Source organism: Siniperca chuatsi, linkage group LG8 (assembly GCF_020085105.1).
Source record: "Siniperca chuatsi isolate FFG_IHB_CAS linkage group LG8, ASM2008510v1, whole genome shotgun sequence".
NCBI classification, from domain to species: domain Eukaryota; kingdom Metazoa; phylum Chordata; class Actinopteri; order Centrarchiformes; family Sinipercidae; genus Siniperca; species Siniperca chuatsi.
The window spans coordinates 25,486,956-25,624,463 of record NC_058049.1 but is presented as its reverse complement, the minus strand read 5'-3'; the positions used below and the strand labels follow the sequence as shown (position 1 = coordinate 25,624,463).

Here is a 137,508-nt window from a genome sequence, read left to right as displayed (position 1 = left end):
TACTAACTGGAAAAATAGTAAACTATGACAATTAGTATGCAGTATGAAATTGGGAAACAGTCCTACTTTCAATTAAGGTCTTCTCTTAACTTCTTTTCCCTTGAATACTCACTGCCATCCTTCTTTTCGCCTATCTTCCGTTTTTGTTTGCATCATTCTGCTCGTTTGCCTTTATGCTAAGGTGAGGAAGACAAAGTAAAAGTGCCAATATCGCACTGAAATAATACTTTCACACGTGGGTTTTGTGTTTGAGAACAGATAATGGTTTCCTTTGTGATTACAAGCTTAACATTTAAGAAGAGTTTTATTGTTTTAGGTGGTTAAACTGCATACACTGCTGGCTAGTGTAGCTAACACTTTAGCCTAGCTAATAAGGCACATATTCTGCAAAATACTTTTCTGCATAGTAAGTAGCAAATACTGCCTTCAGGAAAATAGTGGAAGAAGAAAGTAGTGGATTAAAAGTGTTACTTAAATGGAAATACAAAGTACTATTAAGTCAAAATTATACTTTGGTAAACTACTTGACTAAATGTACTTAGCTACTTTACACCTCTGAAGCTCTAAATCACAGTAATTGTGAATCATCACATTTAAGCAGCCAAAAGCCTTGAAAGTCATTGAAACCCTTATAATTTGACAGATGATCCTTGAAAATCATGTAAGCTGCATGTGTAACGTATCTGAGCGGAGGCGGCGGTTAATGTGCTGCTGTTTCCTCTGGGTGCAAACCTACACCTGTTTCTATTTTATTACGTTGATCTATGACGGATCAGTGAGGGCGAGGGGGCGACTGCAGACGGGTGGAGGAGACTGCCCTTAGAGCTTACACACTTGTTTGTGTGTATGTGTGCGAACATGTTTTCCATTGCTAACATCCCAGAGGGCACATCAGAGGCTTTCCCTTTCCTCCGTCTCTCGCTAATCAATAGCTAATATTTTATCACGGAACCTGAGCCCCCTTGAACATGTAGCTTTAAGTTTCATTTAAAAAAAAACTAGTAAAATAAAACTGTTCTTATGATGCAGTGACTGTCCTTTTTGCTTCTTGCTGTCACTTAGAACACCATACGGTTCGACCCTGTAACCAGGTCATGAAAGTGTTTCCGTTTGTTGTTATGTAGTCAATGTCTCATGGCTCCATTTTAGGAAAAAAAAATCTTTTCCATCATTTCCAGAAAAAGCCTAAAAAGGAAAATGCAATGTACTGCAGGCTTTCTGATTGACAGGTCATCTCTAATGACTGCTTCACCAAGCAACTCATGGGATACCACCCTAAACTGTCCGCTGTTACCGCCGCAATCATTCTTCTTCCTTTCTCCCTGCCTGCCAATCTGTCTTGTTTGCCTTTCTTTCCATCCATCCATCCATCGTCCCATTTCCCCGTCTTTTCTCTTTGCTGTACCTGTGCTGAATTATGATCCGTAGTCTTCCCTGATACATTGTGATTGATTGGGCTTTCCAGCTAACTAATGAATTGGCCCCTCAAGGACATGTAGCGGGCCAGCTTTGGTATTAATGTGGACTCTGCTGAAGGCAGCTCAAAGACTCCTGACACCACAGATTTAGCGCTTACAGTGTTTATTTGGATTAGGCTTTAGCAGGGGGTTTGTTGAGGTTTAATTTTTAAATAGCTACCAATTGCATTTCTAATAGCTTTTTGCATATTGTCTCATAGTGGCATGCAGCAGGGAAATGATTGTCTTTCTTTTTTTGTGGTGATATTGCAAATACCGTACTGTATTGATACACAGGTTATAGCACAGCCAACACGTTCTCTCCCAAAGCATCCAATACGGCAGCTTGGTCAGTGGCCATGCGCTTCAAACTATGACGCCGTAGGAGGATTTGACGCGCCGTCAAAGTCAGGCGACATAGTATAAAGAGTGCGAAAAGTCTGCGTAGGCAGGAGGTCGGGTGGTTGGATGGGAAACCAATAGTCAAGGTTGATTTCTTTTTAACTTCCGCACATAGGTTACGTAACCTAGGTAACATAACTTACCTAACTTAACTAGCGGAATTATTTTATCCCAAACCATGATATTTTCCTAAATCTAACCAAATGGTTTTGGTGCCTAAACCTAACCAAACTGGGCCGTTTCACAACTTTAACCGCGTGTTTTGTTTTGAAAGTCTAAACGGGCGTTGCATATTTATTGTTGCTAACTTGACTGCACGTGCAAAACTGACGCTAGAAGGGTACGCAGAGCGTCATAGCCACTGACCAAGCTGCCGTATTTGATGATCTGGGAGTGAGAACGTGTTGGCACAGCAGTGTTTGTTAGACAATTATTTAAAACATGGATTTTGTTTTCCTTCCTAAATGATGAAATGGTCGATGCACTGTGTGTGTGTATATGTATCACTTAAAGCTGCACTAGTCATTATTTTTATATTAACAGATCAAATGACTTATGTGCAATGTGAAAGCTGGCCCTCATAATGACCCACAGATAATTATTACCTCCACTTCCCCTCAGCTCTTTGGAGCTTTTTAGCACCTTTCAGCTCATTGTTTTATTCTTACGGCTCTCAACATACTGCATACTGCTTACAGCTGTCATCAGTGAAAAAGCTGAGAAAGTTAACGACTAGCTGGTGAACATAGTGGAGTATTAAGCAGCTAAAGAGCCAGATATTTTTCTCAGGAGTTAGTAGAGACCAAAACAGAGCTAAAAGGTAGTGAATTTTGGACTCAATTGTTTGCTAAAAGGTTCACCCCAACAATGACGTGATATGTGTACAGCTTGTTCTGCCACTGCAACTGACTAAAGTGACTCTCTAGAGCACTTATATAATTGCTTTTAACTACGTGTTTGCATGTGCATGGTGGTTAGCTTACATATCCTGTGTTCGTTCTGAGCATTAATTATGAGCCTCCTCAGAAACTAACACAATGTTCACAAGACTCAACTAAGCCCATGAACTGTATATCAGGGTGTCAGCAGCAGACTTTGAACAAACCACAACACCAATGGCGAATGCTTTGAAGAGAGATGTAAGCACTGCCGCATTTTCTGCTGCGATGTTAACATTAACACTGTAGTGACCTCATCGAGTGTCGCATTATGTTTAGCTTGTGCAAAATCATTCCTATGGAAGATATTCTGGGTAGGGTTGGTTTGAGATGGTTTCATTTTGGATCCAGTTCCCACAGTCCCAGATTTGCTAAACTATGACTCTTGAATAAATTTCTTGTGGATATTTGGGTTTTAGTTATTTTTAACCTCAGTTACTTACAAATGGTGAAAGCTAAACCTGTTTAGATTGATAATGGATTCAAAAGGAAAATGCTCTCAAACCCCAACCCTAATTTTGGAGTCAGTCGGGATGATTCGTCCCTGATGTGCCCCCCCTAGTGGATTTAATCCTCCAGGTGTACACAAAGTTTGCATAAGTACATGATCATTGCCATTTGTATCGCAAGTGCTTTTCTATGCATACATAATGGTAACAAAGCAAATATATCATGAGGCTTAGGGGGTTTGGTCCATTGGTTCCCATAATGAAAATGTGACAAGACAATCAGCACCAAAGTGTCCAGTGGATAGCTAATTTTTCACATGCCATTTGCATTAGCTAGACAGTGACGTCTTCCATTGTTGGTGTTGTTTTTTATTCCATGGCCTATTCTGTATATGGTATTTAATATCCAAGCCACGTCCTGCCAGTCTCAAGTGGATATGCATCATTAAAATGAACAAACCCTTCAGCTTTAGAACAGTTACATGTTCTAATTCATCATTTGGTGCAGTCCTCTTGTCACTTATTGGGAAAAGTGATAGGACAAAAGACCAAAAGAACGAGTTGATTTAACATGGCTTAAAATGTAAAAGAAATGAGTCACTTTAATATTACTCCAGTGGTGGATTTCGCTTTCCGTGAGCTGCCTGTTTTATCCTGTACTGCTGTGATACATCAAAGTATTTTATGCATTCATCATCTGCTTCTGTGTGTTGATCTCGTTTCCAGAGCACAAACTGAATCAGCATCTGCCGTGATGGTTGGTCATGCAAAAACAAGTGTGTGGTCCAAAAATACTATGAGGAGTAGATACATTTCAGTCATTTTAATGGAGCTTTTACAGTGTTGATGTGGGAACTCCAACACATTTTGGACTGCTGCATTTAACACATTACAGCTCACTGGTCAAATGCAGAAAACATATGGCAAGTTTGTCTTTTATTATCTGATTTCAAGGAGGTTTGTCTTTGATTTATGTCAAACAGCATGAGGATGATACAAACCTACAGGTAGTTTTTTCCTGCATCATATGAGGTCAACCTTTTATGCTAGAAAACATTATCGACGGCCACACAGGCCACTCAGTACTGATGACACATTTTCAAGCAATGAAGTGGAATATGGCTCTGTGTCGTTTGCTATCAAGCAGATGGAGGCAAATTAAGATGAAGATCAAAGTCAGCATGCATCTTGTTTGAAGTCAGAGGTCAATCTATCAGGTTCTCTGTGTCTTTCATAATTCCTACGAGGGTAGAAGAGGGCATGTTTGTCAATGAAAGTTTGCAGCACCTTCAGTATTTGTTTCTGCTCTCTGTCTATTCCATCGTTGTTTGGTTTTCATATTCAGACTGCTACATTAATAATGCTGAGGGCGACGATATTGATTTGTGCAGGGAAAATGTGGCAAACAAACCTCAAATGGGCCTGGAATAACAGCACAACTACTGATTCAACCCACACTTGACTTTTTTTTTTCATTATTTTCGGTTTGAAATCATTGCATGTGTGTTTATTTCTAACTGAGATAACAGATTGCTCTGCACGAATTTGAAGAACATTTGAGCCTAAACACCTGTGGTATGTTATTTAAGGCAAGACTCACATCTTATCCAAAGAGATTGGATATATATATATATATATATATATATATATATATATATATATATATATATATTTTAGTATATACGTATATGTTTATAACCATTATTTAGTCAATAGTCTCATTGAGATCAAGATCTCTTTTGCAAGAGAGACCTGAGTGCAGCAGATAGAAAGAAAAGCAAACATGGCCAGACATAACACAAGCACATACAGCATCAGAGACAGTCACAGACACCACTGAATATGTAATATATGTAAAAATACATGTACAAATATTTTTCAGTCCTGATCTCTGAAATACCCAGGACCAGATTCAAACACTACCACCACCATCTCTCTGCACTGTGTATGTATCCTGTCACCTCTAAATATACAAATGAAATTGAATTTATATATGCAGAATATGCACAATGTTAGTCTTGAATACAATTATTCACATCAAATATTTCTTCATTTTAAAATAGCCCTTGTTATCAAAAGAAAAAAGTGCAATCCATACAGATATGAACCTAATGAGAGGCTTTGTGAGTCAGAAAAAGGCAAGTACATGGGAGTGTAAGGGTTAAAGGTGTTATATTTCTGCGTTTGTCTAATGATTGGGGTGTTTAGCTGAGTGACATCACTGACCAAGCCAATGTGAGACTTTATCAGGACACCTCAGCAGGGAGCCGACCTGGGGACATTCTGCCAAAGATCACTCTGTTCAGAAGGCTGCAGTGGCTTTCGTAACACACACTTTGTCTTTACAGTCACAAGATGTGTTGTACATTGTGCTGCAAAGCCTGTTCCACAGTGTGTTTATACAGTGTGCACAGTTTGCCCTAAAGCTCTGCTGCTGCTGATACATTCAAAATGCATCCAGTAGGTCTTTACTTACTGGGATGGATAGCTGCTACGTTGTTAGATATGTTTTAATCCATTGGTTTGCGTCTGGTGATGTGATGTTTTTTCTTTCTGTGTGTGTGTGTGTGTGTATGAGAGGATGCCCTTGCGTGGAGCATCTATAGCTCATTTGTCAGTATCAATACTGGCCTTTGCAGCATTCAAACGCAGGGAAAACATGAAATGAGACCAATGTGTGTGTTTGTGTGAGTGTGTGTGACAACCGCAGTGTTTCCTTACCTGCAGTGCTTTCATGCTCTCATATTACCAGTTCTCCATCTCTTATCTCTCTCTCTCTCTCTCTCTCTCTCTCTCTCTCTCTCTAACTTGCTTGCCAAGCCAGCCGGTGTTGACGATGCACTGGCTGTTGAAAGAGAACGAGTGTGTGCGCTTGTGCTAGCGTGTGTGTGTGTGTGTGCTGTTGACAGAGCTGAGAGATTTAATTGACACCCACAGAGAGAATTATACAAGCTTCCAAATGCTCTCTCTGTGTGTGAGTGTATCTGTTTAATGTTGTTCTGCATCTATGTGTGTGTGTGTGTGTGTGTGTGTGTGTGTGTGTGCCCATGCCCACCCATGAAAGTTGCACGCATGTGAACAGGGTCTCGAGTGCGCATGGAGAGTGTTTTTCTCTGTGTTTTATAGAGGCAGTTCACATTACTCTTTCACTTCTGTCCTCAAATGCTCCCCTTATTCTTTTTCTTTCACTCTTTCTTTCTGTCCTTCATTCTCATGCATTCCATAATCTCTTTCTCTTAGCTGTAGCTCAAACTCTGATGTGCTGTATATTGAAGATCTTTAATCTATTGTCTTTTTAAAACATGCTGCAATACAAACTCAGGGAATTACAACATCCTGCAAGCTGTTATCTTCCTGCTATCTGCCTCTGCGATTTGATATGTATCTGCACTCACACAAGCGTGTGTTGCTATACTTGTGAGGATCCTCCATTGGTTGTTTATTGTCTAACCATATACCAGTGGTGGAAGAATTAGGGTCCTTCTTGTAAGTAAAAGAAGCAATAACACAGCATGAAAATACTCCATTACAACTAAATGTCCTCCATTCAAATTTTTTACTTAAATCTGCTCTAATTAATTTTTCTATATTAACAAAATATTAAATGGCGATGTGTAATATGAAAGGTGTTGCACATAGTGACGATCCCACAGAGAATAATCATCCGACTCTACAGTTCCTCTCAGATCTATGAAGCGTCTTAGCAGTTTTCGGATCATTGTTTTGGTTTTAAGGCCTTCAACTTTACGTTTTTTTGTTGCAAATAAATAAAAACAGAAAATCGAAATACTCAAGAAAAGTATCTCAAAACTGTATTTAAATACAGAATGTGAGTTGGCAGTGGCAGCCACACAGTGAATTGCCGCTCCCGACCGAAAGCCTCTCGCCTCCCAGCCGACTGGGAACCAGTTCCCAGCCGACTCCCGGCCATTGGGAGTCTCCCCTCTTCCTCCTGCTTCCTGACAGGACGTGTCACTGTAAACATGCCCATTCATCCAATTGCAGGGTGTCACCATGAGATGACGCTTCCTTCACGAAAACACATTCACACATATATATGAGGGGAATTTAGTTTCAGCCAAGGGCCTAACATGGCAATTCTAGGTGGCTGGATCTTTATGTAGCCTAAATAAATAGTAATCCTGCAGACATCCTGTACACACACATTATGGACAGGAGCATGTGCTTACAAACACACACATAGTAACAGAGTTTATTACAAGGATCTGATCTATACGTGCACATACATTTACATGTGCATAAGCACATATATTGTAGACAGAGAAAGATCACGTACAGTAAAACATAGCATATATTTAATCGTCCTTTTTATCCATCCCAATGCTGCCCTGTCGCCTTTTACAGCCCCAGGGAAGCAGTTTCATGCATGATGAATTTTACTGTTTTTTCATCATGGAATATGCAGATGATGTGGCAAAAGCGAGTGAGCGAATGACATAAATGAATCCTGTGGATTTGTGTTTGTTTAAGAATGTGTATGCATAAGTCTATATGTAGGATCTCACGTGCTATTGTACTCATGTTTGTTTTTCCGTACAAGGTTGTGTTCCTATCCCCAGAGTGGTGTGTGTGTGTGTGTGTGTGTGTGTGTGTGTGTGTGTTCTGAATGTGTGTGTGTGTGTGTATTTGTCCAAGTCTTTTCATAAGAAAGAGGATGAATGAACATTTGTAGAACCATAACTGTGAGTCACCCACATGAACCACCACAAACTTGTGTGTGTGTGTGTGTGTGTGTGTGTGTGCAAGTGCATGTGTGTGTATGATGCCATGAAAGAATTAGAAAAAAATAAATACACTAAAGGCCTAAATGATGGGATCCATGTGACTAATATGACTGAAACTTATCACAAAGTTGTTTCAAAGAGAGTAATCCGTTTCTGTATGCATATGGACATGAATCACATCAATAGACTAAGTGTGTGAGAGAGAGGAGAGATAAAGAGAGTAAATGTAGAAGCGCTGGTTACAGTACTGACGTATGATCAAATAATCTTTAGCATTCAGGAGCGGGATACCGTATGGTCAGCAGTCTAAATGACAAATTTCCATATAAATTAATGTTCTGCACTCCAACCCATAGTGATTCATTGCGATGCATGTTAGACTGCATAAACATTAGCCACTCAGTGGAAATGACTCTAACCTCTCTCAGCGGTGTAGTGGTATTTGTGGAGGTGGTTTGCTGTGACCTCAGCATCCTATACGTTTCAGTGGTTAAAAGTCACTCTTTAAATGTAGAAAAAGAGCTCTGGCACTTATGCTTTGTTTCAGTGAGTACTTGCTAGAGTTCAAACAACAATAAGAGGGAACAAAGGCAGATAGTAAGGACCGTCAGGGTGAAAACAATGGTATGGCTATAAATGATGCACTACCTGTGACAAACTGAATGTGTTATTTGTGTCCAAGGTAGCTGCAGCTTGGGAACAGTCAGCTCGGTCAACAAAAGGTTGACCTTTGGCTTTTGTTAGCAAGCTAACTAGCCAGCAGGCTAACTAAGCAATGCAACCAACAATGACTGCTAACTTTTTACAAGTTCACTTCAGCCAAGTAAATGGCTAATGGATAATTCAAAGTGCCATGACAACAATATTAAAGACAAGACAAAGATAATAAATACCACCATGGGGTAAATACTGATTAAGCAGAAATGTAAAAATGTGCACTCAGTATACAGACTGAAATAACTCAGCAACTATAGCTAACTTACTTTTATGAACTTGCTTTTAACTAATTCCACTTTTCATTTATTGATTTATTATTATTTTGATTTTTACATCAGTGTTGATATTGTGCTTGATATTTTTATAGTTTGCATACTGGTTTTATGGTTTTTATATCTTAAGATTGTTTTTATCATTATTAATTTGTTTTTATTACTAATATGATCCTTGTGTTTCCTGTTTTTAATATGTTGATTGTTGTGCTTCCCTTGTGAAGCACTTTGAGCTATATTCTATGTTATGAAAGATGCTATATAAATAAAGTTTATTGTTATTATTATTATTAATATTATTATAGGACGGATTGCGATGGAATTTGTTACACATATATTGAAGTTCCACAGAGTTGGATTAGAGTTAGGATGAAGTCTACTGACCTTGGTGACTTTTCCTTTAGCACCACCAGCAGGTCTCTCTTCACCCGTTCAGTAAAATGTCGACATGCAGCGAAGGGCCCGGCCGCGGCCTTGGTACTCTCCCAGGTGCCACGCTGCCACGAACCTCACTTCAGACATTCATGTTCCAAAGACAGTGTATTCTAAAGACTAAAGATTCCTGCTAGCATGGCTAGAGACTCTCAGTCTTGTTAATGTGTTCTCTCTCTCTCCTTGTCTTTCTTTTTATTCTTGCCAGAATTGTATTCACTTCCATTCTTGTCTAACCCAACAGCGGCATTCATTATTGTATAAACTGTGCTGTGTGATAATGAAATAAAAATATTTGGTTCAGTAACTCTTGCAATGCATTCTCTTTTGAAAGCTAAAAGTGTGTTTGCTCTACGTTTATTGCAAATGTTTTTTTTTTTCTTCTTCTTCCTGGTCCTCAATGAGAATGCAGTGACCGGGCTTTGTGGTCCACCTTACCTGTGCAAGGCACTAATGGTGCCGAGAACAGTGATGACAATCGTGCAGAATCGTGGCTGCTCCAAAAACTGTGCTTCAATGTTTAGAATGCCATCATCAAGAAAATGACTTTTGCTATTTACTGCAATAAAGATATGCTAAGAAACAGGAGGCTTCTCTGTGCAAGATCATAGCACCATCTTTGAATTGGAATCGTTCAAATTTCTCAAAATTCTTTTTTTTACTGTTATCTTGACTTCAACGTCCCAAGCTACATACTGTAACTGCAGAGAGCAGGAGAGTGAATTTCAGCAGCTCTTAAGTGTGAATGCACTTGATGAGAAGGCTGGTGCAGTTCACCAAGGTCACGGCTTGGTCTCAAGTCCATAAAATGATTCCGTCCTAAGGGAGAAAATGCCTTCTTACAATCATAATCAACAGGATAAACTGTTTGTCAAACATTAGAGGGTCTACAATATGTCAGTCAGTCTCAAATAAAATGTGTTATAGAGCATCAGAAGGATAAAGCATAACCAAGAGTGAAAATTAAAAGCCACTTATCGAGTATCCAGACATAAACTGATGATATCATGAGAAGACATTCTTTGGAACTGGTCCAATGACAGTGAATTAGAGACAGATTTCTACTGGCTCCTGGTATATATATTTTTTTTAGATAATCCATCCAAATCAATTATATATGAACTCAGGGCATCCAGCTGTGAATTACAAAATATTCCCATATGCCAAAAAGTCGCTATGGGTGCACTCATGCAGTGTTCAGGCAGTTGTTTCATTATTCACAGTCTGTGGAGAAGTTCTGGGATTTGCCTTTTTGACACCATCATTACAGTCTGTCTCTCTGCTGTTCCGTTTATCAACCTTGTTCAAGCTTCCAAATTACAATTCAGATAAAACTGCGTTGTATGAAAATTCAATGTAGCGGCAGCGTCCCTGAACAGATGCGTCTGAAATCGCGATCGCACCAATAATGCGTGAAATCATGTAGAAAAGTGTATTTTACTGCGATACTGTGACGCTTTGTCAAACATCAGTGCGTATGGATTTGTCATATGTATAATGACTTTCGACGCATGCATGTAAAGTCACATACAGAGTGTAGCAGGAATATGAGATAATAGGAAGATGCAGCGTTATTGCAGAGAACCACACATGACTCAACACGTAATTCAAATTGTATGGTAAAGACTCTAAGGTAATTTAGAATATTTCAAAATGTATTTAATTAATAGCATAGCCCAACTAATGTTATTGTTTTGATTACAAATACAAATCACATTTAACTGAATGTAACTCCTGGTCCAAGCTAATCTTTATTTTCTGCTCGATGCAGCTCTTTTATCTGCCTCTCACTGGCACTTGAAGAGGCCTTTGGCTTTAGCACCTCGTTGCAGTGCTGCATCTAAAATTATAACTCTCAAAGTGGGCCAAAGAGATTTAGATTTCACTGCACTGATGTGTAGGTGCTCTGACGGTGAGTTAGAGAGAGGTCCTCATGATATGCTTATTGTATCACATTGTTTCATTTAAATCTTGAACATGTATCATCACACCAGGTCTGATTTGGACACATGTGTAACACACGGTTGTTACGGTCGGCGGTTTCCCTCCCAGCACTGCTGTTATTGTGTTCAGTGTCAACAGTGCAAGCTAATACATCATGGCATCAATAAAAATGTATTGTAAATGTATTCTTGTTTGACTGCGTCAGAGTTTAAGTGTTTTCACATCAATGCTGCACTCAATTTTCACACGGCTTCCTGTCAGTCACCAGGCACCAAAAGCATAAAATGGAAGTCTGTTGTTGCCTTAGAAACTTGATTTTTCTAGGCAACCGTTTACTTCACGCTAGATTTGACAAGAGTGAAATGCAGAACACAACTCATGAGTAAATGTGAAATGTACTGCGGCCTGCATAGTAGCACAAATGGTGGTATTGTTAATTAGATAGAGACAGCAGAGAGTGCCATACAGCTGTAAAAGACGCTGGTATTGGAACCTACTCTATATGGAGACAAGGATGAGAACTACTGTGTGTCATAATTCATATTTTCAAGTAAGCTCCTAGCAACACATTTAATAACCATAATTATGGACACATTTCTAGAAGGCTAAACAGGTAGGGGTGAGCCTGGGGAAATCATTGACTGCAGATGGTGCCCCACGCTATTATTAAAGGGGTTTTCCAGCAAGGTGCAGCAGAGGCTGAGATATACTGATTTTAGTATGAGTCATCCTCCAAAATATTTGATCCTACACTTCCCATAATTCAGATCAATACAATAACCTTTCGTCAGAACCTATTTGCCTGGTAAATGTCCACGTCTTTCAAACTCCACACCTCCATTTTGTAACACAGGCTTTTTGTTAATAATTTGTCTACAAGCCCAAGCCAAGATAACCCTGATGACATCATTAGGGTTCCTTTGGAGCCACATAAGACATTATATAACTGTTTTCACAGGCTGAGTATTACTGCATCAAGGCTGGATTACCAACTGTGCAAAGTGGGCAACTCTCCTGGGGCCCCAAGACCCCAGATGCCCCAAACATTTCAGGGTTCATTGCATGTAAATTGGTTTTGGAGATGTGAATAACTGCACGTTCTGGGGGAATTTGGCCCACTAACATCAACTTTACTGTGCGATCTTTATTATTTTATCTTAAATTGTGCTCACATGATGCATATTCCAAAATAAAGTTGTATTCAATCCAGCCATGATATCAACTTTGACCTATAATATCAGTGGAATTCCCCTTTAATGAAGAAAGAAAATGTAGCCAATAAGAAAAGCCCCTATTGGAAGTAGAAGCACTAATGAATCTTCCAATAACAAACCAGCCAGTGTAATTAAAATGTTAACTTATGTAATAATGATTTCTCCCCTCCTGTCCGCTCATTCAAAATGTTCTTGACACGCCCCTGTAAACAGGAAACACTGTACCTGCAGTACACTGCATGTAATTTCCCAAATAGGAAACCAACATAGAAACTGTTTCTATTACTCATAGAGCATAATACTCACTGAACAAGTAAGCTAATTACATTACTTTACAATTTACTCAGCAGAAAAAGTAATTAGTTTTGTTACTTGTGTGACAGTACTTTGGTTACTTGCACAGCTCAGTCAAAGGTGTCTTTTAACAACTCCAAATCCTCTGCACTCTCATGTCACATACTGTATTCTTTATTTAACAGCTAGCTCAACGTAAGCCCCTGTTTGTGCTTTCCATGTATTAGCTACATTCGAATGTAATGCTCATACACGAGAGGGCTACCTTAATGTTAGCTCCAGAGACTGTGTGCAGCACTTCAGAAGTACTGTTCTGACAGCGAAGCCATGGGGTTCACACATCCTCCAACTGTGAAGAAGGCACAGCATGTCAATGAGTCAAGGCTAACAGCCTCCCTACACTTCCAGTCCTTGTGCCGAGCTAGCATGTTCGGCCACAGTCTGTCCACTGAATGCAGAGAGACCAAAGTGATATCAACCCCCCAGCAAACTCCCAGTAAGACAGCGAACAAGGCGACCCCCAAATTGTCCATGTAACAGTGTTAGTGGGATTAGTAACTGTAATGTTACCACAATGTTATCACATTACTGTAACTTACTGCTCAACACTGTGTTACCGGCAGCGCATTTATCCTGTCCAAGTTATATTTTTTCACCCACAGGGCCATGTAGCTGTAAGAAAGAAGATTTCCAGTGGGACCGTTGGCCGGGAAACAGTTAACAACTTCAGATCATCAGATCCAAAGAGCCAAAATTGGAAATTCTGTTTGGATCTCTTTGCTTTTTGTACCTGTGAAGACGTCTTCTAGGACTATGTGGCCTAAAACATTTTGATCTGACAGGGACATATCCAGCGTTAAGTTCTTGAAAATTCTTTTCTGAGCCACTTCTCTCTGTTTTTATTTCTTTTAATCATACATCATATTAATCTCTCTCAAAAAGTCTGACAACCTTGGCGGCCATATTTACTACTCATATTGTACAGTAGATAATACATTGGTGTCTCTGCAGAGGTCAACCGCTTTATTTTGTATTCTTAAAATTTCTGCAGGACAAATTTAATTCAAACTTTTAATTTCTGATATAACCTTTAGTCTGTTCTTGTTATAGTTATAGTATGAGTAAGAACAGACCGTCAGGCTTCTGAAAACTGGAACTCAATGTGCTCAGAATGTAATAAAGTTCTCTTTCAGCTTCCAGAAGAGATTATAAAAGGATACAAATATTTTTGTGCTCCAGTGGCTGCTGTAGCTGTAGCCACTGTGTCGTTTTCATGGTATAAACACACAGCATTCCATTTCTCTCCAATAGGGCACATTTCTCCACCTACTGTTCTCAAAAACATGTTATGAACATCGGGAACATAATTCAAAGGGGGGGGGGGGACTGAAAGGCTATGAATAAATAAAAGACCCTGTTTGCTGTCTGTCCCCCCTGCTGGTTTCTGGGTATTGTGCAAACAGTTCATTCGCTGAGTGACATGGCGGTGTCATATTTACATAGCAAACACAAAACGCAATGGAGGACATGCTTTACAACAGATTGGTCTGAAAGTTAAGAAGTGAAGTCAAGACCAAAATGGTTTACAAATTCAGTCTGAACAGATATAAGCATGTTAAATGTTTTCGACTTAACATTGGGATGTGCCATTAAAAGCCAATGTGTGTCACAGAAATGTGCAATTTTCAGTTGCAAAGACAACCCTGTCTTCTACAAAACGTGTTTATATACTATGCTAATATGCTTCGCTAAATATCATGGAAACAAAAGAAGGTCCGTTTCAGGTGAAACTAGGCAGGGTAAACAGCAGACACTCAGGAAGACTCCTCCCTGAGGGCAGGGCCTAAGCAACACAGAGTAGCTTAAATTTCTGAGTTCTCAGACCATTTTCACAATTGAGAATGACTTCCAGAAGGGAGCCGAAACGTCTTGATTCTGAAAACAGTGTCCAGATGACTACAACTGAAACCTTTTCTACGACGGAACACTCCTGGACGAATGAGGGACTACACCGTCTTCGCTAAATATGTTTTGGAGGAATTGGTGCCTGGATTACATTCACTGGCAGCATCGTTTCCAATCCAAGAAGTGTGATGTTCTTAAGGTGTGTTCATACTGAAAAAGCAATGTTTAGCCTCACAGTATTCACTAAGTGAGTGAAAATGTTAACATAATAATATATAAGTGATGACCAAACATAAAAAAAAAGACACAACAAAGGGTGGAAATGACTTGAATTTTCCTCGAAAAGCCCTCCAGCGTGACCTGAGACGAAGATGAGTGGCACAACAGTGTCATCCTCTCCCTCCTCAGTGACACGAAAACGGCACAGGAGTGGAAAAAAAAATGCCAGTCACGCTGTCTGACCCGGGCAGGCCTCTCAAAGCATTTGAGAAATCAAATAGTCTGTTGTTTTAGAGACACGACAGTGCCACCGAAACACCTGAGCTCAGCAAATGGGTTCGCGGCCCCTTCCTTGCCCTCTCTCGTCCTTTCGTTCCCTCCTCCTACTAATCTCTCCATCATCTCCCCTACAGACCTCCACTCGCTGCAGCCTCCATTTAACTGCCCTCCCCTCTCACGCCTGCCTCTTCTTCTCCTCCACCTTCATCTATCCGCCCGTCTCCTTCTCTTCATCCCTTTGTCTCTCCACCTCGCTCACTTCGTCTCTCCTTTTCATCTTCCCTTTTTATGCTCTTCTCGCCTCCTCTTCCTCAGCCTCCCAACCTTTCCTTTTCAGAGATGCCTTCATTATTCGCTCTCGGGCTGTCCGTTATACCACCCACACGTAGCCAGACACGCACGCACGCACACACACACACACACACACACACACACACACACTGTCCTCTTATTTCCCGTCAGCCCGAGCCTTATTTGACCTTAGTAAATGCAGCCATAGAACGCCTATTGATTTATGCATACAGATGTAGTGTGTGTGTGTGTGTTGCCTTGCTCACCCTTCTCAATGTCACATGCTCATTAGCTTCCCAATTCCTTTCAGAGTGTGTGTGAGTGTGTGCATTAGATAGAAAAGGCAAGAGTGAGTGTTATGTGCATGCTGCTTGTTTGTGTGTGCATGTGTGTGCATACATGTGTGTGTTCACTTGCCAAGCCTGTGTGATTGAGATGGAGAGGGTGTTGTGGGTTTGCCCGTCTGCATGCACAATGATCCGGATCCCAATATAGTTTGAAGGACCGCTCCTCCGCCCAACCAGGGAATAGAGATAAGGACAGGGCAGCGCTGTGATTGGTAGATAAAATGGATGGATTAACCCACAGGGCCTCGTGCTCTCTCTGACTCTCTCATTCCCATGCTGAATAATGTAGCTGTTTGTTTGATGAAGAAGTGAGGGGATGAGACCGAGAGAAACGTTAGAGGGAAAGTATGGAGCAATCTGGGAAATGACAGAAAATTGTAAGGAGGGGGGGGAATCCAATCTGTGTAAAGGAAAAGTGGATGGAAAAGAAAGATCAAATGAGAAGAGAGGAAGACGAAAGGGGAAAAGGAATGTGCAACATGAGAAATTAAGTGTAAGAAGCAAAGTGCAAGGAGGACATGAGAGGAAAAAAATCAATATGGGTCAGACTATGCAAAAGAGAGGGGACGGCTTAAGAGAACAGAGAAGAAGAAACCCAAGGAGAAAAGGGTGAAAAGAGAAAGCAAGCTGTGATACTGTGACAAAAACAGTAGAGACGGGTGTGAGTGATCCCTGGCTCGCTGTTGTGTAACCTTTCCACGCTGCCATGCAGAACTTTTGCTGTTTTCTCCAAAGCACCTTTGAAGTGGATGCATAGATTTGCAGAACGGGTGGTCAAGAACTGAATCGCCCAGTGTTGCCGTTGGTCTATGCATTTGTAAGTGTGCACATTGGAACAGTGAGCACAAGTGAAAAAAAACATGAACATTAGCATCTTAAATTTGATTTTATTGAAGGTTTTTGGTCACTTTTCAGGCAGAGTCTGGTAAATCTGATGCCTAGATACATCGTACAGATTATAATACCATATGAGCCAGATCATAGAGGTGTTCAAGCAGGTTCCTATAGACGAATCCGACCTGTAGGCGGAAGAAAACAAGCCGCCATTACTGCGGAGGCACCTCACTTGTAAACCTGCGTATAACACTGTAATGTACTGGATGTTAAGGATTTCATTTTTAACCGCTTTTGCCATTACAACTGTCCAGGAGTTCCTGTAGAACCTGTTATATGTTGAAAATATGGTCTTCAAATGCTATTGAAATAAAGGTTATAATGTAAAACAGTGAAGGTTTGCAACGCAATTTAGTCCTGTACGAAAAAACGTCTCTTTTCACCTGCAAATCACCAAAACCACACTGATTGGGCTGCGCTGTCGTCCGCTGATTCAACAGTAAGCTTTAAATTTGAAAAAACAAAAAGGGGAAGTAAAATCCACAACCCTCAGAGGCATAAAATTATTAACAAACTAAAGCCCTCATGGTTGCATCATGAGCGGCATGCCAACACTGGGCCAACCAGGGACCGCTCAAGCCCGAGCAGCCGCTGATCTCTTGTTAACTGGACTGGGTAGTCTGGCCAAAACTTAAGTTTTACATTTGTATTAAATGATGTATTTCATCTAATTACGAGGCAAGAAATTATGGATTGTTTGTTTATTGTTGATTTATGATCATGAGCTACCAAGTAATAGCTGCTTCTTTTTTTTTTTATTCCAAATTCTGTGCCATAACCAATTTCAGACAAATATTTTGAGACTGAATACCTTCAACATTCAAATATGATACCTTCATCCTAAACAAAAGGAAAAAATACCAGGTGCTCACGGCTGTGAAATGGTAAACTCCAGGTGATTGCCAGCTGTTCTTGAAGTCGAATTATCGACTGTAGAAAAAGGGTAGCCACTTGGCTTACTTCAGGCACACTCACACTGAGCCAAGGATCCTTATGAGACCTTCATCTGTTGGAGGGGGCATTGCTAGAAAGCACGACGCATAAGTCGGCTGCTGTTCTGAAGACTCATCTTCTGGCTTATGTGTGTGTTGTTCTCTGCAACAACACTGTCATTGTACTGAATTCAATCAAAGGCAGTTTGTGAAAGCACAGATGTTTGGATCGATCGTGGTCGGCACCTGTGTGACGGTCGGACCTGTGTGAATGTGGGTGCCATTCCGTCTCAAATGTGGTAGGCTTTGGGAGAAAATAAACAACCTTGTCCGACCTCCACATAACCAGATTTGCTTATGAATATAACAAACTTTGCAATCCAGGATTTTCTTGCACTGAAAACAACTGAAATACATAATTTAATGAAAATCTAAAACTGTGTCTAAAGTGGAATTCTCTTTGTCGCTGCCAAAACAAATAAAAACATAAATATCCAGAAGCATGGTTTTGGATACATATGGAGATGAATTAAATCTGAGGCTACAAAATGTTACTTTTCACCTTTTGTCAGTGGAGTGTATTGTGAGGCCCAGCTGGTCTCAGTCCTGCTTGTCACTCATTTGGATGAGCTGTCTAAACTGAAACTCTGTCTCGCCTACAGCTGAGGTAACCCACATCTGTAAAGCCTCAGTATGCTTTGAAGGAACAGACGGTCAAGTCTGAAATGACAGAAATAAACATTGATGTGCAAAATATTTTTTAACCGGATGTGCCTGCTGTGTCCGTGTATTGTCTCTTCTTACTGTTTTCCTGCATTGCCATTGCTGCGACCTCCCTGCCGTGTGGCCGCTAGCCTCACGATAGTCACAGCTAGCTAACTACTAGCCAGACCTACAGTAAACAACATGCCCTGAAGCCAAAAAGCCGATTTTTGGCAAAAATGAGGATTAAGGCCAAACAGTTACAGTCATACTCACACTAAAACTGCTGAACATAATCTGCTTATTTAGTGATTTAATTGTGAAAACATTGTACATTACAACTTTAACAAAATTAAATAAATAATATCAAGTAAGTCTCCAAAAATGGGTGAACAATGTGTTTCTTTTTGTGTCTACACCTGCCAAAACTCCTGGCATAATTGTTTTTTGGTTGTGGGTTAAAAAGGTTACAGAATCCCAGCTTCATATGGGAGCCTGTTAATAGCTTTAGCCAAATCTGGCTTTGTAGGAAATGTGAGTGGACCATCATCAGCTCAGCCAGCTCGGGACAAACACTGGAGACAGCGTCTGTAAACCAGCCAGGCCACAGTGAGGCCAGGCTAAATAGGTCGTGGGCCAAGCGCTGGTGGATCCCCATGAGAAAAGAGCAGGGGTGTGTTTTCACCAGTGTCGGTCTCATGGTGAGACTCCGCCTAAGTTTCCTCTGATTCGGTCCAGGGATGAAAATGCAGCATCTTTGAAACTTCGAGTGCATAAGCCCACAGTGGGAAGGACAGTGTGTATGTGTGTGTTTGCATAGCTGCTTATCAGCTGTTGATAGAAACGTTGACCATATTGGGGACTGGATGAGTGCTTTTCTGGTTCAGGGACACTCTCTGTAACCAATCTGCCTTTCTAAGCCGTAGTAAGCCGCGCTAAGCCAGTTTGAAAGTTGCTGCCGGTCTGCTGTATGCCTAGAGCATCGGGTGACGTGTGTGTGTGTGTGTGTGTGCGCCTGTGTGCCATAATGCCCAGAGGAGGTTGTTGGGCTGTAGATAGGCCACATACAATGTTCCCATTTGAGATAGAGAGAGACAGGGAGGGAGAGATGAAGAGAAACAGACAGAACTGGAGAGAGGAAGTGAGTATTTTTGGGTCATGTGGGTTGCCCTATTTAGCGGTTTTTGCCTACATCTCAAAGGCACAGCACACACACACACACACACACACACACGTAAATACACATCCTCACACACTCTGGCACCAAGTCACACACCAACAACCCATTTTGCTGAGCAACATCAAAAAGGTCTGTTTGCTTGAGCAGCTTTTCAATAATACTTGTCATCAATAAATCATGCTGTTTTGTTTGTGCTGTTTCCTCGATTATTCTGCAGGAACAGCACAGGAAGGAGATCCCAACACTGCAGCACGTGTTGAAAAGCAGCCTCCAATAAATGAACTCTGTGTGTCTACCTATCTATCGTACTTCAGGTTTATTAACAGATAACACTACAATGGTGCTGAATCTGCAAGTTGCATTCATACTAAATGTAAGGAATGCATCCTGCAGAAATCAAAATGTCCTCCAAAATGTGATCTCCTCAAACATGTAAATGGGCACTTCTACATTTAAAGTTTATGTGGAGTGTTTCAGAGCTACGTGTCAATTACAGTAAAAGAAAAAAAATGGTGTATGAACACCTCTTCTCAACGCTAAAGGATGTGCTAAAGATCTGATATTCAGATGTGAATATCCAGGTTCAGCAGAACAATGTGTGCAGTCTGAATCTCAGTGCCAAAAGTGTAAGTCAAAGACCTCTCCTCTGCTGCCACCTCACTGACTAGGTGATGTTGCTGTACATGACTGTAACAAGGTTGAGAAACAATCTAAGCAAATGTAAAGGCAAGTGCATTATAATTACAGTACAAGAAAACATTATTGTCTCTATTTAAAAGAGCCCAACCCAATAACATCACTTTGACATTATAATCTAGGGCTAGGTATCATTTAAACATTTCAATAATGGTGCCTAAGTGTATAATACCCATACCAAATATTACTATTAATACTTTTTTTATACCTCACAATGAGAAATATTAAAATGTTTTTCTACAAAACCTGCATTTCCTTCTCTATTTGACAAAATAAGACAGAATTTAACGACAATACATTGAAGAAGATGGCCAAACACAAAGCAGCCATTCAAGAACTGTGCCTAAATAAACTGCAGTCAAAAATTTGCAAAATATCTATTTCTATATGTGATAGATATGGGGGAGGGGTACCATCAGTTTGTGAACATCAGACCAAAACCGGTCGCTAGAAGCAGATGCTGTGCAAAGTCAAAGTCATCAACCTGAAGTCTGTTGGATATGGTCAAAAGCTCCCCAAAAAGATAGTAAGTGAAGCTTTTAATCCAGAATCTTTAACCACTATATGTGGCGATATGTGGACCCAAGGTCAAGACTGTATCTCCACACTTATATCCAATATAAAATAAGAAATATCCAATCAAAGAAAAAACCAGACTAAGAATCTGACCAATCATTCAATGCCAACTTCCTGTTGCCAACTTGCTCAAGAAACATTTTGCTCGGTACCAAAAAGTATGGAAGTTTGATACACAGCCCCACAATTATGTACGGTATGTAAGTTCACAATATAGTAATTATGTGAGAAGATGGTAAACTAAGTTAAATAATCAACAAAATAATTAAATGGGGGACTGGAGAAGCTCCTTGCTTATTATAACCATATTCGCCTGTTTGGTCATTTTGCTGAATAATTCCCTTATCCTCTAATACCTATGGATGCCCCACAGAATCGACCCTCAGCCTCCATCCCCCAGCCAACTATGTTCCAGAGGGACAGGGACACCAAAATAGCAAGATGAGGACCTCAAAGACCATGGGACACTTCGTCAGCCTTAGAACAGATCCAGGACAAAGTCAGAAATCCTCCACTGAACCAGCACATATGGAGTGTATTGGAACGTGTTGGTATTAGTTATGAACAAAGGTAGCCTACAGTGTTGTTGCAATAGTTCATGCCTGTGCAACTTTAAATATAACACACAGACAGAGAGTCACTCTGTTGCGTGGTTATAGCCAGGAATACTTCCTTCCTCTGAAGCAGCCATTGTGAGATGGTTACATTTACAACAGCAGTTCTCAGTCATGAGCCATCAAGGCAGAAGATTCTGCTGATTTTGACTCCACTCAAACACTGTAGCAGCTCATTTCCCAATCCAACTCCTCCGCTTTTGTTGAGGTTATGTTAATCAGTGGAACCAGCTGCCGTAGTTCTTGGCTGGAATGAGAACCAGCAAACTCTCAGGCCTCCGTGGGACATGTTTGAAGCGCATTGATGTGTAGTATTCAGGACGCTGACATCAGGACGCTCAGATGCTTTTGAGTGAAAAAGAGAGGCTGCATTAGTTTGTGTGGAAGAAAACAAAGAGCGAGCAGAGTAATTGTATTCCACTACCAACCCCCTACCTTTGATGGTTATGGCTAATGTACTCCCTAAGGAGTATTGAACAGTTGTAAATAAATGTCAGCCATCTGTGTGAGTGTAGAGCTTCCCGTTTGGTGCCATTCAGTCACACCTGCCCCTACATAGATGTGGATTAAGTCTGGACGTCAGTGGCTTTGGATCTTCAATCTGGCTGGATCAGGACGGTATGTTGAGAGGGTGAACGCCTTTACTCTAAAGTGCAGGTGGTGTAGCAATATGTATGTCTTTGCTACTACAACAGCAAATCAACACTTTACATTTTCAATTTATGGTGAAGCAGAATCTGTTGCTACCATCAGTGGTAGTTTAACTAGACGAGTATAAATGAGCTTCACTTTGCCACCTGTTGCACACTCCACAGCAAAATGCTTTAGCTCTACTGCAGTTCCCTATTGGGGGCCTGCATCTGTTGTGGGGCCCCCACAGAGGCCCTCTGATCACAACACAGTATGCCTCTAACCTGCTTATGAGAGCACACTGAGCTGGGAAGAGGCAGTAAAGCATCAGTTTAAAGTCTGGACCATTTTCCTGCCCCATGGGGTCGTTTTGTCTGCTTAGGTTTAGGTTACTGATAGTGTGTAAAGATCATGTGATACCAGCAGAGGTGTGTAGAGTAGCCAAAAACTGGACTCCAGTAAAAGTACTGTTACTGTGCAAAAACAAGTACTCAAGTAGAAGTAAAAGTAATCAAAATAACTACTTGAGTTAGAGGACAAAAGTAAGCGTATTGTCTCATTTCGGTTCATTGCCGGTGCTTGTGTGTTACTAGTGGCATATTTTTGCTGCTCTAGCTCATCACAGTTAATTTTGTTTGATTCTTCATTATAGTGACAAACTATTTCTGACTAAACATTTAAACATACACTAGTTCTGCTCAAGCACTCATAGCTCTCTCCTTCTTTCAGTGACTTTCTCACTAATCCCCCAGTTTACACGCTATTCAGTTTTGCTAGCTACATTTCTTTAGCTTAACAGCTAGCGATGGCTTCTCTCCCTCTCAGTCTCCTGCTCTCTCCTGCTCAGTGTGTCAAATGTTTAGCTATTCCTTTTCCTCCTTTAGTGATAATGGTTCATGTAATAAATGTAGTTTTTTCATAGCATTGGAGGCGAGGCTTAGTGAATTGGAAACGCGGTTCCGCACCATGGGAACTGAATCATTAGCTGCTGTAGTTAGCCAGCCCGCAGTAGCCGGTGCGGACCGACCAGAGGTAGCTCCTGTTAGCCGAAACCAGGGAGGCTGGGTGACTGTGCGAAGGAAGCATAGCCCTAAGCAGAAGCCCACGTTTCACCACCAACCTGTTCACGTTTCTAACAAGTTCTCCCCACTCAGCGACACACCCACTGAGAAACAAACTCTGATTATTGGCGACACCAGCGACCATAGTCAAATGTATTCCTGGGGCCAGAGCGGGCAACTTTGAATCCTATTTAAAACTGCTGGCTAAGGATAAGCGTAAATATAGTAAGACTGTTATTCACGTCGACGGTAAAGACTCCCGATTTCGCCAATCGGAAGTCACTAAAGTTAATGTTGAGTGTGTACATTTGTAAAGACAATGTCGGACTCCGTAGTTTTCTCTGGGCCCCTGCCAAACCTGACCAGTGATGACATGTTTAGCCGCATGTCTTCATTCCGCCGCTGGCTGTCGAGGTGGTGTCCAGCAAACAATGTGGGCTTTGTAGATAATTGGCGGACTTTCTGGGGAAGACCTGGTCTGATTAAGAGAGACGGCATGCATCCCACTATGGATGGAGCAGCTCTCATATCCAGGAATCTGACTGATTTTATTAGTGGACCTAAACCATGACAACTCAGAGTTGGGACCAGGAGGCAGAGTTGCAGTCCTACACGCTTCTCTGCGCTTCCAGAGCAGTTACCCACCCAAAACTCCTTAGTGAAACGTTTTATCAGTCATGTCCACATGAAATAAAAGTAGTTTGTCTTCTTTTCGTGTGCATAATTTGGTCTCTACTTTTCTCTCTCTTCATCAGGCTACATGAATGAGCTTGACCAGCTAAATGCACACCGCTCGCACACCGAATATTTACTTTACGACAGAAAGCAGGAGTAGTAGTAGTTTTGAGGCATGACATACTGTGTGTATGTATTATTAAACTTATCAGCATTAACACAACAGACACACTTACTGCTCTCAGCTCAGTGTCCGCACGGTTTTGTGATGTACTGACCTCAGACCAGCGTTCACAACCGGATTTGAAAGCCACTCCTGCTGTAGCTGCAGCCATCACGCTGCTCTGAACAGACTCATGTGGAGGCGCGGCTGCGGTAGGACAACAGAGCGCCAGCAGACCTGGGACCAACTGACCACCGGCCTCTTAACGGAATACTCCGTCATCTTTCTACTCTCAACTTGATAATAAAGGCATTTACAAAGCGGTTTGTTATATCAAAATAGGTGAGAATTGAAATCAAAAATCAAAACAAATATGACAACTCTGCAATCAACCAACCTTAGAACTGATGAGAGTCATATTGTTAGGAAAACAGAAGATGTGATTAGATGTTTTTTTCTGCAATGATCAGCTGACTGATGCGTAACAGTTGTGTTGTTGATTTGACTAGTTTTGGTGCACTGTTAGGTACTGTTATGACACATAGAAGTGTTCTGAACTGACGCCTCTATCAGCAGAACATCATCATTTGTCTGTGCCTTCCAGCCTTTTTTTTCCTTCTTTGTTTTTGTGGTAGCTGCATCAAAATACTATACACATGGACAGAATTCTAATTCTACCAAGCTAAACATTTCTAGAGGTAAGCCTTTGTCAAGTTGTTAGCTTGACATGGTCGTCTTTTTTCGCACGTTTTGCACCGCTGAAGACAAATGGGATTGAGTTTTGCTGCTGGAGTCCCAAGCCACACCTGGGAAAAGCCACTTCTTAAAATGAACTTTAATAGAAATACAGATATTTTTAAACGATCAAATCAAATGTTTTATTGTAATCTGGTAAATCTCTCGCCATAACGTCTACTAAGGTTATCGGGTAGTCCACAGGGCCTTAAGAATTTGTTGCATTAAGCAATCGACCAGCCACTTCCTCCTCTGTGCAAAGTGGTCAGGATGTGAAAGGGTTGTGCAGACTCAAAATGCAAATGCATGCAAATAATTTGCAGCAACTGCTCAGGCTGGGTTATCTGCATGGGTCAGACTCAGCTAATAGACAGTTTCTGAACCTTGTTTCAGAGGTGTCACTGAAAGGTTTAAGATATCCAGGACATTTGTCTCAGCTTCCATTGACTTGGACTTCATACATAACATATTCTGCTTTGGACAGTCTGATTTTACCCCTAATTTGATTTGCTCTCAAGTTTTGATATTTTTATTTGTTTGCACCATGATTTCCCCTGGCTGGTCAATAAGACGATATGAGTATGATTCTAGTAGAAAAGCCCACAGCCTAAAAATATGCCCACCACAATAACATCATCTGCCAACACAACCACTACAAAACACACGCACACACACACACACTGACACACGCTGAGGGCAAGCTCTGCACCTCCCCTGCTGCATGTTGTGCACAAACAAGTCATGTCAGTTTTCCGGTCACAGGCTTTCTCCACTGCCAAACATTTGAATGGATGTTGATCCATAAATATTTAATTGGCCCCTCGTCCCCCCTGAGAGGAGACTCCGATCCCTCAATTCCTGAGTAACAAGACTGAGGGAAGAGGAAGAGTAAACTCAGTATGGAGGAAGAGAGAAAAAGAAATGTCAGGAATAAACATAATGTGTGTGTGCGGGTGACACCACCAAAAGCAGAGTGTGTGTTCTTCCGAATGGGTGGATGCATCGCAGCATGACAGCGATGTTCCATTGATGTTCGCGGCAGGAGAGCAGAGGGAGAGTGGCGGAAGGAAGGGTGAAGGAGGACAGAGGGAGTGATGCCACAGAGTGACACGTGTAGAACAATACAGTGACATCCACTTCATCCACAAGGGTCAGACTGGAGAACCAGGGAGAACAGCCACGGAGGGTCATTTAATTAGGCCTCATCCGGGATTTATATATATATATATTTCCCTTGTGAGGTTTAATGTCCAAAAATTGTAACCGAAAGGATTGATTTTGTGCGCGCCATGGTTCATAAAGGTGTGTCACTTTTGATAAGCACAATAGACGTGGGTCTTTATAGGTAGTTATTAATGGTTGAATGTTATCTCTCCACAGAGCGCAACATGTTTCACTCGCCTACAGCAGCTCCCGCCTTCATTTTGTTTAGCGTCTTAACAGGAAGCAGAACTAAAGTGAAATGAAAAATCATATTAAGTAAGCCTATAATTCATGTTCAGCTACGTGTGATATAAATGAAACACGCTGACTATGGCCGTTTACAGTTTGGAATGTTAAACTGATTGGTGTAATAATCCAGTCCATGTGAACTCACACACCTATAATAGTTCTTCCACAGTTATCCAGCTATTTCCAAGATATGTCCATATGCACACCTGTGTGTGTGTAACACCAAATGAGCTGCACGCAAAACCAGAGTTATGCATGGCGCACACCGCTGTCTCCCTCTCTTTAACCATTTAACAGTGGTAATTCAAGTGTGTTGTGATATTTAACAGTGCGCTGTTTGCCTGGAAACTGCCCCCTCATAGTCTCCAACATGTCTGCATATGAGACTCTGGTGTCATGCAGCTGGTTCAGTTATAACGTATACATATCAGGCTATAACATCATCTGATCTAAGTAATTATTATGTTGTGTGGTGTTAAGAAGACAACCTTCTGTCATCTCTAAGATATCTGTGTTCACTCCTTCTAAATGTCGATATAGTCAATCTCACAGCTGTTGTCATTAACTTGTATTTTTTCAGTCGACGGAGCAAGCTGTAAGTAACTACTGTGGGAGTGATTCTGAGAGTCCTGATAAATTTGGTCCAGGCAGGAGTTTATATTTTTATGGATTTTTTTTTTTCACTTCACCTCTAGTGTAGGCTATATATTGCTTTGAAGAGAGTTGGAATAGGTACAGTATATGTTTATCTTTGGAGAGGGCCATGCTCGCTGTTTCCCACTGCCTTCAGTTTTTATGCAAAGCTAGGCTAGCTCCAGCTCCATATTTACAGTAATGCACACAAGGGGTCTATCTTCACATGTAACGTTTGGCAAATGTTGCTCAGTTATTTTCACAAAAGGTTAAATTACTCCTTCAAGATTAGGTAACTACTTGGTTAAGGTTAGGGAAAGGACTTGGTCATGGATAAAAGAAATAAACTCTTGGTAGTAGATGGAACACGAACAGCAGTTTCTGGTGTGAAAGCCACTTTGCATGTTTAAAGTAAGTATAAAGCACTACAACAAAAATCACACAACCACATAAGGTCATTTGTCAAGCAAATGTAAACATAGGTAATTTTAAGCATGTGAACTAACGATCAATGCTGTTATGTTGATGGTGAGGACAGTCTCAAAGATATACTGTAGTTTAAAGAAAGAGGGGGTTTGGTAGGAATGAAAGCAGAGGTGTGATCGAGGCACGGGAAAGAGAAAAAAGGGATAAGGAATGATGCATAGAGGGAATAAGAGTAGCAGAACTGGGAAGGGAGGAGGGAAGTAAAGACATGAAGGGGAGGAAGAGCGGAGAGGGGAAGGAAGAGGGGGAAGGAAACTGAGTAAGACAGAGATTAACTGTGTTCTGACCTCTAGCAGCAGCATCACTGAGCTGCTGTCTGTCTGCTTAGAGCTGCTGCATACTGACTGTAGCACCAAGGACGCCGCCGTGATAGGCAGGACTTAAAGGAGTATTAATTAATCTATGACCTTTATTGACCTCTATTGGGGTATGGTAAGAATTGCAACAATGTTAATAGAAAAATCTGTTCCAGTGTAAGTCTACCACACGACTGCCCTCCTCCACCCCTTCAGTCCATTATAAGTATCTAACTGTATAAGTATCTAGCCAGCTGAGTCTCGACGTATGCAACTACAGTATGTTCTGGCATCAAAGGACAAAATGTGAGCCAGTTCTGGCCCATATATGGCTGCCAGTTTTGCATAGTTTATTGCAGTGTAAATAGGGAATTCTGGGCTGAGAGTCAAATCCAGTTAGGAGAACTCTGGGCAGCTTCAGGCCAGTGTCGGCCTACTGGGTACAGGCCATAGACTGTATATAAAAATGGACGACATGACAGCTCCCCAAAAGTGAAGCCAAAACATCTCGATCACCCCCTGATAGCTGGCTGCAGTATAGGCCGTAAACCAAGCCCTCTCCATGTTGGGACATGAGCCAAACTAAAAACTCAAAGTACACGTCAAATAAATAAATAAATAAATTTTTCCCAAAGATGGTTTATGTCATTTTAGGTAGTTCTCATTACGCTGATATATGTTCAAGTGTTAATTTTTCTGAGAAGTTTGGATCTAATTAGTTATTTGATGCTATAAAAAGGAGGTTTCACGTCATGATTGACAGCTGAGCCCTGCTCGCGATCACTACAGCACAGACTCTGGCTCCAAATTAAGTCACCAGCGCAAGATGGCAGCCCCCGTATCCGGGATATTTTGGCTTAATTTTTGTACAGTGGGAGGAAGTGGAGACGTGTCGTCCATCTTTAAATACAGTCTATGGCACAGGCCCAGGGGCCCCTGTATGAAGGGACTGTTAATATTTCTTGTTGGGAAGTCAATCAAACAACCACACAAAGAGATGAAAAATGAGAGAAAAAAAAAAAAGAGATGCAAACAAATACAAATAGTATTACCAAGAACCAGGGCTTTAAATTTGAGTCTTCACACATTTTTAATCATTTCACAAATGTTTCCAACCTTTTTTTAAAACTTTGCCCCAGTCTGACACCCCCCATGATTCTGGCATTTATTATATTAGTGTGGCGGGAACAGACAGCCATGTAAGCCAGATAACATGACAGGGCTATTTGACAAACTACTGTAGCTGTAACATGTTAGCCTGTAGCTGATCCAAACTATAGAAAGTCAGATTTTCACAAGAGACTGTATAATAAAAAGTATTTCTAGCTGTGGGTTTTCATATTGTCCAGATTAAATCTTTGCTACACAGTCATTCATCTAGGACTAAGTTTTTAAAAGTGCCTGAAACAAAGTTATCCTTGTTGAAAGCTTTTCTTGGACCATGATTAAAATGAATGCTGCCTCCGCAGTGACTGGCTTTTTAACTTGTCTGTGTTGTGAATTCATGGCGAGAGCTGGAATATAAGGTGCCAGAGGTGCAGAGAGATGAAAACAATAAATAAGGGATACGTAGCGACAGAAGAGACAGACGAGGGGAAGAGAGTAGAAGGCAGAGTATGAGAAAATTAGTTTGAAGTGTAAGTAGGGAAGTGCTTTTGACAGATCATTGTAGTCTAAACATCTTCACTCTAGCAGTTCATTCCTCCTCCTCCTGCTTTCTTTGTTAGACTTCATGTCAGCTCCTTTTCTTCACTGTCTCTTAATTCCTAGACAGGCTATATGACAGCCTCTTCCTCTCATATCACATAGAATCAACAGAAATATAGCTTTTCCACAACATATTCCAAACCTCTTTGTACACAAGCCCACTAAAGTCTGTGCCGTCTGTTGTGTTGCTTTGTGCATTTGTAAGACGCGGAGCTATCTTTCTTCACCAATGCAGCAGTTCTGATTTAAGTACATTCAGTCATATCCTGGTGCACAGGTTTGTAATCAATTCAATTCAATTTTATTTATATAGCACCAGTTCATAACAGAAGTTATCTCATTGCACTTTTCCTATAGAGCAGGTCTAGACCGTACTCTTTATAATATTATTTACAGGGACCCAACGAATCCCACCACAAACAAGCATTTGGTGACAGTGGCAAGAAAAAACTTCCTTTAAGAGGCAGAAACCTCGGACGGAACCAGACTCAATGGTGGGTGTTAGGTTTTGAGAGAGAGAGGTTTTGGGGGATGGGGGTGGGGGTGTGGGAGAGGGAGGCACAATGCAAATACCACCTAGAATTTTTAAAATAGTAGTAATGTAATTGTAATGTTAATATTAATAGATTAATAATAATAGAAATGACAGCCATAGGAATAATAATGACAGTATTAGTAACAGTGCCAATAACAACTGTAGCAGCATTTGTCGAGCAGGAACACGGGGGCAGCAGGTGGCCCACAACCACAGATCCAGACTCTGCAGCTCCGGAGGCAGCTAATCTCTAGCAGTTAGGCTGTCTTCATACAGTAGATGGACACACTTGTCCGTGAATCTTAGTGCTACAGCGACTACTTTGTGGCATTAGTTTGGGGAAGGCCCTTTCCTGTTTCAACATGACAGCATCCCTGTGCACAAAGCCAGTTCCATAAAGAAATGGTTTTCCAGGTTGGGTGTGGAAGAACCTGAGTGACCTACATAGAGCTCTGACCTCAACCCCACCCATACTGTCCTACATACATCACACCAGAAGGTTGCACAGCAAAGTTACTACGCACAGGGCTAGTTGATAAGCTGCTATAGCTGGTGAGTTAACCACTAACATGCTAGCCAACTGGAAACATGCAAGCACTAGCCAGTCACAATAGCTCTTCCAGCTAGCTTTCTCACCAACTGTCTAGATGCTAGGTAACTTGTTCGCCAACCAGAAAGTATGTTAAGTGTATTTGTAAATATTGACTTGTGTCTCATAACTGCAAACCATTCCTCTTCTGTGGGACAGTTTACTCCAGCGGAGAAAATGTTTATAAAAAAAGCATGGTGCAACACAGCTAACGGGCTTCCTCTCTTTTGGATAGCTTCCTCTCTTTTGGAGACAGTGCAGGGTCAGCACTGTCAAGACGGTTTGCAATTGGTCAGTGGCACAATTCTGCACGTCAAACGTCCCCACAGTTGAACTTGACGTCTGATCTTGACAGATCTGCTGATTGTGGCGATTCCATTTAAATGAATTGATTTTCCCCTGAAATGTCGCTGTCCGCTCTCGTGGCTGAATGGCAGCAAATCTCTGTAGCCAGGTTCCAGAACCTTGTAGAAAGCGGTCCCAGGAGGGCATGGCTTTGGACTCAGATGTTTTAACAATCAGATATAGTTGTCATTTTCAGGTCCTCATATACTTTGCTTGTGTCCACATACTTTTGGCCACATAGCACACGATCACGGGCAGCATCACTTGCACCGCCTCGAGCCTTAAAAGATAAATCCTAAAAATGTGTTGCTGATTATTGATCTGATCTATATTTTAATATTCATCCATATATTTAATAATATCTTTAAATCTTTGTCTATGTCTGCTTCATGATACATTGCATACAATGCATGCATGTGACTTATTACTATGCTGTGGCTTCTTCTGTACCGGCTTAATTAAGCAATAGTGTAAAATCAATACCATTAATCTTTATCTGTGTCTGCCTTGGTGGCAGTGCTCTTTGTAGTGAATGTTAAGCCAACAGACTTTATGTGTGGCCTGAAAGACGAGTGTTGACAGGCATGACACAGGTGCCAAGTTGCTTTATTACCACTAGTACATTTTTGCTGCAGTTGTGGGGAAAAAAACGGTAGTTTTAGTCTGCATTTTTTGTATGTATGTGGCTTTTGTGTGAAAACAGTGATTAGTTGCCCCCGTCTGTCTGATACAATGTAAGCCGAGGTTGTTTCCTCCCTCCCTGTCTTATCTGGTTTTGGAACAGGCCTCCCGGGATGGAGATTAAGAGGGACAGAAATAAAGAGGTGCCGATGAATAAAATCCATGTTGAGGTCTCCTCTACAATATGCTTTCATAGAGTGTACACTTCCTTCATTGCATGGGAGATAGGATTTTATTTTCTGGTTTATCATCATTTTGATTTATTTTTATTAATAAATAACATCCAACGATTTACTGTGCTTTCGGGCAACACATATGGAGTGTGCTGAGACAGTTTTTTTCTCTTCCAAGGGATTGAGAATATATGCTGCACTAACTATAGGGAATATGCCCAAAACACATATATTGATTTTATTGGTATTTATTGGTAAAACAACAAAAAAGAGGGCCAGCTTGACTAAAAATTATAAGACTATGTCTCCCCAAAATACCACGTGGTGCTTTGCATGCTTGGGCAAGCAAAGATCTCCATATCTGAGAGCCCTTAGCAAATACATGTGACGCAAATAACACATAATACAGATTGCCATCAGTTTTTCACGTGAAAATGCAGAGTGTGCACAAGGAGCTGTGATGGCAGCAGCCAGAACGCCGTCTCCTCGAGGAAATGTTCTTCTCATGAGTCAAGATGTAAGACTGAGGAGGGAGGAGCAGAGAGCGACTGCTCTCTCCACTCTTAAGTCACTAACAACGCTTGCACAACCTCGTGTGATTAGCTGTCTAAAGTCATAAATTGCCACAGATGTGTTGTGTTGGCAGGCAGTAATGGGCCCACAGCTTGTACCAAATACCAAGTGGATGCACGGCTGCCAGGTCAGGCTACGTTTTCTAACCCAAGAACTTAAAAACTGCCCCAAAAATCCTACAAATAAACCTAAAACAACTGAGAATCACCACAGACACATAGCAGATCTCTTATATATTCAGATGTCAGACCACAGAAAACCAACTGTTGGTGTGATCATATTTGTATGTGTCATTTACACTGCAAATTGCTTTGTGTACTTTTTGGGGTGGTCTGCCGCTGCATTTGTTTTGCATCTACATAATGCCGTCAACTGACTGCATAACTCTAAATTATTCTATAGGCTACATTTTAATCCCGACATTTAAATTGAAGCCACCCGTTTGAGTCATTGGTTCAGTTCTTTCAACATGAAAATGTGAGTGACTGCCGTACAATGTTAAACACTGAGTCAACTGAACTCAGGAATACTGTTTGTTTCCAGTGAGGTATTAGCTTATAGTGACTTTATGAGGTAAACATTACTATTGCTGCTCTATAGGAACAATGTGTAGTTATGTTTGAAATATATATAATTTGTAATCCTGTTCAGAATTTATTTTAAGTAGGCCTATATATTTTTTTATTGTATTTAACAGATAACGATTTACACACTGTTACATACAACACAGTGTTTCTTTTTCCTAATGGCAGACAGTTGACTTTATGAACAAAAATAATACATTTTAGCATTGAGTTTTGACTTTCATGTGTTTTACTGTTCGCTGAAACTGAATGTAATGTGTCACCCTAATCTAACGTTCCAATAAAAAAATAGTCATGCAGACTTTGTAAGTACTTAAAGTGAGCTATTCAAATTTGCAGGATCCAGCTGAACCCACTCCCCATGACTTGTTTTAGGGTTCTAGTCTAGACTTCAACGCTGCCTTTCATGTGTTGGTGTAGAGACAGCAGCTTTCAGCATGACACTTTACCATATTTTAATATTAAGTCCCACGCTCCACTGCACTGTTTTGTTCTGTTGACAAGTTGGACTCAAGTGCCTCCTAAAGATTATTGCAAAGCCATGCTGTTTCCAATTGCATTGCCAAGTGCTCTGTGATTATTAACAAATCTGTGCTGCTTTTTGCAGTTGACTGTGGAGTAGCAGTAACAGTTGGCTCAGAGCCACAGTGTATGAATATATTAATGATGATGCATGGAAAGCTTGTAACTCTGATTTTTCCCATTTTCTCACTTGAATGAGAAGTTTGCATAGCCGTCAATGTGCTGAGTAAGTTCTGTAATCCTCAGACTCATTACAAACCCACTTAAAATTTTAAAGGGTAGGGGGAAAAAATCAATTGGCAAAACAAGAGCTTAGTTTTCAGCTGCTGAAAAGCTTACATTTTGGAAAATCCATGGTGGCATCTGAAAAGCAGCATTATTGAAAACTAAATGCATGCTTCCCGCGTGGCTAAGTGAGTGAGACTGATTAAGTGACCTGTCACTGAGTTAAGTCCAAGAAATCCTGCTGCTATGAGTGACATGTTGACAGCTCAGCAAATGAAATCCAGCGTTTTACTGCCAGCGAGCCACTCAGGCAGTGCTTGGCCTTTTCTCTGGGATTTGCATGGAAAGTGCACAATATCATACAGAGACACACAGGCAAACACACACACTTCGAATGGTCAAGCAGACTAACACGACACGTTAACAGGACAAGCCCCCTGTCGTTCACCACACACACACACACACACACACAAATACACACACGCTGTGTATGTCAGTAATATTTCTCCTTGCTCTAGAAAGCAGCGCCGAATGGCCTGGTTATGTTATTACCTTAGCAACAAGCTGTCTTATATCCTAGCTAAGCTAAGCTGTGTGTGTTGATGTGTGTGTGTGTGTGTGTGTGGGAGCTAGACAGAAGCAGAGAAAGCAAAGAAAGCCATGAATTGCTTTTTTTGTGTGTGTGTGTGTGTGTGCAGCAGATCCCAATTTATGTGTTTGTATGTGTGTGATAATGTGAGCCTATATATCACCCGGGCCCATCGTGACCTGCATATGGTTTAATATTCACACAACAAATATTGGATTACATTTACACAGGTTTACACAGTCACCGTACCAGCAGCTCAATAGTCCTGCTGCTCGGGGCTTACTGTAATTGTTGCAGTTATGGTTAATTAGCTTGAAAAAACTGAGGAATCAATCTCAAATCAATATGGGGAAAGAAAAAAGCATGTACAGCCTGCTGACCCACAGGTGCTGATAAATAAAAAGGAAGCACTTAGTGCAATGAGGATATCGAAATTGGTATGAGAATCATTTTAGTGTCAATAATTCAGTAGCATCCTTATTTTAAGACTTGTATAATAGCGTAATTACTGTAACAAGCAAGATCATCACTGAGAAGACTGTCAGCTTCTTCAGTGTCTGTGAATTGTACAGTGCTTGCCAACGAAATGAATTTGGCAAGAAATCTTTTTGTTTTGATGCGAAAAAATGGAAATGAATGCGATTCTTCCAGCTCAAATGGAGTTAAAGCTTTTAGAGATTCTGGCAGCCACAGATGGTTTGAGTGAAAGGCTTATAGAAGTATCACTCCCAATTTTTATTATTATTTTTGAGCAAACTATGCCTGGCATGGGGACGGTAGACAGGAAACAAGGTGTACTGAGAATTCTGAATCTTAATGAGCACTAACAGTAACAGTGGCATGGATTTCAGGGTACTAATTTTCTTGAATATGGTATCATTTTCTTGACAGTAATTATAGGTGTCATTTGAAACTGCACACACAAATACTTTTCTAAATGAAATACTTTATTTCAGCCTGTTCCTACCTCCTACACGTTTGACAATCAACCAAACCAACCTGGGCTCAAGTAGCTCCCTCAGTTATCTCGCTAAAAACTATGGAAGATCTGGGGTGACAAACCAACCAATCGGGGGCATACACAATTTGTGCTCCCTTAAGTCAGACTACCTCAAAATATTTAGTATGGTGCAATCAAAGGGGGTGCATTTAATAAATATCCAAACTAAGAAAGGGTATGTTACTGCAATTTTAACTCCCCCAAACTTTAAAGTTTGTATCTGCATTGCTGACACTGTTTCTGCTAGAGAGCCAAAGTCCTGATACTACTTCTGGGCTAGCTGCTGTGCGACTAGCTTCTGTAACTGAATGCAATCTTTCATTGACGGTGTTCATTGGCCTTTAAAAAAAATAAATCTTCCACGTTTGAAGAAGAATGAGTGTCTCCCTAAAGAACTTGCTATTACATTTTTTTGGATTGTTAACAAAGTTTAAACCACAATTCCATTTTAGCATATAAAATATTAAAGCTCCCATGAAAATTAAGCATCATGTGTTTAGAACTGTTGGCTTTTTCTCTTCTAATGTCAGCATCCCAAGTTTTTAGCCATAAACTTTGCCGTTTAAATAAGAGTCTTCAGCCATGCTAGCAGCTCTCTGAATGTGCGTTGAGCTAAATGCAAGCGTCTGCATTTGCAAAGCTTTTAATATGGTAACAATGACAATGCTAACATGTTCATGTTTAGCAGGTATGATGTTTATCATTGTCTCCATCTTAGTTTAACGTGCTAGCATTCTAACATTTGATATTAGCACTAAACACAAAGTACAGCTGAGACTGACAGGAGTGTCATTAGCTTTGCAGCTATTTGGTCATAAACCAAAGTACTGGATAAATTGAAATGTTGACCAGCTGGTGACACTAGACGAAAAGTCAGGGGAACATCAAATTCAGTAGGATTTATCATCTGGAGACCATGAATGTCTGTACAAAATTCCATGACAATCCTAACTATGTCTAAGGCTTTCAGCCCTCTCGATCCTGTTACTGTTACAGCCATGCCTGGACTAGCCACAGCCCCTTGACTGGCCTCTTTTATCGCACTGTTGATGTTTAACCAGCAAAGGTTAGGGCTTGTTGGAAATAGTGTTCCTTAAAGGCTGCTAAAAGCAGAAACATTCAATAAACGATATGTACATTTCCTAAAAATATACCACCAACAAATAAAGTGAACCGTACAGTACAACATACATTGTTAAACAAGGCTATGTTCCATGGCTGCAATTTTTGTAATTTGCCTTTGTCAATGTGAGTTATAGGTTTTCACTTAAAGGTAACCTGTGGCATTTTTTTTACCACAAGTTGTGTTACAGAGTAAAGTGGGTCCCTATTTTATTGTCTTGTGTATGCGCACAAGCAAGTGAATGACGCGATACACATTCCTGCCAATAGTCACGCTGTCCCACTGATCTACACAGGTGGCGGTAATGCGCCAAGAAACACAGCAACACAGCAAGAGGCAGAGAAGAAGACAACTGCTACCTTATGCAGGTTTCAAAATATTAATTCAATTCAATTTTATTTATATAGCACCAATTCATAACAGAAGTTATCTCATTGCACTTTTCCTATAGAGCAGGTCTAGGCTGTACTCTATAATATTATTTATTATAGAGACCCAACAAATCCCACCATGAGCAAGCACTTGGCAACAGTGGCAAGGAAAAAGCAAATCAGCTTTGCAATATGTTCTATGAGGAAGGAAAGTACATTAAAGACATTTATTAGACCTTAAAGATACACACAACACATTTTGGTGAGTAACACTGAGTGTAAACATAAGATTCCACAGGGCATCCCGATAAAAGTCATATACAGTTCATAGAAAATAAGAGCTGAAAAACCTTTTTTGTGTGTTTGATAAAACTTCTCATTAGATAAGGTTTCAATACTTGATCACTATTTGAATACCCATACACTGTAAATCCACTGTCTGAACTAATTCCTGAATAGGAACTGATCTCAGCTCTGCCTTCTTATTTTTGTCCTCCTTCTTATCATTACAGCCATCAGTGGAAACCAGGTGCTCTATTGCACTAATTGTGCAAAGCTGATCTGCCATTATATTTCAACAGTGAATAGCGTTATTGATCTGAGAAATAGAGAGGGGGGGAGAGGGAGAGAGAGAGTTGCTGTGCAGTAATATGGTTTACATCTAAAATCAATAAGGTAAAAATAAGATGACACACAAGAAAGACACACTCTAAACAGAACATTGCAACAACTTTATATTTATAAGGTCAAATATAATGTTGGTTGCAGAAGAAAAGGTGAAAGACATTAAGAGCGTAACAAGTATAAAAATGTATAAAAAGCCATAGGAAAAAAAAAAAACATGTTTAGGTTACTGGGCTGAAATAAAGAACCTTGTATCTCACTGTTTTCCTTATGAGAATATTTCCGACTAAAGACATTTACAAAAATTGCCAATTGCCAACACTATTTCTAAATTCCTTTGAGATGGGATAGCTTTGCAGCCGTGTGTGCAGGAAAGCACAATATATTGTGTATGTACTATATATAAGGATTGCTGACATGTCCAATTGAAAATCCATGGGAGCCGTTCCCATTGGAGCAGCAAAAGAACAGATAATGGAAAATGAACCTGCATCTCCTGAGCGTATTGCAGTTGCTAGGTTATCCTTATATTACTTGCAAGGTGTCTCACTAGCTTCTCTCTCTTATTCCTCCATGATTTCTCTTCTCCCTCTATCATCCCTTCATCCATGCCCTTCCCATTCCCATTCCTTCCATTTCTTACCATTCCCCCTGTTATTTTTGAATCTCTTACCCCCTCACCCTTTTTATTCCCTTTATCTTTTGTAAGCAGTGAAACAAAAATTGCAGTGTTGGAATGGAGTTCCCTTTCTTTGATTTCCCCCTTGGCTGAAAAGCTATAGCTATATGTGCCAGAACACTAACAGTTTGTTGTTTGAGGTTCAGTGGAAAAGCAAAAATTAGTGAATTACAAACAGGAAAGGCACGTTTTCAGAGGAGGAGGATGGATTTTGCTGAGATGCAGCATTGTCCACTGTAGTTTCTTACCAAAGCAGTGAATTGTACCTTTCTTGAAATGGGTGTCAGACACATATGGAGGTTTAGATTAAAATAACATGTTAAGTTGCTTTTCCATCCTTTGTGTGCTATAAAAAACAAACATTTTAGGTTATGTAGGGAACAAATATATGTTATATGTTCAAAATAAATAATTATGACACTACGGCTAAGTTTTTGATATTTATTTTTGGGTAAAGTAATTGTCATATTAATCAAGTAATTAACATTTTTTCTCAACAATTTGAAGACGACATTTCAATCCCAGCTGAAGCTATACTGATAGTATATCAATAGTTATCAAATTCATGCATGCTATGCTACTGTACGACACCACCACTTTCTCCTTTCTCACAGAGGAACACATTGAAGGAAATTATTGAAACAAAATCCAATATGAACTAAAACATGACGGAAAAAAAAATTGGTTTAAGTGGTTTAACTTCTTGCACCTTGCTACAGTGATGTACAGGTGTACTCCAGGACATTGTGACATCATGATGCTGGGCGTGGTCACAGTTGAAACAGGCTTGAAACTTTCAACCAGAGAGGGCAGTGAAACCCTGCTGTTCAGCCTGCTGTTAATTTACTCTTCTAGTAACTAAAAGGGTAAGATTCAATAAGGTGATAAACTATACACTGTGATCACGAGTCTATTACAGTTTTTCTCAATTGCTAAAACACATTTTCTGAAACCATTAAACACAAAACCTCATCTTCAAGCACTATTTACAAAACCTCTGACTCCTCTCGCAAAATGAAACTTTCGCCTCAAAACAGTTTTACCTGTGTTCAAAATCAAGCACTGCTCTCACATCATAAACAAAGTGATCAAAATGATATACACTATCAAGCAGTCAGTAAACAATACACCAAAAAAAAAAAAACAGAAAACACATTGTTCAAAACATAGTTCTCAGGGAGAAGTACATTTTTAATCTCAAAACAAATGCAATACTTCTCCGTCGTTGTCTTTTGATGAACGAAAACATGTTCTATCATAGTAGCTCAAAACTGATCAGAAATGACTCCTCTGCTTTGCTCTTTGTTGTTCTTCCTCCTCCTTGTACCCCTGTTTTTACAGTACTGCACCCTGCATCTCACGAACTGGTCCTTTGTCTCTGTGATACTGTAATTCTTGTTCTTTGCTGATATGAACCTGCAACCAGTCAAAATCTATTGAGCAGACAGTACTGTTAACAAATGGAAAGCACAATGTTCAGGGCCATACAATTTGCTCATTGTACAGTATACAGCCTACAATGCACTGTACTGCAGTATACAACACTAAAAGGGACAAAAATCAAAGGAGTAAACATGTGATCAGTGGGCTTCTTCTTGTCTTTGGGCTGGGTCAGGCCAGAGCACAACCTTATATTGGCTGTGTCACATCATTTGAAACAGGTTACATCAGTTTTGAGTGGTTGTGTTCAATCAATGACATGTGTTTTCTGTTTGTATTTGATTGTTGCCACTTGTGTTTGCCAGTATGGCTGACATGTGCATTAGAGAGCAGAATGGGTTTTGAGAACGAGAATGTGTTTAGAGTTTTGCTGAAAAGTCTCAGTGAGATCTGCAAATTGTGTTTTACCATGTGAAATGGTTTAAGGTATTGACAGCAGACTGCACAATTAGCTAAATGAGGTCAGGCAACAGAGAACTTTGTTCAGCCAATAGGTTTTAGTGTTTTAGCAATTGAGAAAAACTGTAAACCAAATTGTTAAAATGCAAATATGACAACCTACAGGTCTCAATCCATGCACTGAACTTATATTGTACATTTTCCCACACTCTTAAATATATAAAGCTGAAGCCTGTAACGTTTTTGTTGATTATTAAATTGTTAATAACTTCACATTAACTACGGGTAGAGACGCTCTGACGTTTTTTGATTAACAATATTAATCCTGTCTAACGGTAACGCTGTTGACAGTGTGAGACAATGCGCTGGCATTGTGCAATGCCCCCAGCACAGAGGCCGCCATAACAGCCAGGCTTTATCACCCAAACCAGTCAGCTCACAGTCGGGTTTGTTGCCAAGTAATTTGCTTTGGTATATTGGTGCATAAATAAGCATAGTAGAGAAAAATAAAAATCTATAAAATAAAAGCAAATAAAAAGCAAGTACTGTAACCACAACTGTACACTAACAATGTAATATCTATATATAATATTAAAGCAACAACCATCCCCTTTCATACTGCTTCTGTTATTATTTCAGGTGCTTCTAAGTTTCATCAGCCAAACATTTTCTGTACGTCACGAGCCAGATGTCTCTTGATCTTACAGCTGTGGGCCTGGCTTTGCTCCGGCACTGTTGCTGAAAGGCGTGTGCTGCGTTGGCTGCAGGGGTCTGTGTGACTGCGGGGCGGGAGGGGTCCGCGACCGCTCTGTGAGCGCGACTGGCCGGCTGGCTAGCTAGCTAAAGCTGCCAATATTCAAAATCTACGCAGTTGATTTCTCGCCTCAAAACTTCTCAGAAGTGAATTTAGTGATGAAATAGCATACGGAAATTGTAAAAAAAAAAACTTTCTGTTGTTTGCCTCTTTCTCTGCTGCTCGCTTCAATGCTGAAAGGAATGCTGGGATATTTGCGCTGTCAAGTTCATACAAGTTACCAACCGATGGCATCTTCTGTAGAATGAGCGTGTCGAGAACACTTCCGGCAATTTTAACCGTTCTCGTCATTGGATATAACATTAGTGAGCTTTAGCGGTGCCGGTAAGTGGATTTTCTTACCTTTGGACAGAGCCAGGCTAGCTGTTTTCTCCTGCTTTCAGTATTTATGTCAAGCTAAGCTAACTGGCTGCTTGTTGCAGCTTCATATTTACCGTATAGATGTAAGAGTGCTAATGAGCTTCTCATCTAACTCTCGGCAAGAAAGAAAATAGGCGTAATAACTGTAAATTCTCTAACTATTCCTTTAAAGCCATTCCCTGTGTTTTTTTAAAAAAAAGGTAATTTATTACCTATGCTTAGCCGTCACAAGAAGGGGATGTTGGACATATTGTAACTTTATCAGCCATGAAAAGGGGCTAGCAGTGAAAGGCGAAAATAAAAAGTGTATTCAGCTTGTAAATGAAAATGTGAAAATTAGAACAAAATATATACAGATATATTTTAAGCAAGATTGATGTACCTCTAAAAATACATTAATTCAATTTGTAAATAGGAGCAGAGTGCACTTTTGAGGTGTCTGACGTGAGCAGCATAACATGCATGCAGTGTATTAAAAAGTTGTATATTGCAAGGGTGCATGTGACTCAAAAGTTTATTATGTAGCAGCAAACTCAGCCCAATTTCCCCCGAGTACTCTACCGGCTCTCAAGCCAAAGAGCCATCTGAGTATCATACATGAAATGAAGCATTATCCTTTTAGGGTACTCCAGTGTGAGCTGAATTATTTGGATCTAAAATGGAGTGTTTGCCTCTCAGATACTTCGCTTCTCTGCAATGGATCAAATTATTTTGATGGAGTGGTCGAAGCAAAATGATTCCATTACTTTATACTTGAAATAGGTGGGAGCACCTCTCCTGTCATTATAGCACAAGGTGGCCTAAGTTGGCTTGATGGAAGATACCGGATATTACAACTGATGCAACTTGACCTTTCCTGAATAGAAGGCTACACAATCTTTTCTGCTTAGTTACTTCATGAACCCCAGGGACTGTGTTCAACAGTGAAGCTCACTTAGAATGGCACTTGGGATACATGCAGACACTATGGTAAAAGACCCATTAATTAGCTATATTTTTTGCTTATTTTTGCTGCAATCATTACGCCATAAGCCAAGCTAAGATAAGCTTTGCTCAGGACTACAGATGCGAGATATATCACTGTTGGAATATAGCTACAATTGCGAGTCAGATTGACTTTGGTGTAGAATGAAAGGTTGATGCAATGCAAAGGTTTAAGATCGCCCTGACATCAGAAGTATTTGCTCTGGCACGCTAATTTACCTTGAGCGAATGTAAGGCCACACAATCTCCTCTGCACTAGCCTCCAAAGAAACCAAAGGGACCGTATCCATCAAAGGATGGACGGCCCGTTCTCCTCTCCAATCTCTTCTGCAGTTATTTGGGATATAAACAGATGTACAGTAGGCACGCTAGAAGCATTTCTGAAAGGCTGCTAAATCTCTTTAGAGGGGTGAAGCACACGGCCTTTGTAAGGGAGAATAATTCCACGGCTGTCGTTGCTGAGCTGCTACAGCCACAGTTTTGGAGAAAATAGTTTGGATCCTATTTTGATCAATGGTTGTTCGACAGCTCCACCATAATAGGATTCAAATTGAAATTCAGTGCAATTGACTGAACATGCTTGTGCGCTTTCCTCTAGTTCTTTTGTGTAAGAAAATTTAGAGTGAGGGCTACAATGATTACTCATTCAAACCTGAAACGTGTAACTATAACAGTGACTACAACGTCTTCATCCCACGAGCAGAATCTTAACGGCTGATAATGCAAGTCAAGGGGCAGCCTGCGCCACACGGAAAATGTTGCACTAAGTGTGACATACATATAACACAGTGAAAAGTAAGGAGGTAGAGGTAAGTGTGGTGGAGTGTGTTTGCTGTGTTTGTTACTCGGAAAAGAAAATGACACTTTTCTTAGTAATGTAAAAAAGTAAATGGCTTCACCAGTTAGTTACGATACTTGTTACTTTCTATTTAACGTTTGAATTTTATGTGTAGAAATACAAAATAAAATCCCGTGGTTTGACGAGCAGTTAGCTTACCTTTACACCCTGGAGCTATTTAGCGGCCATAGTTAGCTTAGAGGTTTTTTCCTCAAAATAAAGCTGCCTCCTTTATATGGAGAATTTAAAATACCGAAATAAAAGAAGCGCCACAGGAAGTCGTTCCTGCCTGTGGCCATCAAACTCTTTAACTCCTCCCTCTAAGGGTTAGTCTGTATGACCCTAGGTCACTAAACTGGACATTGATCATTACATCTCTGCCATACTTGAATAATTGTGCAATATTCTGTGTAATACTCCTGTGCAATAATTAGTTTTCCTATGTTAGTTTTTCCTATTTATTGATATTGATATTATATACCTCCTTTACTGCTGTGCAATATCTTAATAATCTCAATAAGCTACACTTAACTCGACAGTACATGCACCACTGCTTATTACTTATATTATTATATTATACTGTATTATCATCATCAACCGGTAAACCCACTTGGTACCTCACACTTATTTTATCTTATACTTATACCCACCTGGTACTTAATTTATGTTCTGACCTGTTTTTATAGTGTATTGTATTATATTTTTTGCTAGTACCTTCTCCTGTGTGCACTGACGTAAAGGCGAGCTGCTGTAACAAAGAGTTTCCCTTCGGGGATCAATAAAGTATTTCTGATTCTGATAAAAATCTAGCAAAGAAATAAAGTGAAATACAATACACATTGTTATATGTATTTCCTTTTTTATATATGCATTTATTGTGTCATGAATAAATGAAAAACATGTTAAAGGACATTTATTTTACCTTTAGTAACTGAATGAATTCATTGTGACATGAATTTTACATGCCACATCAAAATCAAATCACAACACAGAAAACAAAGTGAAGAGGTGTACTGCATATGCTTTTCCATCCATTTTCTGCCGCTTATCCATGGTGGCAGCAGGCTAAGCAAGGTGGTCCAGACGTCCATCTTATTTTCCAGCTCCTCCTGGGGGATCCCGAGGCATTCCCAAAACACACAAGATATATAATCTCTCCAGCGCGTCCTGGGTCTACCCCGGGATCCCCTACCAGTTGGACACGCCCAGAAACCCCCCAAAGGGAGGCGCCCAGGAAGTATCCTGATCAGAAACTCCCATGTAACTCTCCAATAACCCTGCGAGGGTTAAAAAGTTTTAAGTTACGTTACATGTCACGTGACTTACATGACTTTTGTCACGTGACTTCCTACTGCCTAACCAATAGTTTTTTTCCCTAAACCTAACCACACTTTACCATTACATCGTTTCTGAAGGCGGCTCCTACTAACGCCAAAGGGTACCTTGTGCGTGTTTTTCTACGACACGGACGGGCGTGACAAAACGTCAGTGTTTGACATCCTGGGAATCAGAACGCGTACGTGTTGCTAGGAAAAGTATTCGCATTACCCATTCCCTTTTATACCAGCAGCCAACACTGGTATTGTGGAATATTTAATCACCATGGGAATCGCTACGTAACATTGGCAGTGAACATACAACACTGTCACTGAATGCAATCTGAGGTTTTGCAGACTTGTTCAGTATCAACATTCTGTTTTGTTCTGTCAGCTTTCTGCATTGATGCGTACTGGAGCAAGTTATCTTTTTGCTTGAGCTGAGACAAAGTGGACAACGGTAAAAAGAAAACCTGACACGTCTGGGAGTGGAGTGTTTACAGGATGCTTTGACCTGAGAGCGGAAATCGCTGTCACTCACATACTCTACATATTGAGTATGTTTTTCTTGGCCATAATCTCCTCCACTATGCATGCACTCCTCGCATGCAGTGATTTTGCTTTGTTGCCTCTCAACCGATATGGGACCGGATGATTTGCCTTGTGTTTGAGTGGACGGAAAAACCACTCTCAACCTCTGTAGAACACGTGCAAGATGTGTAAAAAAAAAAAATTGCATTGTTAGATTGTTAAATGTTACTGTTACAATTCAGTTTTAGCCTCTGTTTTTACTACATTATTTTCTATCCCTTTTGTTAACACCACTGGCTTGGAAAAACATATATAACTGTCCAGGACTTCTTTTCTGAAAAACCAAGGCCATAGTACTGAACATTTCAAAACATATGATCTAATTGAGTGCATATAACGTGACTATGGCGATATGCTATGATTTATAAGTAGAGGCAAATCGTTTCTGTACAAAACACAGATGACAAAAAAACCCCCTGCTATCTGGCTGTACTATACACCACATTTCACTGACAGCATGATGGAGAGCTTGCATTGTAATCCTGGTCCTGGTCCAACTGGTTTCAAAATTCACATGAACAAGTAGAACAAATGTTTTCTAACAAAGACCACACAGTACATTGGATCTACTTTCCAGTATGATTGCCTGGCTATGAGTCATTCTCACATGTATATTTACTCCAGCATTAGTTAAGTCCCCAGGCAGTATCACTTTATATTTGCCCATGTGCAAAGTATTGGTAGACCTCGGTCGACAGCATCCCTAGGCTGGGATCGGTTTCAGCACATAATAATTCACACCTCCGTGATTGCAAATCCAATTTCCTAACACTGTTGGTGGTAATGTGTTAAGTCTGTTTTCCCCATAATAACTGGTATTGCAAATTATTATTTCATTGAGAGTAATTTCATAGAATTCATTTTGCACAGACATTCATGGTCCCCCGATGATGTATCTTACTGATTTTGGTGATCCCCTGACTTTTAGCTGAGAGCTGGGCTGAGGCAGCAAAGTTACCTTCAGTGTTGTGCAAGTTCACACTTCCCAAGAGCTAGCTCAAAGTTCAGTCCACACACACTGTGGGCAGTGACCACAGGGCAGCGATGCTATACACACACGCTGATCTAATAGACCATGATGCATTAATGTAGATTAAACTACCCAACAGTATATATAAAGTAGTTAAAATGAGCACAACCTTAAACATCTACAGCAGTAAAATGCAACATACACATTAATGCAGCAGTAATATTAATCCAGAAACAATTACATACAATTTATATACTTCTACTGAAGTAAGGTTTGAATGCAGGAGTACTTTCATTGTGGTATTAGTACTTTTAATTAAGTAAAGGATCTTCCACCTCTGGTCAGCCACCATTAGCTTGCATTAACGTTAAGTTTATTAGCCTGCTGGCTTGCATTTGGAATGATTGATGTAGCTAGCTAGCTAGCAGCTAGCACAACAACTAAGATAACCTATTTCATTTTATGTTGCCTGGCTAATGTTAGCTGAGATGTCACATAACAAGACAAAGTTACAAAAGAAAATTCTACCTTACCAACTAGTTAAATAGCCGTTTCATACCTCTGATTTATTCTTATACTCCAATCTGTCATCACGGCCAGCGGCAGTGAGTGACAGAAGCCCCGTTTATATACCTTCAACTGTTTACTCTTCCATGGCCCGGTGGGTTGGCCAAATGGCTGTGATTGGCTGGATGGCCATTCAATCAATCTAACTTGACCAATGGGTTTTCTTGTATGGGGAACTCATTCTCTGAAGTTACTGTTTTGACAGACTCAGAATGTTTCTGAGAAACTGAGGGTGTCACAAAACCTGTAACACCCCGCGGGTGCGACACGCCTGTTAACGACGCTAACGTTCATTAGTTGCAAAGTGATCCGTTCAGTTCACCAAAAACATGAACATGTTCAATGAACGGCGCTCTTTTAGTGCATTCGTGCACAACACTGGTTGCCTTAATATGGAAAACTGTAGTTAGCTGCTACCACATGGGCTGGTTGTACCAAAATTAACAAAACTTTGGAAGTCGACGTCTTGGAATAATTCCAAATCCCTAAAGATCTCCGCACTTCCCCTCGTAGACGGCCAAGGCGACTGGTTCTGTTTCTGCTTGTTCTTTGAGGTATATTAGCGGTTGACAAACAACCGGTTCCGTTTCCTGTTCGCGACCTCTACTTCTTCTACTCTGTTTATTACAGCCGTGCGTAACGTAATCTATACTGCCAACTTCGGCAGGATGACGAAACTACACTTGTAGATTAGTTTGTTCGCTCCAAACCAGTTGATGGAAACGTGCCTAATTAGCATTTTCTTTTTTTCTTTTCTTTATTGCGACATTTCAAAAGTTTGCTTCAAATTCGCATGACATTTAATGGAAACATGACTACTGAAACATATGTTTTTGATGCACATGGTGGTTGACTGAACTATTTGTTTTTCCTAAGCTATATTACCGTTTTAGTGGAGAAAGGGCAGACATGCAACACAAACAGTTCAATTAAACAATCAATTATGCGATTGCTTCTCCACGTCCTAAGTGGATGTTGGTAAATGCACTTGTTTTCGTCTTACACAGGCTGACTCAGAAATGGGCAGAGCCATTGATTACTTATTGATTGCTGTGTTTAAACATCACATGATGGGGCTGAAAAGGCCATTGCTGCAGCCGAGCAAATTCCAGCACCCACTGTGTATGAGTACCCACGCACTCTGAATCTTATTAACCCTACTGCCAGACAGAACGCTGATAGTGGGTGATTCTGCTAAATGTTCAATAATAGTGTTTTTGATCATTCTTTGCCAACATTTTTAAAAATTCTTTATACCTACACTATCCACACATGGCAGCTACTTTAAGGTATATGGTTAAGGTTTAGGGCAAGTAAAACACAGAAATGAACAGAATGTATTATAATACATAATATATAATTGTAATGTATCTTTTATAGAAATGTCGGTAAATGTATGCAAAATCTAAACACTTCTGAATTGTGAACTTACGTATTTTAGACATATATCTTTTTGAAATAGAAAAAAAAAACATGTTTTATGATGTTTGATAGTTAGTCAGTTTATCCAATAGCTTTTTACAAACCCAAATGGACTGAGGAGCAGCCTTGGGTTTAGATGACAAAATGAAAATCACCAGTTCTCACAACATCAATATATTTGCCCTGCCCTAATTATGATAAAATAATGAAACTGAATTAGTTCCAATTTTCCAATTTAAACTCAGCACATAGGCAGATCATGCTAAATTAATGCAAATACTGAATGATATTGTTTGTGCTGCATCATATCTAAATCTTTATGACAGATAACTTAGATTTGTTAAGAAACAAAACTGCCACACCTGTGCATTGGCTAGAACATCGTCCTGTGATAAACTCAACTGTTCCTGAGAGGTAGGGAAATGAAGATACACATAAAATGCATTTTATTTTTTAAATGCCTTCCTGTCCTGATGCCTCAAGACAATAAAGGCACCTTATCCCCATATTCTAAACGCTACAGTATGTTTGTTCAACAAGTCATTTGCACAAGGAATCTGGCAATGAGGAAATGGTTAGTGTCGCGAACTGGCCTGAAGTCAGTGACAAAAAGGGGAATCACATGAAATAAAACGCAAACAAATTTAATTCATTGTAAACTTAAGAAAACATAGTTATGTTGATCGGGGAGGCCAGTAATGGATGCAGCATATGAATGTAGTGAGTGATGGGTGCAAACAAAACGCAAACGCTTAACCAAACCCGCTGGTGGAGGCCTGGGAGGAGGAGGAGGGAAGAAAGAGGTTCGAGAGGAAGCCACTTAAGTAGGCCGAGGCCCAATTTGCTCAGGTGTGATGTCTTTCCTTACTCTGCCCATTGGCTCCTCAGCCAGGAAGCCAAACCAGCCCTACGAGCAGCAGGCAGCGAGGGCAGGACGTCACAGTTAGCCGCAGCACAATCACTCTAAAATCCACTGACACCATGACATGGAGTGTTATATTACCTGCAGTATGATATTTAGGAACTCAAGCAGTGTTTATAAAAGGCTAATATCATCGTGCCTCCCGTCATTTCATTGCTGTCTGTCAGCCTCTTCTAACATACATGTTTGTTGCTGTTCATGTTGTCTTATCTTTACTTCTCGAGGACCCCTGAGGGATTACAACGGGGCCTGTCTCAGTAAACGCCGCCTGCCATGTGACGTGAAAATGAGTGGAAACAAAAGGTAGCAGGCTTCTGTGAGTAAACAGCACTGTGTGTGTGTGTGTTTCCTTTGACTGGCACTCACACAAACTCACAAAGCCCTGCACCAGAACCAACCCATTACCGCCAATTACTGTATCAATTCCTGACCAGTAAATGTAGCTAAGACCCTCGAGTGATTGAGGCAAATGCGTTCTCGATGTTTTCAGGGGATTATGTGCGTTTTCGTCGGCTCAGACCAACTCACGGGCAAATGGGCACATTCGTAGCTCTCCAAAAATGTACGTAATTTGTGCACAGCTAGAGCAGTGTACGCTGTGAATCATTTTAAGCTAGTTCACAATAAAAGCGGAAGTTCCTCTGCCGTGAGTTAACTGAATAATTATTTCGTCTAAGAACTAAATTAAGTTCACTGAACTACAGAAAACGAGTTAAATACCCTTCCTCAGTTTGAAGAGTCAGTTCTTCATTTGACACAAATAACTTACAACTGTGGCTGCTCCTGTTAGAGCCACTTCGCACCAGAGATGCAAGGACAACATGCGAGGCTGCTCTGTGTTTGATTAGACGTGTGTGTGTGTGTGTGTTCACGTTGTTTTCTTTTTATAAAAAAAAAGGAAAAGCCATGACTCGTCTCAACATGCACTAAAGACACAGCAAGTTTCCATCATGTCTGTTTACTTCAAACTACAAAAAAAAAGAGGGCAATGCATGCTGGGAGGTTTGCAAATATGCTGATCATGTTTCTTTAGAAACTGATTTTAACGGGTTGCGTGGACACTCAGCAGTACAGCATTCGTTCAACTCATTTCAAGTCAAAGGACTTCAAGTCAGAAGAACTCATGTTGATGAGGTTCTGAAATGGAAAAAAAAAAAACAACAACAAAAAACTAAATTTCGAGTATAGTTTGTTAAATGATATACGGACTGCTCAAGGGCTTCTTTTTTCCTTTGGGTAAATAAGGACTGATATTCTGCATAGTGACTCGTTTATGTTTTTTTTTTGGACTTAATCCAAATGTCCAACAACAGAGAGATTCAGAGAAAATATTGCTGTACTGAAAACAGTCCACATACAGCATCAGGACGGTGCTCTTGACACCTTCTGTAGGATGCAGCGGTGCTTATTTAGGGGGAAAGGGATTAATATTAATATATGTAAATCTGTCTTCCTGGGCATCACTAAAATACAGACAAGCGAGTATATATTTAGGATGAAATGAAAATAGATAATGTCAGTGTGTTTGCTGTGGTTATAGGGAAACAACAACTGCACTTTATGAAGCTCCATTGGGGAGACATTCGGACTGATGACGCGTCACAAAACGCCAGCAGCTTTTTGCCTTTTCCCTCATTAAATCTGCACTGCAGAGTCACGTTATGTTAACTCCAGCCACCCACCCACAGACACACGCAAGTACACACACACAATAGCAGCGCGGCAGTGCACACATGGACGGGAATGCAAGCACCCGTGGGTGATCACTTAGCATGTTTGGTTGTGTTTGTGGCTGGAGACTGCCCTGCCTTAAAGGCCTACAAATAGTACGACGTCACTGTGGACGACCTCCACTGTTGATGTGTGTTTATGTGCGATTGTGAGCGTATTATGTTTCTCTGTCTGTCGCAAACAAAACCAAAAGTCCTACAGCTGTGAACGTTTATTATAACTCAGCGTACGGATGAAAACAAACAACATATTGAGGATTTTGTCACTCTTAGAGCTTTGCTTCCCTGTCGTGGCATTTCAGGCCACTACATCATGCAATATCTTGCGCGCGAACGCCAGAAACCTGCTTGGTATTTCTGCGCGCCTATACGTTGCGAGCAGTTCAAATGAAAAGTGATTTCCCCTTCACAAGCTGTTGAATTTGTTTTTCGAGGCCTGAAAAGGTGAATCAGTACAGTATTTCACAAAAAATAGGCTCAAATTATAGAAAGTCAGAGGAAAATATAACAATTTTATGTAGCAGAATCTAGTTTTTTACCCCCTTTACCCTGGTTATCATCTCCTGACCAATAAGAATTATTTATATCTATATCTATCTATATCTATATATACTGTCTATATATGATTATAATTTATATATATTTACATGGTCAGCTACACTTGTGACTAAAATGTATGGTTTCCTACTCCTGGGTGAGCAATTTGGGTTTATGGTAATGTAAAGTTATTCCATACAATGTCATTCAAACTACAGAAACGTTTGTGTGTGTGTGTGTGTGTGTGTGTGTGTGTGTGTGTGTCCCACATTAGCTGTAGACCCATGATAAAATGATGCTGGGTAGTGTCTGTCAAAACTCCATTCATTCTTGAACCAGGTAAAGGCATTATTCAGATAACATTCAAATAATCTAGCTCAGTCGTTTTACCTCTATATCTGGGATTCCAATGACCTCAAGCTTGCGTAGTACACTCTTCAGAGAATCCCCCAATCAGGGTCAAAGAGAGAACTAGCGAGGATCAAGAGAGAAAACTCCACTTACAATTTAGAGGTTGTACGTGAACCTGTTTTAGATGGCGTTGAGACGAAGGCTCTGTTAAGAAACTTCAGAAGGTTCCAGTGACGGAGCAACAGGCCTAAAGGTCATTTTCGGTGACATGAAGCTACAAACTGACGCGCGACAAATCAAAGTTGAGCCGGCCTTAACTTTTTTCAGCGCTCCAATCCAATCCTTTGGTTTTTGTTTCACCATTTCCCCTTCTCTCTCCCCACAGTTCCTGTTCCCGTTCCGTCTAAAAAATGGAAGAAAAACGGATTCTTGCCATTTGTCAGTTCCCAGTGCTAGTCAACACTTAAAAAAAAAAAAAAAAATGCAGCTTGGCAGAGGGTGACAGCTATTATGGGAATACCAGGTATGTAACATACATGGATGGATTCAATTTTGTATAGACGTTGAGGGTCCACAAAGGTTGACACGAGGTGACATTTGTGGTTTTGAGTGAAATGGATGGGGCCTGATGACATTTGGTACAGACATCTATGGTCCAAACAGGATAAACTGTAATAACCTCGGTTATTCCCCAGAGTTTATCCATCGGCTCAAAATATTAGCTTTATATATTAACAATGGATGAAATGACTATGTATAATGTGCAAAGGGGTCGCTCATAATGAACCGAGAGAGAATTATCCAACTCTTATCCAGTTTCCCCTCAGCTCTACGGAGTGTTTTAGCATCACAGGTTTGGTTTAATGGCCTGTAATTTTGCTGTTTAGGTTCAGTTTCTCTCATCAGTGTTGTTTACAGCCGCCGCTGCTTGGGGCTGCTCACGCTGCAGACACGGTGTTGGAGAGGACCGACATTATTTGCACAACGGACAACTCCCCGTACGGGAGTGTATTCACAACAACGCTTACAAGCTTCGTGTCTCAAGTGTATATACCGCATATACACTGTATGTATGTATACGTGTATTTTTCATCAAAACTAATTGCATCACAAGCTGATTTTATATTATGTTTGACCCCGTGGGAGTGTTTTTGTGCCCATATACATTTATTTCATCAGAAGGCGCTTTCTGAGTGTTTGGCTGGGATGAAACACTTCTTTTGACAGTTTGCTTTGTTGGCCTGGAAACACACACGAGCACATGCACACACACGGCATTGCATCAGGCTCTGACTCCTCCGCTGGATTCCCTTCCTGACGTGCTTTTCGTCCCCCTATCAAATGCTGCGCAGCATGTTTCTTTTAAACGTTTGAAGTATAAAATTACATTTCTAAGAGGCACGGGCACATGTTGTTTCATACCATTTTATTCTTAACACTTTTTTTTTTGTGTTTGTTTGTTTTGGTCTATTTGTTGTTTGTGTGTGGAGAGCATTTTGTCGGTCGTCAAGTAGTTTGATTTAAACTCTTCAGAGGATGCTAAACTCGGGTCTGTCAGGCGAGAAATAATCCCTCCAGCCTGTCATCTTTCATGTCAATTTTGCCTTTAGTTTTTCACAGTATGGTTGTTTTCCCTTTGTTTTGTAACTTGAGAAATACAGCGTGCCCTCACATTCCCCTGACCGTTCTGGGTGAGTTTCGGTTTCATTGTGCTGTTGAATGCCCGTCTGTGTGAGAGACGAGCGAAAAACAAACTTTCCTCATTGTACTATTCTTTGATTGTGTGAGATGAGAAAATAAAAAGGTCAGTTGTTTGTATAGTCCTCTATTTTTCATGATGACCATATTTTATTTCATTTCACTGGACATATTTCAGTGAACTCATTTTACTGTTCTTGATCCAATGGATTCATCACCTTAGCATTAGATTCCTTATAATTCTGTTGTTGGATCTTAATCTTGATTTTGCATTTGTATTTTTATTGTTTGTGCACCTGCCTTTTTCTACAGGAATGGATGCTATTTTCTTGTTGAATTCCCTAAATCCCCCATGATTTCTTCCATTTAATCTATTTTGAAAATGTTTTTGTGTGGTTTTTCGAAGTTGTTCTAAGTGAGTGCAGGCTGCCCCGAACTATTCATTATGACCGGTCTCTGGAGAGAGTTTTGTCTGAGATAAGACAAACGCTTGACGGCAACCAGACGGCTAAATTTAAGGTTATTAGATTCGACAGACACACGTAACTGTACGTTGTCTGCATCACAATATGGATGCTAATGCATCACAATGAGACGGTACAGTAATATGGCCAAGAATAGGGGTGGGGAAGTTGAACAGCTTTTCACAATGTCTCCACCCATACGCACGCATTCAAATTTTAAGATTGATCCCGCACGTTGCCAGAGGTGTCCCAAGTGTCCTCTGTCCTTAGCAACGACGACACCATAGTTGCGTCACAAGCATTTTCTGCAGTTTAGTCAGACTTTCATTCACAGTCTTTTAGTTGTCAGAAGGTTAAAATCATTTAGTCATCTTGCCTATTCCCCTTTCTCACTCTCAGTGTTTTTAAACAGTCGAACTTGAGACAGAACTCTCGAGTTCCTGTTTGGACTGTCTTTCCCTTTAGGAGGGAAGCAGGAAGTGCATCACTGTGCCTGCTGCTCCTCAGCTATATAAGCTGGTGGATGCAGTCACTTTGTCTCTCTCTCCCTGGGTGTATGGTTTGTTGTTTAGGTTACAGGTTTAGGTTCAGGCAGGGGTCTTCTGTCTGTTCCTGAGTCCAGGATGGAAACTAAGGGGGACAGAGCTTTTGCCATCAGGGCCCCGAGGCTCTGGAACAACCTGCCTAAAGAAATTAGGTTGTCTGAGTCAGTGTCTTCGTTTAAGTCTCTTCTCAAAACACATTTTTTATCTGAGAGCAGATCCTGATTTTACCAGAACTGGCTGTTTATTTTATTGCTTTTGTGTATTTTATGTATTATATTTCTTTATATTTCATCATTCACTGTGGTATTTTATTCCTCTTGTTGTGAAGCACTTTGTACTTTGTTTTGATAAGTGCTCTATAAATAAAGTTGTATTATTATTATTAGAATTCCTTGTGTTACTTTTCTTCACTTTTCTTTAATTCACTGTACACTCATTCAAACACGCAAGACACTGCCGATGTTACTGATTGACATACTGTATATTGCCGTTGTTTCACTTATATATTGTTAAATAGCTCTTTATTCAAGTCACGTGTTTTCCTCTCCTTTGTCCTTCCCTTGAGCCGGACTGTGACAAACTCTTTTTACTGGTGGAGGATTTCAAACAGCTGACTGTGGCACTGGTGAGAGTGTTCCCGCAGGTAGTGTGGAGGTGCGGTCCAAGGTGCAGGATTAAGGCTTCAAGTCCCACCACTGCCTTTTGAGTCCATTAGACCTTGACTGCTCAGCTGTTTCTGTCAGTGTATTTTCTTCGAACTGGTAAGTCGGAAGTTGGAGTAGAAAAGCGTGTTATGCAAAAGCATAATTGACAGTGGTCGCTAAAGCACAAATAACCGATTGTCGCTGGATGAACTTCCAATCAACATTGAGTGTTTTGGATGAGGTGTCTAATGGGAGTTTAAAACCCACTGAAGCTATTCTTGTACTGGAGTTGTACTTTTTGGCTTCAGGATTAAGACAGGAAAGTGGGAAAATTTAGCAGACGAAGGCTCAGGGGTCTAGTCCAGTAAAGATATTTAGTAATCTGTGAATTAGAAGAAGAAGATTCCTGATTTTTCAGTGTGCTCATCCTCATTGCAACCGCGGCATTGTCAAAATATAAGCATGTTATGTATGTAAGTTAAGGCTTTCAATACATGGGCGTCCTCCTTCATGCAGCTCCATTTCAGTTAGTGTGTTCTTCCATTGTGTTCACAGATCGGTAGTTTGTTTCACAAAGCGTGGATTGCGAGTGCAAATCCCAGAAGGGGGGAGAGCAGAGCAGAGTGCTGCAGAGGATGCTGATGGAAAAGCAGACTTTTCCACCCAGCAAGGTTCCATCCTGTCAACAACTTCATCTGGATGAACAAGCACTCATAATTTCCAAAAGTGTCTAAAATAGAATGTCTCTCTGTGGACAGCATAGTAATATCACAACCACTTATTTCTACAGACCTAAAATTGATAGTGCTTAGGTTTCATTGAAAGTTCTTAGTTTAGTTACGCTGTTTGTAGGTCACCACAACTTGTATAGTAGCACTCACTGTATGTGCCAAATGGCACTTCTGAGTATCATAATGTGTCCTGAAATGAACCAATATATTGCATGCCCGGCTAAAACATGGAGTGACTGTCATAAGCCTAGAAAGGGAGAGAAAGATGAAGTTAAATGTCTAAGCTGACCAATGGGCCTGGTGCCTCAGAGCATGTATGTCCCGGGTTAAGAATGTATTTTAGGAAGCCCTCAGAGCAAAATACTGCGTGTGTGTGTGTGTGTGTGTGTGTGAGAGAGAGAGAGAGAGAGAGAGTCCTCAAAAAAAGAGAGAAAAAACACCTCACTGTGGGATTCCCATACGAAGCCAGTGTTCATGTGGAGACACAGCCCTCATTATTCTTCAATAGACTTCTAGCTGCTCTTAAAATTTCTTTACAAAACTGGGTCAAATATTTTACGACATTCGTATCTGCAGGTGTTCACCCGTCCTGTACGTCCGGCTTCTGTCTGAATCACCACTGGGCCTAGAATTTATTTTCCCTATTTTTCTTCTGAACGTGTGCCTGCATGACAAAGTTGTGGCAAAGAAATAAGAATGCGTGTCGCCTCCCCTTTAAGGCGGGGGTAATGATCGGGCGGTACTGGGATAAACAGATGGTACAAACGCTTGTTGATGGTTGAAGCCACCTAAACTCATTTCAGTCACATTCATATATGCTTTAATCAAACTCAAACTGCAGAACAAAAATTCACCTAAATTTCGCCTAAATTAAAACAAATGTATCATTTGACTCTTGCTATGAATTTGGACAAAGGCTGTCAAAAATAAATGATTATTAATTACAAATGATTTGTAACTGCCTAAATGCTTTATAGGTAGGGAGACACCATGTTTTTAAGATTTCAGTTGAACAATAAATTGGACATCAGGATCCCTTAGCACCAAGCCAATTTATCCATTTAACATTCAACTTTGTGGGTGTCTCCCTAAATTAAAGTAAACTGACTTGTGTTAATTGTTAGATCCGCGTAACGCTTTTGTACATAAAGATTTTCGGAATATGTTTGTTGGACTACCTAACTGCTTTGAAGCTAGGAGAACACAGCACGTTTTCAAAGTATACGTGCATACGCTGTGACATATATTGCAAACGGGTGCAACAGGATGTTCTTTTTGAAAATTACAATGACTGAAAAGATGAGAGCCTACTCTTTTGATACATATTCTACATGTTCATATTCATGTACCGTTTCATAGTACAGTCAGTTCAGGAAAGCTCTACATAGTGCAGGCTCAGCACTATGGGCAGGGTTACATAAAAAATAGAAGGAACACATGTAAATCATGCTGTTGATTTCTAATTATAATGATGTTTATGATGCCTTGGACATAATAGTTTACAGAAAGTGGGATTTATTACTGTAACAGCTTACAGGACTGGCAGCAGTGTAGCATAGCTATACCAGAAGCATCCATCCTAATGAAGCGTCCTTGAATCACACCGAATCCCTCCCAGCTCCAGAGCTGCAGTTCTGTAGCTGACCATGCCCTCTGACCTCACTGTGGAGGAGGCAAAGAGAATAGAAAAAGAGTTCGGGAGAGAAGAGGAACTAACTTTTTCCTTTCGGGGATCAGAGGAGGAACAGAGGAGGGACAGGTTTCGTGGTGCTGAATTTGGTGAAAGTGGGTTGCTGTCTAGGGCAGTGTTTCCATATTCGTATTTTCTTCCCTTGTCTTTTCTGTTGCTCTGTCTTTCTGGGGAGTTGAGGTACAAAAAAAAAAAAAAAGGGAAGTTTGGTTTTGTTGTTGTCTGCTGTTTTGTTTGCCAAAGGTGCTTTGACTGAGCATTCATGCCAGTTTTCAGCAAAGCACTGCTACCGCGAGATATGCAGCTGGAAATAGATAGGTGGGTAGATAGAGAGAGACAGGCGGCCGGCGACACAGGAAGTTACTACAGGGAAGCAAAAAGGACTCAGTGTATAATGCCAGTGCCCTGCAAAATCCTCTTTTATCTACAGAAACTTTTCAAAAATGGAGAAAAATGACAATTTTCCCCCACCGGCACCTCTGCAATGGGGGTATTTTACAAATCATTACCACAGGGCTGGCTTGAATCATTTTCTATACATGTGAGGGGCTAACGTTACCTTTCATTTTCAGTCCAAAGGAAATAAAAACTGATGCTACGAGGTTTCCAGACACCATGGATAAAGTACTGTAGCAGTGTGTGTTGGTGTATTTGAACTATATTTCAGCGATGCTGTTTTATTTTTGCTGTGTGAGTCTTTCTTTTCACAGGGGGTTGAGGTAAACAGAGATGTGGGGAAGTAGGGATTGATGGAGGGGATTTGAGGAAGCTGGAGTATTTTGGTTGTTGCTTTCCACCAGCTATTTAAGACTTAAAAGAGTTGCTGCGTACTTGTACCTCTGATAAAGAAAACAGCGTCATTAAAACTGACATTTTGATGAGAACGTTGCCTCCTTGAGGGTGACACAGCTGGTAAAAGGTGGCTTGTTTTCATAATAAAAGTTTATTCTTCATTAGTTCAAAATGCAGCTACACTGAAGCTGCAGGAGACAAGGTTACTGAGTTCAAAATACACTTATTTCTTAGCCTAAATCATGATTCAAGGCTCCATCACAGAAGAGGGTTTCAACCTCATTAAATAAGGCACCATAAATTTGCTCTGTATGACTAACTGAAACTGGGGTTTTAGACTCTTGATAAATTAAAACACAAATACACAATATAACAGTGAGTTACTGGGTAATGAAGTCCTTCAAACTTTCAAGTTCAAGTTAATTTGTCATTCAAAATATAAAAGATGCAGCTGAATGAAATATCATGGCAACATTTTTTCCAGTGAAAGAAGAGTGCTGTAATGTTCTTGCAGAGAAAATAAAAAAAAAAAGCTATTTAAAACACAGTAACTACAAATTTGCATCTGTCACAGAGACAGCTTACTACAGAGCTAACAAACAACAGTCATGGCCTTGTCCTGGGGGAACATTATGGTGGAGCTGGCATTTCAAAGAAAACATTCAGAGATCGGTAAGGATGATAATAATCAATAAAAGCAGTAAATAATCTCAGACTACAGCAAAACATACTAGCAATTTACGCAAAACACTACAGCTACCTCGCTGTAGCTAGAGCTAAAGTTACGGCCAGTTTCCTGTCATTGAAAAACTTGCGGATACCGATCTGCTCAAACACATACAACTCCCACTCCATGTTGTTTGACTTTACCCATGACTTTGATGGTGTAGTTATTGAACTCCACTCACTGAAAAACATTGTCATTTGATGTTGCACAAGTACAATGACTCCACCCGCAAAGCGCTACAAAACCCCTATGGGCACGTGATTGCACACACCAATGGTGGGTACTTTGTGAACATGACTTGGCACCACAGTCATTGATCCACAAGCTAAAAACCCACCAATTAAACATGGCTGACACTTTCAAAGAGATGCTAAATTAAAATCTAATCATAATGGAGAAAGTAACGGCAGCTAAACTTGTCTTGCTAGCTAGCTAGCCCAGCTTAGCAGGGTGAGCAGTAACTGCAGTGGATTTCAGATGGTTTGTGGATAAGCTACATTTGAAATACAGAGGGCCGGAGAGGCTTAGATTAAGCCAGGAGTAGGCTTTAATGTGTACTAGTTAAACTAGAAAATTAAGTAGCTTTCATGAACGTGGCTTAAATTTGGTTTAGTCAGAGACTATGGAGTCCTGGGGCCTCATTTATAAAAATGACTCTCGCATAAAACCATGTATAAGTAGTTTTTAATAAAACTATGATCTTAGTATAAGTATAAATCTAAAAACATTTTTTATAAATGAGGCCCCTGGAGTGGAGTAAGTGGGACTAAATGAGAACACCTGGGTTAAGCCTCATCAGGTTAACTATGAGCACATGCTGTTGGTCTGATATTGGTGCTCATAAAAACCCGGAATGGAATAGAAAAGACCATTACTGGTGTGAATCTAGAGCCAAAACAATGGCAGATACAAAAAGCATTAGTTCAAAAAACGTTAGTGAGTATGAAAAAATGCTACTAAAGCAAATTGTGTCAAACCAACCAGTTACTGACAGTAAAACCCATACTACTGCTACTGAGCAAAAGACAAAGAGCGGTTGGGCTGCAATTTGCAGTCAATTCAATACAAATGAAAATGGAACCACAAGAACAATACAACAATCTTCATTATTATCAGTACTTCACATTTCTCATATTCAGATGTTTGTGACATCACATACTGATATTTCCCTATTTTAGACTCTGTGGAAGAACCTTAAACTGGCTTTAAAAAGCGTGAATGCAGAGATCAGAAGAGAGCGATGTAAGACGGGCGGTGGCCCACCAAAAAACAAAAAAAAACAAGACTGATTGCTGTCTGCAATAATTGCGCACCAGTATCCTCTGGATGGTTTAACAGACGATTTACCATTTTGACAGTTCAGATGAAGACCTGAGTACAAATGGTAAATATACCAAAGAAAGTAAATTGGTTACTTCATTTGGTTAATATATTCCACCGTGTCACGCTTTATTCTTCCTCCATTCTAAGGACCACATGAAACTCAGTGTTTCGAACGGTGTTCTTTATCCAGAGGAAAACAGGTTGGAAGAGCCGGTGCACAGAGAGTTTGTTACCTCCACATCTCCTATAGCATCCCAGCCATAAGATTCTGCCACCGCCTTTCAGCAGAGAAATAGTTACATAGATAGAAAATGATTTGAATGTAAACAGACAGATACAAGCACAGACTGCATCAACTGGCAGAGATCATGTCATCACAAGGAAAGAATATTTTCTTCAATGGAGTCTGAGAGTGGCCAGGGAAATGGGCAGCTAATACCTTACCAGAGTTTGAAGGACCTTCTGATTTTACGCTGAAAAAGACGATCCAGATCGACACGCTGAAGGCACGTATGAGCCAAGAAGAAGATTCAACTTATGATGATGACTATTATGAACATTTTTGAAAAGGATGATGTGGTCTACGATATGCATGACACGGCCTCAGCTGCTCCAACAGAGGAAGGTCAGAGAAAAAAAGGTGCCACAAGTAGGAAAGCCATGTGGCTCAATTTGTAAAAAGAAATGTACCAAAAAAGATAAAAGTGGACACAAGAGAAGCCATTTTTGACACCTACAGGAAAATCCCCTACTCGTGCAGTCGCTTAAATACTTTCTCCATGACAGTGGAGGAGAGAAACAGGAGGTCTGCCAAACATTCTTGCTTACAACTTTGGTGTACCACCCTAAAAATGATCATCTCAGTCACTGGCAACACCACCCTAAACTGTGTTTCTCCTCCACATGACTGCACACACACACACACACACCTGCCAACAAATTGAGCATGTCTCCACTCTTTGAGCACATCAAGTCTTTTAATCCAACAGTCAGTCCTTATCAAAGAGAGCGTGCTCCAAATCGACGATATTTGGCATCTGACATTAGCATCAGAAACCATGACGCCACGCTCCTGTCAGTCGTATCGAAGGGCAGTGAAGGATGAAAAACTTGAGCTTTACTAAGCTGGTCGCAGAGGAGTGTGAGCTTCTTTTTTTTTTTTGCAGCAGCAGCAGCAGCAGGCTGTTCCCACATGAAGACTGAGCACCAGGGGGAGACTAGTAAAGATGGCTAAGCTCCAAACAATCCATCCTGTGACAAGTGGGAAGAGCAGAAGAGGAAACGGAGTTTAGCGAGGCAGCACTACAAGGTGGATGCTGAAAAGGAGCAGTCTGATTTTTCCATCAGAAGTGTTGACATTCAAAAGGTGATAATGCTGCCTCGCATGCCTGGGGTGCAGACAGTAGCCTTCACAATAAGAATTTTGGAGTTTCGTGAAACCTTTGCCACCTCAGGTAAAAATCCATCGAGAGAGCGCATTTGTCATTTGGCACGAGGGTTTAGGTGGGAGGAAGGCAGAAGAGCGACACACCAGTGCCCTTAAACATGAGCGTGACATAACGCTTGTGGTCTATTGGGGCAGACAACTGCAATGTACAGAATAAAAACTGCTGCCTCCCCACTACCCTTGCCACCACTGTGAACAGCTCTGCAGCCGCTGTTGCAAACATCACCGTTAAGTATTTTGAGGCAGGACACATGGGAGCAGAGGGTTTCCATGGTGGGGAGGAGGAGGAGGAGGTGACGAAGCAGCCAGGAGGAGTCGTCCTTGATTTTCACGATTTCAAAAGCGTGCTTGCCAAGTCTAACTCTGGGAAAGTAACCGGGATCGAGCAATGAAGACATCCCTGCATGGAGGGCTGGCCGCTCACTGGCCAAAGAGAAAATGGCATCAAAACGTTCAGAAATGGTTGTCCTACAGTTCAGGAGGAGTTTTTTTTTTTTTTTTTTTTTTTTTTTTTTTTTTAAAACACAAAGTCACACAACGATGCAGATTTCAAACAACTGGATTTCCTTATAAGAAAGGCCAAATTGGAGTTCCATCTGTGACAGCACAGCAATGCTAAGGGTGTCTTTTTTCAATGAAGCTGTTGGTCTACAAATGTTATGGTGTGCTATATTCTTTAACATGTCATCATGTGTTAATAATAATAAATAGTGTTGTCTTGTTATTGTATAATGTTACGTAGGTGCAACTGCTTCAAAGGCATTCAGATATTGCAGTAAAGGCATTAAGAGGAAGTAGCGGATTTACACTCATTTCCGGCGAGCAGGTGGAATCAGAATTTATTTGAATGACAGAATTGAACTCACATTCAATTCACCGCGTGTCCCACCCTTCGAAAAGGGGAAATTGATAGCCAGTTAAATAATTTAGTCTCAACAAATAGGCCATACTAAACTTGTTTACTCTCAGTTAGCGGTGCAAACTAACATCTAAATAGATGTCAAAGGAAGGCATTACATCTTATCTATCCGTTACACAATTGGCTGGCCACTCCACAAACTTTAAACCCCTTTTCTCAACTTCACTCTCTCCGTAGTTACTGCTCTCTAACCTGAATAATACTGCCTGATCCTTGCAGTTCAAACAGCTACAGCATAGACTAAATTTCCTTTTATGTGGGATTTCAAACGTGTGAAAGCTTCCTGTTGGTTTGGTTGGAAGCCACCTGATGGGAGAGGGGAAAAGGCAGAGAATCCAGTCATACTGCATCAGTTGTTCTCCTACAACGTGGGTTGGACAGTATAACTCTCATCTCTCATCAAGTTTCATTCTTCCAGCTCTACATCTCCTTTCTCTCGCTCACACCGGCCTGTGTGCCACGCTGTACCATCAAGGTTGTTTCTCACTGTTAGAGAGATCTTTGTTCATGCATTACATCGCATTTTAATTAGGCTTCTGACCCCTGCAACTAAAGTGTAGCATGGAAATGGAATGCATAGTGAGGTAAGAATTGGTGAGCAAAGACACCTTACTTAATGAAAACAAAATGAATAAACAGGAAATAGATCAATTGTGTATACTTTCATAATTTCAGTTGTGTGGGTGATTTGGCAAAAAAAAAGTAAATTAATGAATAAAAGGATTGTTATATTATGGTGATTGTACATTTAAAAAACAATTTCACTTTTTTCCCCTTTGGACTCCTTTTGCTTTGATCATTGGGTTGCTTTCTTTTGTATTTTTCATAAGCTACCTATTTTTGGTGATTAATGACTTAATCTCCATTTTGATCTTATCACAGGGTCACTTTGCTTTATTAATGTCAGCTGAATTCCTACAATGTAAACAAAAAATGCCTTGGGTGTGCATTTTTGGAATGGCATCTAACAGCTGACTTCCTCCTTGATATACAGAACATGTTTCATGACCTGGAAAGTACGGTTTCGACCCTGTTACGACTGTCTGCCTGCATTGTTTAACCTATTCTCTCTTGCAGGAGCCTGCACCCAGTGAGGGACGTTAGCCTAATGTGGTGGCACCTGATTAGGACTCCACCAAGCTTATAAAACCCGGCCCTTCGCTCGCTGGGCCTCATGTAAGAACATTTTTGTTTCTTTCCTCCATATTCTAATCCTAAAACTCTCATTCGGATTTACCAAACTCTCTTAACCGTACAAACTCGGAAATCGCTCATTTCAGCCTGATGAGTGCCACATGTTGACAAATGTTTGTGAGATTTGATCATTAGCATAATCAACACCCCTGTAATTGCCATATAAAGCTATCTGTTCCACTCTGTTTGTGGTAGTTATGGGAATCGCGGCTCTCTGAAGGGAGCCGGATCTTACGGCTCCGTTCCTTTCCGAGAGCCGGCTATTTCGACTCCCAGATGTACTGCGACGTCTAACGGAAAGCGCTCCGTGACTGATATGAGAGGCATCAAGGGTACGTGACAGTCACGTAGATATTAGATGAGAGATCTTCTGGTGGCGCTAGAGGAAAAGTCAGGAGAAATCATCTTCTGGGGACCATGAATGTCTGTGCCAAACACTGTACCAGTCCGTCTCGTAGAAGTAGAGAGGTTTCCCTGGATAATTTCAATCATCATTCATCATCTGGGTGCCATGAAAATCTTTACCAAACGTCATGCAATCCAATAGCTGCCGAGACTTTTCACAAAAAAACTCACGTCAACCTCATGGTGGTGCTAGAGGAAAAGTCAGAGGATCATCAAATATTTTAGGTTACATCCTCTAGGGACCAAGAGTGTCTGAACCATATTCCATGGCAAGCTATCAATAAACAGTTATTTTGTCATATTTCAGTCTGGACCAAAGTGGTACACCACACATTGCTGGTGTGGCTAAAAGTGCACAACACACAAGAAGAACAAAAACATCAGTATATTATAATTTGGATAAAAGCCTTTTCCCTTTGTGCTCATCTGTAGCCTGTGTTTTGCTATTTTCCCATTTTATCCAGTATAGTGTCAGGTTAACCTTCTGTTGCTAACAACATGAGCTCAGAAAGGCGAAGAAAAGCTGACAAAATGAAAAGACATTCACTGCTGAAAGAGATGTGCATTCACCATCTTACAATGCATTGTTTGCCTTGAGTCTCACCCCACCGCAGTATAATTACATTTTTACATAAGCTTCATGAGGTGCTGATGAAAGAAACCACTATTTTGTGGATTAGTTTTTTTTTCTTTGTATGTGCAACAGCATCAAAACATGTTTATCATATGAAATGTTTCATTTGGAAACACTATACAAACAGGAAAATAGGAAAAAAAAAGACACGTTACCTGATTGTTAATCCAAAAAATATTCTAACATTAATTCTGCACCATAATATGCTCCTATTTTATATGTTAACAGTTTAAGGTAGCGAGTAATTTCAATAACATTAATACAGCAGAAGCACCTGTTACAGTTTACACATGGTGGATATTTTAAAAAGGAAAATGCTTCTTATTATCATCATTAAACACGACACATTGCTTGGATAAACAGAGCTGCCGTGAATTACAAATGTGTTTCCATTTAGATGACTCATTTTTCCTGTAATTACCTATAACATGAACATTCTGGTGCTCCATAATCATATCTGGTTGTCATAGCATCAGGCCTTTCTCTCATTGACAGTGACCTTACATCACTTTGGATTGCCGTTACTCTTTTTCAACAATGACCTGCTACACACTCACACACTAACACAAGCGTAGAGGTCCTGAGGAAGTGCTTACATCAATGTTAAAACCAGAGACACCTCTATTGTGGAGAGGACCACCTATGGATCTCTGCTGCTGGGTGTTAAATATGTAAAATCTGTATGGAGAACGCATTTTGGCCCTCGGTTAATGGATGGGTTATGTTTTATACAAAGGCACCTATTTTACTTTGGAGTGATATCAGGGACAAATCCAGGCTATCCACTATCTCATTATCCTGGAGGATACAGAATCCTTTATTCTTTTTTTTATCTCCACATCACAGATTAGACTCTCCAACCTAAAACTGTGGGACAGATTTTTCACTTTCGCAAATGTAAAGTGGATGGCCCAGAAATGAATAGAACCCATATTCCGGGAGGCTGCCGTCCACTTCACTTTCCAGCAGACTTAACGGCTTCTTTTCCCCCAAACCCTCCTGGCAACAGTGAGCTCTCCTCTCCACCACCAAACTACCCACAATTCCTTAGACAGCAGAGGCTCCAAAGCTATCTTCATCATTGAAGATGAAGTGCTTTTGCTAGCAACACGTCAGAAAAAGCTGCATGGCTTGATGAAGTCTTACCTGGAAGCCTCACTGCAAAATCTCTTCTCTGCTTGTACTCTGTCACCATTATTCCTGAGCTGAAGAAGGGTTGGGGTTAGCTGTGTGCGCCACAGGCCAGTGTACTCAAACTGTATTCATAATACAGGTATTTCAGCATTTGGGACTGAACTCAGAAGTTTAAAAAAAAATACTACCACCCAGTTTAAACAGCACTGCAGCAAAATAAATCTACAGCAGGATAAGAGTGAACGCTGTTAGCGCTAACAAAAGCTAACAGATGATGGGCTCGAAATGTTCGAAATGAGGCTCCTGAAGCCATCTGATGGGCTAGCTAATGTTTCGAAGTTCAACGAGCTCCAATAGAGTTAACGTTACAGGTAATGTTAGTTAGGAGCACATTGTGTGCACGCTTAAACCTACCGGGAGTAACAGTAAATCTATCTGCTGTTCAAACCCTGTGCTACAAAAACTTACAAATGAGAACACAACAAGATAAAATAATATACACACATTGAAAAACCGTCAACAAAACTGAACGAGTGTAATTGTACGCACATTATGTAGGTGCGAGGCTGTTTAAAAAGCAGCATTATGCACACTGACTCCAAGCCACAAAAGACAACTTTTCAATCAAAGCCAGATCTTCGTCAGGTCAAAAAATGTTTTCACAGTCAACAAAACTGAACATTTCATCACTTTCTCACAATGGTGTGTCATCAAGATAAAAAGCTAATGGCCACCCATACATGGATTTCATAATAAATCTGAATAAAGTATTATATTGTGAATTATCACAGTTAAAGAATATGAAGTGATAATAGCATAGATAGTATTTATTGCAGTTAAGTCTTTTTTTCTTGCAATATCTTGGCTAAATTCTGTCCATCATTACGTCAGTACTTGGTTAGGTGCTGAGAATTTTGGCTTTTATCTGTCTGTTTGTGTTTTTAAAGCGCCATAGTTTTTGGTCAAAAGGATTGCGAGAGGCTGTAACTGAAATGTAAGTAGAGACAATAGCTACAGGCCCTGCTGGTTAAATCCCAGGTTCAATCCTCTGTGAGCCAATGTACTCTGATGTTGCTGCGGATGACAGCAGACAAAAGAGACACATTTCCTCTGGGATCAATAAAGTATCCCAGAAATCTTCAGATCATGACACAGAAAAATCTGAAAATCACGAGCATGGCCAATGTGAGATTTATGAGGGACTGCTAACAAGCACTGCTATTAGACTGTATTGATGTTTAGCATTTGTTTCATCATTTTACAGGCAACTCAGGGCATTGTATCATCGTCATATTCTCCAGTCAAACAATACCTACAGTATGTTAGATCCTTTTTGTACACAGATCTAGAAATTAAAAAAAAAATTGCATGGTTTTGCACCATACAAACCGCAAGCAATCGTCAATTTAATGCGCAGCTACAGCTAGCAGCTAGCAGTTAACGGAGTGGGCAGTTCAGCCTGCTGCTTCTCTCGCGGTCACTTCGGCGCACGCTTCGCTGCCTTGGCAGACCGGCCTGGTGTCTCCAGGGTGGGCTGCCCCTCCACACACACCGGACACTTCTTCGCCTCGTGCGGGCTGGACCCGGACCCAGCCCCGGACCGGTGTGTGGTGTGTGCCAGCGTGTGGCAGCCCGCCCTGCGGAGCCCCGGCCTGTCCGCTCTGCCTAGCCCAGAGACACTCTGGCGGCGAAGTGGGCATCCGGAGGAGCAGCAGGCAGGCCGGGCAGGAGGGACTGCCACAGCCGAAGAGGTCGGTGTGTTTACCGGGGGAAACATTCCGCTGTATCAGCAGCACCGCCGCTGGCTGTTTGTTTTACAAACCAACTGCAAGAAAAACACAGACAACCAGAGCTACACATAATGACAATAAAGCACAATGAAGAGCTGTATAACACAGCCTAGGGCTGGGCAATTAATTTTATTTTATTTTTAATTACGATTTTGGCTTCCAACGATTATGAAAACATGTTAATAGAGATAAAACGATTATTGTGCCTCATTCCGCTTTGCAATGATGCTCTCGTTTTGTGTTGTGTTATAAATACGGCGCACCTCTTTCCTTTACGGGAGTGCACTCTCGCCCCTCCCTAAAAGCCCAAACTCACTCTCAGCCAGGCTGTGGCATGTTCAGTCCAGCTGGCGGGGGTGAAAACTGCTATAATTTGCTAGTCACCATTATTAGCTTAAGCCTATGGCATTTGGCACTGCATAAATTAGCCTAGCGGCTAGCAGACTTTTCCTTTACTCATAGCTTAACAAATTACATATAAATTATATTTATTTATACTTTTCTTACTCAGTCTTGGTTTAAGTCACTGCCTCTCCCGACAGAACTCCGCGGTTGCATTTCAGCGTTATGTAACATAACGAGTTGTCTCGACTCGAGTACTTCACCTGTCTCTCCTCCGCTGCGTGGGGCCCATCCGCCCCACCAGGCAGTCAACCCAGGGGAAGCACTGTGTTGCTGTCTAAAGATGCCGTTTAAAGTTAATCAAGTTTTATTTCTATCGATTACCATGGCAACGGTAGAAGCTTCAAAGCTTCGAAGCATTCGGGTCAGCCCTAAAAAGACAAGTTTTTTTTTTTTAAGTTCAATAAATGCATGATGTTTCCTAAGTAAATGAGTAATCGTATTAAATAATCGTGATCTCAATATTAACCAAAATAACCATGACTATGGTTTTGGCCATAATCGAGCAGCCCTAATACAACCTCTATCCTTGACTCAAACTGTTATTTCACAGTCCGTCAGATTTAACGTTCCCCATTACTCAGCACTGATAAACAAGGCTGGTCTGTTGCGCTGCGCTCTCTGTATGTCGGCTACGCTTATCTTGTGCGCACGAATTAAACAACACTTTCAAAATGTATTTGTGTAGGAGTGGTGGCATTTTACGCAGCTAATGCTGGTATCGGTATTGTAATTTTTAAACGACACCCAGCCCTAGTGGCAAGTACATGTATGCGATGCCTATAGCGTCCCTGCTCAGGTATTTATATGCCTATCCACATGCAACCTTAGCTCAGCTTAGGTGTGTATGTAACGTTAGCAACTAGAACAATCCCCCTACAGTACACTGCTGAGGTCATGAAAAGAAGAAATAAATCATGAATATACTGAGCAGCCACTGATGTGTCCACCTCTCTAGTACTAGAATATTTTACTCTAAAATTAAAATTACTTTGTGTAAAAATGTACTTAAAAAATAGGAGGGTAAAGAAAAATTGTATATGATGATGAAATTATATGATCGACCTATCCAATTAAAGAAGAACATTAACATGTCAACATACACATCACACCACAGAGCCCCTTTGTCCAAACTAACGATATAATCCTTTTCTGTAGACGGCACTTTGCCGCCTGTGCATACAAATGAGCATCAATTATTCAACTGCCTTCATACGTGTAGCCTTACTAGAATTAACCAGAGAAGAGGACAAAACTCAGAGAATTAAACAAAAATGGCCAACAATGAATAAAAAGGACACCACAGGGTTGGAACAAGCACTATTAGATTACAAAAATTAAATAACCTGCTACTTCTTATAGAATTAACAACAGAATAAAACACTACGTTGCTGTTCTCCTCTGCAGAGAGAGAGAGTAACAACCATCACAGTGTGTTTGTTGTTGGGCTCACCTGTCTGATTGTCATTCTGTGAGCGCTGCAAAGTCCTCCACAATCTGCTATAGGTTCAACTTCTCAGCTCGTTCATTCTCAAAGCGTAATATGGCCGGTCCACTTAGCCTCGAAGTGTTCGGACATTTTAAGCTGAACGAGTGCTCCGCAGTCACAGCTGTGACAGAGAGTGTCAAAAACAGCAGAAAGACCTCACACACCTCACTGAAGGCAGGAAAGTGACTAAGTGAAGATCTGGAGGATCCACCATGAGCATGTTAGCATTTAGCTTTTTAACCACTATATTAAAATGACGTGGTCTGGTGTCTACCCTGCTGATAAGCCCAGTCACTGTATGTTGTATCTGTTGGTCAATGTCAGTCAGTATTTTCCCAACACATGGGTGTTTACAACAATACACAGCCTATGTTTCCTTCGCAGTAACGCCTGCCTTTCCTGTGGACCGCTGGCCATGATGTTCTGTCAGCTGGGTGAATTATAGTCAATTGGTTGCATAATCAACCCACACATTCATCATAGATGCTGTTCCCCATGGCAACCCCGTTAAATAAATTAGTCCCTCACTCTGTTCTGCCTCACTCTGATTCCTGCATCGCCCTTTAATTCTCTCTGTTGCTTGAGCTGTCTCTTGTTCTCTGTCCGTCTCAGTCACTCGTTCCTGTCCTTGTCTTTATCTGTCCCTCAGTCATTTTCAGTTTCCCGCTTTCTATTTCCACCCCTCGCATTGTCTTTTCTTGTCCATTTTCTGTTAGTTCCCTGCTCCCTGCCTCTGGGTGTCCTGTGTCTTCCTCTATTTGTCTAACCGTCTAGACGTCCTCCTACCTCACTAGTACTCTGTCTGTCTCACTCCCTCTGCGTTACTTTCACACTCTTTGGTTTTGTCTTGCCATCTTTTGTCACATCCTCTGTCCTTTCTGCTCCCTCTCTCCAGTCTCCAGACAGTAAAGGAGACAGACATACTGGGAGCTGGCAGCAGTGTCTAATGGAGACACATTAACACAATGTAACTGATCTGCTCTGAAGACATTAATTCAGGCTCCAGAGAGCAACAGAGTTCACTGATGGCTTTGAGTAACTACTCACACTCCCTCCGATTTTAATATTCATACTGAAAGTTCAATGTGTTTCCAGGGGGCTCAAAGTGGAATTTTAAGAAATGAGTTGCAGTACACTTCAATGCAATTCATTTTCATTTTTCAAAAAAATTTTTGGACACTGCAGGTTCCTAAATTGCATGTATGCTTTGAGCCGGTCTCAAGACTGAATGCTTCCATTTCTGACGTAGCCCTCTGAAACATTTAAAGCGGAATGCTTTATATGTTTTTGCACTGTACACATCATCAGAATAGACTCTTGTTGGCATATGATGTTAATGCAGGTGATTTTTCAAACAAAACACATTGTGTGTAACACATTCTGCTCAAAACTAGCTTGTATAAAACTTCGTCCTTCACCCTCCGCGGGTGGTCTCATCCTTCGAGCTCGGGTCCTCTACCAGAGGCCTGGGAGCTTGAAGGTTCTGCGCAGTATCTTTGCTGTTCCTAGTACTGCACTCTTCTGGACCGAGATGTCTGGTGTTCTTCCAGGGATCTGCTGTAGCCACTCCTCCAGTTTGGGGGTCACTGCACCGAGTGCTCCGATGACCACGGGCACCACTGTTGCCTCCACCTTCCAGGCCTTCTCCAGCTCTTCTCTGAGCCCTTGGTATTTCTCTAGTTTCTCATGTTCCTTTCTCCTGATGTTGCCATCGCTTAGTATTGCCACGTCAACCACAACGGCTTTCCTCTGCTGTTTGTATATATATATATATATATATATATATATATGCGTGTGTGTATATATGCTTGGATTTGAAAGTTTAGTTCAGCCGAATTCTGTGGCCCCTCCCTAACCATGACGTAATAGGCAAGGTAGTGACCGTAACCGTTTGTGCCTTTCACACATAGCTGCTGGTAGCGTTACCAAGCCTGATAAACGCTAGCGGAAAATCGCTGTTGTACATGAATGAGATAACTGTGCTATATTCAGAGCTCAACAACATATTTAAGGCGGTGTCTACAGACCCACCTGTGGTATTCCTGTGGTAATGTTATGTTAATGTACCGTTGATTTACCGCACTCTACGGGCTTTGAGATAACGTGCCAGAATGTAAACCATAGATCACCTAAGACTGTCAAATAATACAGTAGTATTATTTGTATTATATAATACAGTAGTATTATTTGACACACACACAATCTTTTTATTTTAAATATTTAAAATGAATCTGACCCACGTGTGTGTGAATATGACCCACGTCTGGCATGTGTGTGAAGTCATTGCACTCTGAATGGCATTTAATCTGCCCTTGTAGTGATTTGTAAAAACATATTCATAATGAAGGGTAATAATAATAATACTAATAATAAAAAGAATAATATTGAAAGTCCAGAAGTCAGAGCTTATTCATCTTTTAACTGGTTCTATAAGGTGGTGTATGCGTAGAGATATTTTCATCGATGGGATGGCTACTGTTATTTTCACATAAAAGACACGTCACAATTCAAACTGATATTCATTAGTTTTATTTATTTTAATGTTCTGTTTCCAGTGTCATACTGTATACCACATTCATCATATTTTATGCTATATTTAGCAATATTGTAGTAAAGTTGGATGATCTATAATCTTATTTTACTTAATTTCACTCTATTGTAATCACCCTAGTGTTAAAATATCAATATCTGAGTGACAGATGTAGCTAGCTAGCCTACCAGCATCTGCAATATCTGTAACTTACAGGAATATTGAAAGCTATTGTAACTGTAATGGTGGAGCTCATTATAATATCTTGTTCTATCTTAAACATGAAATATATAGGGGTGGAAATGATAATATGCAAAATTAATTGTATTTAGTTGATGTTAACTGCTCGTTACTGATCTTTAAATGTATTCAGAGCACGGATTTCAATAGCTAACAAGCACATAGCTAGCTAGCTTACCTGAATCTGACAACCTCTTCATCACCCGACGTGACATCTTTAACGGAGCCTCGTAACCCAGCCTTTTCTCGGGGTAAGGGTGTTCATCTGTCGGCTTCCTGTCCACGAAATGGTAGGAACACACATGGGCTCTTGGGTGGGCACTACTTTTTAGCGCCTTGAGCCATGACGTTAGCCTCAAGCGCTCCTCATCTTTAGGAGGTCGGTGCAAGTCATAAAATGCCCCACAACACTCTGACCTCTTCACTTTATGATCGTAACTCTGTTGTTGTAATTACTCTCTCCAATTATTATGGCAGCTCCTAACTGAGCATATAATACTTGACATCGTAGCCTTCGGTGATCGTCTATTAGCTAGCTAGCTTAGGTCCCTCTCAGCTGGAAGTAGGATGACAAAGCGAACACACTTGTGTCACCCTTATTGTTGTGGAAAATAAGGTGAATACAAGTACAGTCCATTTACCACATATGGTTTCAACTGTTTTGTTTTTTATATACTGATACTTATTGTGCTTGGCAGTAGGTGAGGAAGGGAAAGAGAAAAGGTGGGGAGATAAGAGGCGCAAAAAAATGAGGGACGGAGAGAGCTGAGAGGTTCGACAATGTTTGAGTAAACAGAGAAAAGAAAGAAGCAGTAGGTTTATTAACCAACATGTATTCCAAGTGTCCAATACTGTGTAGAAAAGTTACGATGTATACAGTCGCATTTCCTATGGGTGGCCCCGGTGTAATTGTAAAAAGTCATTCATTCATGGATTGAAAAGAGTGCGTTGATCATATGTATGTGTTTATTACATGTGATTCGTGTCGTTTAATACAAGGCTTAATGATTGGTTTATAACAGTCAGCTTCTCTGAAGGAAAGCCAGTGAGCTCATATGCTTCCGCTGCTTTTTTTTGGCTTTCCTCCTGCCTGTCCATTCTTTGATAGAAAAAGAGAAACAGTCATGATTTTATTGGTTGGCTCGTTTTTTATCAGCATCCGAAATTCGCCTGAAATCGAAACAGCTGTGAAGAAAAAAAAAAAAAAACGCACGGCGAGATACAAAGGTTTCGGACTCGGTGTGGATTTGCTCATAGAGATAGGTGGGCTCAAATTTTTTAATTGACGTACGAATTATTCGCACGAATTATTCGTGTTTGGTCAGAAAAGGCCTTACATCTCCCAAACCATTATGTGAATTGCAGTTCCAAAACGTTGTGCATGATTTTCTCCCAATTATGAGTAAATCAAAGCATAATAATAGCAGTGAAAAAAATCCATGAATATTAAATGTTTGTGTTGCACTATCAAAGTTTTTGAGCAATGTACAGGCCTGCAATGCTTTTTTTAAAAAAATCAATGTGTGCATGTGAGAGTATTTGGGCTCATGTACTACATGGAGAAATACAGCGAGCTATCTTGTTTATATTAGGCTACAACTGTAAGAGCCAGATCACTTAAGTTAATTGTTTGTGTTTTAGTTAATGTAGTAGAAAAGCTGCTGTAAAGAAAAGGTTTAAAATGTTGTGTGACATTCAGAGATTTTTGTTTTAGATGTAAATGTTTTTGCAGGAACACATTGGTTCTTACCAATTGATATTGGGGAGGTGTATAGAGATTTTAAGTTCTTATAATCTGCTAATTGATTACATTATTGATAGTTTTAGTTCGTTTTATTTATTTTAAAGGGATCTTTTTATTGTAAAAGGATTTGTTTTTGTCCAGGAGTCCAGGTTCATTTTGGTTGATTTTTGCCTACTTTTGCATTCATTTTTGTCTTTGTTTAGAACCATCAACTTCTGATTTTCTCATCTTGTCTCTGGATGATATATAAATAAAGTTAAGTTATAAACGACAAATACAACTTTTTAATCTTGAAGTGTTTTAGTAGCCTAAACCCAAACACACGCGAGATGCAGGATGTGAACTGAGGTTTGCGCACCCACCATCAACCCTGTCCTCTCCCACACAACTTCTGTGAGTTACAAGAAAGTAACACTTTGTCAACCGGGAAAAAAAAAACAAAGTTTCCTCCAAAATGTGATAGGCAAAATCACTTGATAGCATATAAACAGAATCTGTAGGAGACAGGGTTGTGGCTACACCTGGACCCTTCTTTCATCTTTTGATTTTTGTGCCATTTTCTTTCTTTTTCTTTCACTCTTCCTCAAGTTAACACAGAGAATGTTGTTTTACATACATTAAAGGTATTTAAAAGAGATATTTGCACATCCAACACTCTTGATGTATTAAAGTTCAGTAGCTATGGGACCCAAAAGCAGACTCAGACGATGGATGACGAAATGAACAAAAAGTTTATTTTAGGAATGACGGATGAAGTGGTGAGTGAGAGATCCAGAGTTTCACAGGAGAGCAGGGCAGGCAGGCAAGCTGGACAGGTGGCAGGCAATGAATGAGTAGACCTAAGGCACAAGAAAAAAACAAGGTCAGGCACGAGAAAAAAGGGAACACGGAAAAACAGGATAACTAGAAGCAGAGTAGGTCGTAGCGGTAGTACCACACTGGTGAGCTGAACGATCTGGTGAAGACTGGAGGGTAGATATACTGCGGAGTCTGATTACTGGATGGAGCACAGGTGATTGCAGCAGGAGGAGGAGGATGATTGGAGCGCCATGCCCAGCCACACACACACACACACAGATACTACACACTGGGGACTGACAAGAAACACAAGGCAGGGGAGAACAGCTGATAACAAGAGGAAACAAGGGAAAAGCACAGCCGGACAGGGCGAAGGTCCAGAGGGACCAAAACGTTAGTATGATCAATAAATTGTGATGCTGAGCAAGAGCAGTGTGGAGGATTTTCTTTTTCTCAAGACAGACATTAAAGGTCCCATATCGTGAAAATGCGTTTCGATTGCATTTTGTTTCATAAACTAGGAGGTGAAAAATAAAAGCTTTGAAAATATGAAGTTGTTTAATACTGCCATTTCCCCTGCTCCCCCACAACAAGATGGCCTCCCAGCTTTACAAGCCAGCAAGAATTTGATCCGATTTCTATTTGGAAACCGGATAACCAGTAGTCGTTGGTAGTAAATGCAGAACCCCGCCCCCTCACTGCCTTCTTCCCAGGTGAGCCATTGAGACAAGTGCAAACTGCACTCAAAAAAATGAACACGGAAGGTTGTGCACTTTACATAATATATTTATATTCAGGTGGATTAGATATTGTGAGTGCATCACTAGCAGTGTCTCGGCTGAGCTGTCTGTGGGGGAAGACAGTGGAAACAAACTTGTGTTCAGGACAAAGTTTTGTAAGCAGTTGTGTTGAAGAGTAAGGACACTTAGCTGTAGTGTGCAGGCTAACGGCTAACTCACGCACACAATCAACCTGGTTGTAAGAGAGTCAGGAGAAAAAATATTTTAACTTTGGACGGCAATGCTTACTTCCACATTGCAGCAAAATCTGACCTTGTATGGCAGGGACAGAAAGAGGCCCTCAGAAAAGCAGGGGAACATCAAATCAGCACCATTACAGAAGTGTTTAATAGGCACATAAACAGTATAGACACCGTATAACTGTAAGTGTTCAAATATGGGACCTCAATTGTTATGGGAGAAAATGATGAAACTTATTGTTCGCTGAGCCCCATTTCAACCATAAAGACTTCAAATGAAAGTGAAAGCAAATAAAATACACAGAAAACATTCTTAATTCAAGTATGTTTTTATTCACAGTCTTTCCCAGAGAGCAAGCCAAGTTAATACAGACCAACTCATCTCCAGATGACAATAAAAGTGATGACTTTCTGTCCAGTTGAGGACGTTGGAGACGAGTTGTGATTCTGCCTGGTCCACATTGAGAGGCGACGGCGGCGAGGAAAAACTCCCTCTAACAGGAAGAAACCTCGGGAGGAACCTGGCTCTCTGAACGCGGCCCCTCCTCCTGAGGGCTGGGGGAACTCCTGCTGCTCCAGGCCACGACACGAGCTGGTAGACTGTCCTGAACCTCCACCATCGCCCTTCGCCACCTGCAAGAAGACAACAGAGATGGAAACAACACACTTACCTGTGACGTTCCCGTGGCCGCTCACCTGGGATCGATCATGTTCCCCCATCGCCAGACTGCTCTACATCTGAGAGTAGACGCAAAACAGTCAGTCAGTACAGAGTCGGTGGATTTCACCAACCTTGTTCTGAACAAGAAAATGTCTGTGGGCTCACTGTCTGGGTAAACCGTTAAATTCAAACAACATCAGAGTCGGTTTGACTTCAGGACGTGACAGCGTCGTCCTCTTACCCGTCTTTGGTAGAAAAGGATGTAGGCGGTTTGCTGACGCAGACTGCAGACGGGCGCCCGGTTGTCTCTGTGACATTTGAATCGTTGTAGTTGAGCCAGCGGTCATCGGGGTCATCCAGCTCTGCATCTGGGTGCACCCGTTACTCACGTAGTGTCCTAACAGGAAACAAACACCGTTGGATTAGGTGTCTCAACAAGTGGAGGTGGTGAAGGTTAACCGATTTGGAACTCAACAAATATCAACAATATGACACTTTTTATAATGTTCCCCTCTCTCCCACGATAACAGAATCTTTTACACAACATGTAATGTTTTACTTTTACATTAACAACAATAATGAATGCAGCACGATGAGAAAAAAAAAGTATAATACCCTCAGGGCCATAGCAATGAGCAATAAGTGCTCATCGCATCACTCAACTGGTCAGTTTCAGTACAAATAATAACAAAAAACTCAACAATTTCATTCAAAGCTGCTCCGTTATAATAAGGAGAGTAACTGTCAATAGATGTATCTGCCTCTGATGGACAGCCATGTGTGTACGATGTGTCTGAGAACCTGATGGAGGACTACAGAAGGTGATTATCTTACCTCTGTTCCCTTCGGTGCCTAGATGGCTGATGACACTCACCAGACTGTACCAACCATCAGCCTGAGAAGGAGCACAGTTAACAGTTAGCTCCACACACACACACACACACACACACACCAGCACACACAGACCGAATCTTTACTTTGTATTTGACCTCAGGTGAGGTATTTCTTACCTGGCTGGAGGTCACCAGCAGCTCCCTGAAGAGGTCAACTGGGTCGCTCAGCTTCTCCAGCTGCAGGAGCGGAGTGTAGCGAAAACGCTTCAGATGCAGTATCAGCACTCTGTGGACAGGAAATAAAAAGAAGAAAACATGAGCTGGTTCCGAAAGATTGTTGCCATTTTTGCTTTATAAATGACTCAAACATGATGACTATCAATTAATCGACTACACGTTTCAGCACTAGTTGAAATTTGCTGGTTTTCACACTGAACATGGTAATTCAGACTTTTCCGATCAGTCTGTGCTTAAATTGCATTATCATGCAAGATTTGAACACGAAATGAATGGAAACTAATGAAAATACATCTGCAAAGCTTAAACTGTACAACGTTCAGCAGATATGGAAAGTAAACGTGATGTGTAGTTAAGGAGGAAACGCTCTGGTATAGTCCTTTCAGGTCCCCAGTGTTGGATGTGATGTCACTCACTTGGGCAGGGTCGCAAAGGTGGACTGCTGGCTGGATGTGTTGGCACCGCAGTCACACCTGAATTCCAAGTCCGTCTCCTGAAAACCAGCACAGAGACAACACGCTGTCAGTTTCGTGATGGATAACAGACAGTGTGCACGTGTGTGTGGTGTGTGTGACTGAAGTGTGTGTGAGTGTTTGTTTTTGTGACGATGTCACTGAAGGAGGACAGGTGTATTTTACCATCAGGGACTCCTGGAGCAGTTCCTGGACTGAATCTCCCGGCACCAGGTTGAGAGACAGGATGGTGAAGTTCTCCACTTGTGTAAACCGGGCTCCACAGCTGCACATTAAAGGGACAGTCCACATAACAAATTACAGCCAGCTTATGACAAAGGCACAGATGGATTCAGGTGATCAGGACAGTGCAAACTATAACTTAGTCCACTGAGTGTAAGTATTCTTATGTTTTTTTTTTTTTTTTGCTGAACCGCCCCTTTAAAGATAAACAAGGAAAAGTTCATGTTTCTCCTGCCATCATCTGCTGTGTGTGATGTTTTTACCCCTTGCAGGTCCTGGTGTTCTGCATCTTGAACACCAGGTGGTCCTCGACGGGGCATCTGTAGCTTTTTCCTAAGCTGGCGGCGACCTCCTGCAGCAGAGGGGACAAACTCCTCATCTGATCCAGGACCGTCATCAGGAACTCGTGGCGTCCTGAACACACACAGAGACATACAGAGCGTCCGTTACACAGAGAAGAAACTATCAGAAGGAAGAGAAACAACAAGAATTATCAAATCAGATGACTCACTTTCTGGTAGTTGTCCCGAAACTCAGGAGCCTGGACTGAGAGGGCCCTCTTGAACATATCGAGGGCCTGGAGTTTGTGGCAGGAGTCGACGGAGCGGTGACTCCACACTACGTCCATGAATCTTCTGCAGACGGTGAAGAAAAAATAGGACTGGTGAGTTTCTGCTGTTGGTGTGTGTGTGTGTGTGTGTGTGTGTGTGTGTGTGTGTGTGTGTGTGTGTGTGTGGCTGCTGTACCTCATCAGTTCAGCCTCAGGCAGTGAACTCCACACGTCCTCCTGGCTGCTGACGTCCCTGATGAAGTCCGCCAGCGTGATCAGGCTCTGGAGGCTGGAGTTCATGTAGCACATCTGGGCCGGGTTTGGAAACCTGACACGCAAACACAACACGTCAGAACACACAGCAACATCAGAAAACTCCTCGGTGACAAAGCAGGGGCTCGATTTCTCTTAAACAAATAAATCAACAACTTTGTTTCTCGAGTCGGTGTGTTTTTATGCAGATTTACTCACCCAAGCCAGTCCTGCTGACCTCCGAGGCTCTGGGAGCCGATGGCCTGCGTCACGGTGCTGTGACGCGTTTTGAGAGTACAGGAAGAGAGAGGCACGGTCAGACACACACGGCCAATAAAATGGCAAACATGAAGCTGTGAGGCTGGTACATGCCTGGTTTTACGCACATTTTCAATTTGCGCGTAAAAAAATTCAGAAAAAGCCGAAATATCGCGCAAGCTAGCTGCAGCCCTGCTCCTAATATTTGCATAACAGTAGTGGACGGAAACACGCATTCACTCGCATTTGTTTGGCTATTAAAGCAGAGGCAGCAAACAAACAAGATCCTCCACGGTATGTGGACACAGGTGAGTCTGACTGAGTGAGTGAGTTCAGTGCTAAATGTTGCCCAAACGTGCACCTATACGCAAATGAATCATGAATCGTAGTCTGAAAACGATGATTTGTCCGATCAAAGTAAACAAACATTACGAATCTGATCAGACATTCAGTGGCAGCCTTGGATTCTGCTGCTGCCACATTTCAGTTGGTACCAAAAAGCTTCAATACCCAGCCCAACTCTATTTTTGTGGTGATGAAAATGAACTTGTGTTTGTGGACTCACCTTTTGCAGGACGAGCCCTGCTTGGCCAGTGTCTTGCACACGGTCTGCAACATTAAAGCCATAAGAATGGGCAGCTTGTCCATTTTCTTCTTTTTTGCTCCCTTCTCTGCTGCTTCCTCCTCATCGTCAGTGGGAGCTTTGAACTCAACCACCTCATCAACATCATCTGCAGCACACAGAGTCCTGTCTGTAGCTTTGACGGGGCTGCAACATGGAGAGAGAAACATTCTGCATTCTGTATTTTTGCTTGACTTTCACACGTCAGCGATGTGAAATGAGTCTTGTTACCTCCTGTGAGGCGGCGAGCGAGGGTCCTCTGCCGTCCCTCGGCGTCTGCGGCTGGAGCGACTCGACGTTTTCTCTGTTGGAGGAATGTCTCAGCGGTCAATATTACAGGGACGCACTTTACTGAGGTGCAGACTGGCAAACGTGTAGTTAATGTGAAGCAGTGAAACTCACTCCGCAGCAGTCAAAGACTCTGCACCTCCAGCGACTCTTCCCGTTTTTAGACTTCCAGCTGTTGTTGTAATAGTGGCTGGGCCATGTGAGGAGGCGGCTTTGCTGAGAGACACAAACACAGCTGATTATATTACTGTTCACTTAGTTTAAACTGTGGAGGACTCACCTGAAGCGAATCCCTCCGCAGTCTGCGATATTTTCACTAATACTGCCAGGAGAAGGCCTTTGGTTCACAGTGAGGCTGCTTCTGCTGACACTGTGGGCCCTGTCGGTAGGAGGGGTGGGACTCCCTTACCTCTGCAGTGGGCCGGCGCGCTGTCCATCTCCCACGGGTGCTTTTGGACTCCTTTTTTTATTCTGTAGAGTAAAAAACAAACATTACAATCATCTTTTGTGTCCAGAGTCTAAATGTAAACCCTACAAAGAATTCAAATCAGTTTAAAGTGAAGCCCTGTCACTTCCCGTGGAACATACCACTGTTGAACCGAACAGTCTGTACCACCAAAGAGTCCTCCCTTTACGGTTTTCCGTAGAGGTCTTGGCGGCAGGAGCGTCTGAGACGGCGACTCTGGTGATAAACACAAACACAGTCGGTGTGGAACGAGTCAGACTTCATTGAAAGGGTTTGTTCGAAGGTATTCATCACTCTTTAGAGTAAACGCAACATGTTAAAAATATTGACAAATAATATATATTTTTTAGACATCTGAAGATGTCATCTTGGGCTGCGGGAAATTGCAGTGGGCATTTTTCGACACTTTATAGACTAGAATGAATAGATATATTGAAAAAGCAATAGTCAGATCAATCAATATTTAATTTAATTTAATGTAAATTTGTGTCCATCCAATTTAATAACTAAGGATATACTAGATATTAAAAACAGTATAATACATCCTCATAAAGTTGTGACCCAGGTCTTAGACTGCAGTCATTTGAATTTAATAATAAACTGGCAAAGTGGGGAGTGTAACCAGAGCTGGTTTTAAGTCCAAATCAAGACTAAAGTCCTAATAAGCAAATTGCAGGTCTCTGTTTTTTCTGTTCTCTTATTAGATCTCTGACCTTTGCAATGCAACATAATAGTCCAGTAATAAATCCTTTGTCATTTTTGAGGCTGCTGTTACTGTTGTTTGGCTTACATCATGTTGTTAGGTGCTTCTGATGTTTTTGCTCCTTCATATTTGTAAATTACGTGAACAAAATATCTTAAACAACTTCCGGTATACCCTAGTCTAATATAAAAACCACTACAAATTGCATTACATTATGGAAGTGTTTCTATTTTCCTAGTTATTCGCTTTACTGTCTTCACGAGGAGCTTTTCTTACCTTCCACTAGAGGTGGAGCGCGGTCTGCTCCTATTCTCCACAACTTTTTCAGTCGTGTGTTGATTTTTCTGTGGATGATAAAGAAAAATAAACACGTTTAATTGTAAATTGTAAAAAATAATGTGCCATCATAGCAGATATAAGCTGACTTCAGAGACAACAGTATCTACAACACTCTTGTTGAGCAAAGTCAGAGAAACACTAATATTCCTGATTTATAACTTCCCATAAACAGTGTAGAAACTGTGAAACAAACCTTTAAATCGAAAGCAAGGCGGTATAAACATGTTTGCAGATCTTTTCATAGCTAAAACTTGAGTCAACTGTTGAGCAACTTGTTTCAAGTGTTTCTGAATCTCAAATGAAAACTCTCAGGAGTCTGGAGCTGCTGTGATATCGTGAAAGTTCTAGTATGTGAGGCTCTATGACACACATCAATTCTATAGTCAACAGAATAGAATAGAATTCTTAATTACACATAAAAGGCTTCAAGAATTTCAGCAGGCCTCTAAAAGTAGGCTGGTGCACAATATGTTTATCTTTGAATGGATAAGGCTGGTGGTGTTCTTCTTATTGTTAACAGATTCCATTAAAACACCCAAACCAACAGCTGATCCTACTAACAAGTACGTTCGAGTTTCCAAAGCCTGATATGGCTAATTCCTCTGAGCCATAGCGCTCCATTGTTGTCCAGAAACTATTACAAACACATCAATGAGCCACATATTTTGTTTTATAAACTAGGAGGTGAAAAATAAAAGCTATGAAAATATGAAGTTGTTTAATACTGCCATTTCCCCTGCTCCCCCCACGACAAGATGGCCTCCCAGCTTTACAAGCCAGCAAGAATTTGATCCGGTTTCTATTTGGAAACGGGATAACCAGTAGTCGTTGGTAGTAAATGCAGAACCCCGCCCCCTCACTGCCTTCTTCCCAGGTGAGCCATTGAGACAAGTGCAAACTGGGGAGTGTGTAGCCATGTCGAAAAACGCCCATGAGAATTGTATTATTCCTGGCTGCAGTGAATTAAAAAAATCTTTTAACACTAGAAGTGCCAGTATTTTTCCGTATTTATTCACCATAACTCAGAACAAGATAATAACAATTAAAAGGATCTATTTGATTCCGAAAAAATTTGTTTTAACATTTATAACACCGAAAATAATCGGAAAACCTGGAAACGAGCAGATCTAACGTTAAAATAAGAGCCACGAACGAAGTTTAGAACCATAAAAGAATTAGGCTACTAATTTTATATTAACTAATTACATCAATAGCGTGCTTGGCTATTTAAGCTTCAGAGTCAACGCAAGTGGCCTCTGTTCTCCGTGCACAATTTCCACACACGGGTCTGCTGCATTTGCAGCAGGTGTCGGCGTTTTATTTTGTTTGCCGAACCTGGCACTGCTTCCGTTTTGGTGTCTGCTGTGGTGGTTGCTTCTGCTGCTGACTGGGACCTTGTGCCAACTGCCATGCTGCCCCCTTTCCCTCCATGAACTCTCAGCTCTCAGCTCCTCTGCCAGTTGCTGCATGAACTTCCTCCGGGCTATCTTGCTGCTGGTGCACTCCTTGAAGAGGATGTGGGCATTGATTCCAGTCAGGTCGAGGATGTTATAGAAGACAGCCACTGGCCATCTGCGTGTACCGCCTTTCACTGAGTATGCCTTTGCCATCTGATCCAGGACGTCCACGCCATATTTGGTGTTATTATAATATGTGACCGACTCCGGCTTTGCCTTCGGCCCATCGGTAATGCCCACGCTTGTGTGCACGGAGCTCAGAATGCACACATTCTTCCTCGGCTTTCCCTGGTAGATGGTGAGCGTCGCATCTGCACATTTTAGCACCTTGTTGCTGAACAGCTCTGCTTGCTCTTTTTGCGGAGGGGGCAACTCACGCCGTTTTCCCAGGGTGCCAACCAGGCTGGTCTTCTTGGCCTGTAAAGTGGTGGCCAGTTTGAGAGAAGCGAAGAAATTATCTGTAGTAATAATATGTAGTAGATATGGAGCCCGGTTCAGCATGTATTTTGAGTTGACATCCTCAGCCAGCCAAAATTTTATTGCAAATTTATCAGGCTTATTTCCCTTGTACTGGATAAATGTGCACAGGGCCTTGGGGGGGAACAGCTGCTCATCAATGGTTATGTTGGCACCGGGCTTGTAGCAGGCTACGCTGTTCTGAACTAACTTGTTCCAAATGTGCGATACCAGGGCAAACTTGTCATCCTGCAGACGCACGCGTCGGGTCTCTTTTTTGTCGAACCGCAAGAGTTTCATTATCTCCCTGAAGCGATTTCTGGCCATGGTTTCCTTGAAAAACGGGAAGCCCCATTTTTCTGACCAAAGGCTGCCCAACTCCATATTTTTTGCTCCCTGTGCTCCACGGATATATAGCAGCGCTATGAAGGCCTTCAGTTCAGCCACTGTCAGGTCCCATGAGCTGTCACCACGGTGCTGATGTGCCTCAGCCACAGTGCAGTCCCTGATGTGTTTCAGCATGCCATCATCAAACACACACAAGAAGGCAGTGAGCACATCTCCGATGTTGCGCATCTCCGATGTTGCGCTTTGCGTGCGCTGTGGGGCCAGCAGCTTCAGTCAGGACATTTTGGCTCTGCCTTCTTCCTGGAAGTTCAGTTGACTGAAGGACCGTCCACACCGTCCCATCCTTCCCCTTTTCCACAGCGGCCTCCGGCCGAGATGACTCCAAAGGCGGGTTGAGCACTCCAGTTGGCTCAAGAGCAGGTACTGGTTCGGGAAGGCCTAGGACAACAATAATAACCTAATAATAATAATAGCATAATGATAATAATAACTAGCGAATAGCCCAGGCGCAGGGCAGCACAAGACAGGACAGCGGTGCATAGCGGAGCGCAGAGCAGCTCACCTGGAATGTCAGCCGTGAACGGAACATCTGGATCCCTAGTCTCCGACGAAAGTAGCCGCCTCTTTTTCCTCGGTATGGACTCTGAATCACTCTCTGATGAGGATGAAGTGTTTTCTTGCACAAAGGAAAGGTCGCCGTCACTTTCCACCTCCGATAGATCCCCTGCATCAGAGTCATCGCTGTCCAAGTTCTGAAGCATCTCCAGGGCCATGGCAGCGGTCATCTTTCTCTTCATTCTTTCATTCATTTCAGACATTTTCTAAAGGCTCCTTATAAACTCCAACCTAGGCAATTACTCAATTTCTTAAATTATTGTACTGATAGCCAATTTAGTCTAATAATTTGTATTTGTCAGCAAATTAGCATATGCTAATAGCACTCGAGACCGCTAGCGACGTTTCTTTGACAATAGTTCCTATTTGTATAACAAAGCGCGTGAAAAATAGAACAATAGAATAGCGCGAAATTCAGTGCAGTCAATATGACCGTGTATGGCTGAAATAGGTACAAATTATCATATTTTCTTTCCCTTTTGTGTAATTTATATGAAACCCATTGTAAATAAAAATACAGACACTTTTAGGAAAAGTCACGTACCAGCAGGATTGTATTTTTGTATTCAACAAAGTTATTGCACATATGAATTTCAAAACGGTCAAAATGACTGTCGTGGCCGTTCTAGTGTTAAAAGGAAGATGTTGCAGACACGTGGACTGATTTTATGTTTGGATACGTGCCTCGTCCTGTCCGGAGTTTCGGGTGTGTAGCCTACAGCACATTTTACACACGAGTGCATACAGAATCAGGGGCTACACGATGCTGGAGTACTATCCAAATTAATATTGAAGAAAAGGTCCATTCCAATGTTTTGGGATCCTTCCCCAAGCACTGAAACAATGAGTATAAACATAGATTACTAACGGAGTTGATCATTTCGGTTTTGCTAACGGTTAGCTGCTGTGGTGCCGCAAGCTAGCCCTGTGTACATGTGTGTGTGCGAGAACATGGCGTGCTAGCTATGTGCACGTTATAACATTAGTTCGTTTGCAACTGAACTAGTGCTGTAACTGTAATGTAACTCCAAAGCAAACACTTTGGTCGCCTACTATTTTAGTTGGTTTGTAACATTGTAAGTCTCGGGCCAAGTGGACTAGATATTGTGAGTGCATCACTAGCAGTGTCTCGGCTGAGCTGTCTGTGGGGGAAGACAGTGGAAACAAACTTGTGTTCAGGACAAAGTTTTGTAAGCAGTTGTGTTGAAGAGTAAGGACTTCACCATTTGGGCGGTCTTGACAGTTTTAGGTACCAATAGTGTTTTAGCTGTAGTGTGCAGGCTAACGGCTAACTCACGCACACAATCAACCTGGTTGTAAGAGAGTCAGGAGAAAAAAATGGTTAGCCCAAGTCAGCAAAAGCAACCTGCTGTTCTAACCATAGTTGTATATGTGCTGTGCACACGTATTGTCCTAAAATGAACTTCAGTATGAATAATGTGAATTCATAATTTAATACAAATTTCTAATTTCATTGACAAGCCTACATGTCCACCCTGTAACACTAACAATGCGATGTCATCTTTTCAGAGATTGAGGGGGGAAGTGAGGAAAGTGAGAGAAGGAAAAGTGAGGGAAGAGAGGACAAGGAAGGTGAAGACTGTGGAGATTGAGAGGGACGTACCAGGGACGTACCAGGAGCTAATGAGCTATGAACCAGTGTGCAGGGGCCACGTGAGCCAGGAGCCAGTGCGAAAAACCTGAGGGAGGAGTTAGAAATACGGAAAGATCAGACAAGACGGGCAGAGGGAGCCCTGAAACGGCAGAAAAACATTAACGCTGTCCTACAGAAAAAAAAATTATAGTCAAGGAAAAGACATTTTTTTCAGACATTAAAGAGATCGGTATGAAGAGTAAGAAGGGCATGAGATGGGGAAACACCACAGTTAAAAATGGCAATCACACCGAGCGTGGAGCCTCACCTGGGAACCAGGAAGCTTTATGGGGACATGGCGTTACCCGGCCACACGGGAACCGCAATGCATGCGTGTGTTTTCATGTTGGCAGGAAACACGGCACAATGAAAGCAAGTGAAGAGTTTCGTTGCAAAACGAGATATATCCATTTTGAGAAATGTTGGTTATTTTACATTATTATTTATCAACAGTCAAGTTCATTCACAATTTTTTGTACATTAAACTATTACTTGAGCTCAGTGAAGGCCAGGGACACAATATTCTTAAAATCCAGGATATTTTTTATTTAATTTTATGTCCATAAATAGTTCATAAATAAGTAAAAAACCATGCCAAAATGCAACATATTTATCTTAACATTGTCAAACATCTTAAATCGGTTAAAAAAACAATACATCATAAATATATGGAATAGTATATACAAAGATTGATTAATAATAATAAGATTCTGAGTTAGTTTTGGCCAGAACATACACAACATAACATTTTTTTTTTTTTTTTTTTTGCAAAACGCTATATATCAACCTTAGGCTATATTCTACTACTGTAATACCATTAAGAAAAGCTAGTGAATCAATGTTTTGTTTGTGTGTGTGTGTGTGTGTGTGTGTATTTTCTTGAGTGTCACATGGGCTTCAGATGCCAGTGTGTGCCTTTTAGTCTACTCTTTCCCCCTGTGGACATCACTGGTCACAGCCAAAGCGTGATTGTAGAAGGCCTCGACGTTTGCTGGGGCACCAATGGCTTTAAGCAGGCTGATGATGTCCTTCTTCTTCACAGCCTTCACTGTGGTCATCATGGGCAGGGGATCTGCTTTATACTGGCCCCAGTTGTTGCCTCTCTTCAGGAGAGTGTGCTGGTAGGTGGGACCGCTGAAGGTGGTTCTCATCCCCAACCCTTTGCCATCGATCTCCAGCACCCGGGCTTCGCTGATCTTGTAAGACCGCGTGGACTGTATGAGAGCCTTGGCTGCAGCTTTGTGGTCAAAGCTCTCCCAGTCCTTCCCGTACACATACACAGAGCCATGCTTCTTCAGGATGTTGGTGTATTTGTCTGGCAGGAGGATGGTGTCCTGCTTACGAATATCCTGCTCAATTCTTCCAAAAACTCTGTCAACAGGGAGAAAACTATGGCCACGGACAGGGAAGAAGCACTCCATTTTCACATCTTTAAAGATAGTGCTTCGTAGGCTGGACAGCATTCCCACCATTGTACTGTTCTTGTTCTGTCCATAGCAGGAATCGCTGAAGAGCCTCAAATGGCCAGCCTGTTGGACATCTTCGGCTAGACTGGTTCTCAGGCAGTGGTCCAGGGCAGAGGCGGTCATGTTGCTGTCTTTTCTATTTTGATTTTCAAGCCACACGTAGAGATGACAGTCACTCAGTGCCTGCAGACTCCTCTCTCCATGGTGGACCACAACACCAAACACATACATGTAAAGCTGCCTAGAGTAGTAGGTCTGGCCAATGGGAGACTTGGGCAGAGAGGGTTCTGCATCATGTCAAAGCAGACAGTAACTGTGTCCTCCACTGCATTTAGCAATGTGTAGAACACCCGGGCTCTGCGTCGGTGGAGCATGACAGACACGATCTCTGCCTTCCTCTCTTCCTCAGTAAGGTGAGGATCTTTCATCACGGAGTCTCGAGCTCATACAGGTGGCACAGCAGTCCTTTGCTGGATGCCCAAATCCCAAGTTGAATGAGGTGCAGAAAACATTGTAATACAGGGAGTAGCTGATGTCCCTGTGGTTCTGCTCCTGGAACAGCCGGTGCATTTTGGTTACTGACATGTCACTTGGGAGGTACTTCCGTCCAGGTGCACCACGACGAGCGTAGTGGCTGGCCTTGCACATGAATGAGGACACATGCTGAACTACTGCCTGCCTGTTCTCCATCTTCTCATCAACATTTCTGGTTCCACCCCTGCACTCTGGTCTGGCTTCACCATGTTGACTGAAGTATTTCACCACTCTGGAGACTCTGTCTTTACTAACACCTGTGGAGTACAGAAAAGGTATTAATACGGTTGTCTGTGTTTTTTTCTGGAACCTGAAAATCATAAATTAATTGAATAAAAGGCTACACCTCTGGCTTCTACCCAAGATTGAACAGGCCATCTTAGACTATGTTTATAGCACCTGGGTTAAGGATGGGCATTTGAATAAATCTTTTGGATCATCAGTGGGAAAATTAACAATAATTAATCAATTAATCGTAAATATTCATAATATTCAAAAACATAATGCCATAATAAACAAAATGTGACTATGGCGTGTGCCAGTAATCCAGGGCAGTCCCTGAATGAAAAGGTCGGATAACAACGTACGGATGTCTGTGTGCTTGTGCTTCACATAGGGACAGTGGGTATTAAAAAAAAAAAAAAAAACACCGTTGCGCTGCCTGGCTAGCTGAGCTGTCAGAGCAAACAAACTACAGGATGTTTATCGTTTCAACTATCCTTAAACAGCTTTGGACTATTTGTGATTAGTTACAATTTAGATAAGTAAGATTAAGTTAGTTAGATAAACGACTTGTAGCTTGTTACAGAAAGAGTGGAGGCTCCTTCCACACCGCTGCTGAAAACCAAACCTGTATGATCAGAGCGGGCGGAGCCGCGTGTCACAGTTCTTGTCTCTGTTGCACCAAATCCGCGACACAAGCTCGCCTCGCCCCGTCATATTTAATTAATTATTTCACTGTAATAATAATAATAATAAAAATAGCTTATAGAGTTTATTGGTTGTTGTGAAAAAACAGAACCGTTTATTTTTCTCCATAACCTGTGCCCTCTATGATCCCTTATAATAAATCAACAACAACAAGAATTAACGTGAGGTTTTAGGCTATAAATAATAGGTGCAACCGCATAAATAAATCTTCAGATAGGCTACTCAGCTACATGTAAGAAATTATTTAAAAAATAAACTTACCAAGGACACTTAGAAATGTAGCCTTGCAGACAGGTATCTTGTGATGGGGAGGAGCGCAGGACAAAAGGCAGTATTTCACTGTAACCTCCCTGGCTTTCTTCTTGACATCAGCGGAGACTCGTACCCTGCTGCATTTGTTTATTGTTGACAGACGCAGGAGTATTTTATCCTGGTCCACTTTTGTAGCGTTTTTATACATTTTTGTGAAGTTGAAGGCTACATCTTCATCTGACAGTTTGTCGGCATGACACAGACCAACATTAGGCCTACTCGCAGTCGCACGATGACCACAATTAATCTTTGGATGTTTTCCCTCCCCTGAATGCCTTGCCCGTTTGGTCTCCCCCCTTTGATGATTTTCTATAGATGCCTTCCTCTTTCTCCCAACAGCAGCTGGAATGACCGGCTCCAATCCGTCATCCAAATCCATAACGTTAGCTTGACTCTGAAGCTTTGATTCTCTGACTGACAGACAGCTGTTGATCAGTGACGTAGCCTACGTGACTGACAGCTCGCATACAGTATAAACAATAAAATAGTAAACGTTTTTTAGTTAGCCTATTGAATCCTCTTTTTAAAAATATATGGTTTTTTTTTTTGATATTATCGTTAAATCATTGAGCAAACTCGGAGCACTTCACCGGCGGTGACTCTCTCCTCGCGTGACATCCTGAGCTCGCGCAGCATCCTGAACGTTCTATAGCCTAACCGTTATATCGCACTTTGTAAAGAAACTGGGCTGGCGGATATCGCGTTTTGTGAAAAAATACATTTTGTAGTAGGCTTAAAATGTACATTTTTAAATCTTATTAATGGCAGCAATTCACACATAGATTAAGGTACATCTGAACAGTGATTTCCAATAATAAAATCCAAATGTCAAAAAATGGCGTTTATCGCGTTTTGCAACGAAACTCTTCAAGTAGTGGCTTACCACTACAGTGGCAGTTCCACTAATGGGGCAAAGTACAAGCCAATCATCCTCAACATTATTGACAAAGCAGCTTCCATAGGGCTTCATGCGGTTAACGTCACCACCAACATGGGCAGCCCTAACCGGGCAATGTGGAAGGCCTTTGCAGTGGACCACAACGCAACGTCTCTCCCACATCCAGCAAGACCATACAGTCAGAAAAATATGTTAAGTAATTATCTATCTGCAGTTATACTCTCTTTTTACTGTGGTCATTCACATTTAGGTTGCTTATGTGATGCCCACTAAAGTGTTATCACATTTGTGGTAGTTTCTGTAATGTTTTTGAATATTTGTTCAGGGGTAATTAACCTGGTTCCACCATCCATGCACTAAAATATGTTAAATAGAGGTCAGGAGTAATTGTGGCGTTCGCCAGCAGGGGGCAGTGTGGCGCTTATTGTGCTCCACAGGGCTTTACGTCAGTTTTGTCTGCTTTGCGGTTTTCCTCTTTCTGCTGAGCGAGATGAAAAACGGACGCAGAGTTTGCCCTGTCTCATTTATTTCTCCTGTTTCCAGGTTGGTGGAATAGTAAATTAAGCTAAGTACCTGAAGTGTAATATGTTGACATTTTGCTGAATGTCTTAATGTCCGCTAATAAGGCTGTGTTATGAATATGTGGACATATATGTACATATAGCAGTACCCGCATTTTCGCGCCTGTTAACGCACTTGTTGCTACCAAAGTCACGTCCGGACAGAGTTTTATTTTTAGCTCCTTGGACATTTTTGTAAAGTCTTAATACTTTTGAAATGTATGATATTGTGTAAGATGTTAAAAGCTAATGTTAAAAACAAATGTGATATATTTTAAAATGGTTAAAAATAGGTTAAAAATCTGTCTGCTCATGCATTTTGGGAAGAGTAAAAAGGACTTTAGCGGGAAATGGAAAATGCATTTAGGAACCATATGTAAGTGATAACATAAGATATGTTTTATTTTGAGGTGAAAAGAGAAACTTACAAGGTAACTTTGATTATTGTCACTTTGATTTATTTAATCACACAAAACTTATAACTCAGCATTTGCTGAAAGATGAAAAAAAGACAAATTGTATTTTATTTTGAAGTTGTGTTTATTTCATAGTGAACATAGAGTGTTTGTAACAGAGGAGGATTTAAATTGTGCATGTCTAATAAATGCTCTCTCCTCTTTCTGCTGAGCGATATGGAAAACGGACGCAGAGTTCGTCCTGTTTATTTCTCCTGTTTCCAGAGAGAGCATATAAGCTGTTTACGTGGTGCAGACGGTACCTGTAACACTTATCTTATCACCCGTCACTGATTCACTGTCTAACAAACAAAGTGTGCAATGGCTGAATTAACCAAGGAGCAACCTTGCTAGAAGCTTGCCATGTTATCTAGTTGAGCTAGCTACCGTTCAATGTAATCAAGTGTACTAATACGCTCCCAACTTGCTAACTTTAACAACAAATCTAATAACCGAAGATAAGCTTCGTATGCCAACGAACGAACGACAATAACTGCAATTCATTTGAGAATGTAGGCCAACTGACATCTGGTCATGGTAGCTTGTGAAGTGTTGCTCACGGTAGCTAACTGAATCTAATCTTTCCAAGGACACTCTGAAGAATCACTTCAGAAGTAGAGCTTAGTGAAATGCAAAGTTTTATTATTTCCTTTCCATTTTTGGTTAGAATGGCCGATAATTCACCTTTGCACACAGTTTGTCATGTGTGGTTGTGCTATCTGTAATGTTACAGGTAAAATATAAAGTTTGTAGGTATCCAAATGTTAAATATAGCTTCATATTCTCTCGATACTTTAACTTTTTGGTAACATACATAGATATGAAGTAATAGTTTGACTGAGCACTCGAAATAGTTATTCCCAAATCATATGTCTATGGACCATATATTAACATTGCAGTTGTAAAGCAAACATTCTGTATTTATATTTGTATTGTCAAGTAATAATAAGTTAATGTTTCTGTTTCTGTAAGTTAATGTTCTACCTTTCAGAAACCAAAACATTTTCCAGCCATGTTGTCCAGGTAAATGAAAAGGTAAATGGCAAATCCACCTTTTGAAATAACACTAGATTGCATTAATAATCAGTGTTCTAAAATCAGCTGTGTTTTGTAGTAGCTATATAGGAGACAGGGGACAGCGGTGAGAAGATGGAGACACGCTTTTATGTAAAGCGTGAGACATGCAGTAAATGGGTGAGAGATGCAAGATGGATGAAAAAAGTGAAACATAGACTAGCAGAGTAACATGTTGGTGGGGACGGGGGAGATCTGCAGCTGTGACATGTTATCCCAGAAGGGCCTGGTGAAGCCATCAGTAGGTTCAGGGTCATGTCTCCTGATACTGCAGCCCAGGCCACCCACAGGTGCTAAATGGGGTTGAAGCGGTTTCCTGCTGTGCCTTGGCTTGCTGTCTCTCCTGACCTCAACCCCGTTGAGCCCTGGATTGCATGAGTGGGATAACGTCCTACAGCTGCAGATCTTTTTTTTTCCATACAAAATGTGAATCACCAGCAAAATTAAAACGTACTTTGTCATGCACCATGCACTGTGGTACGTCAGGAAGCTGATCACGTCATCTTCTGACCTACATAAAGCATTATATAGAGCGCTAAATGACATATGACAAAGGGAGAAAGATGATGCCAAGTGTTTTTGAGCACACCTTTATTTCATGCACTCTCACCCACTATGGACCCCAATTTTACTATTTACGTGGAAGCAGTTATATAAACCAGATAATCATTTTAACGTTACCTGCAGTATCTCCCTGCAGCACACATTCTCCACCTCGGTGGGCAGCCGATGGTCATAATGTCCACAAAGGTAAACATCGGCTGAAGCGTGAAACATAAATTCCCTCCAAAACACAAGGTCATTCGTTCATTTCCAACATGGCTAGCGAAAGGATAACTGCACTTGGTGTATCCCTTGTTTACCAATTTAAAATTATTAGCTTCTCGTTGTCAAGATTGCCGTGTTTTCTCCTTATGTGAGGGAGCTACTTAATGTGGTAGTGGATTTCTCCAGCATTGCATGCCCCTTAAACATCCAGTTATAAGTTCTGTCGCGGAGGATGGCAAAAAGTTTAAATATTTTATCTTTGGACGGCAATGCCGTCTACCGTTACCGGTATTCTCTGCCAGCCTCGCTAATTTTACCGCCCTGCTCTCGTCCACTGATGAGCAGCGGGCGCTTACTTCCACATTGCAGCAAAATCTGACCTTGTATGGCAGGGACAGAAAGAGGCCCTCAGAAAAGCGGGGGAACATCAAATCAGCACCATTACAGAAGTGTTTAATAGGCACATAAACAGTATAGACACCGTATAACTGTAAGTGTTCAAATATGGGACCTCAATTGTTATGGGAGAAAATGATGAAACTTATTGTTCGCTGAGCCCCATTTCAACCATAAAGACTTCAAATGAAAGTGAAAGCAAATAAAATACACAGAAAACATTCTTAATTCAAGTATGTTTTTATTCACAGTCTTTCCCAGAGAGCAAGCCAAGTTAATACAGACCAACTCATCTCCAGATGACAATAAAAGTGATGACTTTCTGTCCAGTTGAGGACGTTGGAGACGAGTTGTGATTCTGCCTGGTCCACATTGAGAGGCGACGGCGGCGAGGAAAAACTCCCTCTAACAGGAAGAAACCTCGGGAGGAACCTGGCTCTCTGAACGCGCCCCTCCTCCTGAGGGCTGGGGAACTCCTGCTGCTCCAGGCCACGACACGAGCTGGTAGACTGTCCTGAACCTCCACCATCGCCCCTTCGCCACCTGCAAGAAGACAACAGAGATGGAAACAACACACTTACCTGTGACGTTCCCGTGGCCGCTCACCTGGGATCGATCATGTTCCCCCATCGCCAGACTGCTCTACATCTGAGAGTAGACGCAAAACAGTCAGTCAGTACAGAGTCGGTGGATTTCACCAACCTTGTTCTGAACAAGAAAATGTCTGTGGGCTCACTGTCTGGGTAAACCGTTAAATTCAAACAACATCAGAGTCGGTTTGACTTCAGGACGTGACAGCGTCGTCCTCTTACCCGTCTTTGGTAGAAAAGGATGTAGGCGGTTTGCTGACGCAGACTGCAGACGGACGCCCCGGTTGTCTCTGTGACATTTGAATCGTTGTAGTTGAGCCAGCGGTCATCGGGGTCATCCAGCTCTGCATCTGGGTGCACCCCGTTACTCACGTAGTGTCCTAACAGGAAACAAACACCGTTGGATTAGGTGTCTCAACAAGTGGAGGTTGTGAAGGTTAACCGATTTGGAACTCAACAAATATCAACAATATGACACTTTTTATAATGTTCCCCTCTCTCCCACGATAACAGAATCTTTTACACAACATGTAATGTTTTACTTTTACATTAACAACAATAATGAACGCAGCCAGTGAGAAAAAAAAAGTATAATACCCTCAGGGCCATAGCAATGAGCAATAAGTGCTCATCGCATCACTCAACTGGTCAGTTTCAGTACAAATAATAACAAAAAACTCAACAATTTCATTCAAAGCTGCTCCGTTATAATAAGGAGAGTAACTGTCAATAGATGTATCTGCCTCTGATGGACAGCCATGTGTGTACGATGTGTCTGAGAACCTGATGGAGGACTACAGAAGGTGATTATCTTACCTCTGTTCCCTTCGGTGCCTAGATGGCTGATGACACTCACCAGACTGTACCAACCATCAGCCTGAGAAGGAGCACAGTTAACAGTTAGCTCCACACACACACACACACACACACACACACCAGCACACACAGACCGAATCTATACTTTGTATTTGACCTCAGGTGAGGTATTTCTTACCTGGCTGGAGGTCACCAGCAGCTCCCTGAAGAGGTCAACTGGGTCGCTCAGCTTCTCCAGCTGCAGGAGCGGAGTGTAGCGAAAACGCTTCAGATGCAGTATCAGCACTCTGTGGACAGGAAATAAAAAGAAGAAAACATGAGCTGGTTCCGAAAGATTGCTGCCATTTTTGCTTTATAAATGACTTTATAAAGTTTGAGTAATTTATAAAGACTAGGTGACTATCACGCTCTGGTATAGTCCTTTCAGGTCCCCAGTGTTGGATGTGATGTCACTCACTTGGGCAGGGTCGCAAAGGTGGACTGCTGGCTGGATGTGTTGGCACCGCAGTCACACCTGAATTCCAAGTCCGTCTCCTGAAAACCAGCACAGAGACAACACGCTGTCAGTTAGGTGATGGATAACAGACAGTGTGCACATGTGTGTGACTGAAGTGTGTGTGAGTGTTTGTTTTTGTGACGATGTCACTGAAGGAGGACAGGTGTATTTTACCATCAGGGACTCCTGGAGCAGTTCCTGGACTGAATCTCCCGGCACCAGGTTGAGAGACAGGATGGTGAAGTTCTCCACTTGTGTAAACCGGACTCCACAGCTGCACATTAAAGGGACAGTCCACATAACAAATTACAGCCAGCTTATGACAAAGGCACAGATGGATTCAGGTGATCAGGACAGTGCAAACTATAACTTAGTCCATGTCTCTAAACATCAGCTCATAAAACACATTTCACGCGTTTCAACAGCACTGGAATAAGTGAAAAATACACTCATGCTGCGTTTGCCCCAGTTAGTTTATCAGGTACACCCAGCTAATGCAGTCTAACACAACAGTCCTGCTATCAATCCTACCTTTACGGATGTTATAACATGCAGTTTTTGTTGAAACTGTTTTAGAAAGGTGTCGATTCAACTGTATGTGTCGAATACTTTGTGACCCGATTACGATTGTGTTACAGACTGACAGAGCTAAAACAAAAAGGAACACAATCTCTAAGACAGGCTATTTTATTAACAAATTATGGACAAAAACAAATACATCCCATAACTGTGAAATGCTTACAGACAGAATACGAACAAGCTGTCTGTAACACGCGTACAGCGTTGGCTGGCGCCTTGGAACAATTATAACTTTGTATTCAGAAAAGCCAGCGCATTGAGGGTGTTGTACCTGATTTATAATAATGCATGTGAAACCATAGTTTATGTATTCCTCTCTGTATGTTCTGGCTTTCGAGGAGGGATGGTCCGTTTGCGGGCCATGGGTTTGGCGGGCTGCCCTTCCAGAGGTGGAGGGTAGTCCTGGCGGCTCATCCTCTTCTCTGCCCTCTGCATTTTTCGCTGATCCCGCTCTCTCATCAGCAGGCATCTCTGCTCAATTCTCTTTCTCTTTTGATGTTAATAACCACCGTTTCATTTTTGATCAAGTTTAGATCTCAAAATAGACGATCGCTGTTTAGCAAAACACTAAATGTGCATCTAGCTAGCGCATGTTGTTGTGCTGTAAATTGTGACGCCGTCACTTAACTGTTGTAATTACTCGGATCAAACTAAGTTTTTCCAGTTTATTTTAATTATCATAAATTTATACTTGCATCATTATAACCTTTTTTAATATATAAAAAAATAAATAAAGTTTCTGGAAATCATCTCGCGACCCCCACTTTGGGAACTGCTGCTCTAGAATGTACTGCAGGACTGTTGTATTAGACTGCATTCGTTTTTGCTGAACCGCCCCTTTAAAGATAAATAAGGAAAAGTTCATGTTTCTCCTGCCATCGTCTGCGGTGTGTGATGTGTTTTTACCCCTTGCAGGTCCTGGTGTTCTGCATCTTGAACACCAGGTGGTCCTCGACGGGGCATCTGTAGCTTTTTCCTAAGCTGGCGGCGACCTCCTGCAGCAGAGGGGACAAACTCCTCATCTGATCCAGGACCGTCATCAGGAACTCGTGAGCGTCCTGAACACACACAGAGACATACAGAGCGTCCGTTACACAGAGAAGAAACTATCAGAAGGAAGAGAAACAACAAGAATTATCAAATCAGATGACTCACTTTCTGGTAGTTGTCCCGAAACTCAGGAGCCTGGACTGAGAGGGCCCTCTTGAACATATCGAGGGCCTGGAGTTTGTGGCAGGAGTCGACGGAGCGGTGACTCCACACTACGTCCATGAATCTTCTGCAGACGGTGAAGAAAAAATAGGACTGGTGAGTTTCTGCTGTTGGTGTGTGTGTGTGTGTGTGTGTGTGTGTGTGTGTGTGTGTGTGTGTGGCTGCTGTACCTCATCAGTTCAGCCTCAGGCAGTGAACTCCACACGTCCTCCTGGCTGCTGACGTCCTGATGAAGTCCGCCAGCGTGATCAGGCTCTGGAGGCTGGAGTTCATGTAGCACATCTGGGCGGGTTTGGAAACCTGACACGCAAACACAACACGTCAGAACACACAGCAACATCAGAAAACTCCTCGGTGACAAAGCAGGGGCTCGATTTCTCTTAAACAAATAAATCAACAACTTTGTTTCTCGAGTCGGTGTGTTTTTATGCAGATTTACTCACCCAAGCCAGTCCTGCTGACCTCCGAGGCTCTGGGAGCCGATGGCCTGCGTCACGGTGCTGTGGCGCGCTTTTGAGAGTACAGGAAGAGAGAGGCACGGTCAGACACACACGGCCAATAAAATGGCAAACATGAAGCTGTGAGGCTGGTACATGCCTGGTTTTACGCACATTTTCAATTTGCGCGTAAAAAAATTCAGAAAAAGCCGAAATATCGCGCAAGCTAGCTGCAGCCCTGCTCCTAATATTTGCATAACAGTAGTGGACGGAAACACGCATTCACTCGCATTTGTTTGGCTATTAAAGCAGAGGCAGCAAACAAACAAGATCCTCCACGGTATGTGGACACAGGTGAGTCTGACTGAGTGAGTGAGTTCAGTGCTAAATGTTGCCCAAACGTGCACCTATACGCAAATGAATCATGAATCGTAGTCTGAAAACGCGATGATTTGTCCGATCAAAGTAAACAAACATTACGAATCTGATCAGACATTCAGTGGCAGCCTTGGATTCTGCTGCTGCCACATTTCAGTTGGTACCAAAAAGCTTCAATACCCAGCCCAACTCTATTTTTGTGGTGATGAAAATGAACTTGTGTTTGTGGACTCACCTTTTGCAGGACGAGCCCTGCTTGGCCAGTGTCTTGCACACGGTCTGCAACATTAAAGCCATAAGAATGGGCAGCTTGTCCATTTTCTTCTTTTTGCTCCCTTCTCTGCTGCTTCCTCCTCATCGTCAGTGGGAGCTTTGAACTCAACCACCTCATCAACATCATCTGCAGCACACAGAGTCCTGTCTGTAGCTTTGACGGGGCTGCAACATGGAGAGAGAAACATTCTGCATTCTGTATTTTTGCTTGACTTTCACACGTCAGCGATGTGAAATGAGTCTTGTTACCTCCTGTGAGGCGAGCGAGGGGTCCTCTGCCGTCCCTCGGCGTCTGCGGCTGGAGCGACTCGACGTTTTCTCTGTTGGAGGAATGTCTCAGCGGTCAATATTACAGGGACGCACTTTACTGAGGTGCAGACTGGCAAACGTGTAGTTAATGTGAAGCAGTGAAACTCACTCCGCAGCAGTCAAAGACTCTGCACCTCCAGCGACTCTTCCCCGTTTTTAGACTTCCAGCTGTTGTTGTAATAGTGGCTGGGCCATGTGAGGAGGCGGCTTTGCTGAGAGACACAAACACAGCTGATTATATTACTGTTCACTTAGTTTAAACTGTGGAGGACTCACCTGAAGCGAATCCCTCCGCAGTCTGCGATATTTTCACTAATACTGCCAGGAGAAGGCCTTTGGTTCACAGTGAGGCTGCTTCTGCTGACACTGTGGGCCCTGTCGGTAGGAGGGGTGGGACTCCCTTACCTCTGCAGTGGGCCGGCGCGCTGTCCATCTCCCACGGGTGCTTTTGGACTCCTTTTTTTATTCTGTAGAGTAAAAAACAAACATTACAATCATCTTTTGTGTCCAGAGTCTAAATGTAAACCCTACAAAGAATTCAAATCAGTTTAAAGTGAAGCCCTGTCACTTCCCGTGGAACATACCACTGTTGAACCGAACAGTCTGTACCACCAAAGAGTCCTCCCTTTACGGTTTTCCGTGAGAGGTCTTGGCGGCAGGAGCGTCTGAGACGGCGACTCTGGTGATAAACACAAACACAGTCGGTGTGGAACGAGTCAGACTTCATTGAAAGGGTTTGTTCGAAGGTATTCATCACTCTTTAGAGTAAACGCAACATGTTAAAAATATTGACAAATAATATATATTTTTAGACATCTGAAGATGTCATCTTGGGCTCATGGGAAATTGCAGTGGGCATTTTTCGACACTTTATAGACTAGAATGAATAGATATATTGAAAAAGCAATAGTCAGATCAATCAATATTTAATTTAATTTAATGTAAATTTGTGTCCATCCAATTTAATAACTAAGGATATACTAAATATTAAAAACAGTATAATACATCCTCATAAAGTTGTGACCCAGGTCTTAGACTGCAGTCATTTGAATTTAATAATAAACTGGCAAAGTGGGGAGTGTAACCAGAGCTGGTTTTAAGTCCAAATCAAGACTAAAGTCCTAATAAGCAAATTGCAGGTCTCTGTTTTTCTGTTCTCTTATTAGATCTCTGACCTTTGCAATGCAACATAATAGTCCAGTAATAAATCCTTTGTCATTTTTGAGGCTGCTGTTACTGTTGTTTGGCTTACATCATGTTGTTAGGTGCTTGTGATGTTTTTGCTCCTTCATATTTGTAAATTACGTGAACAAAATATCTTAAACAACTTCCGGTATACCCTAGTCTAATATAAAAACCACTACAAATTGCATTACATTATGGAAGTGTTTCTATTTTCCTAGTTATTCGCTTTACTGTCTTCACGAGGAGCTTTTCTTACCTTCCACTAGAGGTGGAGCGCGGTCTGCTCCTATTCTCCACAACTTTTTCAGTCGTGTGTTGATTTTTCTGTGGATGATAAAGAAAAATAAACACGTTTAATTGTAAATTGTAAAAAATAATGTGCCATCATAGCAGATATAAGCTGACTTCAGAGACAACAGTATCTACAACACTCTTGTTGAGCAAAGTCAGAGAAACACTAATATTCCTGATTTATAACTTCCCATAAACAGTGTAGAAACTGTGAAACAAACCTTTAAATCGAAAGCAAGGCGGTATAAACATGTTTGCAGATCTTTTCATAGCTAAAACTTGAGTCAACTGTTGAGCAACTTGTTTCAAGTGTTTCTGAATCTCAAATGAAAACTCTCAGGAGTCTGGAGCTGCTGTGATATCGTGAAAGTTCTAGTATGTGAGGCTCTATGACACACATCAATTCTATAGTCAACAGAATAGAATAGAATTCTTAATTACACATAAAAGGCTTCAAGAATTTCAGCAGGCCTCTAAAAGTAGGCTGGTGCACAATATGTTTATCTTTGAATGGATAAGGCTGGTGGTGTTCTTCTTATTGTTAACAGATTCCATTAAAACACCCAAACCAACAGCTGATCCTACTAACAAAGTACGGTCGAGTTTCCAAAGCCTGATATGGCTAATTCCTCTGAGCCATAGCGCTCCATTGTTGTCCAGAAACTATTACAAACACATCAATGAGCCACATATTTTGTTTTATAAACTAGGAGGTGAAAAATAAAAGCTATGAAAATATGAAGTTGTTTAATACTGCCATTTCCCCTGCTCCCCCACGACAAAATGGCCTCCCAGCTTTACAAGCCAGCAAGAATTTGATCCGGTTTCTATTTGGAAACGGGATAACCAGTAGTCGTTGGTAGTAAATGCAGAACCCGCCCCTCACTGCCTTCTTCCCAGGTGAGCCATTGAGACAAGTGCAAACTGGGGAGTGTGTAGCCATGTCGAAAAACGCCCATGAGAATTGTATTATTCCTGGCTGCAGTGAATTAAAAAATCTTTTAACACTAGAAGTGCCAGTATTTTTCCGTATTTATTCACCATAACTCAGAACAAGATAATAACAATTAAAAGGATCTATTTGATTCCGAAAAAATTTGTTTTAACATTTATAACACCGAAAATAATCGGAAAACCTGGAAACGAGCAGATCTAACGTTAAAATAAGAGCCACGAACGAAGTTTAGAACCATAAAAGAATTAGGCTACTAATTTTATATTAACTAATTACATCAATAGCGTGCTTGGCTATTTAAGCTTCAGAGTCAACGCAAGTGGCCTCTGTTCTCCGTGCACAATTTCCACACACGGGTCTGCTGCATTTGCAGCAGGTGTCGGGCGTTTTATTTTGTTTGCCGAACCTGGCACTGCTTCCGTTTTGGTGTCTGCTGTGGTGGTTGCTTCTGCTGCTGACTGGGACCTTGTGCCAACTGCCATGCTGCCCCCTTTCCCTCCATGAACTCTCAGCTCTCAGCTCCTCTGCCAGTTGCTGCATGAACTTCCTCCGGGCTATCTTGCTGCTGGTGCACTCCTTGAAGAGGATGTGGGCATTGATTCCAGTCAGGTCGAGGATGTTATAGAAGACAGCCACTGGCCATCTGCGTGTACCGCCTTTCACTGAGTATGCCTTTGCCATCTGATCCAGGACGTCCACGCCATATTTGGTGTTATTATAATATGTGACCGACTCCGGCTTTGCCTTCGGCCCATCGGTAATGCCCACGCTTGTGTGCACGGAGCTCAGAATGCACACATTCTTCCTCGGCTTTCCCTGGTAGATGGTGAGCGTCGCATCTGCACATTTTAGCACCTTGTTGCTGAACAGCTCTGCTTGCTCTTTTGCGGAGGGGGGCAACTCACGCTTCGTTTTCCCCAGGGTGCCAACCAGGCTGGTCTTCTTGGCCTGTAAAGTGGTGGCCAGTTTGAGAGAAGCGAAGAAATTATCTGTAGTAATAATATGTAGTAGATATGGAGCCCGGTTCAGCATGTATTTTGAGTTGACATCCTCAGCCAGCCAAAAGTTTATTGCAAATTTATCAGGCTTATTTCCCTTGTACTGGATAAATGTGCACAGGGCCTTGGGGGGGAACAGCTGCTCATCAATGGTTATGTTGGCACCGGGCTTGTAGCAGGCTACGCTGTTCTGAACTAACTTGTTCCAAATGTGCGATACCAGGGCAAACTTGTCATCCTGCAGACGCACGCGTCGGGTCTCTTTTTGTCGAACCGCAAGAGTTTCATTATCTCCTGAAGCGATTTCTGGCCATGGTTTCCTTGAAAACGGAAGCCCCATTTTTCTGACCAAAGCCTGCCCAACTCCATATTTTTGCTCCTGTGCTCCACGGATATATAGCAGCGCTATGAAGGCCTTCAGTTCAGCCACTGTCAGGTCCCATGAGCTGTCACCACGGTGCTGATGTGCCTCAGCCACAGTGCAGTCCCTGATGTGTTTCAGCATGCCATCATCAAACACACACAAGAAGGCAGTGAGCACATCTCCGATGTTGCGCATCTCCGATGTTGCGCTTTGCGTGCGCTGTGGGGCCAGCAGCTTCAGTCAGGACATTTTGGCTCTGCCTTCTTCCTGGAAGTTCAGTTGACTGAAGGACCGTCCACACCGTCCCATCCTTCCCCTTTTCCACAGTGGCCTCGGCCGAGATGACTCAAAGGCGGGTTGAGCACTCCAGTTGGCTCAAGAGCAGGTACTGGTTCGGGAAGGCCTAGGACAACAATAATAACCTAATAATAATAATAGCATAATGATAATAATAACTAGCGAATAGCCCAGGCGCAGGGCAGCACAAGACAGGACAGCGGTGCATAGCGGAGCGCAGAGCAGCTCACCTGGAATGTCAGCCGTGAACGGAACATCTGGATCCCTAGTCTCCGGCGGAAGTAGCCGCCTCTTTTTCCTCGGTATGGACTCTGAATCACTCTCTGATGAGGATGAAGTGTTTTCTTGCACAAAGGAAAGGTCGCCGTCACTTTCCACCTCCGATAGATCCCCTGCATCAGAGTCATCGCTGTCCAAGTTCTGAAGCATCTCCAGGGCCATGGCAGCGGTCATCTTTCTCTTCATTCTTTCATTCATTTCAGACATTTTCTAAAGGCTCCTTATAAACTCCAACCTAGGCAATTACTCAATTTCTTAAATTATTGTACTGATAGCCAATTTAGTCTAATAATTTGTATTTGTCAGCAAATTAGCATATGCTAATAGCACTCGAGACCGCTAGCGACGTTTCTTTGACAATAGTTCCTATTTGTATAACAAAGCGCGTGAAAAATAGAACAATAGAATAGCGCGAAATTCAGTGCAGTCAATATGACCGTGTATGGCTGAAATAGGTACAAATTATCATATTTTCTTTCCCTTTGTGTAATTTATATGAAACCCATTGTAAATAAAAATACAGACACTTTTAGGAAAAGTCACGTACCAGCAGGATTGTATTTTTGTATTCAACAAAGTTATTGCACATATGAATTTCAAAACGGTCAAAATGACTGTCGTGGCCGTTCTAGTGTTAAAAGGAAGATGTTGCAGACACGTGGACTGATTTTATGTTTGGATACGTGCCTCGTCCTGTCCGAGTTTCGGTGTGTAGCCTACAGCACATTTTACACACGAGTGCATACAGAATCAGGGGCTACACGATGCTGGAGTACTATCCAAATTAATATTGAAGAAAAGGTCCATTCCAATGTTTTGGGATCCTTCCCCAAGCACTGAAACAATGAGTATAAACATAGATTACTAACGGAGTTGATCATTTCGGTTTTGCTAACGGTTAGCTGCTGTGGTGCCGCAAGCTAGCCCTGTGTACATGTGTGTGTGCGAGAACATGGCGTGCTAGCTATGTGCACGTTATAACATTAGTTCGTTTGCAACTGAACTAGTGCTGTAACTGTAATGTAACTCCAAAGCAAACACTTTGGTCGCCTACTATTTTAGTTGGTTTGTAACATTGTAAGTCTCGGGCCAAGTGGACTAGATATTGTGAGTGCATCACTAGCAGTGTCTCGGCTGAGCTGTCTGTGGGGGAAGACAGTGGAAACAAACTTGTGTTCAGGACAAAGTTTTGTAAGCAGTTGTGTTGAAGAGTAAGGACTTCACCATTTGGGCGGTCTTGACAGTTTTAGGTACCAATAGTGTTTTAGCTGTAGTGTGCAGGCTAACGGCTAACTCACGCACACAATCAACCTGGTTGTAAGAGAGTCAGGAGAAAAAATGGTTAGCCCAAGTCAGCAAAAGCAACCTGCTGTTCTAACCATAGTTGTATATGTGCTGTGCACACGTATTGTCCTAAAATGAACTTCAGTATGAATAATGTGAATTCATAATTTAATACAAATTTCTAATTTCATTGACAAGCCTACATGTCCACCCTGTAACACTAACAATGCGATGTCATCTTTTCAGAGATTGAGGGGGGAAGTGAGGAAAGTGAGAGAAGGAAAAGTGAGGGAAGAGAGGACAAGGAAGGTGAAGACTGTGGAGATTGAGAGGGACGTACCAGGGACGTACCAGGAGCTAATGAGCTATGAACCAGTGTGCAGGGGCCACGTGAGCCAGGAGCCAGTGCGAAAAACCTGAGGGAGGAGTTAGAAATACGGAAAGATCAGACAAGACGGGCAGAGGGAGCCCTGAAACGGCAGAAAAACATTAACGCTGTCCTACAGAAAAAAATTATAGTCAAGGAAAAGACATTTTTTCAGACATTAAAGAGATCGGTATGAAGAGTAAGAAGGGCATGAGATGGGGAAACACCACAGTTAAAAATGGCAATCACACCGGCGTGGAGCCTCACCTGGGAACCAGGAAGCTTTATGGGGACATGGCGTTACCCGGCCACACGGGAACCGCAATGCATGCGTGTGTTTTCATGTTGGCAGGAAGCACGGCACAATGAAAGCAAGTGAAGAGTTTCGTTGCAAAACGAGATATATCCATTTTGAGAAATGTTGGTTATTTTACATTATTATTTATCAACAGTCAAGTTCATTCACAATTTTTGTACATTAAACTATTACTTGAGCTCAGTGAAGGCCAGGGACACAATATTCTTAAAATCCAGGATATTTTTATTTAATTTTATGTCCATAAATAGTTCATAAATAAGTAAAAACCATGCCAAAATGCAACATATTTATCTTAACATTGTCAAACATCTTAAATCGGTTAAAAACAATACATCATAAATATATGGAATAGTATATACAAAGATTGATTAATAATAATAAGATTCTGAGTTAGTTTTGGCCAGAACATACACAACATAACATTTTTTTTTTTTTTTTTTTTGCAAAACGCTATATATCAACCTTAGGCTATATTCTACTACTGTAATACCATTAAGAAAAGCTAGTGAATCAATGTTTTGTTTGTGTGTGTGTGTGTGTGTGTGTGTGTGTGTGTGTGTGTGTATTTTCTTGAGTGTCACATGGGCTTCAGATGCCAGTGTGTGCCTTTTAGTCTACTCTTTCCCCCTGTGGACATCACTGGTCACAGCCAAAGCGTGATTGTAGAAGGCCTCGACGTTTGCTGGGGCACCAATGGCTTTAAGCAGGCTGATGATGTCCTTCTTCTTCACAGCCTTCACTGTGGTCATCATGGGCAGGGGATCTGCTTTATGCTGGCCCCAGTTGTTGCCTCTCTTCAGGAGAGTGTGCTGGTAGGTGGGACCGCTGAAGGTGGTTCTCATCCCCAACCCTTTGCCATCGATCTCCAGCACCCGGGCTTCGCTGATCTTGTAAGACCGCGTGGACTGTATGAGAGCCTTGGCTGCAGCTTTGTGGTCAAAGCTCTCCCAGTCCTTCCCGTACACATACACAGAGCCATGCTTCTTCAGGATGTTGGTGTATTTGTCTGGCAGGAGGATGGTGTCCTGCTTACGAATATCCTGCTCAATTCTTCCAAAAACTCTGTCAACAGGGAGAAAACTATGGCCACGGACAGGGAAGAAGCACTCCATTTTCACATCTTTAAAGATAGTGCTTCGTAGGCTGGACAGCATTCCCACCATTGTACTGTTCTTGTTCTGTCCATAGCAGGAATCGCTGAAGAGCCTCAAATGGCCAGCCTGTTGGACATCTTCGGCTAGACTGGTTCTCAGGCAGTGGTCCAGGGCAGAGGCGGTCATGTTGCTGTCTTTTCTATTTTGATTTTCAAGCCACACGTAGAGATGACAGTCACTCAGTGCCTGCAGACTCCTCTCTCCATGGTGGACCACAACACCAAACACATACATGTAAAGCTGCCTAGAGTAGTAGGTCTGGCCAATGGGAGACTTGGGCAGAGAGAGGTTCTGCATCATGTCAAAGCAGACAGTAACTGTGTCCTCCACTGCATTTAGCAATGTGTAGAACACCCGGGCTCTGCGTCGGTGGAGCATGACAGACACGATCTCTGCCTTCCTCTCTTCCTCAGTAAGGTGAGGATCTTTCATACGGAGTCTCGAGCTCATACAGGTGGCACAGCAGTCCTTTGCTGGATGCCCAAATCCCAAGTTGAATGAGGTGCAGAAAACATTGTAATACAGGGAGTAGCTGATGTCCCTGTGGTTCTGCTCCTGGAACAGCCGGTGCATTTTGGTTACTGACATGTCACTTGGGAGGTACTTCCGTCCAGGTGCACCACGACGAGCGTAGTGGCTGGCCTTGCACATGAATGAGGACACATGCTGAACTACTGCCTGCCTGTTCTCCATCTTCTCATCAACATTTCTGGTTCCACCCCTGCACTCTGGTCTGGCTTCACCATGTTGACTGAAGTATTTCACCACTCTGGAGACTCTGTCTTTACTAACACCTGTGGAGTACAGAAAAGGTATTAATACGGTTGTCTGTGTTTTTTCTGGAACCTGAAAATCATAAATTAATTGAATAAAAGGCTACACCTCTGGCTTCTACCCAAGATTGAACAGGCCATCTTAGACTATGTTTATAGCACCTGGGTTAAGGATGGGCATTTGAATAAATCTTTTGGATCATCAGTGGGAAAATTAACAATAATTAATCAATTAATCGTAAATATTCATAATATTCAAAAACATAATGCCATAATAAACAAAATGTGACTATGGCGTGTGCCAGTAATCCAGGGCAGTCCCTGAATGAAAAGGTCGGATAACAACGTACGGATGTCTGTGTGCTTGTGCTTCACATAGGGACAGTGGGTATTAAAAAAAAAAAAAAAGCACCGTTGCGCTGCCTGGCTAGCTGAGCTGTCAGAGCAAACAAACTACAGGATGTTTATCGTTTCAACTATCCTTAAACAGCTTTGGACTATTTGTGATTAGTTACAATTTAGATAAGTAAGATTAAGTTAGTTAGATAAACGACTTGTAGCTTGTTACAGAAAGAGTGGAGGCTCCTTCCACACCGCTGCTGAAAACCAAACCTGTATGATCAGAGCGGGCGGAGCCGCGGTGTCACAGTTCTTGTCTCTGTTGCACCAAATCCGCGACACAAGCTCGCCTCGCCCCGTCATATTTAATTAATTATTTCACTGTAATAATAATAATAATAAAAATAGCTTATAGAGTTTATTGGTTGTTGTGAAAAAACAGAACCGTTTATTTTTCTCCATAACCTGTGCCCTCTATGATCCCTTATAATAAATCAACAACAACAAGAATTAACGTGAGGTTTTAGGCTATAAATAATAGGTGCAACCGCATAAATAAATCTTCAGATAGGCTACTCAGCTACATGTAAGAAATTATTTAAAAAATAAACTTACCAAGGACACTTAGAAATGTAGCCTTGCAGACAGGTATCTTGTGATGGGGAGGAGCGCAGGACAAAAGGCAGTATTTCACTGTAACCTCCCTGGCTTTCTTCTTGACATCAGCGGAGACTCGTACCCTGCTGCATTTGTTTATTGTTGACAGACGCAGGAGTATTTTATCCTGGTCCACTTTTGTAGCGTTTTTATACATTTTTGTGAAGTTGAAGGCTACATCTTCATCTGACAGTTTGTCGGCATGACACAGACCAACATTAGGCCTACTACGCAGTCGCATACGATGACCACAATTAATCTTTGGATGTTTTCCCTCCCTGAATGCCTTGCCCGTTTGGTCTCCCCCTTTGATGATTTTCTATAGATGGCTTCCTCTTTCTCCCAACAGCAGCTGGAATGACCGGCTCCAATCCGTCATCCAAATCCATAACGTTAGCTTGACTCTGAAGCTTTGATTCTCTGACTGACAGACAGCTGTTGATCAGTGACGTAGCCTACGTGACTGACAGCTCGCATACAGTATAAACAATAAAATAGTAAACGTTTTTTAGTTAGCCTATTGAATCCTCTTTTTAAAAATATATGGTTTTTTTTTGATATTATCGTTAAATCATTGAGCAAACTCGGAGCACTTCACCGGCGGTGACTCTCTCCTCGCGTGACATCCTGAGCTCGCGCAGCATCCTGAACGTTCTATAGCCTAACCGTTATATCGCACTTTGTAAAGAAACTGGGCTGGCGGATATCGCGCTTTGTGAAAAATACATTTTGTAGTAGGCTTAAAATGTACATTTTTAAATCTTATTAATGGCAGCAATTCACACATAGATTAAGGTACATCTGAACAGTGATTTCCAATAATAAAATCCAAATGTCAAAAAATGGCGTTTATCGCGTTTTGCAACGAAACTCTTCAAGTAGTGGCTTACCACTACAGTGGCAGTTCCACTAATGGGGCAAAGTACAAGCCAATCATCCTCAACATTATTGACAAAGCAGCTTCCATAGGGCTTCATGCGGTTAACGTCACCACCAACATGGGCAGCCCTAACCGGGCAATGTGGAAGGCCTTTGCAGTGGACCACAACGCAACGTCTCTCCCACATCCAGCAAGACCATACAGTCAGAAAAATATGTTAAGTAATTATCTATCTGCAGTTATACTCTCTTTTTACTGTGGTCATTCACATTTAGGTTGCTTATGTGATGCCCACTAAAGTGTTATCACATTTGTGGTAGTTTCTGTAATGTTTTTGAATATTTGTTCAGGGGTAATTAACCTGGTTCCACCATCCATGCACTAAAATATGTTAAATAGAGGTCAGGAGTAATTGTGGCGTTCGCCAGCAGGGGCAGTGTGGCGCTTATTGTGCTCCACAGGGCTTTACGTCAGTTTTGTCTGCTTTGCGGTTTTCCTCTTTCTGCTGAGCGAGATGAAAAACGGACGCAGAGTTTGCCCTGTCTCATTTATTTCTCCTGTTTCCAGGTTGGTGGAATAGTAAATTAAGCTAAGTACCTGAAGTGTAATATGTTGACATTTTGCTGAATGTCTTAATGTCCGCTAATAAGGCTGTGTTATGAATATGTGGACATATATGTACATATAGCAGTACCCGCATTTTCGCGCCTGTTAACGTCACTTGTTGCTACCAAAGTCACGTCGGACAGAGTTTTATTTTTAGCTCCTTGGACATTTTTGTAAAGTCTTAATACTTTTGAAATGTATGATATTGTGTAAGATGTTAAAAGCTAATGTTAAAAACAAATGTGATATATTTTAAAATGGTTAAAAATAGGTTAAAAATCTGTCTGCTCATGCATTTTGGGAAGAGTAAAAAGGACTTTAGCGGGAAATGGAAAATGCATTTAGGAACCATATGTAAGTGATAACATAAGATATGTTTTATTTTGAGGTGAAAAGAGACAACTTACAAGGTAACTTTGATTATTGTCACTTTGATTTATTTAATCACACAAAACTTATAACTCAGCATTTGCTGAAAGATGAAAAAAAGACAAATTGTATTTTATTTTGAAGTTGTGTTTATTTCATAGTGAACATAGAGTGTTTGTAACAGAGGAGGATTTAAATTGTGCATGTCTAATAAATGCTCTCTCCTCTTTCTGCTGAGCGAGATGGAAAACGGACGCAGAGTTCGTCCTGTTTATTTCTCCTGTTTCCAGAGAGAGCATATAAGCTGTTTACGTGGTGCAGACGGTACCTGTAACACTTATCTTATCACCCGTCACTGATTCACTGTCTAACAAACAAAGTGTGCAATGGCTGAATTAACCAAGGAGCAACCTTGCTAGAAGCTTGCCATGTTATCTAGTTGAGCTAGCTACCGTTCAATGTAATCAAGTGTACTAATACGCTCCCAACTTGCTAACTTTAACAACAAATCTAATAACCGAAGATAAGCTTCGATGCCAACGAACGAACGACAATAACTGCAATTCATTTGAGAATGTAGGCCAACTGACATCTGGTCATGGTAGCTTGTGAAGTGTTGCTCACGGTAGCTAACTGAATCTAATCTTTCCAAGGACACTCTGAAGAATCACTTCAGAAGTAGAGCTTAGTGAAATGCAAAGTTTTATTATTTCCTTTCCATTTTTGGTTAGAATGGCCGATAATTCACCTTTGCACACAGTTTGTCATGTGTGGTTGTGCTATCTGTAATGTTACAGGTAAAATATAAAGTTTGTAGGTATCCAAATGTTAAATATAGCTTCATATTCTCTCGATACTTTAACTTTTTGGTAACATACATAGATATGAAGTAATAGTTTGACTGAGCACTCGAAATAGTTATTCCCAAATCATATGTCTATGGACCATATATTAACATTGCAGTTGTAAAGCAAACATTCTGTATTTATATTTGTATTGTCAAGTAATAATAAGTTAATGTTTCTGTTTCTGTAAGTTAATGTTCTACCTTTCAGAAACCAAAACATTTTCCAGCCATGTTGTCCAGGTAAATGAAAAGGTAAATGGCAAATCCACCTTTTGAAATAACACTAGATTGCATTAATAATCAGTGTTCTAAAATCAGCTGTGTTTTGTAGTAGCTATATAGGAGACAGGGGACAGCGGTGAGAAGATGGAGACACGCTTTTATGTAAAGCGTGAGACATGCAGTAAATGGGTGAGAGATGCAAGATGGATGAAAAAGTGAAACATAGACTAGCAGAGTAACATGTTGGTGGGGACGGGGAGATCTGCAGCTGTGACATGTTATCCCAGAAGGGCCTGGTGAAGCCATCAGTAGGTTCAGGGTCATGTCTCCTGATACTGCAGCCCAGGCCACCCACAGGTGCTAAATGGGGTTGAAGCGGTTTCCTGCTGTGCCTTGGCTTGTTGTCTCTCCTGACCTCAACCCCGTTGAGCCCTGGATTGCATGAGTGGGATAACGTCCTACAGCTGCAGATCTTTTTTCCCATACAAAATGTGAATCACCAGCAAAATTAAAACGTACTTTGTCATGCACCATGCACTGTGGTACGTCAGGAAGCTGATCACGTCATCTTCTGACCTACATAAAGCATTATATAGAGCGCTAAATTACATATGACAAAGGGAGAAAGATGATGCCAAGTGTTTTTGAGCACACCTTTATTTCATGCACTCTCACCCACTATGGACCCCAATTTTACTATTTACGTGGAAGCAGTTATATAAACCAGATAATCATTTTAACGTTACCTGCAGTATCTCCCTGCAGCACACATTCTCCACCTCGGTGGGCAGCCGATGGTCATAATGTCCACAAAGGTAAACATCGGCTGAAGCGTGAAACATAAATTCCCTCCAAAACACAAGGTCATTCGTTCATTTCCAACATGGCTAGCGAAAGGATAACTGCACTTGGTGTATCCCTTGTTTACCAATTTAAAATTATTAGCTTCTCGTTGTCAAGATTGCCGTGTTTTCTCCTTATGTGAGGGAGCTACTTAATGTGGTAGTGGATTTCTCCAGCATTGCATGCCCCTTAAACATCCAGTTATAAGTTCTGTCGCGGAGGATGGCAAAAAGTTTAAATATTTTATCTTTGGACGGCAATGCCGTCTACCGTTACCGGTATTCTCTGCCAGCCTCGCTAATTTTACCGCCCTGCTCTCGTCCACTGATGAGCAGCGGGCGCTTACTTCCACATTGCAGCAAAATCTGACCTTGTATGGCAGGGACAGAAAGAGGCCCTCAGAAAAGCGGGGAACATCAAATCAGCACCATTACAGAAGTGTTTAATAGGCACATAAACAGTATAGACACCGTATAACTGTAAGTGTTCAAATATGGGACCTCAATTGTTATGGGAGAAAATGATGAAACTTATTGTTCGCTGAGCCCCATTTCAACCATAAAGACTTCAAATGAAAGTGAAAGCAAATAAAATACACAGAAAACATTCTTAATTCAAGTATGTTTTTATTCACAGTCTTTCCCAGAGAGCAAGCCAAGTTAATACAGACCAACTCATCTCCAGATGACAATAAAAGTGATGACTTTCTGTCCAGTTGAGGACGTTGGAGACGAGTTGTGATTCTGCCTGGTCCACATTGAGAGGCGACGGCGGCGAGGAAAAACTCCCTCTAACAGGAAGAAACCTCGGGAGGAACCTGGCTCTCTGAACGCGGCCCCTCCTCCTGAGGGCTGGGGGAACTCCTGCTGCTCCAGGCCACGACACGAGCTGGTAGACTGTCCTGAACCTCCACCATCGCCCTTCGCCACCTGCAAGAAGACAACAGAGATGGAAACAACACACTTACCTGTGACGTTCCCGTGGCCGCTCACCTGGGATCGATCATGTTCCCCCATCGCCAGACTGCTCTACATCTGAGAGTAGACGCAAAACAGTCAGTCAGTACAGAGTCGGTGGATTTCACCAACCTTGTTCTGAACAAGAAAATGTCTGTGGGCTCACTGTCTGGGTAAACCGTTAAATTCAAACAACATCAGAGTCGGTTTGACTTCAGGACGTGACAGCGTCGTCCTCTTACCCGTCTTTGGTAGAAAAGGATGTAGGCGGTTTGCTGACGCAGACTGCAGACGGACGCCCCGGTTGTCTCTGTGACATTTGAATCGTTGTAGTTGAGCCAGCGGTCATCGGGGTCATCCAGCTCTGCATCTGGGTGCACCCCGTTACTCACGTAGTGTCCTAACAGGAAACAAACACCGTTGGATTAGGTGTCTCAACAAGTGGAGGTGGTGAAGGTTAACCGATTTGGAACTCAACAAATATCAACAATATGACACTTTTTATAATGTTCCCCTCTCTCCCACGATAACAGAATCTTTTACACAACATGTAATGTTTTACTTTTACATTAACAACAATAATGAACGCAGCACGATGAGAAAAAAAAAGTATAATACCCTCAGGGCCATAGCAATGAGCAATAAGTGCTCATCGCATCACTCAACTGGTCAGTTTCAGTACAAATAATAACAAAAAACTCAACAATTTCATTCAAAGCTGCTCCGTTATAATAAGGAGAGTAACTGTCAATAGATGTATCTGCCTCTGATGGACAGCCATGTGTGTACGATGTGTCTGAGAACCTGATGGAGGACTACAGAAGGTGATTATCTTACCTCTGTTCCCTTCGGTGCCTAGATGGCTGATGACACTCACCAGACTGTACCAACCATCAGCCTGAGAAGGAGCACAGTTAACAGTTAGCTCCACACACACACACACACACACCGGCACACACAGACCGAATCTATACTTTGTATTTGACCTCAGGTGAGGTATTTCTTACCTGGCTGGAGGTCACCAGCAGCTCCCTGAAGAGGTCAACTGGGTCGCTCAGCTTCTCCAGCTGCAGGAGCGGAGTGTAGCGAAAACGCTTCAGATGCAGTATCAGCACTCTGTGGACAGGAAATAAAAAGAAGAAAACATGAGCTGGTTCCGAAAGATTGTTGCCATTTTTGCTTTATAAATGACTCAAACATGATGACTATCAATTAATCGACTACACGTTTCAGCACTAGTTGACATTTGCTGGTTTTCACACTGAACATGGTAATTCAGACTTTTCCGATCAGTCTGTGCTTAAATTGCATTATCATGCAAGATTTGAACACGAAATGAATGGAAACTAATGAAAATACATCTGCAAAGCTTAAACTGTACAACGTTCAGCAGATATGGAAAGTAAACGTGATGTGTAGTTAAGGAGGAAACGCTCTGGTATAGTCCTTTCAGGTCCCCAGTGTTGGATGTGATGTCACTCACTTGGGCAGGGTCGCAAAGGTGGACTGCTGGCTGGATGTGTTGGCACCGCAGTCACACCTGAATTCCAAGTCCGTCTCCTGAAAACCAGCACAGAGACAACACGCTGTCAGTTAGGTGATGGATAACAGACAGTGTGCACGTGTGTGTGGTGTGTGTGACTGAAGTGTGTGTGAGTGTTTGTTTTTGTGACGATGTCACTGAAGGAGGACAGGTGTATTTTACCATCAGGGACTCCTGGAGCAGTTCCTGGACTGAATCTCCCGGCACCAGGTTGAGAGACAGGATGGTGAAGTTCTCCACTTGTGTAAACCGGGCTCCACAGCTGCACATTAAAGGGACAGTCCACATAACAAATTACAGCCAGCTTATGACAAAGGCACAGATGGATTCAGGTGATCAGGACAGTGCAAACTATAACTTAGTCCACTGAGTGTAAGTATTCTTATGTTTTTTTTTTTTTTTGCTGAACCGCCCCTTTAAAGATAAACAAGGAAAAGTTCATGTTTCTCCTGCCATCATCTGCTGTGTGTGATGTTTTTACCCCTTGCAGGTCCTGGTGTTCTGCATCTTGAACACCAGGTGGTCCTCGACGGGGCATCTGTAGCTTTTTCCTAAGCTGGCGGCGACCTCCTGCAGCAGAGGGGACAAACTCCTCATCTGATCCAGGACCGTCATCAGGAACTCGTGAGCGTCCTGAACACACACAGAGACATACAGAGCGTCCGTTACACAGAGAAGAAACTATCAGAAGGAAGAGAAACAACAAGAATTATCAAATCAGATGACTCACTTTCTGGTAGTTGTCCCGAAACTCAGGAGCCTGGACTGAGAGGGCCCTCTTGAACATATCGAGGGCCTGGAGTTTGTGGCAGGAGTCGACGGAGCGGTGACTCCACACTACGTCCATGAATCTTCTGCAGACGGTGAAGAAAAAATAGGACTGGTGAGTTTCTGCTGTTGGTGTGTGTGTGTGTGTGTGTGTGTGTGTGTGTGTGTGTGTGGCTGCTGTACCTCATCAGTTCAGCCTCAGGCAGTGAACTCCACACGTCCTCCTGGCTGCTGACGTCCCTGATGAAGTCCGCCAGCGTGATCAGGCTCTGGAGGCTGGAGTTCATGTAGCACATCTGGGCCGGGTTTGGAAACCTGACACGCAAACACAACACGTCAGAACACACAGCAACATCAGAAAACTCCTCGGTGACAAAGCAGGGGCTCGATTTCTCTTAAACAAATAAATCAACAACTTTGTTTCTCGAGTCGGTGTGTTTTTATGCAGATTTACTCACCCAAGCCAGTCCTGCTGACCTCCGAGGCTCTGGGAGCCGATGGCCTGCGCCACGGTGCTGTGACGCGTTTTGAGAGTACAGGAAGAGAGAGCACGGTCAGACACACACGGCCAATAAAATGGCAAACATGAAGCTGTGAGGCTGGTACATGCCTGGTTTTACGCACATTTTCAATTTGCGCGTAAAAAAATTCAGAAAAAGCCGAAATATCGCGCAAGCTAGCTGCAGCCCTGCTCCTAATATTTGCATAACAGTAGTGGACGGAAACACGCATTCACTCGCATTTGTTTGGCTATTAAAGCAGAGGCAGCAAACAAACAAGATCCTCCACGGTATGTGGACACAGGTGAGTCTGACTGAGTGAGTGAGTTCAGTGCTAAATGTTGCCCAAACGTGCACCTATACGCAAATGAATCATGAATCGTAGTCTGAAAACGATGATTTGTCCGATCAAAGTAAACAAACATTACGAATCTGATCAGACATTCAGTGGCAGCCTTGGATTCTGCTGCTGCCACATTTCAGTTGGTACCAAAAAGCTTCAATACCCAGCCCAACTCTATTTTTGTGGTGATGAAAATGAACTTGTGTTTGTGGACTCACCTTTTGCAGGACGAGCCCTGCATGGCCAGTGTCTTGCACACGGTCTGCAACATTAAAGCCATAAGAATGGGCAGCTTGTCCATTTTCTTCTTTTTTGCTCCCTTCTCTGCTGCTTCCTCCTCATCGTCAGTGGGAGCTTTGAACTCAACCACCTCATCAACATCATCTGCAGCACACAGAGTCCTGTCTGTAGCTTTGACGGGGCTGCAACATGGAGAGAGAAACATTCTGCATTCTGTATTTTTGCTTGACTTTCACACGTCAGCGATGTGAAATGAGTCTTGTTACCTCCTGTGAGGCGAGCGAGGGGTCCTCTGCCGTCCCTCGGCGTCTGCGGCTGGAGCGACTCGACGTTTTCTCTGTTGGAGGAATGTCTCAGCGGTCAATATTACAGGGACGCACTTTACTGAGGTGCAGACTGGCAAACGTGTAGTTAATGTGAAGCAGTGAAACTCACTCCGCAGCAGTCAAAGACTCTGCACCTCCAGCGACTCTTCCCCGTTTTTAGACTTCCAGCTGTTGTTGTAATAGTGGCTGGGCCATGTGAGGAGGCGGCTTTGCTGAGAGACACAAACACAGCTGATTATATTACTGTTCACTTAGTTTAAACTGTGGAGGACTCACCTGAAGCGAATCCCTCCGCAGTCTGCGATATTTTCACTAATACTGCCAGGAGAAGGCCTTTGGTTCACAGTGAGGCTGCTTCTGCTGACACTGTGGGCCCTGTCGGTAGGAGGGGTGGGACTCCCTTACCTCTGCAGTGGGCCGGCGCGCTGTCCATCTCCCACGGGTGCTTTTGGACTCCTTTTTTATTCTGTAGAGTAAAAACAAACATTACAATCATCTTTTGTGTCCAGAGTCTAAATGTAAACCCTACAAAGAATTCAAATCAGTTTAAAGTGAAGCCCTGTCACTTCCCGTGGAACATACCACTGTTGAACCGAACAGTCTGTACCACCAAAGAGTCCTCCCTTTACGGTTTTCCGTAGAGGTCTTGGCGGCAGGAGCGTCTGAGACGGCGACTCTGGTGATAAACACAAACACAGTCGGTGTGGAACGAGTCAGACTTCATTGAAAGGGTTTGTTCAAGGGTATTCATCACTCTTTAGAGTAAACGCAACATGTTAAAAATATTGACAAATAATATATATTTTTTAGACATCTGAAGATGTCATCTTGGGCTGCGGGAAATTGCAGTGGGCATTTTTCGACACTTTATAGACTAGAATGAATAGATATATTGAAAAAGCAATAGTCAGATCAATCAATATTTAATTTAATTTAATGTAAATTTGTGTCCATCCAATTTAATAACTAAGGATATACTAAATATTAAAAACAGTATAATACATCCTCATAAAGTTGTGACCCAGGTCTTAGACTGCAGTCATTTGAATTTAATAATAAACTGGCAAAGTGGGGAGTGTAACCAGAGCTGGTTTTAAGTCCAAATCAAGACTAAAGTCCTAATAAGCAAATTGCAGGTCTCTGTTTTTTCTGTTCTCTTATTAGATCTCTGACCTTTGCAATGCAACATAATAGTCCAGTAATAAATCCTTTGTCATTTTTGAGGCTGCTGTTACTGTTGTTTGGCTTACATCATGTTGTTAGGTGCTTGTGATGTTTTTGCTCCTTCATATTTGTAAATTACGTGAACAAAATATCTTAAACAACTTCCGGTATACCCTAGTCTAATATAAAAACCACTACAAATTGCATTACATTATGGAAGTGTTTCTATTTTCCTAGTTATTCGCTTTACTGTCTTCACGAGGAGCTTTTCTTACCTTCCACTAGAGGTGGAGCGCGGTCTGCTCCTATTCTCCACAACTTTTTCAGTCGTGTGTTGATTTTTCTGTGGATGATAAAGAAAAATAAACACGTTTAATTGTAAATTGTAAAAAATAATGTGCCATCATAGCAGATATAAGCTGACTTCAGAGACAACAGTATCTACAACACTCTTGTTGAGCAAAGTCAGAGAAACACTAATATTCCTGATTTATAACTTCCCATAAACAGTGTAGAAACTGTGAAACAAACCTTTCGTCGAAAGCAAGGCGGTATAAACATGTTTGCAGATCTTTTCATAGCTAAAACTTGAGTCAACTGTTGAGCAACTTGTTTCAAGTGTTTCTGAATCTCAAATGAAAACTCTCAGGAGTCTGGAGCTGCTGTGATATCGTGAAAGTTCTAGTATGTGAGGCTCTATGACACACATCAATTCTATAGTCAACAGAATAGAATAGAATTCTTAATTACACATAAAAGGCTTCAAGAATTTCAGCAGGCCTCTAAAAGTAGGCTGGTGCACAATATGTTTATCTTTGAATGGATAAGGCTGGTGGTGTTCTTCTTATTGTTAACAGATTCCATTAAAACACCCAAACCAACAGCTGATCCTACTAACAAGTACGGTCGAGTTTCCAAAGCCTGATATGGCTAATTCCTCTGAGCCATAGCGCTCCATTGTTGTCCAGAAACTATTACAAACACATCAATGAGCCACACTGTTGCACTGGGCGACATCTTCCCTCATTACCATCAGTTCAAAGTGAAAAAAAAAAACAACTATATTGAGTTATTCATTTTCTTTTAAAGCAATGTATGTTCTTTTAAATGACAGCAGCTTTTACACCAAAATACTTTTACTTTCAAAACCTCTTGACTTAAATATTGTATGAGGGATTGGACAGGGACGTCATAAATGATCATATTTAATTCCTTCTTGTCCTGCTTCTGTCCTACCTTCTACCTCAGTGCACAAAAATAGCTTGCTTCAGCTTTCACTGGATTATATTCCTGGTTTCTTTTATAACTCTTAGAAGTACATGTCTTTTTTAAACCCACCAGCGAAAAGCATAAAAAAAAAAAAAATGATGTCCATACAGCCTCCTGATGCAATGGGGGATTCCTCACCTTTTACCTGAAATAAAGTCTTCACTGTTCACTTGAGAAAGTGTCCGAACGGCTATAAATACATTTTAAACTACGCTGAATGATTTCACACACTTGGACATGAATCTATTGATTTTGGCACTCTTCTTTATTATTTCTATAATAGCTGCTTCATTGGAGATATCCATTTCATCTCCGTGTGCAGCTTGTCCTCAAGTCTCAAGTTTCCAGAATCAAATTATTGTTTCCTGTCGAATGCTGCTGCTGTCGCCCACGTAGCTGCAGCTCACTGTAGCTGAAAAAATCATCATGTTTACAAGGGCCTTTATTGGCTGAGCTAATGTCATGACCCCAGGGCCTGCTAAACCCATTCACTACCCATTGTATAGGTATCATGGGCATAACTGGCATCATTGCCAATGGTAAATGTAACAGTGCAGATTTTGAACTCTCCCTGTGCATTCATGGTGCTAGTGTATAGTTTTACATTGTTACAGATACAGTTGTTGTATAAATGTAATACTAAATGTGTGTATTTAAATCATGGATCCATAGGAAAATGTTTATTAATGTTAATTATTCAGGTTTTAAGGATAGCTGCAGTTTATTATAACTTCAGATTTATTTTTTTTTTGTTGTAGTTTTGGCCATCACTTACGATAACATTGTACTCACCTAATGCTGAGATCTCAGAACGTGGTGACATCGCTAAAAACAGGTCCAGCGGGGTAACATATTCCTATGGCCATCTGAAAGCATTGATATTGGATGATTCTGCAGTTACAACCTTCAGAACGTTCAGTGCTAAAGTTTTAAAGGTCATTTATGTATACAATATCTGTGAATGGCAACTGAAAGTTAGGGGAAAATTTTGTTTATCGTTGAAAAAAATGGTTAACTCCTGGTTAGGGTTCGGCAACTAAAACACAACGACTGTAATCCATATTTTTACATTAACAATGGATGACGTACTTGTATGTGAAAGGGGTTGCACGTAGTGATGAACCAACAGACAATTATCCCCCGACTCTGCAGTTTCCCTCAGCTCAGTGGCGCTTAATAGCATCTTTCAGCTCATTATTTTGGTTTTATGTCTCTTAACCAGTAGGCGAAATGTGGGGGGATGAGGGGGGATGCCATCCCCCTTATTAGCAAAATGACCAAAATCCGTCCCCCTTGTTAACCTGCTCAAAAGATGCTCTGTGCTTTGTCTCGTAGTGGCGCTTCACATTGCCGCTTGTAATAATCACCACAATCTCTGAACATATGAGACGTACTGGGTTTGAACTGCCTGTGGGAGGGCGGAACATGTCTGTCCATTCTTGATTAAAAGCTCTGTTTCCGCCGTCTACTCTTCACTTTTTAGGGAACGCCATGTGAACATTTTTTCTCTGACTCGTCTCTGACTCAAGTCGCAATGTTCATCGGAATGCACAGATTTGATTGGCTGAGCAGCATCACGTGAAATGATTTACAATGCATGTAATTGGTCTGTGAGTTTCCTGGGCCGCTAAACCAGTGTCATAAAGGCTAGAAAAGCTGTGCTGATTAAAATAGAAACACTCCGTCAAAATGTAATGATTCTCAATAATTTATCGATTATCCCCCCTTGTTAAAAATGAACAAATTGCCTACTGCTCTTAACATCGCTATTTTGGTTCACTCTCATCACTCAGCAGCAGCACCAGTTTTCAGCGAAGAAACCCAGTGTTCGCTACCTGCCCAGCACCGAATGGCAAACAGGCAACGTTAGCGACTAGCTAGGACGTTGTGGAGTGATCAGCAGCTTAAGAGACTAAAAAAGACTAAAAACGGAGCTAAAAGAAGAGTGCAATTGGACTCACATTCAATGGGTAGCCAGAAACAACTTCAAATAAATGCTACTGTTGTTCTGTGTCTGCTGGATGTACAGTACAGTATGACCAAGTGTTAACACGTTTGCCACATCGACCTAAAATGTGATGATACTGTATATCAGTGTTGTTTCTGCTGCCCCCAAGTGCCCCAAAAACAAGGGGTGATTGGCTGGGTAACACACAAGTACGTATGTAACCAGGAAGTTAGTAAGCTGTGACGGCTGGTTTACCATGGACAATTTGGATAATAAATTTACTGCTTGCCTTTGTTTACAACCTGTATGATTATCTGAGTAATCGTGATTCTTGCCCCATCTGACCCATAAACCATCTGATCAATAACTGATAGAACCAATGGCTAGAGCTACAAAAATAAAAGTTATAATTATTTGCAGTGTAGTAGCACTGTGTAGAAAATTGAAGTAGCCTATCATAACCCAACTGACTGACCTGAAATGACCCCTTCAAGACGGCAAACTTGCTTAGTTGCTCACTTCATGAACTGTTGACTTTTGAAGACACAAGGCTTCGATCCAATGTTTCCTTTCAGTCTTCAGAACAAGAAGTCCCACATTCAATTCCCTGTCTGTGGAAAGTTGCCATGTTAGATGCACTTTACAGCCTTTGAGTGAGAAGTAAGCAAAAAAAAGCCCCTTTGGCTGCTAATCTTGCCCAGCACGCCTCACTGAAGCTGCAAGGCATTTCTGTGGTGGCTGCCTTATTTGTTTCACCGTCTCTTTTGAAGGTTTTGCTCCGTTTGGCTTGACTCTTGAGGGAAGAGCAGGGGTACAAAGGAGAAAGAGAAAGAGGAGGAGAGGGATGGTCAAGCTTTAGAAGACAGAAAGAAAGAGGGAGAGCAGATTTGGAAAGAGTTGGGGAAAGATGTGCAGGATCCCCTTTCTAACAACTTGAGCTGCATTGAAAATATGCCTGGGTCTAAAAAGATGAAGAAATAAAGAGAAGAGGACATGATGGGTAGGGGAAGAGGAGACGGGACTCGCCGGGCCTTAATAGAAAAGAGAGGAGATCTTGGCAATAGGCAAGACAAGCATAAAAAGTCAGGACACAAAGACATAAGTCTGCTACAAAAAATGAGATTTAAGATGAAAAACATTTGCTTTTATACTACCCTAAGCACTTCCCTATTAAAATTATGTATTTTCCACATTTTTCACTTTTTCAACAGATTTTGGCAAGAAGCCCTTATTTGAACCTGCTGTATCTCCACTAATAAACACATTTCAAAGTATTTACTTTTTATAGAACATCCATTAGCCTCCGCGAGCAGCTGAAATGTTTTTCCTCGTAATGTCAGAATTTACAGACAAAGAGCAACAGAGATGAACACGTACGAGTTTTCAGTTTTCAGGGCCTCTCACAGTCTTGCCATCAAGTGACTTAAGTGTAAAATTGCGTGATAAGAAGTCACAGTGGAGAGATAAGGAATTTTTTTTTTAGCACCGGATGTGAATGGCCTCCTTGCTCTGTCTCCAGCTGTATGAATGAAGAGCTTGGGATGCAGTTGAAAGGTCTACATCTCCATGAAGATGAGGGAAAATCATTTCACATTGATCACAGATGGGTCAAATGATACAGGTTGCTTTGACAGCTATTGTTTTTTTTTTTTTCGTTTTCCACACTTTCCTGCACCCGTTTTTATAGATATTATAATTCACAGAACACACACACAATTTCAGTCTGACGTGTAGCTTTAACATGTGTCTTACTGCAGGACGAGAGAAGATGAACCCACTCCCCCTGCGGGTATATGACAAGTGACACCAGCAAAGATGTCCACAGGTTTTCGGATATGTGCACCACCAGCGGGCGTAGCTGTGGCACAGCTGAAGTGATCTATCCAAAGATGAATGAGGCCTTGCAAAACAATACCATACCATGGGGAAACTGTGTCAGTCTGTCCACCTGTCAATATTGGAGCAAAAAATTCCATCGCATCCATAATTCTTAATGAAAATAATCGAAAATCATGTCCACAGTGTCAGTGTCAGTCATCCACAACACTGCCATACAGGCTGGGCTGGGGATTTTGGAGGTGAGTAGAATCATGTATGCTTTCAATGACATTTCGTGATTCGTTTGTTTAGGGCCTTGTGTGAAGTTATTATAGCCAAAGGTCAATCTAGCATCCTTTATTACAGATGGCACAGCGCTGCTGCAGGTGTGCTCGCCACGGTGTTACAGTCACCTGTGGCCACGCGCACCAGATGCGTCAGGTTACACATGATAATAAGGGAGGGAATGACATTCAGCTCGTCAGACCTTTCCCTAATGTTAATGCGCCAAAAAGACTGGTCTAGACTGGAACGAGTCCCAAATCTCCAAATCTCGATGTCTGAGTCGAGTCTCAAGTCTTTTGAGGATGCGTCTCAAGTCAAGTCTCTTTGGCGTACGCGTCCGAGGGGGGGTGAGTCGAGCTGTTTGCTCAGCTTTTCTCTGATAACATAATATCCAGAGCTTTTCATTTTTATTTATCAATAGGGCTTTATCAATCAATGCTTTTGCTTCACAGCTTTTGTAGTCAACTGAGCAACCTGGCAGTGGCTCCGAAAGCAATGTGCTCATGCGTTTTGGTTTTTCTCCCTCTCGAAGGCTGTATGTTAGCACAATCCGGATTGTGTGCTGCCCCATTGTGTCTCCACCTGCCAACCTGTGATGTTTATATATTTCTGTTTCTCTGTGCTGGAGTTCTTTTAAGAGCTTGATGGCTAGGCCTACATATCCAGCCCGATATTAAATCTCATGTCATTAACTTGAGTCGTGTGTCTTCATCATTACACACAAAATCAGGTAGCTGATTTTGGTGGTCAAGCATATTGTTTTTCATTGTCTCCGTATATTGCCATCAGATTTAATGTTTATACATGTTAAATTCGGTCATGGACAGTGAAATATTTGCCAACCTAAAAAACAAAGGTCATAGTTAACAGAGGCTGCAGAGCGGACGGGCCGTGCAGCTTTGATTCATCAGCCAAACATTGTCTGGAGGGCATTTTCAACCAAATGCTGATGTCTCTGCGGCATATTGCCAATTAGCAAACGCTCTCCATACAATGTCTTGACGATGCAACTTTATACATCGGGGCTATGTTGCCAAACTTTTTGCACTACCTATTTTGGCATGGATGAACTTCATTGTGCCACTTTTTAGTGTGACCAGCGAAACAAGGTCCTGCTAAAATCAACATGTAATCTTTCTGTGTGAAGTCTTGGTAAATATTGCATGCATGTATGAACTCGCTTTGACTTGAATACATTACATTACCACTCTCAGAAAGCATCACATCTTTCCTTCCTACAGAGATTTATTTTGATGTCAAAATGTTTGCAAGGTATCTGTGGAAACACAACTGTATCCCTATGCTAATAAAGCTATACTGAGGCGGTAGGGAGATTTACAGCAAGGAGAGAGTGTAGGCCTTTTTTTCTGCTCGAGAGCACTAAAATGATGGACGGGTCTTGGAAGAAGCATGAGAGGGAGCAGAAAAGAAATGATGAGAGAGGAAGTGACAGAAAGAGGGAGAAAAGGAGAGAGAGACAGAGAGTCACCATTCCCCCTAATGGAGCAGGCTTCTGCAATGCTTTTCCCCCTGATTACACTAATGACCAATTTGAAGCAGTTTAAGAGTCTCTTTGGAGGCTGTCTGTCTCCCTCTCTTCTTCTTTTCTCCTCTGCTCCCCTTTCTTATCTAGCTCTTCTTTCTTTCATCTGCTTTATTCCTCCTTTCCTGCTCTCTGTTGAGAGATATATCTACCTCTGTGTCTGTATGTGTCCTCCAGCAAGCTGCCCATTTGTCTGTATTAACATGGTTATATTATGCTTATTAGGCTTTTTGCCTTTCCTTTATTGTGTTATATATCTTTTTTGTACATGTAGTAGGTTTGCAAAGTGAAACAGGCCAAAGTCCACCCAAAATGGAGTTACCCTCTCCCACAGAAAACACTGCTCCTGAACTGCCTGAAAACAGCTCAACTGTAGTCCAGCCTTTACTTCCGTAACGTATCTACGTCACTATGTAACACGCGTCATAATGCACAAATTGAGCAGTTTTCAGAGGTACACCTAAATATGAAATAAAAATAACGTTAGATACCCTCCAGGCAGTCAATGGGCATAAAGTTGTTACTGATGTAGAGAGAGTGCACAGTTAAAACGTTAAAAATTGAATTAGTTGAAAATAAATTTGTTACAAATTAATAGCTTACCACTCTGAAATGTCTTGCTCCAGTCTAGGCTGTGAAGCTGGTTCGGGTTGTTCTGCCTGTGTTTCGGTATCAGAATCAGAAGTACTTTATTGATCCCCGTAGGGAAACTCTTGCTCTCTGTTACAGTAGCTTGCCTTTACGTCAGTGCACACAGGAGAAAGTACTAGAAAACAATATGATACACTATAAACACTATAAAACAGGTCAGAAAATAAATTAAGTATCATGTAAGTATAAGATAAACTAAGTGTCGAGTACCAAGTGGATTTACTGGTTGATGATGAAAGTACAGTATAAGATACAATGTAACTAAATATGTAATAAGTAATAGTAATAGGGGAGGTGCATGTACTGCATGTATCAGACTCAGGCTTGAACATTCAGCTGAACCAAAGCCATAGTTACCAGCTGAAGTGGTTTTGTTTTGGATCACAGTACATTGTTTATCAGGACCCGTCCTACTCTGCTTCTGATTGGCTAGTAGTCCTTACCTAGGTACTGTGCATGTGCAACTCCTAACAAAGATCAAATAGAAGTGAGAACGGAGTGTTCAAGACAGGGTGAAAAGAGGTGCTGCAGCAATGTGCAGTAAGAGAAAAAATATGGTGTTTTTTGAAAACTAAACCATGTAAACCTATTCTGGTACAACCCCAAAATAAAATCTTACACACAGAAGGAGGCATATTGGAGTTTACTAAAGCAAATATTTCTTAAAGGCAGAGCTTGTCTGGATGCAGAAATGATCTAATTGGTTGAGTTAGACCTCAAGGGGCGGAAACACACTTTTTTACTTTTATTTTTTACTTTGTCCAATTAGGCAGCAAGCAATCAAATTAAAATTAAGTAATCTTTGATCAACATATAAAAACAAGATGTAAATATTATTGTCTTGAAAGTTCACCTATTCAGCGAGGTAGCTGAGGTAACTAAAATTAATTTAATCTTGGCTGAAGGCTTTATTTACCTAAATTGCAGAGAGGACTAGGCCTTTATTTGAAACAGGCTTATATTAGAAACAGAGTGGGGTCCGTAGCTCAGAGGTTAAGACGACACATTTTTTTTGTTACATGGTAAGCTACTGTCAGTATAACTCAACATGTCTGACTTCCCTTTTGTTGTAGGCTTTTTATGTTGAACATCTGCAGAAAGTGATCCACTGATCAAAAGAGCGGCAAAGTAGAAGCGCTTAGAATTAATTGTTGAACAATACAGCATTTCTGTTAAAAAGACAAACTCAGAACAACAAAGTGACGAATATGACATGACTCTATTGTTGTACTGATGGAAAGAGTATTGTGGAAATGTATTATGCTGATTTACCATGTTAACCATTATAGTACAGGTAGTCCATCCCCTCTTTTTTATATCCAGCCTTTATGAATTTGTGCAGTTAGTGGTGGAGCGGGTCGTCCATCAATCGGAAGGTCGGTGGTTAGATCCCGCCTTACCCAGCCTACATGTCGAAGTGTCCTTGGGCAAGACACTGTACCCCAAACGGCTCCCGCAGGCTGTGCCTTTGGAGTGTGTGTGAATGATTAGTTAGTTTCTTTGGACTGGTTAGCATCTGCTGTGAATGTGATATGTTGTGTGTGAAGCGCTTTGAGTGGCTGGAAGATTAGAAAGGCGCTATACAAGTACATTCCATTTACTTGTTTATGCTGGAACTAGCTACTATTTCAGATATTATATTCCATTACTTTTATTTGTCAATTATGGTAACTGTCTCACCTAGGTAACATATTATGGCATATTGGAGCTTTTCATTAATTAGAAAAAGTGCTTAAAATAGTAGCACGGGTGTATTTTCAGAGGCACCACTTGATTCACTGCATCCTCCTCACACCTTTAAATATAGTAAATTAATTTAGTTATTAGGTTATTTATTCATTTTAACCAGAATTTATAGTCAGAACATACACATAATGCATTTGTGAATGTAATTAATCTAAGCTCTGTGGGAATCCATTGGCATAAGGAGTCTGAATGATCCCGGGGGCCTACAGCTGGTTGGGGGCCCGGGAGCACACTTGGGATTATAGATTTTCACTGTTTCAGGGCCCCAAATGAGCAGCTATTGGAGGGCCTTGAATTGGAGCAGTGGAGCAATGCTTCTTAGCAGATTAAACTTCCATCTTCTGATACTGTCTCACAAATGACTATGCAAATCTGTCACTGAATATTAGGTTATTCAATTATGGTTTGTTGAATAAAATATGCTTTTGGATTAGACTGGCCTTTGTGTCCTAAAACAAGTTTCAAGTTCAACAGCTGTGGGATATTGAGCCAAGAGTTAAGTTCTAGTGTACACATTACTCATGCTGTTTGCTTTGCTGACGTGACAAACTGAGCTTATGATATAAGCGCTGTCCTCTTTTAACCTCTCTCATTTTTGCTTCAGCAAAAATTGTTACTTTAGTTTTACACTGGAAAATGACAAACTAGAGTATGCAAATGGCATTGTTCTTACCTGCCTGAAGGAACCAGTCTAAAAGAGTTTGAACTTTTTCAAAAGTTGCCTGATAGCAGAGAGCTGTGAGAGAGGGAAATGGGGAATATAAATTAAAATAGAAGAGAAGCAGAGAAGGAGCTGGGTGACAGAGATGGGTGTCTTTGTGCAGATAGGACAGACTGAGACTGCAGTCACCTGCAGCAACAAGCTCAGAGCACAGAGATAGAGAGGGAGGACAGAGGCGGGAAGGTAAGGAAGGCAAGGAGAGAAGTCCACAGTTTGTGACAGCTAATACAAATTGATATAAAAATTCATTAGAATTTGTTGTCAGCATGTCAGGGACTGGGATAAGCCCAGACCTACTGCAATTTCACTTTACTGAAGTTTCCACAAACAAGCCATAATATAGTATTAATCAGAAATGTATGGCCCTTTGGGTTGATTTTATGCTGGCCCACCTCCTGTGCATCATTGTCCATTATACGCTTCTCAATTAGCAATTTCATTCTATTTGGATTCATATTACTCACAACGAATACATCCACACACCAACTCACGCTGCAGTGTGACACTTCCCTCAAGCTCTGTGCCAGATATGTCAGCAATAGAGTAATTGCACACCAAAACCACGTGGTAACGTCACGCGCAAGGTGAGCTTCTTCTACCAGGAACAGAAGGAAAACCTTTCAGTTTTCTCTCCACCACTCTTCAATGTCTACTCTCATTCCGACCGTCTCTCCTTTTCGCTCATGTTCCAGTTTTCATGAGCTCAGTCTGTGTGCCTCTACTTCTTTTACAAGAAATAGTTGGAGAAACCATTCAGTATTTTCTCCTTTTAATTTCTGTTCTCTCATTCTGCCTTCAAGTTGTCGGTGTCCTTCTTAAAGGCAGAATGAGTAGGATTTGTTGGTTGCGGTTTGCAAACACAACGTTCAAAGTCGGCCCCTCCTCCCCGGCTCAATGACGCCATAAGCGCCCAATGCTCTTTATGACACTGTTGCTGTACCAGTTCTTTAACATTAGATTAGATTAGATGTTTTGGGACTGCCGCAGCAACCGATGTTGCTTGTGTGTTAGACAGAAAATGATTCTGAGCTCAAACTCACTAGAGACCTCAAGGGTTATTTTCTCAAAACATAAAGTTATTTGCATTGGTTGACAGTAGGACTTAGTGTGTACGTACACTGCTTGTACTTACACTGCTAGCCACTATTTTTTGAACGTTACATTTGTTGTAATGGAAAAGCAGATACTTTAGCAAGCTAACTAAGCTAACCACCGGCACCACTCCGCGTCGCTCTTCATCCCCGTCCTGTCCTTCAGCGCTCGCCAGCGGGTGAAAGCCAACTCCAGATTCTCTCTCGTTTTGGAACGAGCTTTGTCCGCTTGCTATTTCACCTTGCTATATTTGTGTTTTTTCCTGTTCTCTATCCGCCATTTTTGCAGCTTCTGCTTGGATGCATGTTTATGATCTGGCACCTGGCCGCCCTCACACCCTGCGTGCTGTTATTGGCTGGGGGCTACACACCCATTGCCCAAAGGTTGATGCCCAGAAACGTCCCGAACACAGCAAAATAAGAAAATACAGGCAGAGCCACGCACTTCTAGTGGGTCATAAGGGATGATTAAGAGGGATCGTTTTTGTATGTGTCTATACAAAGTTTTTTAGGAAAATCCTACTCATTCTGCCTTTAACTATTTTCAATCTGTGTACCTTACATTAAGTCCATATCTAAGATAACTATAATAATAATAATAATAATAATAAAAACAACAAAAATAACCTGACCTTTGAAATGTCCATGCACTGGCCGGCAGTGCACAATAAACGCTTCAGCATTTATTAGCCATGCTGGGCAGCATGGATGGCAGCGTTTGTTGCTCCATCACTTTGGTCCAGACTGAAATATCTAAACCACTATAGGATGGATTGCCATGAAATTGTGTACATTCATGGCCCCCAGAGGATGAATCCTACTGACACTGGTGATCCCCTGACTTTTCCATTAGTGCCACCATGAGGTTGACAATTTTGGTCTTTAACAATGTGTCTTTATTATATGGATTGCCATGAAATATGGTACATATATCCATGGTTCCCAGACAGCAATTCGAATGACTTCAGTAACACCCAACTTTTCCTCTAGCGCCATCATGACGTTGACACTTTTTTAGTGAAATGAACTCTCAACAACTATAAATGGATTGCCATGAAATTTGGTGCACATGTCCTCCTCAGGATGAATTGTAATAACTTTGGTGATCCCCTGACTTTTCATCTAACGCAATCATCAGGTCAAAATTGCAATTTGTCCAGTACTTGGTTTATGACCAGATACCTTTAAAACTAATGGCATCCCCATCAGCCTCAAATGCACTAATTAACAAATGTTAGTATGCTAACAGGCTAAACTAAGATGCCGAATATGGTAAACATTATATCTGCAAAACACTAAACCCACTAAACAGCATGTTTGCTTTGTTATTGTGAGAATGTTAGCATTTTGCTCACCGCAGCGCTAGCACAGCCTCATAGCGCTGATTGCATGGTTGTGGACTCTTTCCAGCGTTGGACTTTGGTTGGGGCTGAGTCTGACAATTTATGGAACGTTCCCTCTCTATATCTAATCAGGAAGATGTTTGATTTCCAACGAGGTAGGTCAACACGTTGTACACTACTTCTACTTCTTTTTCGAGCATAACCTGACAGTTTTTGGGTTTTTTTGGGGTTTTTTTTTTTCAGTTAAAAGAATCCAAATATCTATAACTTTTGGAACACACTCCAAGTCCTCTGGAAATATGTACATTTACATCTGTATCACAGCACCTGTGTTAATAACACAAATAATAAAATCACAATTACAACAGAACATACAGATTCATTTTCCGTGTCTTGTTGGTTTGGTCTCTCTGGATGAGATTGCTGACCTAGTAAGAGGAGAAGACGCATGCCATATTTTTCTCTCTCTTTCTTGTTTTTGTTTTTGTCCCAGTATCTTTGAAAGCTATCATTCTTAATAAGGCACAGACACCCTCCCTCTGTCTTACATTTGTCATTGGTCTCACATTTGAGTGGGATTTGACAGCTGAGGCCATGTTTGTTGTCTTGAAGTTTTAAAGAGACTTCATTTTGTCATGTTTTTAAAAACTTTTAGCCTTGAATGAATCTGAAACTTGAGAAGTCTTTGTAAGACCATCCTGGGATACAAATAGCGTTGATAAAGACACTTAGACAATATTTATAAATTAGTAGCAGCTGTTTTTGCAAAGGTAGAAACATTTTTTCTTTATCAACTGTCAGAGATTTGCCTTTTTTCTACATCTTTCTCTCTTTTTAACGTTCAGACTTCAACCCAACTGTAACATGAACGGTGGCTAGGATTTTCTCCTTTATCTGTTTCCATTTCTTCCTCGTCTTCTCTGTCATAGCCCATCATTCATTTGTCATTCTTTGACTTTTTTTTACTCTCTTGCTCTCTCTGTCTTCCTGTCTCTCACATGCACACACTCATTCATTTTGTCATGCATGCTCCCTGTCACATGAAACATTTCTCCTTCTAATCCCATGTCTTCTCCTTTTCCTCCTTTTTTTTACCCTCCATTATCTCTCCATTTGTTCTTAGCTCACCTTCTCCCTCCGCTCTGTCCTTACACCTTTTTGTTTTATTTTTCTTCTCCATCTTTTCCAGTGTGATGAGGAGTGAGAGGTGCAGAGGGACCCCCAGGCCCCTGTCTTTTTCTCTCCTCCATCCTCTCCCTCTCTCCCTTTCCCCTTCCTGTTGCTCTCTCATTCATCTTCCTCTGTCTTTCTTTCTTTAAAGCCAGAGTATAGGGGGGCCTAATTATACGGATGGTACTCATGTAGCCTGTTCCCATGGCGACTTCACTTCACTGAATGGCAAAATGGCTGACAGTCAGTTGCCAAGAGGTTCGCTCACTGTAAATAGTAAAACACAAAGGTTAAATCAATGCAGGTTTTTTAGGGCCAGTATCAATATATTGATAGTGTTGAAACCTGACCAGCAGGCACGTGGTGATAAATAGACGTTCTCTTGGTTTCCACTGACATGTTAAAGGACAAGGCTGGTGTTATTTTGTATTTTTCTTATTGTCAACAAATTCCATGAACTGACTTCCCCACCCTGTCTGTGGCATCAGTGAACATCAGAATGTACAACCCTCACAGACTCCTTTTGTTCCTTTTAATTTGTAGTGTTTTGTGTGTGTGTGTGTGTGTGTGTAGGGGGAGTCCTTTTAGGGGAAATGCACCAAGAACAGCACAGTGGGAAACACTGGCCTTTGTTGTCAAAAACGACTCTCTGGTTATTAAATGGAATAATGGATGATTACAATGAAAGAACTTGATTTCTTTATGTGCGGAATGTTAAATTTACTAAATGAGGTAACTGATATTCAGTCATTGATGCAGAAGAATAATGCTTTGTGTCTTTTTCCTGGCAGTCACTGAGAAACAGTTCACTAAAGATGTTACTGTGAATTGAAATGCTCTGAGAAAACCATTGTGCTTTGGTGTGAAAAGCAACTGTAGAACTTCAGTGGATAAATAATTTCACATCCTCCAATAGGGACGTTTCTTGAAAGGCAAAGTTTCTCAAAGGTTCTTATTGGATACATAATAACATGACTAAAAGCCTTCAGCCGTGCTTGCAGCTCTGTGAGGCTGTACTCAGGGACAGCGGAGCTTTGAGCTAAATGCTAACATCAGCATGCTAACACGCGCCCAGTGGCAATGCTAACATGCTGATGTTTATCAGGTAATGTAGCCATCTTAGTTTAGAGTGTTAGCATGCTAGCATGTAGGCTATCTAGCAAGTCTGTCTGTCTTAAAACATACCCATATGTACACTGAAACAGTTTTTGGTCACTGCAGTAGGCTAATTCATTCCTCTTGTCTAAACTGGCCTTGAATAGATCCCTTCATACTGTACCTCAACTCCGATGTAAGAGATGGAGGACAATAAAGTTTTCTCTCTGTGCAGGAATGCATTCTAAAGTTGAGCTAGCTAAAGAGGCTTCAGCAGTCTGAGTTAGAAAAATCAAGGCTCCTAAAGTTAAAGTGTTTTTAGCACAGCATTCAGTCTTTGCGTTTCCCTGGTCAGTGTTTCATTGCAGAGCTGTTGTGGATGGATAGTAACACAAAGAGGGAAATTCCTGCTAAAAAGACTGTAAGCTTTGATAGGTTTCCACTTGAATCGGCCAACTCAGACTGCTAAAGCCTTATATAAGCTACGGCTGAATTTTAGAATGCATTATTACACAGAACGAGGACGGTGGATTTTGTCTCCCATCTCTTACATTGACATCAGGTTGGGAAGGGTTCTTTTTCCACCCAGTATGGAGAGTTGGAACAATTACAGCAACAGTTTCAATATTCATAAGCATGTGAGAATTCTTTTCAGACAGACTTGAAAAATGTGAGCCTATTCTTTAAACGCAAAGTACTGTACTGATGGAAATGTAATTAATTTTGCAGGTGTTTGGTCATCAGCCAAAGTACCTTACAAAATGAAATTTTGACTTGAGGATGGTTACCAAATTGAATGCTAATCCATCTAGTAGAAGCTGAGATATTTCACTGGATATGTGAAAACTTGTGGTGCTAGATGAAAGGTCGGGGGATCACTAAAGTCAGTATTTTCTGGGGACCTTCAATATTTGTACCACATTTCATGGTGGACCAGAATGGCACTGATCTACAAATTAAAAGTAGCTTTAAATCTCTTGCGTGTAGAATTTGAAAATGTCCAACTTTGCTGGCAGTCTCAAAAAGGATGACCCAGGGACGCTGACATGAATGGGCTCAAACAACTCATAGACTGCACCAATCTTCACCACTGCGGTCTTCTGCAAACACAACCTGATGCCATCTGAAGACATTATAATGACATGAAAAAAAAATATACACTACAGTGGCTTTAACTCATTGAAAGGGCAAAACAAAGAAGAAATTATCCATAAAATATACAAACTATACATTAATTACCTTCAAAATATTAAAATAATTTATATTAATCATGAGGAGCAGCTCTATATTTTTATGGCTGGATCTTAACTTTCACCCTAATTTACAACCGACATCTCGCATCATCCCCCACTCTAAATCTGGACACTACACAGCCAATGGAAATTAATGGTATGTAACGACCACCATAAATACACTTCTAATTATCCCTGGTCGATCCCTCAGTGCACACTGTCTTCAGTATAATAACGTCATAAACTCTGGAGAACGTATGTATGCGGTGTTACGGGCACGGGGTTAAGAGCCGTACAGAGATTATTCAAATACAGCGGTGACATGCTTTGCAAATTCTTTGATTCTGTTGCCGTGGCAACTGATTGATGGAGTGATGAGCAAAGACGTTAAGGGTAAAAAAGACATGGCCCGCACAGTACAAGATTAAAAACGGCCAACCTATGTTTTGAATTTTGTCTGGCCATCTCAGTTTTATATTCTCTTTCCTTTTTGTTCATTTGATCTCTTAGCACTTCATCTTAATTAGTTCACCCAAAAACCCACAAAAATTGCTTTGATCTGGCAGACAAGTTAAGGTGGTAATGAGATTTTTTTTGGTTTTTTTTTTTGTTATTGGGTTGACTGATACACCCAAACAGTGCACACACAGACACACCTGAAATCGAGCAGTTGCAAGTCATGCTTGTTGGCATTTATTTTCCTGGTGCTGTCTTCGACCAGGCATCAGCGCGGCTCCCCGCTGGGCCGAATGGACACTGGCTGTCACTGTTTGAATCCTAAATAATTTACGGGCCAATTAGTCCACTGAAGTATGAAGCTGAGTGTGAACCGAGTGCCACGAGGTCAGCTTCTCAGGCAGACAGCTTGCAGTTGGCTAATCAGCCAAAACTCTTTACTCCTTAACAGAAAAGTGATCATCACACAAGGGACGAGGGAACGAGATCAGTCTCATACATAATGAAGCCCTCAGTGCAGAGGCCAGCAAACCCTGGATCCATCTGGGTCTCAGTCATACAGAAAATAGCATATAGAGTTCAATGCTAATTTTATGTAAATCAGATTGAGTACATAAGTGAAACGTGTATGTGTGAGTGCGTAAGGGAGAGACAGAGTGGCAGAGACATTATGTGTGTGGCCTGCTCCCACACTGTAATATAGAATTACAGGACAATATAATAGATCATCAGTTGTGCAGGTCACTAAAAAACAAATTACTGGGTGGTAAATTAGATTATTTGCTCTTTTGGTCTGATCAGACCGGTCAGATTACATTGTTTCCATGATGGGAGAGGGCATTGCATTTCACAGGAAATGTTCATGTCCACCTTCTGTTATGACTGACATTGCTCAGTCACTTGTCTAGTCACGTTATTCATGCGAGATGTCATTTGGAATAATAACCACACTTTGTGAAAAACTAGTATTTGTTGTTTTTTGTCAGAGGTATAATATACGTCAAGTGAGCGCTGGTCATCTGGTGGTGCCACGTCCACAAACATATTGTATCATGAGAGCTGTTCTCTATAGAGCTTCTTCTGCCTGGAATATGCTCCCTACCAACATCAGATCAAAAGATTTTCTCTCAAAAAGTCACTAAAACAAAAACTGATGATTCTCACTTAGATGTCACTTTAGTTATTCCTGTTTTGAAACCTTTTGGATTGTGTTTATTTATTGTGCTATTGTTGCTATTTATTTGTGACAATTTTGTTTTTGTTTTCTTTGTAAGCTTTTGTTGTCTATCTTTTCATATGTAGAGTCATACACAGTGTTTGAAAACTCTGGTTTATTCTATAAGCAACAGGGGAACTGTAGCAGATCTCATAACTGTAGCTCACCGTGACTAATACACTTTGCAGGCTTGTCAGGAAACTGCATCTTCAGAGCTAGTTTATAGTATTTCTGTGTGAGTGACTCCCCAAACGTCCTTCCTTAAATTTGATATTGAACCCAAAAATAAATTAATTAATTAAATGAAAAGCTGGAATTTAAAAATATCCAACAAATTGTAAGATTATGGTTAAGAAAGATATCCGTCTCCAGCCTGCTGTTTATTCTGTGAGAATTTAAAGATAAACTTTCCCCAAACATCCTGTCTTACTCTCCTTTGGGGTCATAAAATGACCCTTATCAGGACTCAAGAGAGGATGGCAATAAAAGTTAAGTGACAGTGAGACAATTTATGACCATCACTAATCCCCCCTCGGGATGATATCTGGACTTCATCAATAAAGGGAACAAAGAACAAAAGAAACAAACTTCACAATTCAGAGTCAAATGTACATTCATTGATATACCATGTTTAATTAATGTTATAGGAAGAATGTGAAGTTTTATTTCAACAGCAAAGACGGTGGCCTGCTAACTGGCTAGTCAGCATGCTAACTGGCTAAACTAAGACAGTAAAACCTGGTAAATATTACCTACTAAATGTCAGCATGTTAGCATCATCACTGTGGTATGTTAGCACGCTGACATTAGTTGAGCTCAAAGCACCACTGTGGCTAAAGGCTAGCGACTCACTGATTCAGAACTCTCGGCTCAGCTTGAGTATTCAATGTTAGATATTTCGTATGCACTGAGTGTCTAAAGACAGGCGGAATGATGTCACCACAGCATTTTGTTTTACATTAACCAGAAAGTCATGTAGCCCATGTAGCCTGGCATTATCCTCTATGAAGCGATTAAGTCAGCTGAACAGAACTGAATTTCATTAACTCCATACCAAATCTGCCCAACAGGCTTTAGAAGTGCTAGACTTTATATCTCATCTTGTGTCACCACACCTAAGAGTCTAAGAGGTTGCTGGAGGAGGATGCTAATGTATCAATTTATGCTAATTTACAATCATTATGGCTCATTAACCTGAGATTTATCATCAACCTCATTAGGGGCACAGTGCAATAAATGGAGCTAAGGAGGCAGAAAGCCTGCTATAGTAAATAAACTGATCATTTACTAGAAATTACTTGTTTATATACTTGCAAAGACATTTAGCCCTAACCAGTTTTTCTGTATTCAGTAAATAGAATGCAAAATTAGTTGCTTCAGTATGTTTATGGTTAACACTAGAACTGCCAGGAGTCGCTGTATAACTAAAACCACCAATGGCTAAAATATACCCGCTCTTAGAATGCACTGATTTTGTGATTTATTTCTGCTACGTGTTGCTCAAACACACTTTTCACAGACCTTCAGCACCTTGGGTGCGCACTTCCCACAAACACTTCAGGCATTTACAGAATGTTTTATTGTGTTTGCATTCCGCCTTCACCACACAGGTCATTTCCTCCTGCGCTCTTCTGCACCTGTGAAGCGATGGCTCTTTTGATGCCATCTCTCGCGCTGTTGTAGTTATTCTCTAAACACAGTCTGAATTTAAACGCAGCATACAATTTAGAAAAAACGATTGACTATTGCGGTGTATTTATTGAAAAGAAACAATTCTAATCTAATCTATCTAATCTAATTCAAAGTAGATTTTTACCCAATGAAAACATGTATAACTATCACTTTGGCTAAACAATAGGCCTACACTGCGGTCGAAAGCTCATACTCTCCGCAGGTCAAAAAGTACACGAGGGAGCCGCACACCGCCTGAAGGGACCGCAAAACACACCTGTGTCTACTTGAGACTACGTCCATTTCATAAATGTTTGTAGGCTACATTTGATCATTTTAGTATAAGAGTTTTGCCTCACCTTTCACGAAGGCTCCGGATCGCTGTCAGATGATGACCCGTCAATCAACCCAGGACACTTCGCTCAGTCCTGAAGCCTCTCCTTCACTCAGTGCAGAGAGCAAGTCTGATGCCTGTGGTGCATTCACAACTTTCTTTCTCTTATCCAAATTGAAGGTTAGCCTATGATGTGACACAGCTCTATCACACACGGTAGTAGACAAAAGGCGCCAATAAAATGTTTATCTAAATGCTCGAAGATAATAGGAAATTACTGCATTCTCAATCGGGGTAAATTTTAGCCGCTGGCGCTTATAGGTATAAATGCCCATTTTTAAAATCTGGCTTTATTTTGACAGTTTTTAACAATAGGGGGTGCTACATTACACTTATGAAAAGTCAAAGACTGCGGGACTTGAATATTGTATTGAAACAAAGTTACACACAATTGAAAAACAGCAGTGGTTCTAGTGTTAAGTATGTCATATCTGCAGTACAGTAGGCCCATATGGATCTATACCTATGTAAAGTAAGTCATGGGAAGTATAGAATAGCTGAAAAATATTTATGGTAATGATTCCAAAAAATAGAAAAAGCTTTTAAAATATTTAATTTGGTGT

General features: G+C 41.5%; 6 protein-coding genes and 4 long non-coding RNA genes across 10 annotated transcripts; all 10 read right to left on the bottom strand.

The window, feature by feature from the left end:
• Positions 1-60,970: 60,970 nt before the first annotated feature.
• On the bottom strand, positions 60,971-68,012 carry LOC122880681. The gene is made up of 2 exons (XR_006379006.1): positions 67,934-68,012; positions 60,971-61,056 (listed from the first exon to the last, which is right to left on the bottom strand). It is a non-coding gene; the product is annotated as an uncharacterized LOC122880681 (long non-coding RNA).
• A 6,433-nt stretch (positions 68,013-74,445) lies between these two features.
• LOC122880608 lies at positions 74,446-76,472 on the bottom strand. Its single transcript, XR_006378982.1, has 3 exons — positions 76,413-76,472; positions 74,668-76,248; positions 74,446-74,572 (listed from the first exon to the last, which is right to left on the bottom strand). It is a non-coding gene; the product is annotated as an uncharacterized LOC122880608 (long non-coding RNA).
• A 1,937-nt stretch (positions 76,473-78,409) lies between these two features.
• Positions 78,410-79,860, bottom strand: LOC122880606 (ubiquitin carboxyl-terminal hydrolase 37-like). Its single transcript, XM_044205905.1, has 5 exons — positions 79,850-79,860; positions 79,562-79,765; positions 78,958-79,014; positions 78,683-78,814; positions 78,410-78,571 (listed from the first exon to the last, which is right to left on the bottom strand). Exons 2-5 carry the CDS (start codon positions 79,642-79,644, stop codon positions 78,430-78,432), a joined length of 414 nt encoding a protein of 137 aa, XP_044061840.1. The 5' UTR covers positions 79,645-79,765; positions 79,850-79,860; the 3' UTR covers positions 78,410-78,429.
• Positions 79,861-80,025: 165 nt separating this feature from the next.
• On the bottom strand, positions 80,026-83,654 carry LOC122880764. The gene is made up of 5 exons (XM_044206190.1): positions 82,750-83,654; positions 81,352-81,419; positions 80,483-80,588; positions 80,316-80,377; positions 80,026-80,122 (listed from the first exon to the last, which is right to left on the bottom strand). Exons 1-5 carry the CDS (start codon positions 83,652-83,654, stop codon positions 80,067-80,069), a joined length of 1,197 nt encoding a protein of 398 aa, XP_044062125.1. The 3' UTR covers positions 80,026-80,066.
• Positions 83,655-87,815: 4,161 nt separating this feature from the next.
• LOC122880763 lies at positions 87,816-90,721 on the bottom strand. Its single transcript, XM_044206189.1, has 2 exons — positions 89,136-90,721; positions 87,816-88,201 (listed from the first exon to the last, which is right to left on the bottom strand). Exons 1-2 carry the CDS (start codon positions 89,563-89,565, stop codon positions 87,816-87,818), a joined length of 816 nt encoding a protein of 271 aa, XP_044062124.1. The 5' UTR covers positions 89,566-90,721.
• A 3,129-nt stretch (positions 90,722-93,850) lies between these two features.
• Positions 93,851-97,251, bottom strand: LOC122880605 (ubiquitin carboxyl-terminal hydrolase 37-like). Its single transcript, XM_044205903.1, has 9 exons — positions 97,201-97,251; positions 96,974-97,097; positions 96,725-96,876; positions 95,414-95,513; positions 95,201-95,277; positions 94,922-95,030; positions 94,744-94,804; positions 94,150-94,307; positions 93,851-93,985 (listed from the first exon to the last, which is right to left on the bottom strand). Exons 1-9 carry the CDS (start codon positions 97,203-97,205, stop codon positions 93,980-93,982), a joined length of 792 nt encoding a protein of 263 aa, XP_044061838.1. The 5' UTR covers positions 97,206-97,251; the 3' UTR covers positions 93,851-93,979.
• A 65-nt stretch (positions 97,252-97,316) lies between these two features.
• On the bottom strand, positions 97,317-99,068 carry LOC122880607. The gene is made up of 7 exons (XR_006378981.1): positions 99,012-99,068; positions 98,833-98,894; positions 98,537-98,639; positions 98,368-98,438; positions 98,081-98,283; positions 97,474-97,530; positions 97,317-97,330 (listed from the first exon to the last, which is right to left on the bottom strand). It is a non-coding gene; the product is annotated as an uncharacterized LOC122880607 (long non-coding RNA).
• Positions 99,069-105,280: 6,212 nt separating this feature from the next.
• On the bottom strand, positions 105,281-107,930 carry LOC122880762. Its single transcript, XM_044206188.1, has 2 exons — positions 107,648-107,930; positions 105,281-106,714 (listed from the first exon to the last, which is right to left on the bottom strand). The coding sequence occupies exons 1-2, from the start codon at positions 107,928-107,930 to the stop codon at positions 105,381-105,383; spliced, it is 1,617 nt and encodes a 538-aa protein (XP_044062123.1). The 3' UTR covers positions 105,281-105,380.
• A 4,114-nt stretch (positions 107,931-112,044) lies between these two features.
• LOC122880642 (ubiquitin carboxyl-terminal hydrolase 37-like) lies at positions 112,045-116,589 on the bottom strand. The gene is made up of 14 exons (XM_044205965.1): positions 116,538-116,589; positions 116,242-116,344; positions 116,073-116,143; positions 115,785-115,988; positions 115,182-115,238; positions 114,907-115,038; positions 114,686-114,809; positions 114,437-114,588; positions 114,118-114,217; positions 113,896-113,972; positions 113,420-113,528; positions 113,250-113,310; positions 112,655-112,812; positions 112,045-112,490 (listed from the first exon to the last, which is right to left on the bottom strand). Exons 4-14 carry the CDS (start codon positions 115,865-115,867, stop codon positions 112,485-112,487), a joined length of 1,059 nt encoding a protein of 352 aa, XP_044061900.1. The 5' UTR covers positions 115,868-115,988; positions 116,073-116,143; positions 116,242-116,344; positions 116,538-116,589; the 3' UTR covers positions 112,045-112,484.
• Positions 116,590-116,714: 125 nt separating this feature from the next.
• On the bottom strand, positions 116,715-118,994 carry LOC122880643. Its single transcript, XR_006378991.1, has 3 exons — positions 117,828-118,994; positions 117,572-117,639; positions 116,715-116,808 (listed from the first exon to the last, which is right to left on the bottom strand). It is a non-coding gene; the product is annotated as an uncharacterized LOC122880643 (long non-coding RNA).
• Positions 118,995-137,508: the final 18,514 nt, after the last annotated feature.

Coding starts and splice junctions, on each gene's coding strand:
- LOC122880642 (XM_044205965.1), bottom strand. CDS start 115,867: ATGGACAAGCTGCCCATTCTTATGGCTTTAATGTTGCAGACCGTGTGC. Junction 113,973..114,117: donor TGCTCCAGGAGTCCCTGATG/GTAAAATACACC, acceptor GCTGGTTTTCAG/GAGACGGACTTGGAATTCAG. Junction 113,529..113,895: donor ACCTTTGCGACCCTGCCCAA/GTGAGTGACATC, acceptor TCCTGTCCACAG/AGTGCTGATACTGCATCTGA.
- LOC122880764 (XM_044206190.1), bottom strand. CDS start 83,654: ATGGCCAGAAATCGCTTCAGGGAGATAATGAAACTCTTGCGGTTCGAC. Junction 80,378..80,482: donor CAACAGTGGTATGTTCCACG/GGAAGTGACAGG, acceptor TTTACTCTACAG/AATAAAAAAAGGAGTCCAAA. Junction 80,123..80,315: donor CGCGCCGGCCCACTGCAGAG/GTAAGGGAGTCC, acceptor TGTGTCTCTCAG/CAAAGCCGCCTCCTCACATG.
- LOC122880606 (XM_044205905.1), bottom strand. CDS start 79,644: ATGGACAAGCTGCCCATTCTTATGGCTTTAATGTTGCAGACCGTGTGC. Junction 79,015..79,561: donor CAGGGCTCGTCCTGCAAAAG/GTGAGTCCACAA, acceptor AACGCGTCACAG/CACCGTGACGCAGGCCATCG. Junction 78,815..78,957: donor GGTCAGCAGGACTGGCTTGG/GTGAGTAAATCT, acceptor TTTGCGTGTCAG/GTTTCCAAACCCGGCCCAGA.
- LOC122880605 (XM_044205903.1), bottom strand. Junction 96,877..96,973: donor TTCGGGACAACTACCAGAAA/GTGAGTCATCTG, acceptor GTGTGTGTTCAG/GACGCTCACGAGTTCCTGAT. Junction 94,805..94,921: donor TGCTGGTGACCTCCAGCCAG/GTAAGAAATACC, acceptor GCTCCTTCTCAG/GCTGATGGTTGGTACAGTCT.
- LOC122880763 (XM_044206189.1), bottom strand. CDS start 89,565: ATGGATTTGGATGACGGATTGGAGCCGGTCATTCCAGCTGCTGTTGGG. Junction 88,202..89,135: donor TACATTTCTAAGTGTCCTTG/GTAAGTTTATTT, acceptor TGTACTCCACAG/GTGTTAGTAAAGACAGAGTC.
- LOC122880762 (XM_044206188.1), bottom strand. CDS start 107,930: ATGCGACTGCGTAGTAGGCCTAATGTTGGTCTGTGTCATGCCGACAAA. Junction 106,715..107,647: donor TACATTTCTAAGTGTCCTTG/GTAAGTTTATTT, acceptor TGTACTCCACAG/GTGTTAGTAAAGACAGAGTC.